This window comes from Callospermophilus lateralis, chromosome 3, assembly GCF_048772815.1.
Source record: "Callospermophilus lateralis isolate mCalLat2 chromosome 3, mCalLat2.hap1, whole genome shotgun sequence".
Lineage (NCBI taxonomy): Eukaryota > Metazoa > Chordata > Mammalia > Rodentia > Sciuridae > Callospermophilus > Callospermophilus lateralis.
In genome coordinates this window covers 197,346,514-197,486,057 of record NC_135307.1, presented here as the reverse complement: position 1 = coordinate 197,486,057, position 139,544 = coordinate 197,346,514, and the positions used below count along the sequence as shown (strand labels likewise).

The 139,544-nt window shown below is 53.7% G+C and overlaps 4 protein-coding genes and 1 pseudogene across 10 annotated transcripts; 2 read left to right on the top strand and 3 right to left on the bottom strand.

The window, feature by feature from the left end:
• Window positions 1-23,422: 23,422 nt before the first annotated feature.
• Bhlhe23 (basic helix-loop-helix family member e23) lies at window positions 23,423-24,097 on the top strand. The gene has a single exon (XM_076849244.2). The coding sequence runs from the start codon at window positions 23,423-23,425 to the stop codon at window positions 24,095-24,097; it is 675 nt and encodes a 224-aa protein (XP_076705359.1).
• Window positions 24,098-53,172: 29,075 nt separating this feature from the next.
• On the bottom strand, window positions 53,173-67,851 carry Slc17a9 (solute carrier family 17 member 9). The gene is made up of 14 exons (XM_076849243.2): window positions 67,704-67,851; window positions 62,049-62,246; window positions 61,574-61,713; window positions 60,644-60,743; window positions 59,307-59,437; window positions 58,843-58,939; window positions 58,577-58,673; window positions 57,844-57,931; window positions 57,085-57,119; window positions 55,722-55,837; window positions 54,863-54,918; window positions 54,709-54,738; window positions 53,884-54,115; window positions 53,173-53,261 (listed from the first exon to the last, which is right to left on the bottom strand). The coding sequence occupies exons 1-13, from the start codon at window positions 67,760-67,762 to the stop codon at window positions 53,952-53,954; spliced, it is 1,311 nt and encodes a 436-aa protein (XP_076705358.1). The 5' UTR covers window positions 67,763-67,851; the 3' UTR covers window positions 53,173-53,261; window positions 53,884-53,951.
• Window positions 67,852-72,591: 4,740 nt separating this feature from the next.
• Window positions 72,592-80,551, bottom strand: Gid8 (GID complex subunit 8 homolog). Its single transcript, XM_076852105.1, has 5 exons — window positions 80,369-80,551; window positions 77,799-77,928; window positions 76,211-76,407; window positions 75,608-75,805; window positions 72,592-74,806 (listed from the first exon to the last, which is right to left on the bottom strand). The coding sequence occupies exons 2-5, from the start codon at window positions 77,914-77,916 to the stop codon at window positions 74,633-74,635; spliced, it is 687 nt and encodes a 228-aa protein (XP_076708220.1). The 5' UTR covers window positions 77,917-77,928; window positions 80,369-80,551; the 3' UTR covers window positions 72,592-74,632.
• Window positions 80,552-80,718: 167 nt separating this feature from the next.
• Dido1 (death inducer-obliterator 1) lies at window positions 80,719-132,208 on the top strand. 7 transcript variants are annotated; one of them, XM_076852099.2, is made up of 17 exons: window positions 80,719-80,807; window positions 99,145-99,338; window positions 100,246-100,353; window positions 100,979-101,813; window positions 102,876-103,197; window positions 105,086-105,298; window positions 106,186-106,399; window positions 114,414-114,882; window positions 115,023-115,182; window positions 116,014-116,130; window positions 116,276-116,380; window positions 116,661-116,796; window positions 117,032-117,560; window positions 117,956-118,109; window positions 119,113-119,202; window positions 119,986-120,181; window positions 127,461-132,208. In XM_076852099.2, the coding sequence occupies exons 4-17, from the start codon at window positions 100,981-100,983 to the stop codon at window positions 130,706-130,708; spliced, it is 6,786 nt and encodes a 2,261-aa protein (XP_076708214.2). In that variant the 5' UTR covers window positions 80,719-80,807; window positions 99,145-99,338; window positions 100,246-100,353; window positions 100,979-100,980; the 3' UTR covers window positions 130,709-132,208. The 7 variants fall into 7 exon arrangements, with proteins under 7 accessions (XP_076708214.2, XP_076965321.1, XP_076708216.2 ...); XM_077109206.1 differs by having other exon boundaries at window positions 80,719-80,833; XM_076852101.2 differs by lacking the exon at window positions 80,719-80,807 and adding an exon at window positions 90,151-90,228 and having other exon boundaries at window positions 117,032-117,527.
• Window positions 132,209-136,055: 3,847 nt separating this feature from the next.
• Window positions 136,056-137,842, bottom strand: LOC143394542 (S-phase kinase-associated protein 2 pseudogene; annotated as a pseudogene).
• Between the last annotated feature and the right edge of the window lie 1,702 nt (window positions 137,843-139,544).

Sequence of the window (139,544 nt, the reverse complement as noted above, 5' to 3'; positions counted from 1 at the left end):
TGCCCTTTTGGACACTTAAAGCCTTTATTTGGAAAAGACAGAGACCTGGGCCAAGAATCTTGGAGCAGACAGGCCAGGGGGCTCCGTCGGGGCCTGCGCCTGGCCTGAATTGTGCACAGTGACTGATCCTGTCTAGCAAGAGCTCGAGCAGGACAGAACCTAAGGGTCTGCAGCAGCAGCTGACACTGGTGAGGCCACCACAGGGCACCCACAGGAGCCCCGAGAGTGACTGGGTGCACAGGGAAGTGGCTTGTCCTGCTCCTACGTCCTGCAAACATTCAGCCTGGGGACGACCCAGGAGACTGTGGGACCCCACAGCCGGGCTCCAGGTGAGTCCTGCGAGGTGGAGCCGCCAGAGCCGACGGGGACTTCTCTTAGGTCCAGGTGAAGGCCGGGGCCCTGGGGTAGACGGGAGAGGGGAGAAGAGACCAAGAGAGGGAGCAGGGGCCAGGAGGCAAGTGACAGGCAGGCTGCCAGGGCCTGGGTGGGCTGGACCACAGAGGGACAGAACCCACTGGGCAGCTGGCCCCGACCTGTCCTGCAAAAGGCTCCAGCTCAAACCCAGCCAAGCCTGCCGTAAGCTGGAGGCCACGGGCGCTGCTGCAATCTGATTAGCCAGGAGGCTGGCAGGGACGTCTGCCTGCCCGACACTCAAGGGACGCGGGTGTCTCTTTGCTGCTGGGCTCCTGGCCTCCCTGGCCTTTGTGCCCTTCTCATTTTCCAAGCTGACCTGAGGTTGCCTGGAAAATGAGGCCCATGGAAACCCTTTCTTTTTTTCTCAGAAACTGCTAATTAAGCAGGCTCACATGGTGACAGGCACTCAAACAGTGTGAGCGTGTCAGAGTCCAGCAGGACCTGCGGGCAGACCCAGTGCCCAAGGTGCCCAGCCAGGGTGAGGGTCCGCTGCTCCTGTGGGGGCCCCTGGCCTTGAGGAACCCGGGACAGGCTACAGAGCCTGGGGCCAGTCGGGCTCACAGTCAGCAGCGTCGGCCCAGAGCCCAGGACGGCCTTCTGCCTGTGCCCCTCTCGCCACCCTGTGTCCTGGAGGCTGACCCCATGCTCCTTTCAGGCTCCCTGCCTCTGGCCAAGAGGGTCCCTGTGGTGGGAGAGGAGAGGCCCTCCCTGCACCTGCTGGCTCTGCCCTGTAGTCCTCCAGGCTGCGCTGCCTCCTGCCCCTCGTCCTGACCCCCGGATTTGGTTCCTCCATGGTCGTGACACCTGCCACCTGGGGGACCCCCGCTCCTTTACTGGCTCATAGCCTCCAGCTGCCAAGCCATTGCTGAGCCCCGTGTGGTGGCCAGTGTCTGAGAGCCCTGCCTGGCATCTGGGCTGTCCTCATGCTGGGGGGAGGCGTGGGGCAGGCTCCCTGGGAAGATGGCCCTGGGAGAATGGAGGGAGCCAGGCTGAGGCTGTCGCAGCAGGGCCCAGGGGCAGAGCCGAGGGCGGGTGGAGGTCAGCAAGGGGTGTGACCACCTTGCAGACAGATGCGGCTCTTGGCTGAGCCAGACCAGGATCCAGTGGGCAGGGCAAGGACACAGGTAGCACGGCTTTGAGAGAGTCTCTGGGACTGCTGTGTGGACAAGGGCCTGTGTGGTGGGCCTGGGAGACAGCCCTCCAGGGCAGGGGTATCCAGATGGGAGTCCTGGGGGCAGGGGTGGGGCCAACAGAGCTGCAGGTGGATTGGAAGAGGGTGTCGGAGGTTCCATCTGTGGAGGTGGGGAAGCCTTGCAGGAGATGGCTGTGTTCCGGGAGTCTGTGGCTAAAGCCATGACCCAAGGACAAGGGGGGCAGGTTCTCGGCAGATGGTTCTGAGGGTGGCAGAATTCTCCCCTGATGAAGGTCATGGCTACTTCAGTAACCGTCTCGACAGCCTGTCCTCTTGTTCCACACCTGACCTGTTATTTCAAGCTATTCACAGCATATGAGAGTCAGCACCCCACAAAGGGATTGGACAAATACCCACCCATTGGTGGAAGCCCCAGCAACCAAGAGCTCGACAGAAAGTCTACAATGATAGGTGAGCACCTAGTAGGCTCAGGCCCTGTGGGACTCCAGCACCCTCCACTCATGCTTGCTCTGTACGTGGCATGAATAGGCTCCCCTTTTCCTTGTACAACCCCCCAGGCTGCCAGGACCAAACTGCCTTAGTGAAGGGGGCCGACTGAGCAGCGTCTCAGACCCAGAGCCCCACAAACAAAGTCACAGTGCTCAGCCTCTGGGAGTCCACAAGCTCATGCAAGATGCATGAGAGAATCCCTGCCACTGCCTGTTCTCCACCCAGCTCCCAGCTGACTGTCACCTGTCAAGTGTGGGCCTTAGAGAAGCACAGGTCTGCCCTCTTCATCTCTGCAGACTCTCCTCTCCCTGGAGTTCATGCATGAACATACACATACACCATGTGCATCCTAAATGCCCAGGATCTGTGGAACCTGGAAATGACATCTTAGAGTACATGGTGGTATGCCCTAGCCTGCAATGATGCTGGTGGTGGTGGTGGTGATGATGATGATGGTGGTGGTGGTGATGGTGATGGTGGTGGTGGTGGTGGTGATGGTGATGGTGGTGATGATGGTGATGATAGTGGTGATGGTGGTGGTGGTGGTGGTGGTGATGATGGTGGTGGTAATGATGGTGGTGATGGTGGTGATGGTGGTGTTGGTGATGATGGTGGTGATGGTGGTGATGGTGGTGGTGATGGTGATGGTGATGATGAGAGTGATGGTGGTCGTGGTGGTGATGATGGTGGTGATGATGGTGATGGTGGTGATGGTGATGGTGGTGGTGGTGATGGTGATGGTGGTGGTGATGGTGATGGTGGGGATGGTGGTGGTGGTGATGGTGATGGTGGTGATGATGGTGATGATAGTGGTGATGGTGGTGGTGGTGGTGGTGATGATGGTGATGATGAGAGTGATGGTGGTCGTGGTGGTGATGATGGTGGTGATGATGGTGATGGTGGTGATGGTGATGGTGGTGGTAGTGATGGTGATGGTGGTGGTGATGGTGATGGTGGGGATGGTGATGGTGGTGATGGTGATGGTGGTGATGATGGTGATGATAGTGGTGATGGTGATGGTGGTGGTGGTGATGGTGATGGTGGTGGTGATGGTGATGGTGGGGATGGTGGTGGTGGTGATGGTGATGGTGGTGATGATGGTGATGATAGTGGTGATGGTGATGGTGGTGGTGATGGTGATGGTGATGATGAGAGTGATGGTGGTCGTGGTGGTGATGATGGTGGTGATGATGGTGATGGTGGTGATGGTGATGGTGGTGGTAGTGATGGTGATGGTGGTGGTGATGGTGATGGTGGGGATGGTGATGGTGGTGGTGGTGATGGTGGTGGTGATGGTGATGGTGGGGATGGTGGTGGTGATGGTGGTGGTGATGATGGTGGTGATGGTGGTGATGGTGATGGTGGTGGTGGTGATGGTGATGGTGGTGATGATGGTGATGCTAGTGGTGATGGTGGTGGTGGTGGTGGTGATGATGGTGGTGATGGTGGTGATGGTGGTGTTGGTGATGGTGGTGATGGTGATGGTGATGATGAGAGTGATGGTGGTCGTGGTGGTGATGATGGTGATGATGATGGTGGTGGTGATGGTGGTGGTGGTGGAGATGGTGGTGGTGGCAGTGGTGGTGCCAGTTCTGAAAGCTCACATGCTCCTGAGGCCTTTCCCAGGCCTTTCCCTTCAGTACCACCCCCTCCGAGTCCCACTGTTTCTTCCTTATTCCATCAGCAGAGCCACAGTGTGGAGAGCAGGCTGTGCCCTGCTCTAAGTTACCCTTTGATGTGTAGAACAGCCGTTTTCAGGATGTGCCTAAGCCTGAGTGACTATTTTGTAAAGCAACAGTTTGCTGTGAGCTATTCCATTTTGAGTATAAGAGATAGGGTGATTCCACACCCTTTTGTACAATTAAACAACCTCCATCGTCCCAGCACCACCATAAGGCACAAACTGATAAATAACTCATACAGCCTAATTTACCAAACTAAATCAAGGTGCACCTGGACGCATGGACATCCCAAATCATATCAGGAACATCAGACATGGGAGCCTACAACCTCACCAGATGAGAACCCCTCACTCAAGAACATAAAAGCAGGAGTCCCCTGAGACTGGACACAAGGACACCTTGACCGTGTCACTTGGTCACTCATTACGGGCCTTGTTCAGGAAAATTGCCACTGAGACAAATCTGTCCCTATTGGGCTTCCACAAAGTGCGGTTTCTCCTGTCTGTGAGACCACGCGTGGCCCCCTCCAGGCTGACACCTCTAGCTGACACTCTGAGACTGAAACTGTCGTCCATCTGTCTAGACCCTCTGCTTGACAACTCTGTGGCACTGGTTTGTTAAGACCCTTATCTGACCACCTACAGTGACTGACTCCGCATCCATCTCTCTCTCCTGTGCCCTGCGGCCACTCTAACCCCTTCTTAGTCTTTCTGTGACCTGTTTATATATTACTGCATGACGTATGTGTGACTTGAGTGTTTAGATATCAGAAATCAAGACTGGATAAAAGAACTTGTATTCGCCTAGCTTGTGACCGCCAGGTGACCCACAAGTATTCAGTGAACTGCCACTAATGAAAGTGGTGTCACCGTGGATTCACTGTAGTTCAGTAAATTCTGGCACTGCAGACAGACACAGTTGTGTTTGGACAACGTTAGTGATATAGCTTGTTCACAACATATAGCTTCTAGAAAATTCCATCAAGCTGGCTGGAAGACCTTTGCATCGAGGAAGACATGGCCACAGCTAGGGGAAGGAAGCCAGTTGGTGAACCCAAAAACATGGTGGCTGGACCAGGCAGATTTTAGGGATTTCCCCCCAAATTGGCCACATGGGATCACATAGGAATGGCCTCCTGGGGCTGGTGGAGGGGACAAATGGGGGATTCGCTTGGTGGCTTGGAGGATGACCATTCAGGAGCCAGCTCTGTGCTCCAGGATCCTATAAAAAATGACTCCCCACACTATCCCAGAGGGTTCCCAAGACCTCAGAGGCTGGGCCCCGGTGTCACCATCTGTTCCCTCTGCCCACCAGCAGATGGTCAGGCTTCCTAGGCCTGGGCAGCTCACAAGGACTGTGTCATCCCACCGGGCTGCAACGGGTTCCTCACATGTGCACACGCATGCCGACATGCACGTGTATGCAGATGGACGTGGGCATCCCCCAGCAACAGACCACCCAGACAGCCCCTCAGCTGGGGCCTTTCCGGCCCCAGATCCCCACCAGGGCCACTTTCCCACTGAGTCAGTCCCAAGGTGTCTGAAGAGGCAACCAGGGTCTGAGGCCCCCTCGTGGAGGAGAGCGATCCTGGGCTGTGCTCTGCCTCTGTGGGCGTCAACCCTGCGCAGATCCCAAAGGGGGAGGGAGGCGGAGGGGGGAAGAGAAAGCTGCTCCCTCAGCAAAGAATGGGGTCGAGGCAGGTTGGAAACTCTACAAAGGGGACTGGAGTCACAGTTTACAGAAACCTGGTCCTGATGAGCCGAGCACTCGGTGACAGCCGCCACAGCCCGCGGCTCAGGGCCAGGGCAGCTGCTGTTCACCGTGGCCCACACGGGACCCCCGGGCAGACAGAGCTGCTGGCCCAGTGCACACCCGGGCGTGCGCCCACCTTCGCCACCACGGCTCCTCCAGGAGGGCGCGTGCAGCCAACCCAGTTAAGATGTTGCCCTAAACAAGCTAATCACGCTATTACCTTCTGACGCTGCAATCATGAGATCCCTATGTTTTGATGCTAAATCTGGTAAAACTTTAAATTAGGGTAATTAAATAATTAGCTACAAGATATGACAAGCTAACAAACACCTCCCTCCTCCCGACATCCCCAGTTGGTGCTGCCTGTGGAAAGTGCCACAGAGGGCGAGCCTGGTCCATGAGATGGTCCCATCTGCTGCCACCTCTGCTCCCTGTCTGGGTGGTGCCCAAGTCCCCGTCAGCCTGCTTCCTGCCTTGTGACCCTGCACGTTCATCACAGGCAGAAGCAGAGAACTCGGACGGCGCCCAAGGCATCCTCAGCTCTCTGGAAGTGCAGCTGCCAGGGGAGCATGGGCGCTGCAGTCAAAGTGCAGCCTGGGCAGGACGCCTCAGAGCTGCCCACTGGCCAAACGCAGGGCAGCAGGCCCAAGAGCAGCATCCACGTGTGGCAGGGGAAGCTGCAGCCACCACCCTCCCCTGGAACCTCCTCCATCTCCCACGTCCCTCTCTCCTGACCACACAGTGGCTCCTGCAGCACTGGGGCCCAGAGGGTGGGACAACCGCTCTGGAGCTTGTGGCCCTTGTGGGACACACAGAAGTGCCCCAGGTGTGAATGTCCAAGAAGCAGCTCTACCCAGCCTTCCTCCGTCCAGCGTACCTGCCCCCTGCAGCACCGGGGGCCCTGCGGCCACGGCTAAGGCTGGGCACTACAGGCCTGTGCTGCTGTGGCCCCCTGTGCACACCCTCACCCAAGATGTGCCCAGTAGCCTGAGTATGGAGAGGTCCAGCCGACCTTGGGCTGAGAGGGGCAGACAAGATGAGGCAGGAGGGGCGTGTGGACCCTCTCGAGGGTGAGGTCTCCAGACGTCTCATCTAAGTGAGCCTGAGTGTGAAGGGGTCCTGTGGGGCTGGGGTGGGTTCTGGATGAGGAGACCCCACCCGTATTCCTGGCACTGAGGGTCCTTGGCTCAGCCCCCAGAAAATAGATGCCACATGCCATTGCAGATCCTGGGCCTGATCCGGAGCCAATGCTTAATGTCCAGGCAAGACAAGTGGCCAAGTGCCCTGGAGGCCAACAGAGGCTGCAGGGCAGGGGCTGCACAGGTCCGGTTTCTTGGTCAGAGATGGCAGCTGAGACAGATGAAATCACTGCCCACACAGTCCTAGCAGGTAGACGCTGCAGGTGGACAAGCAGCTCTGTACTGTGGACACGCCCACCATCCTGCCAGCCTGCAGCAGGCCCTTCCCCCACTGCCACAGCAGAGTCAGCACCTGTGCCCATAGGTGAAGCCCAACCATGAAAGCAGGATAGGGAGGGACCCATCCAGGCTGAGTGTGCCTGCCAGCCCCTGGGTGGCCCCAGAGAACAGCTCATGAGAAAGATACCCTTCCTCCTGCCTGCAAAGGAGCTGCCAGGCAGGGCACGTGGTGCACGGCTGCTATCTCAGAGGCTCAAGAGGCTGAGGCAGGAGGATCGCAAGTTCAGAGCCAGCCTCAGCAAAAGCCAGGTGCCAAGCAACTCAATGAGACCCTGTCTCTAAATAAAGTACAAAATAGGGCTGGGGGTGTGGCTCAGTGGTCGAGTGCCCCTGACTTCAATCCTAGGTAGGTACCAAAAAAAAAAAAAAAAAAAAGGGAGCTGCCAGGTGAGCGTGGGCAGCACCCAGAAGCCTGGTCCATGAAATGGTCCCGTCTGCTGCTGCCTCTGCTCGCAGTGTGGGTGGTGCCCAAGTCCCGTCAGCCTGCTTCACCGTCAATCTCAATCATGGATTGCTCTTCTACAGAAAACCACCTGAGCCACCACAGAGCAGGACACTGGACATCCAAGGAGGCCACTGGGTGTACCACCTGGTCCCTGATGCCTTGGCAGGTGTCATTGCTGGGCCGGGGGCTACAGCCCTTGGTGTTGTCATTCTGACTCCCACCACTGTGCAGAGTTCTGGGCTGGTGGCCCCTGTGCATGTGACGGTGTGCGCCCCTGCATTCTCCTCAAACCCACATCTCTGCTCCTTGCCTTCTTCTCCTGCAGCAGGCATACCTCCTCGAGAACTTTTAGACTCTGTAAAGCCAACCAGGAAATTCCACAGTGGGGAAGGGAGAGGGAACTGAGAAAGCCCAGAGCACAGGAGACCCCTCCCCAGGGATGTTCAGACAAGATGAGCCCTCAGGTCCTTAATCCAGTCCCCACAAGGAGCTCTAGATTGACGCATAAGCAGAGGGGGCAGGTGAGGGCTGGGGCGGGAGGGTCTGTTGGGTATGGGGAGATCCCAGCCCCACTCGGGTGACCCGGGCCAGTTGGGAGGCATTGGAGGTGGGGCGACACAGGAAGCCAACAGCACCACTCTGCAGGGGCAGACAAGCAGCTGCAGCGGAGTGGAGGGCACACAGCCCTGGGATCAGGTTGGCATCAACCGCCCACGTGGTAGACCCTTGAGACACACACTGACTCCCTGGAGACTCACAGCACACACTGAACAACCCTCAGGGGCGTCAAGGTGATCCACAGAAACATCTGCTGAGCAGAGATGGAGGCAATCTGGGGAATCTGGGTGGTTCTCCAGGGAATCGGCGTGCGTGCCAAACTCAACCACACATTTATAAATAGTTCATGGTACAGAAGAAACCATAAGATATATTAGAAAATAATCTGAACTGAATGAAAACTAAACAACCGAAATCACAATGTCTGAGAGGTGGCTAACGCTGTGCCTAGAGGGAAAGTCATGTTCCAAATAAAAGACAGTCTTGAATCAATAACAGAATCTTTCTCCTAAAAAAAAGCTCAAGAAAGAGAAAGAGCAAATCAAACCCAGAGGGAGCAGAAGGAAGGAATTCACAGACCCCGAAGCGGACAACGAGGAATAGAAAATAGAAAGCCAGTCTACAGCCACATGAAATCAGAAGTTGTTTTTTAAAAGAGCCACAAAAATTATTAATGTTTAACAAAAATGACCATCGAAAAGTAAGAAGAGAGGGGCTGGACTGCGGCCTAGCGGTAGAGCATTCGCCAACCACATGCGAGGCCCTGGGTTCGCTCCTCAGCACCACATATAAATAATAAGTAAATAAGGGTATGTGTCCAACTACCACTAAAAGATAAATATCAAAAAATAAAAAAGTAAGAAGAGGGCTGGGGACACAGCTCAGTTGGCAGACAGCCTGCCCAGCCCGCACAGGCCCTGGGTTCCATCCCAGCACCACCAGAAAGAAAACAAAGTGAGAAGACCGTGTCCTTGGCTACCGGCCTCACGGAAGCTACAGAATGGTGAAGGGACACTACGAGGCACTTCACCCCAACCCTGGGCAACTCAGATGAAGCCAAAAAACCCTTGGAAAGATGAATTTCCAAAACGATTAGGAAGAAACGGAACCATGAAGACAGCTCTAGAGGCACCAGAACCCACCTGGTTGGGAAGCCGCCTACACAGGGTCAAAGCTCAGGGGCCAGCTCTGCCGGACATTCAGAGAGAGTATGTGGCTTGCAGAGGCCAGGAAGCAGAGGGCAGGGATGCTCCGAGGTCAGCCCATGACCAGGGTTACCTGGGGGTAAAGTCAGATACAGGAGAAAAGAAGACGGCGCAACACAACCCTGTGAACACAGACGAAGCTCGGCCAACGCGAACGAGACCAAATCCACAGCCAAGGGGTGCAGGCTAGTGGCTGATGGCGCTCCCTGGGGGCAGCGGGAGATGAGGGTATGTCTCACCATTTCTATTCTGTAGTCATCCAGAGGGATGACCGGAGGGCCCAGTCCCCAACACAGATGCCGTCAGCACCCCTGCCCCCCTCTGCAGGTACAGCTGCAGTCACAGGCTATGGGCTGGGGCCAGTCTCTCCAGGCCCTGCTGTCCCTGGTCACTGTTGAAAGCACATGAGAGGTGGGCCGGTGGAGCCCCAGAAGGCAGGGCTGGGGGCTCGGGGACTAGACCCCTGCTGACAAGGGGGAAACGGCTGTGGGATCCATGCCATGGCCACCACACCTGCCCTTCACCGGCTCCTTTGGGGCCAAGCTCAGGACATTCTGTGACCCAGGAGGACCGGTTCTGAGGACCCCAATGCCAGTCCTATCCAATCCCCTAGTGCACTCCTCAGGGATTTGGCTCTGCCCTCCTGTCCTTTCCCTGGTGGAAAACCCCACGACTCAGCAGGACAGCCAGGAAGGACGAGGCCCATAAGGCCCAGGGAGGGAGAAGGACAGACCCAGGGAGGGAGAAGGACAGAGGAGGGGGCACCTCAGCTGAGCCAGACACCAGCCCAGCCGGGTCCTCCGGCTTCCTCTCTGCCCTGCTGGGAGGATGGCTGGCCCCTCAGCTAAGCTGTCCACCCAGGGGAGCTATCCTTCCACCTGACCCTTTGGAGCCCATGGACACGGGGTGGGCGACAGCTTGCAGATGGACAGACGAAGCCCGTGAGTGCTCCTCCCTGGAGCACAATGGCAGAGTGACCGTCACAGTGAAGACAAGGTGGCCTCTGGCTGGCTCTACAGGCCAGTTTTCACAGTGCTGTCCGGACTGGGTCATCGGCCCACAGTGGGGCCCACAGGGATAGAGCCGCTGGCCTGGGGAGGAGGCAAGAAAAGAGCAGGGCTCAGCTCCCACAGCTCAGGGCCGTTCGCAGCCCGGGGCCAAGGACCCTCACAGGGTGCGGGTGCAGTGCACGTGTCCTCGTGTGCCTTGGACCTGCGTCCCGCCTGCCCCTGCCTGTGCCATGGAGGCCTCCCGGGCTGTGCAGCTCAGCTCCTCGGCTTCTCCGCTCTCAGACCAGAGGCTCAGCAGGAGCCCCGACACCACGGTGCACTCAGGCTTCGCCACGCCCAGGCACGGCCGCGGGGTCTGCTCTGCGGCACGGTTCCTCTGCGCCACAGTTCCACACAGGATCGTCTCCTGGCCAGTTCAGCCCTCTCTGGAGCCCAGATGAAGTTGTGCTGATTCCCGCCCAACATGGAGAGGTGGGCACCCTGACCAGGGCATAGGCTCTGCCCACAGGACTCCTGGGCCCCCCAGCCCCAAGGAAGCAGAGAGGTGTTTATCTGGCCTTTTTCCTGCCAGTGACCAAATTCAAAGGCACTGTTCAGAACGTCACTGGCTCTTCCCCACCACCTGCGATGATTGTGCTGGGATTATTCAACACTTCAAATTTAATAATGCGAGTTTTCCAATGGGGCGTCTGATGAGGTGGCCGTTCCTACAGCCTGAGACTCTGGACAGAGATCACCGAAGACAGCACAATTCCACAGGGCCCTCAGCCCCCCACTGGTGTGGGGACAGGAGTCAGCCACCTTCAATTAAGTCCAGCACAGATGCAGCCTCCCCTGTCCTCCTTAGGTCTGCGCTGTCCCTGGGTGTGAGCGCCTTCCCCCCAGGCCAGCCCACCCTTCCCCACACACCCTCCCAGGGCCTGAGGATGACAGGGGAGAGGCTCAGAGGGGAGGCCCCTTACCACCCGTGGGGGTGGGTCCCACCAGGAGCAGAACTCGGCCATCCAGAACTCAGTCACCTCCAGGGCCAGAAGCCCCCCACAGGACGTGTCCAGGCCTGCCCATCACCTGGGGTCCAGGCTCAGGCCCCTGTCTCAGGAGAGGCCCAGACGCCAAGACCCCACCCCACACTGCTTCTCCTTGGGGTCTGTGTCCCTCAGAGCCTCCCAGCCTGGAGAGTTGGGCAGGGAGTGTAAACCAGGGGCAGAGTCCCTCGCAGAAAGGACTCTACGCCAGGGAGAGTTTGGGCGTCCATGGCAGCCAGAATGTGCCGCTGGGCAGGGAGGTGAGGAGGTGGCTGATCCCGGCTTCCCCTCGACCCAGGTGGCCGCCGCGGAGTGGGCACAGTCAGCTGTGGTGCCATGTGGAGCCTGACCCTCCTGCAGCCCTGCGGGGACAGCATCAGCCTGTGGAGGGAAATGCACCTGTCCAAGGTCCTGGCCACAAGGCCGTCCTCTCTTTGGGCTCCCGCGGGCCTCTCAGGGTCTTGATGTTGTTCTAAGAAAGACTGAAGCTTCAAGTCACCGCCAGGAGTCCCTCTGTCCACTTGCACACGGCGCAGAACCAACCCTAACCAGGCGCGAGATCCGCCCTTGAGGGATCTCACTGTCCCCAGGGCAGTGCAGGCCGAGGGAGTGGGGTAGGGGCCTGCTGGTGCTTCCTCAAGAGCCGGCTCCTGCCACTGCAGCCAGGTCTGGTTTGCGGGAAGGAAGGCCTCTCTGCCGTGGCACCCCAGGGCTGCAGGTGCACCCGCGAGCTGGGGCTCCCTCTGGGCATCGTGGATGTTAACGGGAGGCTCACCTGAAGACACAGCCCGGAGCCCTGACTGCCCGCCCCACGCACCCCACAGGCCCGACCCTCAGTCCTGAGCCAGGCCCTGCAGCCTGTGCAAGACCCCTCCCCACCTGCTCCTTCTAGGCCAGTGGGTCCCCCCATCTGGGTGGACGGCCCCAGGAACCAGTGAGTGAACAGGGCCAGAGTGACCGAGTCCTGCTCCCTGCCCACAGCCTTTTCATGGACAACAAACCCAGCCTTGGCCAGGCAGCCAGGTGGGTCCACCGTGACTGCTGTCCCTGAGAGAAGCAGCCAGCGGTCCCTACCTGAGTGGGGGGCCATCCCCTGGGTCTGTAAGCCAGGGCAGCTTCTGTGAGGCCACTTCCCTGTTGTCATGACTGCTGAGATCCTTCTAAGGGCAGAAACAACGGGAAGGCTCCCTGAGAGGGACCGACCTCAAGCTGTGCTGGGGTGCCATGGGGAGAGCATGTGGCATCCCGTGGTGCCCCCACCTCCCTCCAGCCAGGACATCTTCCACACCCCGTGTCACATCCAGCTGGGTGACCTCTGCTGTCTCCACCTGCCCAGTAGGGTCCCAGGGCAAAGGGTCTGTCAGGGAAGAGGTGCCTGGAGGTGACAGGCACTAAGCGTCCACTGCCCACACCAAGGGTTGGTGGCTCCCCCCGGGAAAGGATGTGGGACGCAGCACCTGGGGGAAGGGCTCAGATGGCGGAGAAGGAGCCATCGGAGCCAGAGCTGCGCCTGGCCCCTGCCGCGGAAGGACCATGTGCCAGGAGGGGAGCAAGGCGGGGGGCTCTGAGTTCTGCCGTCCAGCAGCGCTGAGCTTCAGCTTCGTGCTAATCAGGGTAGCTGGCCGGCAGAGCCCTGTGGAGGGCCTGGGCCCCCAGGCCACCAGCAGCCTGTGCCGTCGTAAACCCGTCAAGCAGCAGAATGGAATCCACACATTAACTCTGTCTCCGTGCTGCAGACCAGCACTCAGGTGGGGTGGGCAGGGGTGGAGCGGGTCCTCGGGAAGGCCTCCAGCTTGCAGAGCCTTCTGCCCTGAGGGAAAGGCATGATGAAGGTCATCCACCCATGGCCACACTGATGAACTGGCCGTGCTGTGCACCAGAGCCAGGGCTGGCCTGGAACACCCTGGCCTGGCACCAAGGTCCTGCCTGGGTCAGGGGACTGTGCCCAGACTGCTCAACAGGTGCGTGACCCACACATAAAAGACCAGGTGTGGCACCATCCCACGTCCCCAACATGTCCATATGGAAGGACCCACAGTGACAAAAAGGGCATTCCTGGCTGCAGGGAGATGGAGAGGGGCAACCGGGTGGCTGCTGGGGGCATGGACTTCCCTTTGGGTGGTGAAATATTCTGGTGTCATCGTGAGGGTGCTCACGTGGTGAGCTGCCAAAGGCCACTGAGGGGTCTCTCTCCTGGGCGGCTGCACTCTGCGGACTCCCCTCAGGGGAGGTGTGGGCAAGGCGAGGGGCAGGTGCCCATGTCCTGGCAGCTGGGGACATGGCGCTGCTTGGCAGGTGCACAAGGGCTGTGCTCTCCTCTGAGATGTGCAAGCGGCTTCCAAGGGCAGGATTCGGGGCACAGCTGGAGGTGACCGGTGCCATGAATACCACCCACTCCCAGCCGGTGGCTCAGGTCCACAGCTCTGCAGTGTGTCTACAAGTTCTCAAGTTTCAAACAAGGGTCTTCCTTTTTATTTTGCATAAGGCAGAATAAAACTTCTGAGTGGTTCTGCCTCCCCAGGGGGAGATAAGAGCAGGCCCAAGGTAGCCTTCTTGGTGGGCCCAGAGTGGGCCCCAGCCCTCCAGCCCCCAGCGAGGTCCCAGGGACAGCCTGGGAACAGGGCAGGGCTGGAAGACCAACCCTCTGGTCAGACACCCTCCCTGGTGCTCGCAGTGTCCGGGGACCAGTGAGGGGTAGGGATGACAAAGGCAGGAGGAAGCCGGGAGAGACCTCGGGCAGGAGCCTTCCAGGTCGGGAGCTTGCCTCACTTGCACAAGGCCTGGGTTCAACCCCCAGCCCCACAAAAGAAAAAGAATCCAAGTGTCCAAGTCCTAGCCTGGGCCCTCAGAACAGGGCCACGTTTGGCAACAGGGTCATCGCCGGGCAGTTAGTTAAGATGAGGTCATGACACAGCAGGCCGGTCCTGGTCCAAGGTGACAGTGTCCTTATGAGAAGGGGAAGTGGCCCTGTGGAGGTGGAGGCCGAGACGGGAATGACAGTGCTCCAAGCCAAGGAAGCCCAAGGGTCACAGTGGCCACCAGAGGCCGGTGAGGCTGTAGTGGACCCCTCATCCTCAGAGGGGCCAGCCCCTGACTCCTTGAGCTCGGACACCCACTTGGGTCCACTGTGACTGTGGCCCCAGGACCCTGCAGGTCCTCAGCTCAGCCCTGTCCAGACCCCTGCAGCCCCTGACCCCTGCCCAGGAAGAGAAAAGAGCTTCCTGCTCCAAGGATCCTGTCTCCATGGTGCCCTCCTCAGACCGGGCTCCAGGCCCCTAGAGCCTGGTGGACAGCGGGCGCGGCTGCCCGTGGGGCTGCAAGCCCCCGCTATTGGCCTCATCCAGCTGGGCCGACAGTGAGGCTGAATCCCTGCTGGGGAGGAAGCTGAGGCGTGTGCTGGGTGGTCCCCCTCTGTGCTGCCCCTACACTGCAGTGCCTGGCCTCCCTCTGGGCCAGGAGGCCCGGGTGACAGCTGAGCAGCCAGCTAGGGGCCCCTCCAACTGCCAACCTCCCCCGAGTCACTCTTGGGTCCCACCCCAGCTCTGGAACATTCTGGCAGGCAGGGAGCAGGAGGACCAGTGCTTGCAGGGTGGGAGGAGCTGCAGGCAGGGTCAGAGGCCGCCGTGTGCTGGGCACTCCCACTCTCAGCACAGACCCCTGTCCTGTTCTGATGGTTTAAATCGGGGGATCTTCAAAGCAGAGGACCCACAGCCCACATACCACCCACATGTGGGCCGCCTCCTCCCAATGGCCACGGACAGCCCTGGAACCAGCCTCTGGGGCGGGAGAGTGGTCAGGAGCCCACACGTCCAGGACCACCTCCTCCGCCTCCAGACACTTCAGCGGGCTGCTTGGGTTCTGCGGGGTTGTTGTCTTCTGAGAAATAACACGCACCTCTCCCAGGTCACCTTGTGCTGTGCTCCAGTTCTCAGTGAGGGAGAGGGCCCTGGGGTGGGAGCTGAGACAGTGAGAAGCCACTCTCCTCTGCACCCACCCCATCCCCCTGCAAGTAGCAGGAGAATGCCGAGGGGAAGAACTGCCAGGGTCCCCGAAGAAGAGCAGTCACAGAACAGGCCACCGCTCAGCACTGGAGTCTCCAGCTGGGCTGAAGTGTCCCCAGGGAGACCCCTTGGGCCCTGGCTCAGCCCTCCCCTGAAAGGGCTCACTGGACCCTGGACAGATGCCACTAGTTCTGTGACAGGGGACAAGTTACAACACGCTGTCATCAAGCCAGCCTTCCAAGGGCTGCAAGCAACTGTAGGCAGGAGCCACATCTTTGTGCCATAGGGACCTCAGGCTTCCCTCCAGTGGGTGGGGTGGATGGACCCCCTCAGCACAGAGCCGTGGGGACATAGAGCCACAGGGACGTCCCTGAAGGCAGCAGTGTCTAGTGGGTCTTGAGGCACAGGCTCCCCTGGAGGCAGAGGCAGGCAGAGACCCAGAGGGAAGGAAGGTTAGACCTCAGAGCTCTGTGGGGTTCAGACCCCAGAGCAGCAGGGGTTCCAGATCAGCCCCAGCAGCCAGAGCCCCCAGGAGGAGGCCTGGCTAGTAAGACCGTGAAACTGGGACTCAGGCTTTGCCTCCCAGGGTACGCGGAGGGGCTTGGGCCTCCACCTGGCGCATTCCCCAGCTCCATGGCCCCTGGGCTGACCAGTGTTCGGGCAGCGTGGGGGCCAAGAGCCAGTGGAGCTGCTCCCTGGGGGCTGAGGAGCAGCGGCCCCGGTCACTGGCCACCTGCGCTGGCTCAGGAGGGCGTCTTGCGCAGACACTAAGGTGTGTTGTGCCTCATCTCTACATCCTTGGTCTCACCTTCTGCAGACTGTCCCTAAAAAGCACTCAAATTTGCCGGATTTCAAATCCGTCTCTGAGCAGATGGGCGCTGTGCACAACATCACCACCAGGTGGCGCTGCCGCAGCTGACAACAGTGCTGGCCTCTTTCCCCAGCCGGCCCTTGGGGGTCTTCCTGGCGGTCGGAGCCTAACCAGGGCATGGCGGGCACTTTCCTGCAGTCCTGTTGGAGGCACCACGTGTTCACATACCCCTCATTTCCGAGCCACAGCTGCTGTCCCTTCCGGGAACATGGTTGACAGTAGTGGCATTGTGGTCTTGATGTCCTCCACAGGAGTGGCCCCGGAGCAGGGGCAGTGAGAGTGGAAAGGCCCGAGGGCCAGCAGCATTGATCACAGGAAGAAGTGGAATCCAGACAACAGAGCGGAGGTGAGCCCAAATCTCACTTCAAAGAGGGGAGGAGGAGGGAGGTGAGTGGATATGGAAGGAGGCCCTGCAGGTGAGGGGGCAGGGAGGCTGGCAGAGGTGACCCATCATGTGGCACTTCCCTGCCAGGCCAGGAGGACCCTCAGGAGGCAGCTCAGACCAGCCCGCTGACCCAGGGCTGTGTCGCCAACGTGAAGGGCAGGTGCTGTGGACTGCCCACGGGACGTCATGCCCACTGGCCCAACACCAGTCCCTGCACCGTGGCGGGGCTTGGTTGGAAGTCCAAGGAGGCTTGATGGGACCGACTGACCAAGGAGAAGGGACTCCGGTCGGGAGGCACTCCCCACCTGTCTCCAGGGGCCCACGGAGCTGCACACCCCATGTTAGGAGGGAAACTGCCCGCCCTGCAGAGCTCCTGCAAGGACACTCAGGAGGCCAGGGCAGAACGGGGACACGTGGGTCCTCAGTGCCATCTTCCAGCTGGGGATGCGTCACGAGGGCAGGGCCTCGTCAGGCCCTGGTTTACTCATTCACAGGTGAGGAGAGCTGGGGTCCAGGCTCCTAGCAGGCAGTCTCCTGTGCCTGACGCCCACGCCCTCCTGGTGACCCCAGCTCATAGGAGAGCCACAGTCTGCCCCTCCCTGTCCTCTCCCACACTGGGATTCCCCTCTGAAGTGCCCACCCGAAAGCTCACCTGCTATACCCAGAGGGGCCTGAGGGAGCTGAGGGCAGGGGGAGGGCAGGTCCAGCTCCTCACCCGCCTCCTTCTGGCCCACCCTGCACAGCCCAGCACTGGCCGCCTCCTGACTGCATCCCAGCTGCTCCTGAAGGTCCAGGGCTGTAATCTGGCCCCAAGAACCGCCAAAGACAAACTTGGCCCAAGTGGTGCAAACCCAAGGGCTTGCTGCCCCCTGGAGGCCAGAAGGAGGACTGCCCAAGCCCACTGCCCCGGCCCCAGCCCAGGGCTCGCAGCTGGTTCACAGGGTCGAGGTGGGGGGCCTCGGAAACAGGCAGGGGAGTCCAGAGCAGCACCAGGCTGAGGCCTGCCCAGGGTGCTGGGGCTGGGTGGACGGAGGCCACACGTGAAGTGCCCTGCCCGAGGTGCTGTTGAGGCTGAGGGCTTCACGTGGCAGAGGGGACGAGGCCCAGCTGCAGGGAGGTGGCGGCCCCACAGAGGGCCAGGGTGGCCAGTGCAGAAGGGAGGAGGTCTGATATGTTTTCCCTGGTTACCCCATGTGGTTCAGGGCAAGTCACCTACAGGGGGACCAGCTGAGAGCGTCTGGGTCGCCTACTGCAGCAACAACCCTCCAAAACACCTGCCATTTCATTGTTGAGACTCTGGGGAGCCCTAATCAGAGCAGGGCTGAGGGGGCAGCTCATCTGCTCTCTGTGGTCAGGGTTGGGCTGGGTCGGAAGTCCCAAGCAGTGTCACTAACACTCCAGGGGCCTGGGAGGCTCTGGGCCAGGCCACCTCCACATGGCCGCTCCTCAGCAGGGGACCTGGACTGGAGGCTCCAGGGGGAGAGTGGAAGGCAGAGGCACCACACCCAGAACTGACCGGTTCCTGTGCTGCATGGGCAAGGTGGCCACGGGCCAGCCTGGGTGTAGGGGATGGGCAGAGAGCCACCACCTGGAGGGGGGCTGCAGGCCTGGGTGGGTGGGAGGAAGGGATTTCCACAGCAGAACTTTACAAACCCCACATTCGGCACAGACGGTAAAGGAAACAGCTCCTGTGCACAGCAGAGACACGGGAGAAGACCACCTGACTGCTCGGTGTTGGAAAGGAAGGCGAGACTTGGGTTTCAGTAGAGACCTTCAAAAACACGAGAAGTTTACCTCTGAAAACAAATGAATCAAAGGTAGTGAGTGCCTTTGACAGAAAATTCAGCTAAGGAGAAAATGAGCAAACCAGAAGGCTGGTCCGTGGACAACACCTGGAGTGAAGTGTGAGAACACAAAGGGCCTAAGACCACAGGGAGCAGAGAGAAGGGCCAGCCCCTGCGCCTGGCACCCTAGCAGGGCTTGTGTGAGCACTGATGACCGCAGTGTCCAGGACCAGTTGAAGGCTTAGGCCATAAACTCAAGGTGCCACCAACCCAGAAGGGATGCACAGAGGAAGCCCACTCCCATGCAGGACACAGGAGCCGGGACCTTCACTCTCCTCCCCAGACAGCTGGACAGACCAGCCACAACCCTCAGGTCCACCGGAGGCTGAGGTCTCAGACAATCGCTGTCCCCCAACTTGGAGAGAGACAGGCAGATGTGGAGAGTCACACTCCCCCGAGGGGCACCTCCTGGGAACAAGGGCCAGGCTGGAGAACCACACTCCCTGGAATCACCGCAGGCTCCAGGAGGGCAGGTCAGCAGCGGCAGAGGCGCCAGGCATAGGAGGGCTCCCCCCATACCAATTCAACCTCCACAACCCCTCGCAGGTCCTCCCTGAGCAAGGGGCCCGTGCCTTGTCCTCTCTCCTGCAGACCCTGGAGAAAAGCCCCCTCGTGCTTGGGCAGAGGGACAAAGTGGACCTCAACTGTGCTGCCAAGCCCTCCCCCAGGAGAGACCCTTCGCCAGGCCCACCCCCTGGGCTTACCAGAGCCGACTGACCAGGGAAGGGGATGCCCACTCCAGTTCCCTCTAGCCCCCATGCTGGCGGGGGGGCCCAGCCCATCCTCCTCTATTGCTCTGGTCTCCCCCAAGGAGAAAACAAAACAGAATCGAGGAGCTCCCAGCCTGGGCACAAGTTGTCTAAGGCACTGAGATGTGACCAAAGGACCAGGAGCACCTCCTGTCCCCACACGCCTACCCACCACGTCCGGGGCCCCACGCCACGACACGACCCAGCCACCGCATCCCGGGGCCCACGCCATGCCTTGACTGACCACTGCGTCCAGGGACCCCACGCCACAACACGACCCGGCCACCATGTCCGGGGGCCCCATGCCATGATATAATTAGGAGCCTCAAGGTTCCGACGGTATTAAAGACACCTCTAGGGAAGCCTGGACACCACGGGAATCCAACACAGGTGCTCCAGAGAAGCATTAGCCTCTGACACCACAGCTGCAGTCAACCAGATTCTTGGTTTCCCTCGCCAGGAAAAGGTGAAACGTCACACCAAAGGCCTCTTTGCCTCGTTTACCTTTCCCCAGAACATCAAGTCTGCCTTTCAACAAAAAATTACAAAGCACACAGTCTGCAGAAACAGCAAGTATGAGAGCCGGACACAGATATGCCGAGATGCTGGAGCTCTCTCTACAGGACATGGCGAGTCACAGAGGCCAACCGCAAACAGGCAGGGGAACTCGGGAAGAATCCAAAGCAAATGCTAGAAATCAAAACACTGTAGTGGAAATGGATGCCTTCAGTGGGCACAGCAGCCTGGACACAGCCGAATAAACGTCGTGAAAAAACATCCATAGAAACTTCTGGAACCCAAGTGCAGAGAGGAAAAAAATGAAAATGACAGAAGGGAACACCCAAGAACTGTAAGTAAATGTCCAAAGTGTAACCCAACAGAGAGAATAAGAAAAAGGGACCAGAATGTTTGCGCAATGACAAGTGGCAGTCTTGGGAAACTCAGATACAGAGAGTCAGACAAGAGCAAGCGGGTCATAGTGAAGGCTGTGACAGGCACCTCCTATCCAGCCACAGAGGCCAAAGGCCAGGAGAAAATCCTAAAAGAGGCCAGATGGAAAAACTCCTCGCCATGGAGTAAGGGTGAGAATCACACCCAACTTCTTTTCAGATCCTCGCAAGCAAGAAGAAAGAGAAGTCTAATTTTTAATTTGTTGAAGAAAAAAACTGAAATGACCCATTGAAATGATAGCCACTAGTTATAAAGAATAAAGGCTTCCTCAAGCAAAAATTGAGAGAATTCATCACCAGCAGATCTGCCTTAGAAGAAGTATTTAAAAGAAGTTTTCAAAAAGAATGAAAATTATGTAGGTCAGAAATTCAAATCTACTTAAGGAGGGGCTGGGGCTCAGTGGCAGAGCACTTGCCTAGCACATGTGACGCACTGGGTTCCATCCTCAGTGCCACATAAGAACAAATAAATAAAGGTATTGTGTCCATCTATGACTAAAAGTATTTTTAAAAAATCTACAGAAAGAAAAGAGTAGAAAAGTATAAAATAAAGGTAAAATAAAATCCTTTTTCTTCTCTTTCATTGATCTAGCAGATGACAGTTTATTTGAAATAATAATCACAGGGTTTCTATGATGATGGTGGATGGACGGACTCAGTGGAGGTGTGTTACAGGAACAAGGAGAAGCACTGGGAGCTGTGCAGGTGTCTGACTGCCTGAGCAGTGGTGCAGCACTCCTGAGAGAGGACTTGGACGAGGTGTCCATGAGTTGTCCCCCTGGTGGGAGAACAAGTGACCCCCACTTGGCCCCGGCCCTAAACACCTGGCCAGAAAGTTACCTCGGAGCAGAGCTACCTCCCCACCCCATTCCCTACCCCTGCCTGGGAGAGGCGCAGAAGCAGGGCCAGGTTTAGGGCTCTGCCTCAACAGCTGCAGACAACCCTCAGCCTCGGAGGCTCACCTGCCCTCTCCGGCCCAGGATAAGGAGCACTGGATGGTGAGCCCCACCTGCTCAGGATGGGGAGGGGCCCAGGATGTTGCACTGTGATCTCCTCTCGGGCCAGCAGATGGCAGCATCACACCGAAAACCTGCCTCTCCAGAAAGTGCTTTCAATGCATCAGGACCCTGCAGGGTCCACCCTGGCCCAGCAGGTGGCTTTCCCTAAAGCCCTTTGGTGGCCCACCCCTGCACACTGCCCACCCCTGCCTACAGTCCTTCAGAACAGGTAGATGCTAGTGGAAGTTCTTGACTGGCCCCAAGCCCCACTCCTAAAGCTCATGGAAGGAGCTTCTGACTTTGATGTGATTTCTCCCAGGTGATCACATGCAGCCGCCCTAGAACCTGGCTCTGGGTGAAGGTCAACCCATGCCTGCAGCATTGACGCCTGTGCATTCCCAAACCACCTTAACCCTCAGAGCCCTCACCAATGCCAGCTCTGCACCTTCTGGCCTCAGGTGCCCTCAGGGCCACAACCCACCGTCAGTGCAACTCATCCCCACCCACAGCCCTGAGTCCTGGGCCCCCTGGGAGCAGGTGTACCCCTTGCTGAGCCTGTCAGCCCTGGGAACCAGGGGAGCCCCATGGCCCCACACGCCCTGCTCACCACAGCCTTGGCTGAAGCAGTGCAATCCTGGAGGGGACCTGCAGGAAGTGCCCCCCACCAACTGCATGACAGCCAGAGTGGTCTCTAGAAGACGCTCCCCAGGAGAAGACAGGGCTCTCACCAGGGCACCTCACACCTGGGGACAGGATGTGCTGCTGTGTTTTGTCTTCTTGAGATGACCACCCAGCATGGAGTCCAGGGAGGGGCCTGTTGTGGATAGAAAGAGCATACAGCTCCCACCCACTCACTCCTCAGATGTGACGCCTTCCCAAAGCACTCAGTTGGGTCATCTCTGTCGTCCCTCTCCTGATGGAGATCAGCAACTCTGCCAAACTCACTCCTGAGTGGTTCCACATCTTGCTGGAAGCCAGGGCGACCCAGTCACTGGGCCAGGAGCTAACTCCACCCAGCCTCTAGGCAGTTCCCACGTGGGAGGAAAGACTGGCATCTGCCAGCAGGGGTGGATGCATGCACCCAGCTCCACATGCTCTCCTGATAGGAGTGGGAACACCCAGCTCTCCTACCCTCTCTGGGTTAAAATGATTATAGGGTTTTCAACCACATTAGAAACTCCTGACAGGCAGGCATTGGCCCCACCTCCACTCCATGGAGAAAGACTTCTCATCACCCTGAGGGAAGCTGTGTCCAGTGACCCATTGAGCCCCAGACCCATTCCTGGCTAGTAAGAGAAATCTCAGGATTGGGTATGGTGAACTCAGCAGCCACCCCTGCAGGTGTCTGGACAGCACCTTTGGTGAAGCCACCTGCAGTGACCCAAAGACTTCTTGGCTGGGACAGAGGATCCCCCATATGCATCCAGCCTATGGTCAGCTCCAAGAGTGACAAGCAGGATCCCAGGTGACAGGCCCCAGCTCCTTTGTTCTGCTCCCCAGTTCCACCATCGACCCCTCCACCCACCAAGCAGAGAACATTCCCCTGCAGGCAGGACTGAGTGTGGGAAACGGTTCACACAAAACACCCAATAACTACAAGCAGGGGCTCCTCCTAAGCAAGGGTGTCATCCTATAAATTCTGATTCCTGCTTCAAATCACTGCTGGATGTTGGGGGACGTGGGAATCATCTCAGCAGGCACCTGGCACCTGTGGGGGACAGGGGGGCAGCTGCAGGTCGGGGAAAGGCCCCTGCTCACAGATCGCTGACAGCCCAGCGGATTCAACCTGGCCACTGATCGCCCCAGAACGCGTTGCTCAGGCCCACCCGGGACTGCCAGCGAGACCCCCAGAGCGTAGGTCCACACAGCCCGGGCAGTGGCTGGGCAGGCGCTGGGCAGACGCTGTGCCCACGGTGGTGCACAACGGTACTGCTACGCTCCCGTGGCTCGTGTGAGCGAGGACAGGGAACAAGACGGAAGAACTATGAGGGTGTCCACGCGGAACGCAAGCGTCTGGAGGCGGCCAACCCCGGGACACCAGGAGGCCGCGGTCCGGGTCGCTGAGAGGCAGGTTAGTGCCCCCGGATTCTACCTCCCTCGCCCGCCCTCCTGACGGTCTGAGCCGCCGGTGGAGCCGGGCTCCGAGAGAGGCAGTCACCAGGTCCCCTCTGATTGGACGGCTCGAAGTCCCAGCCGGCGCCTCCGCAGCTTAAAACCGAGGCGGGGTCGAGTGGGAGCCAGAGCCCGCCCCCCGGCCGGCCCGCGCGCCGCGGTGAGGGGGAGGAGGAGGAGGAGAAAGCGGCGGCGGGGCGGAGGCGGGCCGGAGAGGCCGGGCTGGAAGGCTCTGGAGCAGACGGCGCCGGAGGGGCTCACGAGGCCGGGAACCACTAGCGGCGGCCGGCTCCGGCGGGCGATGGCCGAGCTCAAGTCGCTGTCAGGGGACGCATACCTGGCGCTGAGCCACGGGTACGCGGCGGCCGCAGGCCTCGCCTACGGGGCGGTGAGGGGCCCCGAAACGGCCCGAGGCTACGGCGCACCTGGTCCGGGCGGCGACCTCCCCGCGGTGCCCGCTCCCCGCGCCCCCGCCGCAGCGGCCGAGAGCAGCGGCGAGCAGAGTGGCGATGAGGACGACGCCTTCGAGCAGCGGCGGCGGCGGCGCGGGCCGGGGGGCGCGGCGGACGGGCGGCGGCGGCCCCGGGAGCAGCGCTCGCTGCGACTTAGCATCAACGCGCGCGAGCGGCGGCGCATGCACGACCTGAACGACGCTCTGGACGGGCTTCGCGCGGTCATCCCCTACGCGCACAGCCCGTCGGTGCGAAAGCTCTCCAAGATCGCCACGCTGCTGCTGGCCAAGAACTACATCCTCATGCAGGCGCAGGCCCTGGACGAGATGCGGCGCCTGGTGGCCTACCTCAACCAAAGCCAGGGCTTGGCCGCACCCGTTGCCGCCGCGCCCCTGACACCCTTCGGCCAGGCTGCTGTCTACCCCTTCTCGGCGAGCGCCACGCTGGGGCCCTGCCCCGACAAGTGCGCCGCCTTCTCGGGATCGCCCTCAGCGCTCTGCAAACACTGTAATGAGAAGCCGTGAAGACCCGGGACCCCTTTCGCAGCGTCCTCCCGTTTATGTTGCCCCCTGACTCATGTTGCCAGCACTGGAGATGCTAGGCTGGACCCCAAGTGGAGAAGGCAGCCGGATCTCGCTCCCAGACCGTGGGCGCTGAACAGTTTGGGGCCGCGGAAAGCGCGAAGCCGGACCTGGCACTGAAATTCAGTGGGAATCCTCAGCTCCTGCTGGGCACTCTCCCCGATCTTGGCCAGGGGTCATCGAGTCTAGGTACAGGCGGTGGCGGGTGACTAACCGTGGTCCCTTCGGCCACCGCCACTATCTTCCAAAAGAAGAACGTGGCAAAGTCACAGGGCCGCAGCGGGGGCGGATACTGGTCCCACCCAGGACAGGGTCTTGCCTGGCGCCGGCCCAGGAGCGCAGGCTCCCAGCGTCGCGGGGTTTAGCCGGTGGGTGTCCCCATGTGGGGGCTCGAACACCGCCCGGTCGGCCTCTTCAGCCACACTGCAGGGACATGCTCCCTCTGGGCGCGCTGCTAAGAACGCGCGTCTCAGAGCACCTCCCGCCTGTGCGGGTTCCAAGATTTCAGCCCTCCCCTAGGGAGTACCGTCGTGCGCTCTAGGACTCAACCACCGCGGTGTGCAGAGGAGCTGCGGCAGTGCGCAGAAGGACCTCTGGCAACTTTCCGGCCTTTTCCAAGTCTGAGTTTGTTCTATTATTTTCTTTCCTGCCAAGAGGCCCAGGAAGAGGAAGCCTCTTTGAAGTCTGCGATTCATCCCTGAACATGCCGGGACCCCTCAGCTACCGCTTTCTGCCCGCTGGGATGGAGACCTTGGTGACCCTCTGCCTAGGAGGACTGCTTGAGGGAGACAGGTCCTCACAGCCGGTGCGGTGCGGTCAGCGCAGGACCCCGATCTAGCCCCAGGACCAATAAAGTCCCCTCCCTACCAGCTCTGGACCGTTTGAGGGAGGAGGCCGGGCTACGGTGAGTAATCTGTTAGGATTCGGGTGCCCCGTGGCGGTAAGCAGTGGCGGGTCTGTCTCTCAGAGTTGGTACGAAGCTCAGAATTCTGCCACTCTCCTTGGGCCACTGGGTAGCGCACAGCCCACAGGGTAGCCCCGCACAGAACTGTCCCCGCCTGTTGGCACCAAACGGCTCCATCAATCGATTTCCTCTTCGCAATGCTGTGCTCGCGGCAGAGTGCCTCTGTCCTGGGGAGCGCCTCTCCAAGGCGCTTAACTCTAATTAATATATTTTAAAAGGCCTTTTTGTATTTGCAAAATGAAGTGTGATTGAGTCGTATTCATGAAGACATATGCTGATACTGGTTCCTACTAATTTCCATTTTTATTTTTTCAACATTTTTTCCCCTCAATAGTTCAATTTATGAGTTTTGCCCATCCAAAAAGCTTAGTGTTAGACTATTCCAGATCCCTTTGGTAAGTCAAGGCAGGAAAACTATGTTATTTACTTGTGGGGTCATTTGAAAGCCATCTGACATCAACTCTGTAAATTACTTACATGTTGTAATTTAAAAGTCATGTGTTTCAGTTAAGACAGAGATGTGTGGTACATCGTGAATACCATCAGAATAAAGTATTTGAAGTCGACTTATTTTACAAAAATAACATGATTAAATTTTAGCATCAAATTGAATACTTCCATCTGTGACTGAAATCATAATTTCAATTTTCAGATGTGTTAAGGGACAGCTGCTTCTAAGGCCCAAAAGTCTCTGAGGGGCTGAAACTGATCCACAGCACTACTCCTTAGCTGATACATGAAATAAGAAAAGGGGAAGGAAAATCTTCCCTGTTGGGTAAAAACGATTTTTTAAAAAGAATCGTTTCATCAGTCAAAAATTTTTTGGATAACAGCTTGAATAAAAGTTCAAATTAAATTTAGCTATCTTTTGCATTCCCAAGCTGTTGGTCTGTTGCTCTCTGAAATGTCAGCAAGTCTTTCATCAGTGTTGAGTGGTTTCACATATTGAGATTAAGTAGCTTTTCAATAGTGCTGGCTAATGAAGCAATCCAGTCTCCCCATCCCGGGTTTTGCAGGCCCAACTTCCTCTTCTAAGACCACCACCACCACTGCATGGCCAAACTTCAACCAGCAAGGGGTGCCTGTCCCAACCCGCAGCTCTTCTGCAATAGCCTAGGTGGGGCCCTGGTTGTCTTTCTTCCCAAGGGCTGTGCTCCTGCTGGTGTGTGGGTCACCTGGGAAGAGCTTCCTCAGCACAGGGCTGGCAGCCATGCCCGGCTGGCTTCTCCAGCACTAGGGGGTGAGTTAAGTGGGAAAGAGCTTAGCTTCTGAGGGGAGTGGGGCCAGCCCTGTGCAGAGCTCAGGTGTAGGTGCTTAGGTGAGGCAGTGTCCGCAGGACCGAGCTGTCCTACAGCCCTTTGAATCAGCGCGTCCCACATGGAGCCGAGCAGGCTGTTTCCAAGAGCTACATAATAAAAAGTGAACAGGTGAAAATAGCTGTTGATTACTTCTATTCACCGCAACATATCCAAAATATTACCATATCCTCTTGGAAAAATCCATGTTTTTAAATGATCAGTGAGATCTTTTACTCTTTTTGGTACCAAGTCTTCAAACTGCAGTCCTATGTGCAAAGCCTGTCTTCGTCTGGACAGCCACGTTTCCAGTGCTCAGTGGCCACCCATGGTTAGCCAGGCCCCCGTCTGTGCTGTGTGCACAGCACCCGAAATGACTGTTCCTTCCCCTCTTTGCCTAATAGTAACCAGAAATGTCCACTGACACGGGGAGTAAATTCTAGAGCCAGGCAGACAGGCAGTAGTCTTCCTCCAAAGTGTAGGTGGGGCTGCGGCAGGCAGCAAGAGCAGCCCCCACCGTCCTTCTGTCAAGAGAGATGGGGGCCGTGCCTCTACCAGGTCTCAGGTTCCCCAGGCCCTCCAGCCTCACACTGGATACCACACCTGAGCCTGAGCAGCCACAAACTCCCCCCCCACCCCCACCAAAGAAGGCATATGCAAGGTCACAACTATGGTTCCCCCACCCTGGGGAGGGGCAGTCTTGGAGCAGGGCCACCTGCCCCTGCTAATCACCCAGGTGAAGCTCTCGGCACCTTGCAGACCAGGGTTCATCTCCCGTCTTGAGCTCCTGGCTTGGCCTGTCTGGGGATGGTTCCTGACAATCCTGGTTCATGGGGGCTTGGGGCCGGCTTCTCTGAGCCCAGTAGAGGCGCCCCTAGATGGGGCAGAAGAGTCAATTACCCAGCCAGGTCCTGCACTGTCTGACCTCTGGCCTGCCTCCTCACCCCAGGGCACCCTCTAGCCTGCCAGGTGGAAAGCCCTACACAGGTCAGAAGACAAAGGCAGACCCCTGGCCTCTGCTCTCCTTCCTCCTCATATACACCCAGGCCACCGCACACTTCTCCTCTCCCGTCTGGTGCCCTGTGGTCAGTGCATCCCAGCCTGCCGCCTTTGCCATCCACCCAGGAGGCCCCTGAACTTGCAGCCCCCAGGTGCCCAGGGTGCTTTGCGCCCACAGGCCTTTGTTCCCTGGTTAAGAAATGCAGTCACCAAACATCCCTGGCTTGCAGACAGGGGCGGCAGGCTTCCAACTGGGGCAGAGCTACCCTAGCTGGGCTCTCACCCAGGGGACTAGGGCTGGCCCCACTGGTCCCCAGTACCCTCGGTCCACCCGCCCTCCAACCAGCAGGCTGGCCTCCAGCTGCTCCTCTTGTCAGTTTCATCCCAAAGAAGAGCTTTGCCCTCCCCTTAGTGCAGGTGTTGCCTGGATCACTGGGGAACCTTTTTACCTTGTGACCAAGCTGAAGAGCATCCCAGTACAGATGGGGCTCAGCCAAGAGGTCCGTCTGCTTCCTACAGGCCGGGATGTTAACGGAAGAGGCGCCTCCCTATAAAGGACAAATACAGCCTTCCTAAAAGGGAGGCAGACCATGCAAACATCCAGCCCCAAAGCCACTCTGGCTTCTCATCGGCTGTTGAAGAGGACCCTGAGCGGGACCTGAGCAGCAGCCCCTGAGCCCTGGTTAATCCAGCAGAGAATGATTACAGCAATTTTATAATGTAAATTTGTTTGTGATATGTTTTTAGCCTTTAATCTCTTTTGGCATCCCATTTGAAGGGATGGAGATAGAGGGATTTGCTCTGTGTTAAATCATTTCTCCAACAATTGCCTCTTTGGACTTGTGGCCCTGGCCACTGTGTTCCAATACCCCAGCCAGAGTCTATTCTATAAAATTGGAAAGTTGATACACGGTTGCAAATTTAACCCGGGAAGAGCAAAGCCCTGGTTGCTGCTAATGCACGCAGGTCAGGGGGTGAGGAAAGAGACCTGGGATAAAAAGAGGTTGACGTGTGGGGCTGGGGTCGCGGCTCAGTGGTGGAGCACTCGCGGAGCACGTGTGAGGCGCTGGGTCCAGTCCTCAGTACCACATAAAACTAAATGAATAAAATAAAGGTATTTTGTCCAACTACGACTAAAAAAATTTTAAAATAATAAAAAAAAGAGGCTGATGTGGTCCTTTCAGGTCCAAGTGCCCGAGAGTGTTTGCTTGTGTACCTAGAGAAGCTGCTTCTGGTCTCAGAAGTGTGTGTGTGAGGAGCCCATGTGGACGGGAGCCTCTGGGGAGGCCTCCTGTCTCCCCAGGTTGTGTCCATAGCTCGAACGGAAAGGCAGCAGCTGCCGTCTGGGCCTCCCGAAGCCATCAGAATGCAACGCCAAGCCCTGCGTGGACCTGCAGGTGGCCTCTGTTCCCCACGACACTCAGGCCCCCTGGCAGCCCTGCTCACCCTGGCCACCAGGGATGGGAGCAGACTTTGGCTCAGAGGTTCCCAGGAACAGTCTGGGTGCTTCAGAGAACTCCAGCCCCTTCCCAGCCCGGCTGGTTCTGCCTGGAGTCCCCTTTTGTCCACACAATGAGCCCACAGTCAGTCTCCCTCCCAGGAACCCCTGATTCAGCCTGACGTGCGGCCAATCTCCCGGGTCCACGCGCACAGCCCTGTCTGTCCTGATGAGGCTTCAGCCAGTCTGGACGTTTGGCCGCAGCACACGGGGTGCTCACCACGGCCACGAGGCATCTGACAGGACGCATCCTCATTGCCCATGTTCGCGGCCTCTGCTGGTGGTGTTGAGAGCCGCGTGCCCTGCCGGCTCGGCACTCCCAGCTCTGACCACAGATGACACTGACAGCACAGCACCCCTGGGAACAGCTGGGCTCTGAGCTTCATGCATGAGGACAAACCATCTTCCCCAGCCAACACCAGGGCTGTGAGTCCCCGAAGGTCCTCAGCCCGCCTCTGCCCAGGGGCTCCAGCTCCAGTGTTTGACGAGGATCAAAGATGACCTCAGGGGGCACACTGCAGCCCGCAGGCGTGACTGGCATGCTGTGGGCAGGAACCAGGACTCTGAAGGCTCCCAGGCCCTGCCTGTGGAGCAGCCCAGACACCGTCACAGTGACACACACTGAAGGGGACCTGTGTGTGTCACTGGATGGGAGCACCCAGGAGCTTCAGCACCCAGGTTCCCATCTCCCAGGGCCCAGCTGGTGCCCAGGGCGTCTGGGCATCAGCCAGCTCTGAAGGAAGGCCCTGGGTGGAAGTGCCTCACCCCACCATAGTGCTGACCAGCCGCTGGACAGGTCTGTTCCAACCCCCAGGGCCCTTCAAGCCCTCGGTGCAGCGCAGTGAGGTTGGAGCTTCTGTTCAAACATCCAGGACGAATGGCAAGATGTTTTTGATGTTCGAGAATCTGAGTTTCCAAAGGAAGTGCCTTCCACCTGCTGCTGAAACTCAAAAGTAATCCACTTCTTCATCCTCGGGTCTTCTCCCTGGGCCGAGGGGTCAGCAGTGATGTCGCACACCACCGGGACTCTCCTGCACACCTCGGTGACTCCCAGGGCACCGACTGAGGGCCGGCTCTGCTGGAGGGCTGTGGGGGGGGAGCCAGTGCCCTGCTCGCCCTCCCACTCTCCGTAGTTCCATCCACCAACATGTGCTCCTTAAGATGCCCCACGTGCACTATGGGACCTCAAGTCAGTCGCTGCCCAGCGCAGGCACAGACTCTACCAACTCCAGGGAGGCCTGGTCTGGAAAGGCAGTGCTGCCCAGCCATCTCGCCGGTCAGCCATCTCGCAGCCTTGTGCCAGGTAGAGCGGGGAAGCATAGAGCTGAGGCGGGGCACCCTCTTTCTCTCTGCCCCAGTGCTACCCCCAGTGCTGCCTGAATGTGCGCATGATAAGCACAGTCGCACGGTGTGCACATGTGGGCACTGTTGTGTGTGGTGTGCCTGACGGTCCTGGATGCCCGTGCTGCTGCCCCGCCTCCTCCCCTTAGAGCCCCTGGATTCAGGGCCCTGGTCCTGAGCAGTCTGTTCTCGTCCCACCAGGACGCCTGGCTCTGAGAGGCCTGCGCCTCCTTCCCCTCTGCCCGCAGTCTGGCCTTGCATGTCTTACTGAGGTTATGTGGGCACCCACCTCCCCAGTTTCCCAAGACAAAGGCCTTATAGCCTCAAAACCTAGAATGTCCTGGGAAACAAAGAGCCAGGGTGGGGCCAGCAGGGCAGCTGGGCCCCTCTCCAGGCCAGCCCCCCCAGGCCTCCCGTGGCCAGCCCTCCCCTCAACCTCCTCCCCAGCTAACTTGTCAGTCAACTCCTCGCTCAGGGGGCATCTGGTCTCACCATGGTGCTGCTGCCCTCTGCCTGGAGAAGGGGCCCAGGGTGGAAGCGAGGGCGGAGCCTTCTCACGACTCTCAGGCAGAGGGCTAGATGCAGGTGATCCCTGGACCCTCACAGGTCACCGTGGCTCAGCTTCAGTGGACCGTATGGATAAAAGGGAGCACAGTTCCCACTCAGGTCCCCCCAGATCCCCCCAGGTCCCCGCTCTGGAGGAAATGGCCCCTGGGGTGGGGAGAAGGGAGAGAAGAGGGCTCAGGCTCCCCCACCCCAGCCAGAGCGCCCAAGCACATGGGCCTGCCCTGACCCAGCCTGATGGTCTCCTGGCAGGAGGCCTCAGGGACCTGCATGGAGGGTACAGGGACCACAGCAGAGCCGAGGAGGACAGCTCACAGCCTGGCTGCCACAGCCAGCCTCGAGCTTCCTGTCCCGTGGGTGAAGTCCGAGCAAGGACAGGACCGGCCAGGGGCTGACCCAGGGTGGTCTTGGGCGTCTGGCCAAGCAGCTGACTTCTCACTTGGCATTTGCAGGAACAGACGCTATGGAACCATTGGGGACAGGACCCTCACACCACAGCATGTGACCAGGGCTGTGGCACTGCCCAGGCCACCCGACAGGCCTTCTTGAAACCTGAGGCCCACAGGGAGTGAGACTTGACCCCACTCGGCCTCTGCTGACCTAGGATAAGAACTGCTGACAAATGCGTTTCTGAAAGGTCCCATTTCCAGAGCTTTCTGGAGTCGAGAACTGTGGTCCTGGACAAGGAACCGTAGGATCATCCTGGCCATGATTTCCAAGGGTGGCTGCTGGTAGAGGCTCAGAGGGAGGCCATTCTCCCAAAACAGCAAAGCTCAGACTCTGACGCAGTCTGCTCTGTCCCAGCAGCCCCACGTGTACACTGTCCCAAGACACAGCACAGAAACATGGCCCAAGATCAAGGCCCAGGGGAAAGGGGCATCCCCTGTAGATAAAGGTCGGAGCTCTCACGGGCGCCTGGCTGCCCGCATGGCTGCTCTGAAGTCAGGTGGGACCTTTCCATGCAGATCAGGAGACACAGCCAGGACCACTCATGGGACCCAACAGAGGTGGCATCTGCTCAGTGCAGGGGACATTCTCATTGCAGAGCTATAGAGAGCCAGGACAGACAAATGTGGCCACAGCCAGCATGGACTCTGCAGGTAGGTCATTCCCTGGGCTGTGGTCACTCTCTGGGTTCCATTTCCTTACCCCTGGTACCTCTATACATCCTGGCTACCTCCTCACTGCCCAGTGTCTGGGCCTCTTTGTCTGCTGTGCTGGACAAGAGGTCGGGCGGCCCACCCTGCAGGACATGAAGCCTGGAAGAGCGGCAGAGGTGGCCATGTGGTCTCTGGTTTCCTGCTAATTATGGCTGGCTTAAAGGGCGTTTTTGAGGGTCCTAGTTCTCCTCAGCCTGCTCTTTGGTGGACTGCTCGGTGTGGTGAGGACTTTGTGTTAATTACTATCGCAGCTATGGAGGAACTCTCAAGGACACTGACCCACTAAGCAGCCTCACTACCGCTTGCAGATTGGCCTTCTGCTGCCCCCACCTTGCACCTCTCCCCCCATGGGCCTTCTGAGCAAGTCGAGGCCCTGCTGGGCAGGCTCCACCCTGGGCAGGGAGGGGCTGCGTCAGGGCCCTGCTGGGGTGAGCCAGGGGCCTGGGCTCTGCCCCCAGCACCCCAGGCCCTGTCCTCAGCATACCCTGCACCAGGAGACCTGGGCCTCTGTCCCTCCTCCATGGAGTGACAAATGACCACGTTGGGTATTGAAGAGTAAGTGGGAGGATCACACTGCCCTTGTAGGGCTTGATCAAGTCACCACTCAGCCAGAGCCAGGCTCTGTTAGAGCTGCCTGCCAGGGAGGGGCAGGGAGGTCAGGTCCCCCCTGCTGCCGGAGAATGTGACCAACAGACCAGGACTGAGGTGAGGATGGCCTCCTAGGCCCTCCTAGGCCCTCCTACAGTCTGAGGCAGCTCCTTCTTTCACAACCTGGCTTTGTGTATTTTTTTATTATGGTAAAATATGCAAAACTCATTATTAGTTCTTCTTCTCCTTCCCCTCCTCCTCCTCCTCCTTCTTCCAGAGCTGGGGACAAACCCAGGGCCTTGAGTGTGCCAGGGTGGAGCCTTCCCCAACCACCCAGCTCCATCTTAACCTTCTGAGTTTACAGTCCAGTGGTGCTAAGGACATTCTCCAGTCCATGCCACCAGAATCCACCCCGGGGACTGCCCCACAGCCTCCCATTTGGTTTGAGATGTCGTGTCTATTGAGGTCCACTTCACACACAGCCAAGTCCACCTCTGGGACACAGTTCCATGCACACAGACACAGAACACTATAGAACATTGCCCTCCTCCCCAAAGCCTTGTGAGGGCCCCCAGCCTGTGACCACTGAGCTGTCCCTGTCTTCCAACCGTGGTGTACACAGAACCCCTGGGAGTGGACAGGTTTGGTGGCCTCCTGGCTCAGTGCGGAGCTGCTGAGGCTCCTTCTGCCTAAGCCTGTCAAGTGGGCAAGAATTGCTGGCCTTAGCTGCTGAGGGAGGCTGCAGTGTCCCTGGGAGCCAGGGTGCCATCCTGGGGGGTGAGTGCTAATGCACTGTTAGCCAGCGGCTGCAGCAGCTCCTGCAGATGCCGGTCCTGGGCCACTGGATTTCTGTGGCAGGAGTGAGCATGAACTTCTGTGATGTGAAAGACATATTGGGGGACAGAGTCTGGCCTTAACCTTCCTTAACCTTGGATCCACTGAGTTGAGGTTTCCACAGGTGGCTCCACCTGGAACTCTGGGCAGACACAGGCCCAAGCCGATCCCTGCTAAAGGGCCCCTCTGTCCATGAGCTGGTGAATCCCTATAGCTGCTCCTGGACTGGGCAGCAGCAATGTGCCTGGTGGGTGGGGACTAAGCCTGAGGAGCCAGTAGGCCAGTTCAGGCTGGTGGGAGTCAGCTGCTGTCCTTGCCAGGAGGACTGGCTAAGCAGAAGCCACAGTGGTAGCCCCAGAGGAGACAGGGACACCCGGGTGGTGAGCTCAGGGTTGCCCAGTGTATGGCAATGGACACTGAAGACCTGTCAGAAACCACAGAATAAAAATTAGTCATGGAATATCTGCAGAAGGGACAGGAAATGCACATACCAATGAGAACAGAGCAAATGAGCAGGTGCTTCAGAATCCAGCCCAGGGGAGGGAGCAGGGCCAGGGGAGGGAGCGGGGCCAGGGGAGGGAGCGGGGCCAGAGGGATGCACCCCCAGCCTCCAGCTACATCTGTGAGGTGGGAAGATGGGGGCTTTTCCCTACTCATAATGTTTTTGTTGTTACCAGGGATTGAACCCAGGGACACTTAACCAACCACTAAGCCACATCCCCAGCCCTTTTAATTTTTTATTTTGAAACAGGGTCTCGGGCTGGGGCTGTAGCTCAGTGGTCAAACACTTGCCTCGAGGTGTGAAGCACTGGGTTCCATCCTCAGCACCACATAAAAAAAATAAAGATACTGTGTGTTCATCTACAACTAAATAAATATTTTTTAAAAAACACCATAGAAGGTTTGATAATTCAATTAACAATCAAAAAAGAAAAAGGAAAAAAGAAAAGAAACAGGGTCTCACTAAGTTGCTGAGGGCCTAAGTGCCCCAGGCTGGCCTTGAACTTGGGTTCCTCCTGCCCTTGCTGGGATCACAGGCCTCGCGGGGCCTGGGCCTGCCTGCTTCTTCTCACATCTTGTCTCAACTTTCTCCTCTGTTGTGCTTCTTTGTGGAGAAGTCTTTAATAAGCCAAACAAGTCCTCAGGAGCGATTAACAGTGCCCTGTTGGAGACCCCAAAGGCCCCTCCAGCCTAATGGGGGCCCCTCCTGTGCCGGGGGCTGCGTTCCAGGGAGGCGCTCGTAATCCCCTGTGGCAGCGCAGTTATCCCTCAGGCGCGATAGGATGCATGTGATTAGATTTCCTGTAATGACCCTAAGTACATCTTTGTAATTTTCATTTTGCTGAGAATAAATATAGATCCCTGCCCTGTTGCTGACTCCCATTTTAATCCAAAATCGCTCATTAAATAGAGACCAGCAGACATGGATGGGTGAGGCCTTGGGCTGAGCCTTGAACGGAGGTGCAGATCAGCAGATCAGCATCCAGATGGACAGAAGCAGCTGCCCTGCATGCTGGGCGCGGATCTGCAAGGGTGACCTGCTTCTCCACACATCACACATACTAACTGCAACCTGAGGGCCAGGGCAGGCGTCGCTCTTCCCCAGGCCTCTGAAAGAAGCCTGCCTAGAAGGCTCTCTGGGTGCAGGGAAGGCCCACTCCACCCAGGAGCAGTGCTCCTGCACAAGCGAACAGTCTCAAGGCCCAATGGGGCCTTCTGCCCAGTCCTTCCTGGAGACTACTGCCTGATACCTGCCCAGATACACCCAGCTAGGAAGGTGCGATTTAAAAACAGCAAATAAATCCCACGTACTACATGAGACATATATATGCCAAAGTTGTATTTATTGTTGCACATCTGAAATTCAAATTTCACTGGGCTTCCTGTGCTATTTGCAACATCTGCCCCCTGCCTTCCCCTTCACACATACACTTAGCCCCCAAAATCCCCAAGTCATATTAACTAGGAAAACTCCTATGGTTGAAACACCCAGTGGAGACCCACCTGATAACCCTTCCTCCAAAAGATAACATGCATGCCTGCCCCCCAGGTTTCCTGGGATAGGCCTGGCCATGGAATCTGCAGCCCTAGCACAAAATGAAATATGAAGCCCGTATTCCAAAATCATTAAAAATTTTAGGTGTGGACACATCCACATGTGACATGTGTCCATGCACACACAGACCCCCCACACATGTGCACACTCACCCACAATCATATTAAAAAATGCATGCACACTCACACACTCACTATTACATACCCACCTATGCTTTGGACACACACACAAGTACACACCTGCTCACACATATGAACACTCAAACACCAACACTAACACATGAGCGCATGTATGTATACTCACTAACACCTGCACACACCCCACTCACACATATGCGTATGTACACACACCAACTCAAATGCATGCACACCCACACATTCTATCACACATGTACACATCCCCTCATGAGTATGCACATGTACATAAAACCACTCATACCCAATTGAAAATGCACATGTGCACACATCCATTCACACATGTGCATACCCACTAACATATGCACATCTGTGCACATACCCATTCACAACCACTCACACATCTGCACACTTCAATAAACCCACCCACACCTCAAGACACGTATATAACCCAATCTCATGTTCACACATCCACTCACACCTGCACACATGCACTCACACCCACATATGCACTCACACCCACACATGCACTCACATGCACATACATGTACACACATGCCCAATCACACACCCACTCAAGCATGCCTGTGCACATCCTCACACACCCACTCACAGATGCATACATGCCCAGCCCCCCACTCACACATGTGTACATGCACGTCACACACACACCCTCTCATGAACACACACACACCACTAAAGCACACACATGCAAACACACATACACACTCACTCACAGATGCACACACATACATCCACTCAAGCAAGTGCACACACACACATCCACACATGCATGCTTGCACACACTTCCATTTGAACATTTTTGCTTTGGGAAGTGGTGACAGGTCACCCTTGTCCTGTTCCTGGGAGCAGCGTCCACTCAGCCTCTGTGGAGAGGCAGCCAGGCTGTTCTCTCCTGGGAAGATGCTGAGTGCTCTGCTGTGGGGCTCTGTCCTTAAGCCCAGCTAGGCCCCGTGTGAAGCCTGAGCCATGCTGTCCACACAGCTAACAGGATGGCAAGAGCCCACCAGGGGCAGAAAACACCGTGGCCACACTCAGCAGGGGGGTCATTTGCAGCCTCTAGGAGGAACCCATGCTGTCCCATAGACCCCAGCGAGCGAGCAGGGTGCAGCCTGGACGTGGGGGACTTCTCACCTGCTGGAGCTGTCTCTGCATCTCCTCCACCACCACGGGGAGTGTTCCTAATTAAAGCAAGAAAGTAGTGGACTGAGAGGTGGCCCCAGAAGGTAGGTCTGCATGGGTCCAGCTTGATCTGCAGGCAGCCACCGTTAGCTGTGTGAGCTACCTGAGTCACCCTGGCCGGTGCTCCCTGCATGGTGTCCCAGGATGCCACTAGAGCGGGCATGCAGCATCTACACAGGCCCTGGCCTCGGCGGACACCCGACTGGCATTGCTTGAGGTAAGTCAGGTGCTCTTGTCTTGGATGGGGTCACTCTTGGGGGACCAATACACACACCCCTCCTTCTCACCCAAATTGGAGGGAGCCACTTGTTCTCACACCACCCAGGACCACACTTCCATCTCCACGGCTCCAGCAGGTCGCTCCCTGGTGGCCCTGGACCTGTCTGCCTGTCTTCAGTCTCCGGCCACCTTGGTCCTCAGGCTCAGGGGCTCAGTTGTTCCAGAACAAGGTTCACATCCTAATCTGCAGAACCTGTGCATCTTGCCTCCTATGGAGACACAGGTGACCAGGCTGAGGCTTGGGTCCTGACACACACCCTGGCCAGAGTAAGAGGGACTCAGGGACAGACTGACATGGCAGGGGTGACAGACAGCAGAGAGCGGTGTGGCCAGCCTTCTCCAGGTGCAGGAGAGGTGAGGAGGACTTCTGTGGAGTCCCCGGAGGGACGTGGTCCTGCGGTACAAAGTCCCAGCAGCCCCAGCTGAAGTCGGCAGGCTGGATCACGGACCATGGAGATGCCCTCTTCACACCAGGGCGTGTTCATCTTAGTGATGATACAGAAGCAAGAGCAGAGGTGGAAGGAGGGGGGAGAAGGAGTACCGGCCAGGCGCCAGGTGGGAGCGTGGAGCCTGAGGACCACGGCTGGAGTCCCGCAGCGGCCACTCCTCCTGAGACTCCAGAGTCTCCTCCCCAGAGGGGCTTCTCAAACACAGGAGAACAAAGAAATCTCTGCTCTAAAGTGACCTGGCGCTCCCCTCGAGGGCACTCCATCCCCCCAGGACTGCAGGGTCCCCTTCCTGGGTCCTCCCAGGGAGGGAGTGGCAGCCTTGAGAGGGTGAAGGCTGAGCTCTCCTGCTGAGTGACCCAGGCAGGGTCCCTGGAGGTTCACCAAGGTTGTGTGAAGGTCATGCAGCCCATGGACAGGGAAGAGTTTAATACTTCCCTTAGTCTTTACCTGCCCATGATGAGAAGTCCCAGCCTCAGTGGGGACAGGGTCAAAGGGCAGCCACCACACCCCCTAAATCCACAGGGACAGCTGGCACATGACACATTCGGCTTTCTTCTGTAACTTTGTTCCCCCAAAGGAACCCCCAGAGTGAGCAAGCCAGCTGGGCCCCAGAAGCCAAGCAGCAGGGACACTGGACCCTCAGGGCCCTTCTGCCCTCTGCCCAGGAGCCGCGCTGTGGGTTGTGGGGACTGTGGCATCAGGCAGCAGGGTGCATGCTGAATGCTCAGGAAGACTTCACACGCCTAGGAACCCCCCTCATCCTGCTGCCCAGGTGAGGGGGCAGAACACCCGCAGGGCCTCCCCCTGAGCCTCCCCACAGAGCACCCGTCCCCTGCCTGTTCCCATCAGGACTGGGGCCTCACAGGGAAAGTTGGCAGCTGTTGCTTTGGCAAACCTGCCCATACCTGATTGTCCAGGAAGATGTGGCCCTGAGCAAAGTGCCAAGCACTCCCCTGCTCAGGAGACCCAACGTGGAGCACCAAGGCACCCAGAGGTGGTGGGCATGTCGGAACGCCAGGAGGAGGCTGCGCCAGAGGGCCAGAGCGCTGTCCATGGGCTGCACCTCAGTGGCCAGGGAGCCTCAGCATCCAGCCAGGAATCGGGCGCAGGCTGTTCCAACAGTAAGCTGCGGAGTGTGGGCATTCAAGCCCTGTGTTTTGGTGCCGGGGACTGAACGCAGGGGCACTTTACCACTGAGCCACATCCCAGCCTTGCTTAACTTTTATTTTGAGCAGGGTCTTCCTAAGTTGCCCAGGCTGGCCTGGAAGTTGCCTAGCAACCCTTGTGCCTTGTTTTCCCCATTTACTAGAAGGCCACCACACCTTCTCAAGAGAAGGATTGCCCCCAAAACAGAAAAGGTGCCTGTTCTAAAGCCATCACACTGGAGTAGCTCCTTGACAACGACTTACAGGAAACGCCCAGAGATTCCCCACCACAGGTAAAATAGTGACAGGTCTGCACTGGACACTGAGACTCGGCCTCTGTAGTTGCATGAGGATGTCCCCAGGGGTACCAGTCTCCTTCATCCACTCTTTTCATGTTCTTTGCTGAGTGGCACATCTGCTTCTCCAGGCCCCTCAGGAGCCGGCTGACACCCATGCTGTCTGGGGTCGGGTCCACCTGCCCAGAAGCCCTGTCTACCCGCATCCTGCACGCTGAGTGTGGCTGGTGTGAGTGGCACTTGCCGGCCCCTCGAGGGTGAGCTTTCCATCTCTGTGTCCCTACCTATCTGTACTGAGTCCCCTGTCCCCAGACGCCCTGCCCAAATGCTTGGGAGGGGAGACACAGCTAGGCTGGTTTCATCTGCCCACCAAGATTGTCTCTTACGAGCAATAATAAACACCCATGTTAATTAACTTAATGGCTTAACCCACTGACCACCATATCACGGGGCACCATGCTGGGTCCCATATAGAAATCACCATGTTAAGTTTCCTTTGTGTGGTTTACTTTAAGCTTCTATTGTTTTAAAACAAAGCAAAAGTTCTGCTAGAACATTCTGAAGGGATGCTGGAGGTTTGTACCCTCCCTCCATGCGATGGACAGAAGACTTCAGATCCTGGGATACCAAAATGCCCCTTGACAGACTCTTTACCACTGAGCCACATCCCCAGGCTGGCTTAACTTTTATTTTGAGACAGGGTCTTGCTGAGTTCTCATCCCTCTAGCCTGACCGGGAGCAGAAAATTGGGACAGCCACAACCAGGGTCTGGATCAATGGTCAAGAGACTTGGACAAGCTGACCTCAGCATCCTGGTCTGCAAAATGGGTTTTAAGACCTCGATCTAGGCTGGGCCAGAGCACACTGCCCCCTGGGTCTGCAAACCCCCAGGAAGTGTGGGCCCTTAATGCAACATCAGAATGCTTGACATGATCAGGCTCACAGAAACTGATTCACACACCACTCAGAAAAGGTGATCCCAACGTGGGCATGAATAGATCTTCTCCTGTGGAAACATCTCCCAGCTGAGACAACCACCCAACAGGGCAGCGTCTCCGCCAGGTTGACAACCACCTTCACTGCGCTTGGTCATCTACACCCCTGCCCACTGCCATCCATACCCACCTGTGAACCTGCCCACCTGCACCCTGCCTACCTGTGAATCTGCCCACCTGTGAATCTGCCCACCTGTGAACCTGCCCAGCACCTACCCACCTGTGAACTTGCCCACCTGCACCCTGCCCACCTACACCCTACCCATCTGTGAACTTGCCCACCTGTGAATCTGCCCACCTGCACACCTACCAACCTGCACCCTGCCCATTTGCACTCCTGCCCACCTGTGTCCTGCCCACCTGTACCCCTGCACACCTGCACCCTGCCCACCTGTGCCTGCCCAACTATGTCCCTACCCACCTGCACCCTGCCTATAGAACACCTATCCACCTGTGCCCTGCCCACCTGTGAATTTGCCCACCTGCACCCTGCCACCTGCACCCTGCCCATTTGTACTCCTGCACACCTGTACTCCTGCTCACCTGCACCCTGCCTACCTGAACACCTACCCACCTGTACTCCTGCCCACCTGCACCCCTGCCCACTTGTGCCTGCCCATCTGTACCCCTGCCCACCTGAACACCTACCCGCCTGTGCCCTACCCACCTGAACCCTTCCCACCTGTGCCCTGCATATCTGCACACCTTTCCACCTGCACCCTGCCCACCTTGTCCTACACACCTGCCCACCTGAATCCTGCCCACCTGTGCCTGCCCACTTGCACCCCTGCCCACCTGCACCCTGCCCACCTATGAACCTACCCACCTGAACACCTACCCACCTGTGCCTTGCCCACCTATGAACCTACCCACCTGAACACGTACTCACCTTTACCCTGCACACCTGTATACCTATCCACCTGCACCCTGCCCACCTGAACACCTACCCACCTGTGCCTGCCCACCTACACTCCTGCCTACCTACCCACCTGTGCCAGCCCACCTGCACCCTGTTGCACCCCCAGGCTTCATCAACATGGTGCCAGCAGCAGAGTTGCACTCCAACTTCCTGCCCTCAGCCTGGCTGGTCAGGCCCAGGTCAGGAGAGGGGTCTACTGACAGACAAGGCCCAGCAGAAAGCTGGACACAGGTTGGACAGCTCCTCCCATGGCATCACTTCCTGTGGATGACCCAGGGTGCCTCTGGGAAGGGACTCCAGGTGAGTGGGTGTCTGCCTGGGCCAGAGCCAGTGAGGCGTTGACCAGGCCAAATGGCATTTGACACATAGTGGTTCTGAGACCGTGGGGCTGGCCCGGGGCCATCTCTCCTGAGCAGGGGCTGCCTCACATGAGCACCTCACCTGAGCGCCTCACCTGAGCACCTTGTGAACAGGGCTGCTTTGTCTCCAGGTCTGGAAGTCCTAGGTTCACCTTGGGAAGTCAAGAAAGCAGGATGTGTTCACCCACCGTGTGGTAAGTGTGGGCAGAGGAGGCCACCATCTGAGGGCTCTGGGACCCCTGTGGACCCAGGGGCCAGTCTGAGGTTCAGGATTCACTCTGGACAGTGGTCTGCAGATCCTGGGGCTAAATGCATCAACCAACCGAGGCAGATGCACCAGGCCTCCTTTCCCAGAGCAGGGTGCAGAGCCAGGCCTCGTGGTATCAGGCCCTTCCAGAGCTGAGCCCACTCCCCACCCAGGCTGGGCATGTCTGTGGGAGGCCAGAGACACTGGGCTAGTCTTGGTGGTCTGTGTCAGGGTCAGGGGAGAGGAGGCAGGGTGCCACAGGAGGGATGCCGGACCATCATTACTACCACCATCACTGCGGTCCACGTCCGCACGTCCATGGTGCAAACAGAAAAAGCAGACTGATCAGAAGCCTCAGGGCACTTGTGTGGAGCACAGCCTGTCCCAGGTCCTCGCCAGTCCCCGGGGCCTCTGTGTGGGGCACGGCCTGCCTGGAGGCGAGCTCTTTCTCTGCTAGATGAGCTGGAGTGAGAAGCAGGTGAGTGCATCCATGGGCCTTAGCCCCTCCAGGCCTCCATGCCTGGGCCTTCTCTCTCCCTTCTCCCTCACAGTCTGGGGAGGTGTCTGACTGCGTGCACGTCCTGGGTCATGCCAACCCTGTGCGCAGGAGAGAAGTTTGACCTCCACAGGCTCCACCCATCCTGTCGATGCCCTTGCGGGCCCAGGAGGCAGTGCCAGGCAGCAGTCCATCTCCGAGGAGCAAAGCCGTAGCCAGTGCCACAGAGAGGCCCTGCCGGGTCCTCTCCACCAATATGGCCAAGCTCCCGCCAGCATCCTGGCTCATGCATATTGATGGGGCCTCCTTTGTGCTGAGCCAGCTCCCAGCCACGTGGTCCCACTCAGGCCTGCTGCCCAGCAGCGGCCGCTCCAGGTTCGATCCGGCTTTGTTGAATGTCAGGTCGCGCGGCGGTGACAGATGGACGCTAGCTTCAAACCTCTGTGTGCTGAGCCCACACAAAAGAGCCCGGGATGTTCTTAACATGGCACACTCGCCTCGGGCAGGTTTCCAATCCCATCTACCCGAGGCTCGGGCTTTTTATCAGTCAAACGCCTTAAGCACTTTGTCAACTTGGACATCTGGCCACACGTTTAAAATTTTTTCCTTTGCTGAAATATTTAGTAGTGTGACAGGGGCTTAGCTGGAGACGGGTGTCAGGCAGGGCTGCACCCAGCCACTGAAGCAAAGAACCACCGGCGCTGTGCTAGAGACCTGGCCCTGACGGGGAGGCAGGGCAGCCATGGTAAGAGTCGGGCGCTGCCCTGGCAGGAACTGCTCTTCTCGGCCCAGGTCTGGATGTGCTACTGCCAGGGGCAGGATCGATGGGCCACTGGAGCCCCCTCTGAGCTGCCAGCAGCCAAAGGCCACCAGAGACCCGGGGAACACAACACAGTCACAAGGGGTCAGGGACTCACATACTTGTGCCACAGACCCTCGAGGGCTTCACAGTGCACAGTGTGCAGGAGGCGGGGCCGGCCCAAGTACATGGCTAGGGAGTGGACAAACCCAGCAAGGTCCACCAGCAGTGGGATATTGTCCAGTCCTGGGAAGGAGCTGTGCGGACACACCCCACTCCCCAACAGTGGACTTTGAAACACTGCTGGGTGGGAAGCCGCACAGGAAACCGCCCAGCACGCCTCCTCCCTGCGTATGTCCAGCGTCGTCCAGCCTGGGGCAGCGGCAAGTGTCAGGCCACGGGTCAGGTGGGGGCTGGGACTGCTGCTGTTGGGCACCATAGGTCTGGGGCAAGTGGAGGAGGTGTGGGTGGACAGTGCTACCAGTGCACAGGTCCTGGGCACCACTCCACACACCCTCAACCCTGGCCCCCAAGGTCAAGTTCACACTTTTGCATTTTACAATTTTTAAAAACTTGAGTTCCCAGGAAAAGAATGTGGATGTTGGCGTAGCAGCCTCAGCCACAGAGGGCAAAGGCCCCTGCGTCCAGGCGCCTGGCCATGCCTGGTGGAATCCAGTGGGCAGCAGCCTGGCGGGGAGTAGAGAGCAGCCGGAGGAGGAGGGCTTCCTGGAGGAGGGGTTCAGGGGTGCCCAGGAGGCTAGAGGCAGCTCGGGGGGGGAGAGGACAATGTCAGGTGGACCACAGGGAGCTTGGGCAGAATAATGCCAGGCGCCTTCTGGCTAGATTGAACCATCAGTGAGCATGTCCACCACCTGGAGTCTTCCCACGGTGCCCTGGGGACGACCCACAGCAGCTCCCCTGCTGGACCTAACCCCCCTGCCTGCCCAGCCCTGCTGTGGACAGGTTGAGGCTCAAAGAGGAAGTGGGCCTGTCCCTGGCCGAGTCTGTAACTTCCACAGACAAGGCCTTGAGCCTGGGTCTGAACCTGGACCCCAGCTGGGCTGCAGTGGCCAGCACCAAGGGTGGGCAGGAGGAGGCAGTAGCCCTGCTCCAGGGAGAACACCAAGGCGGGAGGCCGGGGGCAGGCACGGGCCAGCCCTGTGAGGCCTGAGGAGGCCAAGGGCCTGTGGCCCCACAGACTGGTGCTCCACGAGGGCAGGCAGGAGGCGTTCCCCTCACCCCCTCTGGGGTCACCCTCAGAGGTCACTGCTTCTACTGGCAGCCTCTCCACCCCTTTAGGAGCAGCACAGGGCACCCAGTTCCCCTGCCGACTCCCCAGAGCGGGAGCCAGGGAGGACAAGAGCAACAGCCCGAAAAATGGCCAGGGGGCCGTGGCCATAGGCTGGACAGGGCACGCAGAGGGCACTTCATTTGTGTCCAGTCTAAACACATGGCCTCCTCCAGGCTCCTGTCCCCTGCCCCAGACCACTGGGGAGTATGTTTGGGATGCGCCAGGCCAGGCTAGCAAGCACTGCAGCAAGGACGGGCTGTGGGTGTCAGGCCACACCTGGAGGGCAGATCCTGGACCAAGGGGAAGCTGTGGCCGCTGGAAGGTCCCTCCTGGGAGGAGGCAGAGAGGTGGGCAGGGGGTAACGTGTGTTTGGGGGAAACTCGGGCTGGGCCACTGGTCCCATCCAGGAGCCTGGCCTGACTCGGAGCATCATGCCTACTGGTCGGGGCCAAAACCAGCTTCCCTGCCCCATGGCCTCCTGGCTCCCCTGGGCCTGTCCTGCTCTAAGCCATCCCTTTCTCCGACTGCCCAGGCCCTCTACTGTCCCCAGGCTGCCAGGACCTGCTCACAGCTTCAGCAGGCCCTCAGTCCCACTCCTCCCAGCCCTCACCTAGCTTGCAGACCCCAGCCCTGCGCCTGCCTACACCCTCTGTCCACAGGCTCTGGGAGGAGAGGAGGGCACCCCCGCCCGCCCCGTGACCCAAGGTGGGTTGACCACTGCATCCCCTGAATCCACCTCGGCCCTCATGCCTCGACCCTTCTGGAGAACTTATGGCAGGAGATTCCAGAGGTTTCCTTGCAGCCAGCTCTCTCCAGTCTCTGCTGAAACACTCCTGTGCCCGGTGCACAGAGGCAGCGGGACTTTACCTACGATCCAAAGCCCTGTGCTCTCACTGCTCCTTGGCCTCACCTCCCTGGGGAACCAGCACAGCCTCCTTTGGCCCAGGCTGGACACGCCTTCCCTGGTGCGGCTCATTCCTGTGGTTCATGGGCTGGGCAGGATGGCGTCTGGTTGGGACCCGAACACTGGCCCCTCAAACAGGGCCTGAAGCAGAGGAGAGCATCCTGGTGAGCACCTGAACTGCAGAGGGGACAGCAGCTGGCCATGACTCACCCCAGATGGAGGGAGGCACACAGGACCAAGCCAGCTGGGCCTGGCCACCAGGGTCCCAGGGAGGACTGCCAAGTGGCCACCCGGGGCTGCTCCTTCTGACACTGGCCCGTTCACCGTGACTTCTTCAAAGGGAACATTTGTTCTCCTCTCAAGGAGACCGGCACGTCTCCCTCGCTGCTCCTCCGAGGAGCTTTTATGTACCAGCAAAGGCACAGGGACATGAAACCCTCCCGTCGCCAGCCTGCCAATTAGTCCCCCACCAGGGCCGCACTCTCGTGTGGCTGTCTCGGGACGGTGTTCCCTCCTGCACAAGGAGTGCCGGCCTGGCATCCTGCCTTGGCGGTCTTTTGTGTGCCACCACCCACGCCTGGCCCCTGGGACCCCCGGTGGGCCTGGCCTGCGGCCCCTCCCCAACGGCAGCCGGACCTGCCTCCGGTCTGGACTCATCGTTCTGCACCCTCAGATGTTCAGCAGCATGAATATTCTTATTTTTTATTTAAAACTAATTTGGAGTTCTCACTCTCCAAGGGGCTTCTAATCACCAAAAAGTGCCTGCGGCAAGAGCTGATTGACAGGCAGCGTGGCCACTTCTGAGGAACAAATTGGCTGTTGGCAGTGCCACCTACAAAGGGAGCGGCCAAGTGCCTGTTATTTATGAGCGACTAGGAACACGTTTTCAGCAGCAGCTTCCCACATGGGCACAACACCTGTCAGACACCAGCCAGCGAGCAGCCAGTGGTTACTTTGTTTAGAAAGTCATTAAAATTGAATGTCAGCTAAAACTTAGGGAAACATTTATTCTTCAAACCCTTTGAATCTTGCCCGCAAGCAAACAGACACCCAACTCTCTCCGCACCAGAGGAAGATGCAGTTTGCGAACAGCGAGGCGAGGCCACAAGAGAGCCACGCCTCCCGGGCGGGATGCCGGGCCATGGGCACAGGGCACCTGTCCCTGCCCTGTGGGGTGGCCCTGAACAGGACCTGCCAGCACCAGGACTGTGGACGTGCCCAGGGCCTTTCTCTACCCTTCATTTTCTGTAAGTAAACTAAGTTCTGTGGCCTACTGTGGAGAGTGGCCTGTCCTGCAGGCTGGGCAGGGCTGGGCTGGCCGCCCTGCTCTGTCTGTCCTCAGCGCCTCCCCTAACTCTCTGGACTCACTGACTGAGCCCAGGGTTTGGCGCACCAAGAGGCAGCAGCTGCCTCAGTCTCTGCAAGAGCTGCCCAGAAGCTGCCAATCAGGGCCAGTTCCAGAGATGGCTCCTTACAGACACCATGTGCCCAGGCTGGGTCAGGGCAGTGGGCAGGGGGTGCTAATTAAGGAGCCAGAGAAGAGCCAGGCCAGTTCAGAGGGCACCTCCTCACCAGAAGTGTCCATCTGTCTCCCGAGTCCCTGCCTGTCCCAGCAACAGATGGGCCAGGAGGGAGACTGGCCTGCACTGTCAGTCTACCTGGTGCTACTCTGAGGTCCTGAGCCACAGGCAATGCTGCATATGGCCTGTGATCAGGCTTTCTTTCCTTTCTAATATAGGGAGAGTCTCTGACAAGACTTGGTCTCTCGGGAGCGTGAGGGCTGCAGGGAACACATCTTCGAAGGGGTTAGGGCCGCCTTAGACCAGAACTCTGCAAACTGCACGAGGGGGAGATTTGTGGAGGGTGGTCCTCGGAGTTCTGGACCTGGGAGAGCTCTCAGAATGTCCCAACTGGGGCCAAAGCACAAGGCCTTCACCTCCATCTGACAAGTCACGACTCCTGCACAGGCCTCTTCCCTGCACAAGGGGCCTCTGCTGTGAGCCAGGGGCCAAGGCAGTGTCCAGGGAGCCTCAGGACAGTCTCCAGTGGAGCCCTGCTACATGAGGTGGGAATGTGGAGCCCTACTGTATGGGTCGAATTGTGTGCCCAGCACACATGTTGACATCCCGCCCAGCACCTTGGAGTCTGACCCTGACTGGAGCTGGAGTCTCTACAGACTTCATTGAGTCTCACAGCAAGGCCATTGGGTGGCTTACTCTAGCACAACTGGAGTCTAATGCGAAGACCAGGACAGACACTCGCGCACAACCACGTGAGAAGACCAGAAGGGGGCCATCTGCAAGCCAAAGAGAAAGGCCTTGGGAGAGCCCGCCTGCCCACACCTGACCGCAGCCCGCAGGACTGGGAGGGCATTTCTTGTTCATGCTGCTGGCCCAGTGTCCTCTGTTCCAGCAGCTCCTGGAGACCCATCCTGCCCTGGCTCTGGGCAGGAGGGAAGTCAACAATGTGAGGAGAGCAGCCCCGACATCCCCACCGCCCCTGTTGGTTTTAGCTGGTGCTGGGCACAGGGCCAGTCTATGTGGACTTAAATGCCTCTCCAGTTAGACAGCGAGGTCCCTGTGGCACCTGTGCTGGGGAGGGGCCGGGCGTCCTCTTAAAGGAAAATACGGAGGTGCATCTCCTGTCTCCACCTGGCTGGAGGGTCTCCAAGCCTGAGGAAGGAGGGAAATGGGAATTGCTTGCAGTTTCTGAGGGTGGTAGTTAATGTTAAATGCATTAAGTAATTTAATTGGACCGGCAGTATTTTATGCTACTGGAGTGCTCAGTGGCTTCTCGGTCAGTATGACCTTGCCAGGGACACTGCCACTGAAGGCTTCTTTCCCAAGGCACACTGAGGGCTGGCTGCCCCCTTCACTCAGGCACACTGCTTGTGGAAGAGTGACCTCAGCACTGGGAAATTGTCTGCAAGCAACACTGAAGCAAAGCTCAGCAGCCACCGGACGGTGGGGGCTCCTGCAGGTGGCCACAGGGCTGGGTGCTTGGGCCCATACTGCCCATCACGCGGAGCTCCCGGCCGCTGAGAGGCCCCTGGGGCTGCTCTCCCCAGTGCCCTGCCAGGATCAGTACGCTCCTTCCCTTTCGCACCCCGTGATCTTAGCTCTAGCTGTTCTGTCTCCTCGTCCTGCCCCCTGACGGTGCCGGCAGCCCCTCCTGTGAGACTCTGCCTCCAGCTCTAGCCTATGGCTGTTGCAGCTGTGGAAGAATCTGCCCCCAGACCTGGTTCTTTTCCCTCGTCTCTGAGGGTTTCTGTGGGTCAGAAATCTGAGGAGGCTCACAGGACCACCCTGTCTTGGAGTCAGCTGGCCGGACTAGAGCAGCAGAGGCTGGCCAGCTTCTCCAGGTGTCCTGCATGGGCAGACAGGGCTCCCTCACAGCACAGCACTGGGTCCCAGGAGTGAGTGTCCAGGCACAGGCCGAATCTGCAGGTATCCCAGTCCAGCTCAGAGTCACCAGGCTCAATGGGAGACACAGAATCCACCTCTTGGGGCAGAGGGTGGATGTGGGGCCAGGTTTTAAAATAGCCAAAGCATCCTATGCAGATGGCCCTCCCCTCCCCTCCGCCCACCCTGCCTGAGATGGACACAACAAGGTAGCCCATCAGGGCTGAGACAGCATGGGACAAGTGTCCCCACTTCATCCTGAAGCTGCACTTGTCCCCCAGGTAGAGACATGGGGAGAAGTAGGGATGAGGGCTCCTATGACCCAAGAGGCTCCTGATCCTTCAGCTGACACCCTCCACCAGGACAAAAGAAGCTTGGGATATGAACCCCATCCCAACAGGGAGCCCTGCCCACCACACCACCTGGGGATGCTGGGATGGGCAGGTGCGCAGAGCTGCGCACAGAAACTCTGCAGACTCACCCTGCATCCACTGAGTCCTGAGGACAGGTATGTGTGTGCGTGTGCATGGATAACAGACCACACACAGCTACGGGTCTGCAGTGGGCACGTGTGTGCGTGCAACGTGTGGGGTGCACATGCACACAGCGGTGTGGGTGACTGAGCAGGCAGGAATGCAGCCTGTGCACACGTGTGCGTGTGTATTGCTGTGAATGTGCTCCACGGCACAGAGGAGACAGACATGGAGAGCTGTTTGCTTGTCTGTCCAGCAGAGGCCAGGCACGGGGAGTCCCTGGAGAGGTAGAGCTCAGGGCTGTCCCTGGGCAGGTGGGGTTGCTACGTGGTGGGAACCAGGAGGCTGTGGCACTTTCCCCAAGGCGCGGCAGCATGGCCGTTGGCTTCAAGGCTGCCGGAGGGGAACAGGAAGAGAAAGCAGCTGGACTCAGCCTGGGCCTGCGGATGGCCCAGCTCACGGGGACACAGGATGAGGCTGGGGAAGGGCCGGCCCACGGGTTTCCATCCTCCTCCAAGGCCTAGCTCCCAAACCCCTTCAGGACTCCGGGACCCCTGGGGGCTGGGTGGCTCCTTTAAGCTGGGCAGTTCCTGCACTGGCCTGTGACCCTCATGGCCCCCTGCCTCCACACTAGCTTCTCTGAATGGCAGGAGCAACTTTTGTATTCCAAAGGCCAAAGGGCCAAGCTTGCCTTTGATTAAAATCCTCGTCCTTTAATTAAAGACCGTGCAACACATGAAGGGCGTCCGCTGAAATACGACGGCGACATAGTCATTACCCTGCTGCTAATTACTAATTAATGAAGCTATTTCAATTAATAGCTTCCCCACCGCAGCTCCCCCTTGGACAGGCCCCGTGCTGGGCGTCCTGCATCACAGAGAACTGGCCCTGCGCCAGCCTCCAAGGCTGAATATTCATGCCTCAGCTTCGGGCTTTCAATTAAACATAATAAAGTAAATACCCATCAAAAGCGCACATCCAACTCACAGGCCCTCGCTCCTCCCTCCCCTGCCTGGCAGGAACCGGGAGGGGGAGGGACCACCAGCTGGTCACTGTCCATGGCACACAGTGGACAGAGTGTGGCTGAGGACTGGGAGGTCCCACTCAGGACATTGTCCCAGGTCAGAGTGGCCCCACCCAGGGGCAAATGTTCTGGAGTCCCCAAGGGAGCAATAGGAACCTCAGGGCACTGCTGTCCGACAGATAAAAGACAATGACCCCTAACTGAGGGGGGGCAGCCCAAGAGTTGGAAGGGACATTAACATACTAATTAGGACTATTAAGTGGCTATTAAAGAGCCTGTTTTAAAGAAAGATAGAAAAGTGTCACTTATAGTGATTAGGAAGGGACAACCCTCTACCTGAGCTGGAGATTCAGGGCAGGGCTGCTCAGCACCTGGGGACAGTATGGGTGGGTGGCCTGGAGCCAGGCCGAGCCTTGGTTCCAGAACGGTATGCAAGTGAAAGATGGGAGGGTAGGGAGACTCCCACGGGGCTGGAGAAGACACTAGGATGTCCAGGATAGGCCTAGGGCCACAGCAGGACCACAGACCACATGGGACTGTCCTCCCTGGAACACTGTGATGGTGCTCCTGCAGTGTGCAGAGGCCTGGGCCACAGACCATGAGCAGAGGGCGGTGCTCAGCCTGACCACACCCCTGGGCATCTGCCTCTTGAGTTTCCATAGCAGGCTGTGCTCAGGACAGCCTCCCTCTCCTGGCCCCGTGCCCTTGGGGGATCAGAGCCATGTCTTCGAGGAAGGCCTGTCCCCTCAGGGCATGGGTGGGTGGCCACACACCTCGACACTGCAGTCTCAGTGGCCCCACTGTGCCAGGTGGGGACAGCCCTCCACCAGCCACTGAGCCCCCTAGGTCCCACCAGCACCCTGCCCTGTGGCTTTGATGGGGATGACCAGGGAGTGAACCCCATAGGCCAGGGCACATGCCCAGCTTGGCGGGGAGGAAGATGGACTGGGGCTTGGACTGCAATGATATCATGCCGCCAGGTCTGGGGGACCCATACCCCCCCCCCACATCACTAGCCCCGTGAGAGGGCCCAGGCTCCCATCAGCCCCTTCCAGTAACCTTCTCCTCCGCCCCGCAGTGAAGTGGACGCGACTCTCCCCTGTCATCGCTCACAGTTCTCTCTGCCCACTCCCTTCTATGCACCCACTGGGCACTCTGTCCAGGGAGGCCAGGTGGGGTCAGCCACACTGGAGCCCAGAGGACAGCACGTCCTGTCCAACGGCACCCTCTGTCAGCCAGAGGGGGAACAACAACAGCTGTGTCGGAGGTCCGGGCCACACCTGCTCACATAATCCCCACTTCCCAAGTGGAGTCTAAGAGCAGGTGCCCTGGGAGCTCCTGGCCTGGCAGGTTCCATCAGGCCCCGACCAGAGCCCCTGGACTGGCCAGTCACCCTGGCGGCCCAGGAAGCTGCCTCGGGCTCTAGGCGGCCAGTGTCAGCCCGGGATGGAGGACTGGCCTCCACAGTCCCTCACTGACAGCAGGTCGAGGCTGCCTGTGTAGTGCAGGGCTGGGAGGGCCTCCTGGCCTGGCCCCCCTGTGCTGGCCCCACTCAGAACACTGCCTGGGAGGTCCCACCACCTCGTACCCCATGGCCCTTTTTGCCTAGCCCCCTCCTCAAATGGCTACCTTAGGGCCTGGACGCTCTGCTCAGATCTCTCCATGCACGCTCCTTCTCATCCTGAGAGGCCACCCTGCCCACCCAGTCCCCACCCCTCTGTCCAGCCCTCCTAGGGATGACCATGGGACCTCCAAGCTCCAGCAGCTGCTTTCAGGACCTGGGACTGGCCCCCAGGGGCAGGGTCATGACCTATTCCACCAGGACGCCCACTGGCTGTGTTGGGGCTCCCCACTGACAGCAGATCTGGTTTCACCAGGGCTCACAGTTGGGTGGAGGGGCCTCCCCAAACCTGCTGGGGCCGCCTGCCAGAGAGCAGACGTGTGGATCTCCCTGCGGAGTGGGGAGAGCTGCTCTCTTGGCCACCTGTGCCCTTCCTCCCAGCAGACATCTGCCCAGGGTTCCACGTCACCTTGGGAAGCAGGACACAGGCCTGGTGAGGGTCCAGGAAAGCAGTATGGGGCAGTCGGACACTCGCCTGTGTCTTCTCCCGGCCTCCCCAGAGGTCAGGCCCCAAAGCTCCGTTAGACCCAGAAATTATCTCTGGGGTTTAAGCCCCTGAGGGCCACCAGCAGCCCCACCCACACAGGGCAGCCTGCCTCTGCTTCAGCAGCTCAAGGCACTGAGACCCATGAGAAGGACACCACCCTCTCACCGATTCCACAGTCAGCTGTGGACACAAAGTGGGGCACTAACTTCTCACCACACTCACTGCCCAGCCTCCACCCAGCCCAGAGGCAGGAGCAGCCCGGGGTCCATCAGTGGGGGAGGAGAGGAGGGACAAAGTGGCGCCTCCAGATTCTGGCCTGCTGCAGCATGAAGCGAGCCTGCCCTGCCCAGGACTCACCCTGATGAGGTGGTCAGAGAGACCCACTGGACAGACTGGCAGGAGTCGCCACCAGCCAGACAGGAGTGGAATGGGCAGGAGTGGCCCGGGGCCAGGGCCCGCAGCCTGGGAGTAATGTCTAGCAGGGACCGAGCTTGTTTTGCGAGATGACAAGGCTCTGTGGGTGGGTGGCGTGATGGTCACACCACAACGGGAATGTGCTTGACACCGCGGAACTGTGCTGAGGTTGAGGCGGTGGCTGAAGAGCGGCCATGTGACCCCAGGAGAGGGGAGCGAGGGACTGGTCAGTGGAGGCTCTGCTCTGGAGCCCGCAAGTGAGGAGTTTCTTGGCTTGGCTCCCAGCCTCAGGACCCATGCCATGGAGACTTCCAGAAGCCCCGCCTGAGGTTCGCAGGAACCTCCAGCAGAGCCCACCCCCGCGCCACCTTGCGAGTCTTTGGCCCACTTGAAGAAGGCCGACTGGTTTCACAGCAAGAATCTCCCTCGAGATTCTCTTGATGGGACTGGGAGACCACGGGGAAGTGTCTCTGTGTCCTTTCCTAGCACACCTCTGATTCCTGGCTCTAGAAAGCTATGCACACCACCCCGGCAGGTCCCCAGTTCTGCAGAGGAGAACCAGCTGAAGCAGGGCCAGGCTCTGGTGCTCACATGGATTCCAGTGCTCCTGACCAGGAGGCCTCCGTCTGGGGACTGCCCGGAGCTGGGTCAGACTCCTCACAGGTCTCCTCGTGAATGGGTCACCCAACATCTTATCACGTGCTCATTAGTAAAAAGAGAGGTGTTAAGTCAAACAGAAACCCTCTTTTTAAATCGTTTATCAGTCCTTTAAATAAGGCTTGGTGTGGTTTCGCACATTTCTGTGGCTTCTTTTCTGTGCATTCTGTCTTACAGAATCCACTCCTGATTCCTGGTAACTCCAGCTCCTCCTGCTGACAGGGAGGTAGAAAGACAAGGAGGTGTCCCCGCGGGGCCTGAGGGGCACACAGGTGCCCACACAGGAGACATCAGTCCTACCGAAATCCACAGGATCAGGGAACTGGGGCCCTGGGGCTCTCAGAGGTGGGCAAGGCCTCTCTAGCACGCTGCCCATCCAGCCCTCTGGGGTGACAGCGGGCTGCCGGGAGAAGCAGAAACATGGAGAGGGGCTCCCTGGAACACGGGGTGGTCCGTAGACACTGCTGATTGTCCTGACTGGGGGGAGGGGGCAGGAGGGTGCTCTGGCACGGAGCAGGTCCTCCTGAATATGCCACAGTCCACAGCTCCACCTGAGAGCGGCTGTCAGAGAATGAGGCTAGGTGGACGGAGGTGGGGTGCCCGTGGCCCAGCACCAGGGCGCCCGCCAGAAGAGCCGTGTCCCCCAGACAAGCCAGCCACAGGCAGTGATCACACTGACCCTGTGAGGAGGGCAGGGTCATGCCCACAGGCAGGCAGGGAAACAGGCTCAGAGAGGTGAGCCCGGTTCTGGCCAGGCCCACGGGGTGCCTGAGCCCCTCCCCAGCTTCTCTGCTTCCTCCTGGGTGCCCTGCTATGGTCTTCCTCCTCGGCTCCTACCACTGAGGACGAGGTCCACTTGTCCCCGAAAACTGCCAGCATCCAGGTGGGACTGGGGAGTCGGGGAGCTAGAGGTCCTCATGGGCGGGGCTCAAGTCCACCCTCTGGGCCTGTCCAAACACCAGGAAGGTGCCCAGCCCCAAGTTGCTGATGACTGCTACCAGGTTGAACACACAAGTCCAGGAGCCTGTGGCCTCGATCAGATAGCCACCCAGGCACACGCCCACCACACCTAGACCCGAGAGAGGCACAGTCAGGCTGAGCGCCAGGCAGAGTGGGCGAGGAGAGTGGACCGGGCCTGGCACACAGCCACCCCGGCTCCCAGGGGGGTCTGGGGGCACAGCCTTCCAGGCTAAGAATCCGAGGTCTTGGAGGATAGGAACCCCGCAGACAACCAACAATCACCCCGATGGGCCCCCTGCCCCCGTCCCTCCAAGGGGAAACAGAGCAAAGGACAAGTGGCAGGAAGCGCTGCCTGGAGAATGAGCCAGGCACTTGGCAGAGGGACCAGGAGGTATCAAGGGCCCTAACCTGCCAGGCTGGACGCATACCTGGGGGCAGGTGGGGAGGGCAGGGGCCTGTGAGCTGCCCACCATCAGCAGAGCCAAATGGATACTTCGAAAGCAGCCCTGTGCTTTGCCTGGGCCAGTTTGAGGCTCCTGCCCTCCCCTGATGTGGGGACCCTCACAGGACGCTGCACTCCACCCTGCAGGACTGGACAGCCAGACAGGGGAGAAGGAAGCCAGCCGGCTGCTGGGCTTGCTTCCTAGTGGGCTCTAGTCCAGAGGGCAGGAGGACCTCTGGGTGTAGATGCCCACCCCTCACCTGCCAAGGCTCCTGCAGTGTTGGCCACACCTGGGAACAGGCCAGAGAAAAGACATCAGAGAATAGCCACATGGCTGCCCTGCCCAGCCTGCCTGGGAGTGGCTCTCTGGCCAGGAGACAGGTGGAGCGAAGCTGGACTCCGCAAAGTCCTCACCAAACAGAAATCCAGCACAGGATGGGGCCAGGTCCTGGATGTTAACGGAAATGCCACTGTGGGAAGCAGGAGAGGAGGCGGGTGAGCGGCCTCCCCATGGGGCACTGGCCACACTCAACCTTGGAGCCACCTGAGACAGGCTGCACAAAGGCACCCCATCTGCTGTCCACTGATCTGAATGACACTGATGGTGGGTGAGGGCAGAGGCAGCCATGTTTAGACGCCACCCCAGCAGACTGAGAGCATGTCCAGGCACCCAGGCCACTGCTGCTGGTCCTCTCCCTCCCTCAGGGCTTGGTCCCCACTGTCTGGATACACAGATCGGCCAGTCCACGAGGTCACTCATGAGACCACTCAGGTCCCTGAGCCAGGATACAAGGCTTGGGCTGCCCCCAACAGCACTAGCCACTGGTGCATGGGCAGCAGTCCCTTATGTCGGGAGCCACTCTGGACAGAAGCTATGTGCACACCTTTAAGTCCTGAGTAAAGGGGTGCTGAACAGTTATTGCACCCCACAATATATTGGGCTTTACCCCAGCTCAGATAAGGAAGGTGTGGCTCCAGGGGTGGGCGTCACCCGGTGGGGTTGAATTACACCCACCTGTTCCTTTGGAATCCTACCCCTTTGCCCTCTTTGGGATAGAATGTTCCATGGAACCTCCCCTTGTGGGTCCCCTATATAAGAATAAAGAATTCCAGTGGCTCTCTTTCCACAGACCCCTAAGGTCACCAAGCCATCCCTGGATTGTGAAAAGGTACTTCTGTGTGTTTGCGTGCTTTCTTTGCCGTTTTTAAGTTATTGGAAAAGTCAGATTTGGGGACATAGGTTGCCAGCTCGGATAGAGGGCCATTCCCTTACCTGTGGTTGAAGGTCTGGAGGCCAATGGAGGCAGACGCAAAGACCACAGCCTTCAGGAAGCTCGAGGTGTGACCCAGACATAGTGCGAAAACGCTGGACAGGCCGAGGCCCATCACCTGCAGGTGGTGTGGGTGAGAGCATCAGGGCAGCACAGCCCACCCATGCCCGTCCTGTGCCACCCAGCCCTGCTCCTGCAGGTGGTATGGGTGAGGGCATCAGGACAGCACAGCCCACCCATGCCCGTCCTGTGCCACCCAGCCCTGCTCCTGCAGGTGGTATGGGTGAGGGCATCAGGGCAGCACAGCCCACCCATGCCCGTCCTGTGCCACCCAGCCCTGCTCCTGCAGGTGGTATGGGTGAGGGCATCAGGGCAGCACAGCCCGCAACTGTCCTGTGCCACCCAGCCCTGCTCCTGCAGGTGGTATGGGTGAGGGCATCAGGGCAGCACAGCCCGCAACTGTCCTGTGCCACCCAGCCCTGCTCCTGCAGGTGGTATGGGTGAGGGCATCAGGGCAGCACAGCCCACAGCCGTCCTGTGCCACCAGCCGGGCTCCTGCATTGCCCAGGCGCCCGGCTAAATTCCCACCCTGCCCTAATCCTGCTGGCCTTTGAGGCAGGAAGCCTAAAGGCCAGGAGGCCCTCGACAGGGGGCTGAGATTGGCCAGATCTCAGAGCTGCCAGAGGACCCAGACCTCCTCTCCTCCAGATGATGGAAACACGGGAACCCGCTCTCCTGAGCCCTTGCCCCTCATCTCTTCAACCCGGGTGCGTCGTCGACCTGAGGCTTGTTCCCACTCCACCTTGGCCAAGAATAAAGGCTTGACCACTCCCTCTTGCTCTGTCTTGGTTTTGTTGGTCCCACAATCCCAGGAGGGACAAAGGATCCAGGCTTTAGGGTCAAAAACTGGTCACACAGCCACCCAAGTGCCCTGAACCTGGCCTGCCTGACCCAAAAAGCCCTCCAGGGTTGGGCCCCCCACCCAGAGAACATCTGGAAGGGGCCCTCCACGGGTCAGCTGGCCTACTGGTGGACTAGAGGCCACAAGCCTCACCTAGGTGCCCAGACCCCAAGGCACAGAGAACCCCATTCAGAGATCAGAGAAGAGTCTCAGGTCAGTCCCCAACACTGACCCCAGAGTGCCCTCCATCTAAACCAGCTGATTCTGGGTCCTGTCACCTCTGTCCACACTCTTGTGGGCACCAAAGGCCCCAAGTGCCTTCCCTGCAGCAGTTGTAGCTGGCCCAGCCCACGACCTGGACGTTTTCATGGTCCCAGAATTCGGGCAAATGGGGGTCATAACCCTCAGGTCCCAGGAGAACTAAACAGTGATGTCCAGGGAAAACATTAGAAAGGTCTTCCTACCTGCATCGACTTGCGCACCGTGATGGTCCCATAACCTGAGCAAGGAGACAGGCAGGTGGCCCCATTAGCCTTGGGCAACCCAGAGGACAGTGGAGAGGGGGATGGCAGCCAGCGTGGCCCTTGGGGCTGCAGGCTGGTCATTGCCAGCACAGTACGTGCACACCAGAGGATCCCACAAGGCCCAGGAGGGCCACGTGGGCAGCTGTGAAGGTGTCCCCGAAGCTCTCCCCGTCCCCTCAGTTACCCACACAGTGTGCACCACCTTGTTCTGAGGGAAAACACTGACGTTCTGAGAGTGAGCATGCACGTGCGTGGGCACCTATGAGCGTGCTGCTGGGCTTCATGTGTGGCCAGTGTGTGGTGGACTCCAGCTGGCCCCAGAGCCCCCACCCCCAGCTCTGGAAGGTGCAAGAGGAAAACTTGTGACCTCTGACCCCACCGGCACCCCCCCCAGGGTCAGGCCCCCGGGCAGAGCCCACAGGTGCTGTGCACAAAGGCCCTCTCAGGCCTCCCCTGCTCCCCAGCTGCAGCCTTCATGGGGATTCTGGGGAAAACCAGCTGCCCCAGGCTCCTCCAGCCCCCAGCTGCACCCATTCCCTGGCTGGCTCTGGAGGCCAGAGTCCCTCTCTATCACAGGTGGTCCTCAGCGGGTCTGGCCTCTCCCTAGCACTGCAGCTGCACCCCCAGAGGGGAGCCTCTCACCCTGGCTGAGGCCCCTGAGGGTGGTCTCCTGAAGGCCCGTCCCTCCCCAGGACTCACCCTGACTGATGAGGTGGTCAGAGAGAAACCCACTGAACAGACTGGCAGGAATCGCCACCAACCAGGGCACCACGTTGAAGACCCAGCCCTGCAGGGAGGAGCTTGGCCTTAGCGGTGGCCAAGTGGCAGCAGACATTGAAAGGAGGAGAGGCAGGCAGGATGGCTGCCCCAGGCCGCTGCTGGCCAGGAGAGCTCTGCTCACCCCCACATCCTGGGCCCCAGAGCAGAGGGGCCTGAAGGAGAGCAGCTTCTACCAGCATGCCCACCAGGCCCATGGCACCCCAGGAGTGCCAGGCCCACAGTGGCTCGCCACCCAATTGCTTACTACCCAGCCCCTACCCTTGGAATGGGCAGCCCAGGGCATCAGGGTCACCAGAACAGGAGGTGGTCAACAGCCTCAGTGGAGAAGCCAGGGGATATAGGGGGTCAGGTCCCCATCTCGCCCTGCTCAGGTTTCCTTCCAGAATGGCATCCACAGACCAACAGATGGCCTTGCCCTGAGGGTGGGGTCTGCTAAGCAGCAGATCAAGGTCATGGGCTTGGAAAGCTGCCACTGCCACAGGGACCGGCCCTCAGGGTCTCGAGCCAGCACCTGCCCCTCCTAAGGACAAAGTCAGCCTCGGCCTCAAGCCACAGGATGCCGACCCGCCCAGAGTCAAGGGGCCCACCCGCGGTGCAGGGGCAGGCTGTGCAGCTCTTCTGGCCCTGTGTGAGCACTGGCAGGGTGACCCACCTTGGAATGGGGGAAGGTCTCTTTGAAGAAGGTGGGCAGCCAGGAGAGGAGGATGAAGAAGGAGCAGGCTGAGGAGAGCTGGGAGCAGATGGCCGCCCTGGGTGGGACACAGGCTCAGGGCTCCAGCCTGCCCCAGCCCCTTCCCACACAGGCAGGGCCTGTGAGACCCGCACCCCTGCCCCTGGGTGCCCTTCCAGGCACAGCCGGGCCCACACCATGAGGGTTGTTGCCCCACTCTCTGCCTGGCCACGCCAGCCCCAGCTCACCAGACAGAAGGCTTCCGGAAGAGCTGTCTCCAGGGCACTCTGGAGGGCCTGGCCACGGGCAGGCCTTGTGCCAGGACCCCCAGGGCCAGGATGAGGTCTGAGGGAAGAAGTGGTTGCACAGCTGTGGCCCCCAGGACTGGGCAACCCCACATCATCCCTAGAGGCAGCGTGGGTGTGGTCCCAGAGGCCACAGACCTGACACCCTCCCCCAGGAGGCTCTTCCTCAGCTCAGTGTGCAGCCAGAGCCCTGGGGCCAGCTGAAGCTGCCTTCTCCAGCCCCCTGCCTTTGCCTGCAGGGCTCCCCCTCTGCCCTACCCTAAATGGAGCTTGGGGACTGAATTGGTGGCCAGAGGGGGCTGAGAACTCATTCTGTCTCAGGCTCCAGGCTAGAGGAGTCTGCATGCCCCCCGCCCAGCAGCTGTGAGCAGAGGAGGCACTGGCACCCGCCCATGTGGCCACGGTACCTTTCTCTTTCAGCAGGTACCTGTACACGTAACACACCCAAAGCAAGGTGAGGCCACCGGAGAAGTAGAAGACGCTCTGCCAGCCGCACCAGTCCAGGAGCAGGGATCCCACGACCCCAGTCACCAGCGTCCTGGGGGGACAGGGAGGAGCATGGCCATGACCTCGGCTGGGCTCCACAGACAGACACCAGAGAACATTCCTGATGCCAGCTGAGCCCCTAGAAGAGTGGGTTTTGTCACCTGGAGAACAGGTGCTTGGAGCACAGTCCCAGAGTGTTCTGCTAAGGGTGCCAAGTGTTGGAAGAGACTATGCCACAGGGCAAGGGACGCTGGGAACCAGCCATGGGGACAGGGCACAGAGACAACTGCTGTGGGACCTGAGCTGTTTTAATTTCTTGCTTCTAGGCCTTCCAACTGGCCTACACTAAAAAGGGCCATGGGAAGAGAGCGGGCTCCGGGCAGCTGGAGCGGAGCCTGTGCCCTGCTCTTTCTTCATCACACAGCAGAGCACAGGGTGTTGGGAGGAGCTCTAAGGACAGACCCCGCCTCCTCCTCCTGAGGGTCCTGTGGTCCCAGGCAAGCCCAGGCCTCCCTTGCCCACCCCCGTGCCCTGAAGTCCTCCCCACCAAGGCAGCATCAGGGATGGTTCCTGCTGCATATGGGGTCTCTGGCCTGAGGCCCAGCTGCCTCCTCCCGGAGCCCACCACCTCCCCATCTGTGCCTGCAGAGGGGGCAGCACCTCACCTGGGGACCACAGCACTCCCCTGTCCCCGCGGTTTCACACAGAGCCCTCTGCTCCACCCTCCACTGCCCCAGAAGCCACCAAAGCCCCTCCAGGTGACTTCCAAGTGGAGGCCAGCCAGGGGCTTATCTGACACTTGGACCTCACTGGGTTCTCTGTCCCTCCACAGGACCCCTGCTCTCTGATTCCTGTCCCCGAATTCAGCAGCCGAGGGCCTGAGCCCCATGCCCACAAGCCTCTGTCCACCCTCATCGAGTAGCCCTTCTCCGGGACAAGGCTCTGGAGCTGCTTGAGGGTGGGCGAGGGAGGAACATCTGAGGGCCCGGGGCTGCACCCACAGACTCACCGGGGGACTGGCAACAAAGGGCAGGACACCCCTGGCTCCACGGCACCCAGGGCAGGGACCTGCCCAGCCCACAACCACAGGCCCAGCCCACGGCCAGAGCCACAGCCCACTTCACTGTGAGCCACAGAGATGCCCGCACAGGCCTGGGGAGCTGCAGCCAGTGCCACAGAGCCACCTCCGGGCAGCACAGCCTTCAAGGCCCCCCAGCCCGCCACCCATCGCCGAGCCCCTGTTGGAGCTAGGCCCTACCCAAACTGGGAGCCGGCCCCCACAGTGCTGTAGGTGAAGGCTCTCTCGCTCTCTCGAACTCTCTGTGACAGCAGGCTGGTCAGGGCAGGGAAGTACACACCTGGAATAAGCAGAGGATGTGGTCAGCAGGGCCTCTGGTGAGGGCCAGTGAGCCAGCAGGGACAGCCAGGTCAGAGGATGTCCATTGTCCTCCTTGACTCGTCCCAACCAAGGAGCCAAGAGGCTGAGGAAAGGACTCAGGGTGGGAGAGGCTATCTGCAGGACAAGCCTCTGCTTCCAAGGCCTGTCCCAGGACAGCAGCCCAGGCCGCCCCTCAGGTCCCCTGCTGACACACACACCCTCCACCTCAGACAAGCTGCACACACCCGCCCTCAGCCCGCCAGCCTCTCCCGCTCCTCCTCGCACACAAGGCCTTTCCCACACGCAGTCTCCCCACAGCTCCACGGCGGAATTTCCCCCTAGGATTCCTTTAAACACAGGCTCCTCAGTGGCCTGGAAGTTTGGAAGCCATCTCACAACCCACACCCCTGCTTCTAGAGGGTCCTAGGCCTGGCCTGGAGGCGCAGAGTGTGCACTCTGCGTCATCATTGTCCATGAGGGTGGCACCCAGGAGTCATCACCTGGGTGCCTTCCAACTTTTCAACATAGCACCGAATGCAATTGCTCAGGAGCCAGGTCCCATTCCTCTGTCAGCCATTGGCCCAGGGCGGGGCCTCTCCAGAGCTTGAGGCCTGGAGGCAGGGAGCCTCAGGGTTAGGAGCTGCTAGTCTTTCCCCTCCGCCATGGACAATACACACAGACAATGTGAGGCCACCGAAAGGACTTTCAGCAGAGGACAGAAGGCAGGCACACATGGGCACTCCTGTCCACCCGCCTGGTGACAGAGGTGAAGGCCAGCAGCAGGAGGGAAGTGTCCAGAGGCACCCCTACCTTGGAGCAGGCCTATGAGGACACGGGAGAAGACCATGGAGACCAGGTGGGCACTGCCAAGGTGGGCGAGCAGCGGGGTGGCCATGGTGATGGAGCCCCAGGTGGAAGCAGACAGCAGGATGACCTTCTCACCTCCGATGCTGGAGTGGACACAAAGAGGGGAGGACAGGGTGGCCATGCAGGCAGGCTGAGCACACCACCTCTGTGCAGAGAGTCCTCTGGAGTGGGCACTGCCATGAACCCGCCAGCAGGAGGCGCCCAGAGCTAAGAGCAGCCCCACAGCCACGCCCAGCCCCAGAGCTGCTCCTTGGAATGCTGGACAGGGCCTCTCCCCCAATTTTGTTTTGCCAGGCCCTAGCCCAGGAGCCCTTCCTCCCTGTGAACACAGAAGATCTGCTAGCCCACCTCCCCTTGAGAAGCCCACATGGAGCAGCCCCCTTCAGCCTGAGTGACGAGGAGTAGGGAAGACAGTTACCGGTCCCCGAGGTGGCCACCCACGACCTGCGTCAGGCAGTAGCCCCAGAAGAAACTGCTAAGCACAATGCCGGCCTCCTTCTTATTCCAGCCAAAGTCCTGGCTCATGGCAACGGTGCAGACAGGCATAGTGACACGGGCGCAGTAGAGTAGGCAGGTGCCCAAGAGCAGTGTCCCCGTCCACACCTGGCATTCAGGCCTGCAGGGCAGGAGCAGAGGGTCTGGCTCTGGAGAGGTCCCATAGGCAGCTTTGAGCTCAGAGACCCCCTGAGTTTGGGGGATGTGGCCACAAGCAGGGGAAGCATTGGGGCTGGTACAACTCTGGAGGCACTGGGCAAGTACGGAGCTGTCCTCACACACCTTCCCTCACTCCCTGCAGAGGCCAGTTCCGGGAATGATGGCAGAGTGGGAATGCCCAATGTCCTGCAGTAGGAGCAGGCCAGATAAACACTGGGCCAGTGCCGCCGACCACCAGGACTGCAGCTGGACCCGCACGGAGGAAGGGATGCACACAGTACCCAGGTCTCCTTGGGACCACAGGGTCCCAGGAAGGCAGCCAGGCCAGGCAGTCCTGACAACTAACCACCTGCAGTGGGCCGCTCTGCTGGGCACGGGGACACAGAGGTGTGACAGGAGGATCCCAGACAGCAGCAAGGAGCCCCCAGCGGTTTCCCAAGGAAGCTTCCAGGCCTGCCCAGCAGAGGACATTGGAGCAAGCAAGGCTGAGGGCCCAGGAGAGGACACAGCGCCACAGGGTTTGGCCAGAGCAGGAACCGGAGCGGGTGAGGAGGCAGATGAGTTCAGTTCTGTGCAGAGCCCTCCCAGTTCCCGGCTCCCAGCTCCCAGGCAGGCTTGGCCACTGTGTGCCATGAAGCAACTGAAGACTGCAAGAGGTGACAATCATTCAACCATGTATGTAGCAAGAGGTGACCAGCTGTACCCTCCGTGCACCAGGTTCTGATAACAAACGGGCGGGTGGCAAGATATGAGGCCCCGGCAGGTCTACTGGACCACAAAGTCTTGAGGTCTCTGGATGGAATTTGGCATCTTCTTTATAAGTTTGAAGTTGTTCAAAATAAAATCTCTTATTTCCTCATGGTGGTAAAGGAAGGCCTCTTGGCAGACTGGACTGTCTTCCAAGTCAGGCCGAGTCCCATGCCCCCTCCAGTGACCTGGGGCATCCTGGGTTGGCCTGGGCGAGGGGCAGCAGGAAGGGAAGGAGGGGCCTAGGCAGGAGGCTACACTGCAGGGCCTGCAGCCAGCCTGCAGACAGACCAGGTGGGTAGGATGGCAGCCCTCATGGTCCTGGGGCACCGGGCTTCAAGGAAGAGGAGCTGGGGAAGAAGACAGGGACAGCTCTCCCCCTCTGGGGAAACTCTCTTCCTATGACTAGCACCTGAGCCCTCTGGGGGGACACCAGCGGCAGTCCCCGCCCCCACTGCCACCTCTAGGCCAGGGGCCCTCAGAGCCACAGGCCTCTAGAACTCCAGCCCTGCCTACAGCCTGCAGCAAGCACGACCTGCAGTCCCTGTCCTCGCTCTCTAGGTCCCAGCTCTGCAGGTGACGAAGTAAAAACTGTTCAGGAGCCAAGTAAGCAGCTACCCTTGCCCAGTGCTTGGGGGGTCTGCGGGCGAGACTCCAGAAACATCCTCCCTGGCGGTGTCTCTGCCCCACCTCCTGTCCACGCTTCCCTTCCTTCTGTCCTCCTTTCCTCCCTCCACACTGCCAAAAGCCACTCGGGGCCAGCCCCACAGACACCTGAGAGTGAAGGCAGACCCGACTCCTGGTTGCTGAAGTGACCAGTAGAAACCAAAAAAACAAAAACCCTGGCTGGGGCTGATCTGACCGGGAGGGGGTCCAGGATGGCGATGGGGGTCTAGATCCAGACCCACCAGAGGCAGCAGAGTTCAAGAGGAGGAAGGTCCAATGGGCAGTGCAGAGTCGGGGAGGGGCCTCCTGAGTATCTGTCTCTACCTGACACTTTGCAGGGTGACCCCACCATCCTGACACATCCTGTGGGGTGAGCAGACAAATGGGCCCTGCTGGGAAGAGAGCGAACGCACAGACTGAGAGTCAGGAGTGTCCGCCGGCCTGGTGTGGCCTGGATGTGGGGACTGCAAGGGGCCCCACTTTTCACTGGGCTGTGAAACAGAGGTAGTAGCTAGGACTGGGCCTCCTTGAGTCAGATGCCAGGCAGGGGCTCAGGAAGGGTCAGGCTGGATTGGTGGCAATGACTATCACAGTGGGGTAAGCACAAAGAGCCTTGGGGACGTTGGTGGAGTCTCCAGGGCAGAAGAGAGGCGAGTTGTGTGTCCAGTCCTGGGGCCAGGCAGCCCGCCCAGAGGAAAGCTGGAGGACATTCTTGGATGCCCAGGGTCACATCTCAGGGGCGGCAGGCCTAGCTTTGTGACCTGCTTGGGGTGAGCCTGAGGGGTATAAAGGGAGTGGTGAGGCGGGGCTCAGATGACCCGCAGGGGACCAGTGGGGGGGGCAAGCAATGTTGGACAGGTTAACATCCACCCGGGTGAGTCCTGCTGACAGCAGGAACCCACATAAACCCCACTCAACCTGCTTTGCCCACTGTCCCTTGCTTCGGTTGACATCAGCAGTCTTAGAGGTGGAGAGAACCCTCTGACAGACAGCAGGTCAGGAGGGTCAGCAGCTGATGGGCTGGATCACCTTTCCCCAAGCCTCAGCCCACAGACAGCCCCTCGGGTAGGTGAGCTTGAGACTTGCTGTCCCTCTCCTGGCCTGGTGAGTAGATTCTACCACTGGTTCAGTGAGGGGTTTCCTGCCCTGGGGGAAACTGGTCCTGGTTCAGTAGCAACAGGCCTCGACAAGAGGAGCCCATCATCTCTTCCTGAGGCCCCACACCCTCAGCCAGCAGTGAGACATTCATCCCCAAACACCAGCAGCAACAGTCCAAGAGCACCGCAGTCCGCCTAGAGACAGTCCCGATGGCGGGAGGAGCAGCCACAGCCAAGAGCAGCCTCGGAGGCGTGAGGACTGAAAGGCAGTTCCCTAGGTGGGGACACTAAGGAGAAGCTGAGGGAGCCAGAGGAGCCTGCAGTGGCTGGTGGTGACGCTTCTGTGTGAACAACATCTCCTTCGAGAAGGGGAGGGACTGGAGGTACTGGAAGGGAACACTGGTGGCAGGGAGCGTGAGAACTCTGTGCACCATCTTAAGAATGATCCTGACACACACACTCGGCTTTCCCGTGAAGGAATTTGAGTACGGTTCGTGCAGTGGGACCTGTGATAAGCAGGGGCACTTGGAGAGGCAAACGGGGAGTCCTTGGGGCCACCTAGGAAGCAGAAGGAAGCACTTCCTCTAAGAGTGGGGCATGTAGGAGGTTGGATAGGACTCAGAGCAGCTGCTGCAGGATGGGGGGCAGTGGGGACCCAGCTGGAGTTCCAGCATAAGTGCCGGAAGCCTGGGTGGAGACCAGAGCCCCTCAGGGCCAGCAGAGGGAGGGGAAGGATGAAGGCCAGGATGCTGGATGGAAGCCCATGGGGACAACACAGTCACCAAGGAAATGCTAGGAATCAAAGTCAGTGCCGCAGGGTATCCATTGGGAAAGGGCAGCACAGGCCTCTGAGAACAGCTGTCAACAGAATAGAGATGACCAGATGACCAGATGGTTCAGATGGCGAAGGAGGTGGGGAGCTGGAGAGTCATGCTCCATCCTCCTGAGAGGCAGGTGTCAGCCCTGGGAGCCCAGCAGCAGCCCTTGGATGAGATGTCGAGCATCCGCTGGAGGAGATTGCAGAGGACCTGTGGGCAGCATCCCAACCTTTCCAGCCTCCCCAGGGGCCATCTCCAGCGCTGCTATGGGAAAGACAGTGCAGGCTGAGGCCACCCCTTCCCAGAAGATCAGGAGGCTTCACCACGCTCCCCCCAAGGTGACAAGCGGCCCCTGGGGCCCAGGTCTGATGATACCCGACATGGCGTCTGCTGGGATCAGGGCCTCTGAGTATCCTCAGGCAGAAATATGGCCCCTCCAACTGGTTTGAGAAGATCAGAATCGGCCATCCTGCCTGGGGGCTGGTTAGGAACAGGAACTTGGAGCAGAACTTGCCTGAAAAGGTCCACCTACCCCCACCACTTGGGGCCTGTGCCTCCGTGGAGACTCCCAGAGTGGCAGGTGCTTCCTGTGAGTGTCTAAAGCCCTGCTTCCGCAGACGGCATATGTGGCTGAGCACATGGGTGGGAGAGTGGCCCTTGACGTATGGACACCAGGAGCCAAGGGCCCGCAAGCACCCCAGTACCACCCCTCCTGGCCCCATGATCTGCTGAAGAGGCCCGACTCCCCAGCCAGGCAGAGGGCTCTTGGAGGGGACACGTGCACCAAGGGAGCATCTACTGCCATTATTAAAACCCACTCATGGGTTGTGGATGGCCCTGACCCAGAAGTCCCCCCACTCCAGATTCTCTGCGACCGTCTAGTCAAGAAAGGCCTAAGGAGCAAGTAACATGGTAGGCACGGAGGGAAGCAGTCAATGCAAATGCCAGGCAGGGCCACCGAGTCACACCCTGCAGTGACATTTGCAGCACACTCTGCAGGCTCTGGTCACACCTCAGGAGCCAAGTGCACTGGGCAGAGACACCTGGGTACACAGGGTGGGGAGGAAGGCCATGACCTAGGGGCAGGCCGCAGCCCTAATGCTGGCACACCCAAGTACAGCCCTTCCCTTCTAGTTGGTGCTTGCAGGTCTGTGACTTGGCATTGACCAGCGGGGGTCTCCACATCCCGGCTAGCTATGTTCTCACAAACCCTCAGTCTGGGGGCTTCTTTTGACCCTCACTGTGTCCATTGGTGGCACTAATCCTCAGGCTTCATGGCAGCACAGTGGACAAGCCTGCCTGGGAGCTGGAAGCTGGGAACTGGGTGGGCTCTGCACAGGACTGAGCTCATCTGCCTCCTCATCTCCTCTGGGTTCCTCCTCCGGCCAAACCCTGTGGCGCTGTGTCCTCTCCTGGGCCCCCAGCCTTGCCTCCCAGAAGTTCCAAGGACACTGGAGGTGCTGGGTGGCAGGTCAGCTCTTGAATACACCAGGCCTGATGCTGAGTCCCAGGTCCGGTGCCTTGACCAAGGGGCCTCAGCCCACAGAACCAGAGCAGGGTGGGGTTCCTCTTGGGGTTCCCACTTAGACTCTCTTGCCAGCTGGCTCAAGCTGCCACCATCTCCCTCCTGGTTTCTGTGGGTGCTATATGCCCAGGGACAGTGGAAACAGGATGAACAGTGCTTCTTCTGCAGAACAGAGGCCAGTGGGTGCTTGCCCCAGCCTGGCATCCAGTTAGCACAGACATTCTAGGGATTAGCCTCAGCTGGGGTCCTCCACAGGAGGCAGTCCCAACCCATCCAGTCCTGAGGACACTGCCCGTCTGGAACACCCCCAGGATAACCAGCTGGGAGGGTCAGGGGCCACTTGGCATGTTCTGGGACTGAGGGAAGGAGCAGCCCCTGATGGGTGGATGCTTGTGTCCTCTGTCCTAGGGGCTAGAACTGGGGGAATGAAATGGGGCAGGAGAGGGCTGGTGGACAGTCTCCCTACTCCAGCACTCCCCACTCCTGAGTGGACGTCCTGTGGCAGTATCTCCGCTCCCTCCCCAAGTGTTGGGCAACCCCCTCCCCCGCAGCTGCCCCAGCCCCACCTGGACCACTGGGCGTTTTCAGCTGCATCTCTGCGGGTCTCGTCTGGGGGTGGCTGCATCAGGCTGGGCGCTAGGACAACATGGGCACAGCAGTGTCCCAGTGCCCTGCCCTCCACCTCCCTCCCAGGCAGCGCCGCAGAAGTCCACGTGTCAGTCCCAGCCGCGCTGCACTTCCGTCTGGCCCTCCCAGAAGGTGTTTGTCAGTAGCCCTGGGGCTTGGGTCCCCGCCCCACCAAGGAAGACCAGGGAGGTTGGCTGGGACCTCCCTACAGTCCCACAGGAAGGGCTGGGCCACAATGCAGCCCCCAGGATTGGCATTGGGACTTCCGGGCTGTGGAGGAGACCAATCCTGGCGGGGATCCTGGCCCCGGATGTGCCAGCCCAGCAGCGACCTTGGGCAGGCTCTGGAGCAGTGGGGGCCCCTGTTCCTGTCTACAAACTGGGGATGAAGTAAGTTCCCACAGGGCTGTGTACTGATTCAATCAAGCTTGGGGATAAATCCTTAGCCAGGTGGGAAGACAGCAAAGCTGCTGGGTAACCAGTTTTTAAAATGAATTTATTGGGGCAGGCCCCAGCTGTGGAACCCTCCCAAGCTAGGGTGGTAAGAGCTGGGTGATTCAGGTGTCCACAGAGTGCTGAAGGAGTAAGGTAGTCACTCACCTCTGAGCCCATGGCACAGCTAATATCGAGCACCAGTGTGGGTCAGGCTTTGGGCTGGTGCCAGAGGCTAGGCATGGGTGGAGGCTTACTCAAGCCTGCTGCTGAGGTGCCGGCACTGTGCTGACAATTCAGCACAAGGCACACCCAGCCAAAAAAAGGTGGTCGACATCCAGGGGTCTCTCTTCACACCAGCTCCATGCTGAAACCTGCAAAAGGCTCACTCAAGGGGAAAGAGCAGGATTTCCCTGCACCCTTGAGATACCTGCACTTTCAACAGCCCAGTCCCTGCAGGGCCCCCAGCGTCTGCCTCCTGGTGTGCACTGCCCAGCTCCATACACACTGGCAGTAGAGGTCTAAACAATATTGGAATGGGGCTGGGGGTGTAGCTCAGTAGATTACATGTTTAGCATGTGTGAGGCCCACGGTTCAATCTCCAGAATTAAAGAAAAAACAAAACAACAAACAACAACAACAAAAAACCCCCAGGACCTAAAAGCAAGGCTACTTCTCTATATCAGTGCTCAGCAGGATAGAAATGTTGGCAGAGGATTCCCTCAGTATCCCTAGCCCACTGCACAGAGTTTGAGGATTTTTCCTACACTATGGTATCAACACTCTGTGTTCTCTTCCTACTGACTTTCATCCATTGCATGAAGTTCTTTGATAATTTTATTTAAGTCCCGGAATCACAATGTACTGGGACATTTATCATTTCTTCTTGGAGCTGATGCTCTGGGGTGAACGGACAAAAGGAAAGAAGGGATGTTACTTCAAATAGGCTGGGTGAGGAGAGACCTGCGCAGAGTGAGTGAGCCACGGTGGTGGGCATGCAGCTCAGGACCAAGGCCAGGACACGGGGTGGCTGCCCACACGGCTGGGGCTGAGGCAGGGGAAAGAGGCCAGAAAGAAGTCAGGCAGTCCCCAGAGGTTCAGAGACCACCCTGGCTGCATGTGTACAGGTCATGGCATCATGGTGACATGGAGAACAAGGCCGCTGCCTCATCCAGGCTCTAGGGCCCTGTCCCATTAAGGCAGAGGCATGGTGCAGGTGGAGGGCCACACCTCAGGTGTTGGTGGTGGCCGGGGCAGACACACTCTAGCTTCCTGCTAATTCTATGAGCTTCTCACACCCAACCAACAAATGGCGTTTCCACGTGGGAAATTCCTTACAGAGAAGATGAGAATGGGGAACACCTGGGTCTTGGGACACAGGGTGACCTTCATGACAAAGGTGTCACGAAGCATGGCTTCCTGCTCTCAGGTGGCCAGCCGACCTTACCTGTTGTGCACTCCACTGCTGCAGGGAGACAGCTGTGCATCTCTTCTCACTAATACCACCTCTGCGCTGGCGCTGCCATCCTGCTCCTCAGCATCCACCACACGGGAGGGAGGCAGGTATGGATCCAGATGGCAAAGGCAAACCCATGCCTCCTGGGTCTCCTCCCAGTACCCACTTAACTCCACCCCTCCAGCCCAACTTTCGAGCACGGCCCTAAAGATGAGACATCCAAATCAGTGGACTGAAACGTGACACTGTTTCCTGTTACCAACAGGCAACATAATGAAGGAGATCTTAATGCTGGACACATTAGAAAGGATGACTGCAGAGGGAGCATCCACCTTCTGGACTGCATACTGTGTTCAGCAGAGAAGAAAATGGGACAAGGGCCCACCTGACTCCACAGGGAGCCAGAGGAAGGCTCTCTGAGACGCCAACAGCTCTGTGCGGCCCGGATTGTACGTGGAGACCCTGAAGCTCTGGCCACTCGTGCTTTTCAAGGTGCTGTGACTTTAGTTTAAATCTTAAAAATACTGCTGGGCAAGATCTCCAACTGGAGTGCGCAGAGGGCAGAGACCATGGTGTCCTGAGTCTGTAGCCAAACAGGGACCCTGGGCCTGAGCAGCTGACAGTCCTGCAGGTTATGGCTGACTGCCGCCACTCCAGGTCACAACTCTTGGTGATGGGTCAGCTTATTTCACTTCCAAAAGCCAGAGGGGAAACTGTCAGACTCCTGACCCATAGGAGGGAGAAAATTGTGTGTGAGCAAAGCTGTCAGTGTGTCTGCAGGAAGGGAGAAGACAGAGCTGGCTGGAGGCCACGTATGCCGGCATAGGAAGCAACTGCACTCTAGTGGTCATCCTCCCAAGATCCATATGCCAGCCAGGAGGCTCCCACCCAGCACACACAGCAGCTGGGCAGGCTCGCACTGGACCTGCATCTAAAACACACTCCTTCAAAGACACCGTGCACAGAGCCCACTCATCTCCAGCAGTCACATCTCGGTACCTTCTGGGTGCAAACAGGCCTGTGGCTCCTCCAGATAGTTTTTCTTTGTTTTGAGGTCACACTGGAACCTTAAACCTGGTCTTCCAACTAGGAGTCAGGGAGAAGCTACAGATGAACTGGATCACCATGTTTCTGCTGAGTATCCACACGCACCCTGATATGGGGCATCTCCTCCCCACACAGGTGGAGTCATCACCCATGAACCACATCTACTCGTGAGCCAGTTGTATCAAGTGCCTCTCGTCCATGGGTCTGTGACCCAGGCCTCACTGCCTAGAGCCACTCTGTGTCAGGACAGTCTACCCAATGGAGCACAGGCCCCAGAAGTCCAGCACAATGAGCTATATCAAGGGCCATGCAAATGCCGTATTTTACTTTTACACGAGTAAAAAGTTGCAAGCAATGATGGTACCTTGACACAGGCAGAGCATCCCAGACAAGCAGGTCACAGCTTGTCCAGGAGCCTCTTGGACTGCCATGCCGGCACAAATATCCCAGCACTCCAGTGACACCTACCGTCATGAATCACTGCATTGCCTTCTGCAAGCACGAGGCAAACCCGAGCTAGCATCAGGATCACACACCAGGTCCTGTCGTGTCAACAGGAACAGTGATGGGGAGGAAGGTCTTCCTTTCCTATGCTGAAACACCCAACACGCACTAAATACATGACATCACACCCCAGGTGCCACTGCTGACCCCATGGGGTCCTCCTCATGCAGCCCTCCACCAGCCTGAGTCCTTACCATGATGGCTGAGAGCACAGGAAGCAGCCCCGCAACAGCTGCAGCTCCCAGCAGAGTGGTGGGCTCTTATGTTGGATATGCTTGGAGATTTTCTTTCTTTTTTTTTTGTTTTTTTAAAATCTTTTTTTTTTTTTTTTTTTAGATATAGATGGACACAACACAATGCCTTTATTTTTATGTGATGCTGAGGATCGAACCTGGGTCCCGCCCGTGCTAGGCGAGTGCTCTACTGCTGAGCCACAATCCCAGCCCTTGGAGATTTTCTTGTACAAAGATAAGTACTACTGGAGTGGGGCAAGATTAAAACCAAAGTGTAGTTATAGGAATCCAGTTTCTTTCTACTCTTCCAATTCTGACATACTGACTTCCACCAAAATGTGTTAACATAGTATTTCTCTGTACTTCTCGACACCTTCCACCAGCAGAGGTGCAGACAGACCTCTCTGCTCGCCTGAGGCTTTTAATTTGGTCTTTTGTTCATACTGAGACTGGAAAGCAACAACCTGGAAGGGAGTCCTGCTCCATTATTCTGAAGGCGTCAGCATCTGCATCATGAAACATGTTAAGAGTCTTCCTGGATTCTGAATTCTTCCATTCTCCAAACCAAAAGTGCACAGAAAGAAGGAAATAAAGTGTGCTACCCCAACCTCGACCCCACCCTGGGGGTAGACTCTGGTTTGCGGTTTCTGCATGCATAGGGCCACCGGTCTTCAGCCATGTCTCAGGCAAGGCCATGGTCAACACCTGCCTTTTCCAGAACTTGAAAACTTAATTCAAGTGGCAAACACACAAGTCCTCAATTAATTGGCAATAACCCCAATGACTGAGAAAGTTCCAGAACAGAGTTATTCTTCCCACGACTTCATGATATGGGAACAGAACACCAGAATATTCTCAAAGTTTCCTTTATTTCAAGGCACTTCCCATTAGAAGGCATAAAAAGAAGAAATAACTACTTTGTGAAACAGTTGAATTATTTTTTTTTCCTTCCAGCACAGGGAATCCAACACAAGAACTTATGCATGCTGGGCAAGCACCCTGCCACAGAGCTACACCCCAGCACTTTTTCTATTAACTTTCATTTCAAGACAGGATCTCACCAAGCCACTCATCCTCCTCCCCCAGCCTCCCATGTTCCTGGGATTATGGGCACGTGCCACAGTGCCAGCTATAACACTACATCTTAATGAACACATCAGTGGGCTCCAGATGAAACAAAGTAGAAAAGCCAAAGTATACTGGGCATCCACCATTCCAGAGCAGTCTAACTTCACTTGCTTGCTGTAGAGACTAAGAGCAAAGCAGCCCTGAGGGGTTCTCCAGGGCGCTGGCAGAAGGCAGGACACCTGAAGTCCTGCACTCTGACATCCCAGCCCTGGAGAGAGTAGCAATGGCTGCTGAAGCTGCTCTGATAGAATGGGCAAATAAAACACCATCATCTCGTCTTGTCACCACCTGACGACACTTCACACATGTGCCAGATCGCGCAAACACTGTCCAGGGAAGCAATCTCATCTACACTGAGAAAGGACAGTTGATCATGTGCTGGTCATCTAGGGCTTTTCAAAATATGCAATTTTATTTCTACCTCTCCCCACCTTCTGCTACGTCCAACCTATTAGTACCTGAAGATTAAAGCTCCCTTCCCCTCTTATTTTCATTTTCAAAACTAAGGAAGGAAAGTTCTAAAGAAAGGTTGCACCTGAAGACAACCACTATGACTAAGAGGTTGGGGCAGACCTCCCCTCCCTCCACCTCCCAAACCAACACAGCGGAAGGGGCAGTCTGGGGGCCACGGTGGCTCCATCATGGCTGCCAACAGCTCTGCTGTTTTGACTCACTCACCAACCATCTAGATAAAAGCTTCTACCCAGTGAAAACAGAAGTAGAGAGGCTGAGAATACCTTGCCAGACTGCAGGTGGAGGAGAAAGATGTGCAGAGCAGCCCCCCAGCAGGGGATCACCCGACTGGCCAGCACTGGCAAGCTGACGCCTGCTCCCCAGTCAGACCTTGCTGGTCCAGATGCCTTGTGCTGCTTGGAACAAGCAGAATACACTCTCTCCTGCGGGCCCCAGGCCCCTGAACACTCTACTCCAGCATCAGGACTCAGCCAAGGGACTGAAGAGACTCAGTGAAGTCTCAGTCCCTGCAGGCAAGTGAGTACTCCCACCCCTAGATAGTTCCTGCATCATCTCCATGGCCCGCCAGACTTGCTGAGACCACCCCCAACACTGGCTTTCGGCACGGCCCTAGAGGCCCCTCTGCAACCAGAGGTTTCATGTCTGCACTCGTGTGTGCACGTGCCCATCACCGAGGGCCGACCTGCACACGTGTCACATGATGGACAAACAGTCTGGACACACAGTCATGACAGCAGCAGCACTTCCACAGAGAGCCTTGGGCACCCTGCTGAGGCCCATCCCCATAGCACCAGGGCTGCCTCACACTTAAGCACAGGGAAGTGAGTGCCAGCAAGAGGCTGGCTGAAAGGACAAGTGTTTTTCAGTGGCCATTCTGGTCATTATTGAAATCAAAGAGAAACCTTTATTTTCAACAAAACTGCCTACAAGAGATGGTTCACTGATTCGTCTCTCATCACATACAGCACCAAAATATATATATAAAAAATTAAAATGCACACAGCTCCACCCCTTACACACGTCTCCCCGAAAGCCATATAACCCAGACTAAAAGAGAAAAACAAATCCAACTCAATACCCTCACACAAAAGTCATCTTTGAATTAGGATTTACAAATTTATATATTGTTTCCTAGAGAAGGAAAAAAAAAATGAAAAACATGGGTGAGGAAAAACTTGAAGATGAAGGCCTGACAAGACTTAGGAAAATTAACAAAGGCATTGTCTGCCTACAAGCCAGCAGAAAGCAAGAGTGACGGGTGCTCTTCATGCCCCTCGAAGGGAGGCCGGGGTCGACCCAGCAGCCCTAGGAACCCAGCCCCGATGGCAGCCAGGCACAAGAGCACCCCGACAGGGACACGAGGCGCTGAGGTCCTCAGGACACACCAGTGCACAGCCAGACAGCCTTCCCAGATGGCACCCTTCACCGAGGGGGTTCCAACATTTAAAAGAGCCGTTTTCCTTTTAAGAAAGATGCTGAGTCAAAAAAAAAAAAAAAGTACCAGGGGGAAAAGCTTCCTACTGCAGTGGGAAACTTTCAGCTGTGCCAGGGAAGGCGAGTCCTGTGGGGGGTGGCGCGGTGGGCCTGCACAGGCTCTACTTGGGCTCCTCGATCACCCCTTTGCTAAGGTCTGTCATTTTGGGATACTTCACTTTCTTCTGATCCAGCTCATTCTGAGCCCACAGTAGCAGTTTCAGTAATTTTGCCAGCTTGGGTGTCGACTCGCGATTTTCATAATCTAGAACAGCTTGGTTAACTTCGCTCCAAACCTAGAAAACAGACACATCCAGTGAAGGTCACACACACAGAGCACCGCCACATCTACTAACAATACGCATTTTATGTTCTTGGAAACCATTTTCATGAGAAGTTTGCTATTCATTGAAATGAACATCAAACCCATAATTATGCGCCACTCTGGAGGCATTAAACACAGTCCTTGCCCAGAGTAGCTTTTATAATCTGCTCAGCAAGTGTCACCTCCACTCTCAAGGTCATTTAAGTGCTGCAAGCCTCTCAAATAAAGTATCGCAGGGACTGAGAGAGCAGAGGCCAGTACAGTGACAACATGGCTCCCTCCTATAGAGCCTCAGGCAACCTTTGGGGGAGAGTCCTTCCAATGTGGTGCAGGGAGGTCAGAGCCCTGAACCAGTCGGGCCCTGGAGCAGAGGGGCCTGGGTTTGGGAGCACTGAGCTGTAGTTTGTGGCTGGACACGAGAGCAGCAGCAGTCCCAGAAGAAAACACAATTATAATTTAAAACCTCTTAGGACACCTGTTTCTAGAAGTTTTCAAATAAACAGGAGGAAGGTTAAGATAAATTAAAAAAAAAAAAAAAAAAAAATGAGCACAGGGGTCTGGACACTGCCAGGCCATCACACCTCTGCTGCTCCTCCTTCAACAACTTGAAAGAGAAAACGCCAGGGAGGAGTCGCCACTATCACCCCAAAGAGCCACAAGCCAAAGCACTGTCCCACCCCAGACCACAAATGCAGTGCACATGCCACCCTTTTGGAACCCCCTCTCTAATATCCACCAGGGTAAAAGGATTTTCCCTCTTATAGACCACTACCTTTTGCCTCTGCATCATGTGGAGAAGGTCTCCGAAGGGTGATTCCTCAGGGCTATCGAAGGCCAACAGGGCTAGTGTTCGCTCCATCTCTGTGAGGCACTCTCTGCTCTCCTCGCCCTGCTCTGCCAGCTGCGTCTGGGCAAACTCTAGTGCCGCTTCAGTCTCTCGCTGGCGGATCAGCTCAATTAGATGCTGTTGCTGGTCAATGGTAAACACAGACACACTCAGCAGACCACCCAGGCAGGCACACTGAGCACTGGGCTCCAGTCAGAGGTACAGTCGATGGGCTGGGGTGGGGCTCAGGGGTGGAGCACCTGCTTACCATGTGTGTAAGGCCTGGATTCCATCCCCAGCACCACCAAAAAAAAAGGTACAACTCCAAGAAGAGGCTTTTCTAATACCTCCAGGTTGTTAAATTTGTATTAAAAAAAAAAAAAAATTGTATTTTAAAAGCAAAAAGGAGTTTCTAAAATAAGTAAAGCACATAACTCTAATACCATTTCCACAAAAAAACTACAATATTCTATTAATGCCAAGTAGCCTGCTTACTTGTCTTTGTAAACAACCTTAATTTACCAAGTATCCACATCCAATAACACTCACCTGCAAATGAAAGTAAAGGTACCGGTTTGTGTCCAAGAGTTCTGGATGGAGGCTGTTGATCAATGCAATGGCTTCCTGAATCTGACCCTTCAGAATCATCTCCCGAATCTTGATTCGCTCATCAAGAGTTTCCAGATCCACGCTGGGTTCAATTCCAGATTCCATGCGAAACTTCTCCGCTGCTTCCTTAAAGCCTTCTAGAAATGAAAACTATGTTTACCACTAGGAAAGGCAGCAGGGAACTATCGCAGCCTTCATACCTCTAGAACATCCAGCTGCCTCAATTAGATAAGCCCTGACACCAACCACACTTTCTTAGGGACTTGGTATTCCTGTCTCTGTGATTTATAGACTATGCTCTGCAAACACAGAATTAAAAAACAGCACACTTCATTCCTTCCATCCCATCCAAACAGCCCACCTTCCCAGCCAAGAGGTTAGTGAGACCCACTAGATGAAGAAGGCTGGGACTGCAGGCTAGCACACCAGAGCTCACCCTGGCTCCTGGTGAGGCAGACACACCGGCTATGCCTCCAAGGGGCTGCTATGCCCATGCCGGCTTCACCTGCCCTGAGCCAACTGTTCCCTCACCAACATCAGCGCTGTGTTTGTCCCCTTCTCCCACACCACAAGGACAGATGCTGATTTCCTCATCAACTTTCTGAAACTTTTAAGAAATCAACTTAAAGAGATGGTTGGGGATTAACAGAGGAAGATTTTAACTTGAAGGGTTGAACAGGAGGGAAGGAGACAACTTCATTTCCTGCCTTTTGAAAACCCCTGATTTTTCTCACTAGAGCTGTCAGTGATCTTCTTCCTGCCAAGGGGAGGGGGTCTTGGTGTTATTTCTTTCTGCAGGTTCCTGTTCTCTTCCTTCCTTCTTTTTTTGTTGCTTGTTTGTTTTGTGGTACTGGGGATTAATCTCCCAGGGACGCCTACATTCCCAGTCCTCATTCCTTTCTTTTCTTTTCCATACAGATTTTGCTACATTGCCTAGGCTGGCCTCAAACTTGTAATCCTTCTGCCTCAGCCTCCCAAACAGGAGGGATTACAGGCCTGTGCCACAGTGCCCAGCTTCCCATTCTCTCTTTTTTGAGTTGGGCACTCCTTATAGAAGCAGACTCGCCAGAAAACATCAATTATCTGACCTTTAAGTCCAATTCAGAATTGTTCTGTTTTGTTTTGGTATTGGGCTTGAACCCAGAAGTCCTTAACCACTGAGCTACAACCCCGGTGTCCTTTTTATTTTTTGAGACTGGGTCTCATCAAGTTGCTGAGGCTGGTTTAGCTTCGCAAGTCGCTGGGATGACAGGCATGCTCCATCACACCTGGCTCAGAATGGTCTTAATGATCTGCATTACCTAACTACAAAACTGTCAAAGGCCAAGACACTGATTTTTGCCTTAGCTCTCAAAGACCTGGAGTACATATCTCATCTCCTGAAAAGGCTGTATTTAACACAGTTTACCAGTATGTCAAGTGAGCACTGCATCTCCCAATGCCTGAACACAATGTGGCATTACCACTGAGTACAAGGGAGTAAAAGGGAGTGCTGTGCCCAAGTGGCTGTCCCCACAGAGGCCATTACCAGTGACCAAGTAGTTCATGATGAGGCGATTCATGTCCGCCCGCTGGACGTGTAGGTTGTTGAGCTTTTCCATCCACTCATCTTTCGTGATTTCATCAGGCTTTTCTGCATAACTCATTCTGGTTTATTTCTATAGAGAAAAAAGTTTTGGTATTTGGTGAAAAATTTTATGCCCAGCGGATCCTCTCAGAAAGCAAATGCAGCAATGCAGTAGGAGGTGGGGGTGGGAGGGTGGAAAGGTGCTGTCAACCTCGAACATACAAAGTACAAAGGACCTGAGACCCAAATGCACATGTAGAGAACACCAAGGCTAGGTGTGCCGAAAGTAGAGCGGATGCAAGAAAGCAGCAAAGGCCTGAGAGTTCAGAGGCAAAGGGGCAGTGGCATCAGAGAGTAGAGGCCTTCTGAGCTGAGGGAGATATTTAGGGTCTCAGCTAAGTGTAATGGAAACTACTGGGGGTTATAAGCTATGATGTGAGCAAAATGAGACTGTAAGCCTACCTATGCCCACCAGACTGACAAAGAAATCCAACAATGCCACGTGCTGGCAAAGACACTTCTCTTGATCTCTTTTACTGTACTGCCAGAAGACTGATTCATTGAAATGCATCAGGATTATTTGTAAACCTGTATGCGGTACCCCTAAGAACCTAGCATTTCCATTCTTGCTAAATCTATACCGTAGAAAAGCTCATCTGCATGTACCTAGTGCAGACAACCCTGCTCACACAAGTGCTACTCAAAACAGGAAGAACATGAAAGCTACCTACCTGGACAGTCATTCAACAGGAGTATGGGCAAACAAACCGAGTATATAGAGCCCACATTCAAAACACCTTGGGTAGTATATTCTGGAATTCAAAACTTTTCAGATTCTGCACAGATGACATGGTATAAGTTAACATAGATTTTATGACAGCCTCTCCAGGGCCTGGGGCACCACACCATAATCAAGTATTATTTCTTCATTGAAATGTAAGCGTATTCACACTAAATGCAATGGAGATTGTTAGACTTTACTAAGTCAGGTTTTGCCACCAAACAGATTAAAAAAAAAACAAAATCAAAACTTTTGGTTTCAGAAATATTCATATTTGAGAAGTGACTGTGGTCATGTATCCCAACAAAATTTAATAAAGCAATTAAAATAAATAAAATCACAGAGTCATGTGGATGACTCAAAACAATGCTGAATGCAAACAGCAAGTTACAGTGGAGACCCAAGTAAGGCATGAGTTTTGGAAAGAACAAATATATGACAATAAATATTTACGTGGCAAAAGGTGTTTTTGTTTTGTATTAGTAGCTAAAGGTGTGAAAACTGACACTTCAGAGGAGGTTACCTGTGTAGGAGGGTGAGATGGTGGGGACCACAGGGGTTGCTGTGCTAGCTCCAGAGCACTAGCTGGCTTTTGAGGTAGAGACACAGTGCCCTGACCGGCTACTTTTCATACAATGCCACTGACATGGATGTATGGATATTACTTTATACCCAGCAAAGTTCACGTTAATTTGCTTCAATAAATTAAATTAGAAGATGGTACAGGTTTCCAGGGTGAAAGTGGGGTGAACACTGGACACTGAGCAGGCAGGCCAGCAACAGAGACGAGAGACACTCAGAGCAAGGCTTTGGTCATGGAGCTAATGGCTACTCTTGGACTGAATGTGTTGGGACAAAAGCAAGGGAAGAATTCAGATCAGCTTCCAAGCAAGAAAAACCTTGGAGAATGTCACCACAAACACGGACGCAGGACTGTAAGCAGAACAGGTTTGAGGAGAAGGGCAGGTCTGGATGACTACTAAGTAGCTGGAGAAGTCTAGCAGGCATCTGGATTACAGGTTCAGCCCCACGCTGGAAACATTAATTAGGGAAACATTTGTGGTGAAGAGGAAAACATCTAAGCCAAGAGTTCAGCAAAGACACCTAGAGAGAGGGTAGACAGGGAACAAGGGGGTACACACTCAGGGGATGCACGGACTCCAGAGACCAAGCAGAGACGTGAAGGCGCCAGCAGCTGGAACTTGCAGAGGAGCACTATGGAAGAAGGGAGGTCAAGTGGGCGAGTTGTCACAGGCACTAAGGTCTCTCAGGTGGTTTACAGGTCAACTGCAGAACTCAGCCAGACCAAAAACTCTTATTCGCAAACTAGAGAGCTACGGAGCAATCTAAAAAGCCCCCAGAAGAAACACCTTCGTGTGAGTTTTCACACGTGACCAGCAGTCATCCAGACACCAGCAGCCCCTGGACCCCAGCAGGTACACAGGCACCAGAGACCCGCATGTCGGCCCCCGCGCACGACCAGGGCCGGCTCTGCATGCAGCAGCTCCGCTGCGGCTCCAAGGCGGTGCTACTACGAAAGTCGTCCTGGGCAGAGCGGGACGCACGCTCCCGAACCCTGCCCCGGACAGAGCGCGGGCCAGCGTGCAGCATGCTCCCTTCCGGGAGAGTTGGCCGTCGGGGGCCCGCAGGGCAGGAAGGCGCTGGTGGGCGGCCCAGCCCAGACCCCAGTTCGCACGCCCCGACCCCCGGTCAGCTCGCCGGGTCCCACGGAGACGCGCGGCCATCTTACCTTGTGGATCCCGCCTCCCGCGCAGCGCAGTGTGGGCGGCGGCGGCGGCTCCGCGGCCGCTCCCGGGGCCGGGGAGGGGCGACAGCGGCAATCGCCCAGCAGAGGGAGGCGGAGGCCGCGGCGGAGACGGGGGCGGGGCGGGGAACCGGAGGGCAGACGCCCCGGCGTCCGGCCCTCAGTCACTTCTCGCGAGACTACGAGACAGCGAGCGAGCAGCCAATGGGGCGCTCCTGCGAGGGGGCGGAACGAGAGGTCCCCGGAAGCTGATGCCTTAGCTTCCGTTCTTGCGCGTAACTCGCCGGCGGCGCCCTCGCTCTACGGGTTGGCGCGAGAGTCAAAAGGCGTCGGCCTCCTTTGCGCAAGATGGCCGCCGCGGAGGCGTCTGAGTGCGGAGTCGTACTGCCGGGATGTCGACGTCTAGACTGAATCCGAGGCGAAGGTCCCGGCTCCTTTCCCGTCGTTTGTGTGAGGCCGGAGGGGATGGGGCGGGGTGGGAAGGCGCCGGTGCCCGAGACGAGGAGGACGTTTCGCGGCTGGCGGCCTGCCTGGCTTGCGTCCCAGAGGCCCAGCACGGCCGCCCGGCTGGAGCTCTCCCTTCGGGGTGGAAGCGAGTCCCCCGGGTTTAGTCGGCGGACGTTGCCGAGGGCGTCCTCATTTGAGGCCAGAGCGGTAGTTAGAACGACCCAGCCTAGGGCGTCTGGCTCAGCCTACCTCGAGGATCGACGCAGGGGACCCTGCTCCCGGGCGCGAACCGAGGGGACCCCCCGCCCAGGGCGCCTCGAGCGCGGGGCGGCCTGAAGAACGGCCCGGCGGGAGGTGGAAGTGGGCGTTGGAGTATTTAGTCCCTTGTTATTGTTTGCCTGCTCCAGAAGAACGCAGAGCCATCACTGCAGGGTCTCGTGTCGTTGCCGAGACTTAGCAAAGACTCAGGAAGAAATCTTTACAAGTCGGTGAGATGGTGTGGTGTGATTCTTAAAAGCGAACGAAGTCGTGGGAAATTGAGGTCGGACTTTTCCTCACTGAAAGTAAATCCAGTTCGGCAAATAGGTTGCATAGTAGACATTTCCCATTAACCAAATAAGCTAAATCTGCAGACCCAAAGCTGTTTAAATGCATATGCAATGCAGACGTCTTTTGCCGTGCATAACCCTAGGTTTAGCTGTGTGTCAACTCAAAAGTGTGCAAGGGGTGCCCAGGGAAAAGCGTGGGGGAAGCCCAAGGAGAAGAGAGTGGTCATTTTGAGGCTTCACTGGTACCGTCTTTGGGTGGTGGGTTAGCCCCAGCAGCCAACCAGTGTCAAGTCTTACTTTTCCTTCATACTCCTTCCTAGAAACCGTTTAGTTTTCCTGGTTTAGTGTTTCCTAGCCTCAACATTGAGACCATGGTCTTTGCTCTTTGGATTACCACAGGATCTTCCTAACCCATGACCTTCACAGAGGTCCTGCCAGCTCCCCTCCCAAGACCATGCAGACGGGTTGATCTTTCCAACACTATCTCTCTGGGTCACTCTCCTCTAAACACCCTTTGGACTCCCCAGTTGCCCACTTAAAGTGATTGCAGCTAAAAGTCCCACCCTTCCTGCTCTCACCCTGCCTGCTCCAACCATCCCGACCCTTTGTGGTTCTCTGTTCACCAAGGCTGCTTGTCCCTGGCTGACAAGATGGGCCTGTGGAAAAGGCTTCCCTTGACTTCTCAACAGCCATGGGGCTTCCTTGGGAAGTCTTCCCCAACAAAGCTGGATTTGGTCCTCTCCCTTGTTCCCACATGAGACTCTAAACCATTCTCTCTGGCTCTCAATACCATATCCCATCAAAAAACCACAAGGTATAGGGTGTACTGACTACAGCTAAAACATCTAGTAGGAGCTTGGTATGAACTTGCTGAGTAGATGAAGGAATGAATCAGTGAAGAGCATTGCAGACCTGTATCAGAAGCGACAGGAGCAAAAATGGAAAGGGGAGGGAGACCTTTGGGGAGGTAGAAATGGACAGTCCCTAGTGATGGGCAATTTGTGGGAGCTCAGGGAGAGAAGCCGAGAGTGGGGCACACATGTGCAGCCTTGACTGCTTTGGGGTACCAGCACTGAGGGAACAATCTTGATGAAGGATGTGGATGGAGCAGGAGGGGAAGAGGGCGTGCTCAGTGTGGGCTGTGTTGGATTTGGTGCCTGTCAGACACATCCAAAGCTCCCTGGGAAGATCAGGGCTGCAACAGAGTTGATAGATGCATTCAGAGAGAGACCTACAGATGAGGGATGATTAATCCCAGAATCCAGGAGAAAGGCAATATGTTCTTTCTCACTAAGGAAGAGGAGCCTGTTGAGGCAGTAGCACATTGACCAGAGGGCTTTTCCCAAAGCTGTTAGGTGTTGTTTTAAGAAACTGAGAGCAGTGGTGTCCATGTAGCAGGGAGATGTAGGCAACAGTCATCAGAACTGACCACTTGTGGTACTGGTGGCAGAGCAAGGAGTCAAATGTGATGAGTAGGGGAAGCTGAAGGTGGCTAGGAACAGGCAGCAGGTGTGGGGAGAAACACCACACAAGGGACAACAGCAGGTGGTGTGGCTGGGCGGGTCCATTGCTGGGCTTTTGGCTGACGCCCCTGGACTTAAAGGGTGAGACCATTGGTTGAATAGGGAACACCAGAGAAGGGCCCGGGTTGGACATAGGGACCGAAGGTAGGTGCTCCTTTCTGCATGTGTAGGTTTTGCGGTGCTGTGTGAGGCCTAAAGTGGAGTTGCTGGGGAACAGGTGAATGGGTAGGTTCGATTCAGGACAGCACAGCCAGGTGTGCAGAGGTGTCTGTCCAGAGTATCTGGAGCAGATAGGAGAGCTTGGACCAGAGCCCTGGAGACACACAGAGCTACAGTGGCACCAGGGGTGAGGGAGAGCATGGCCAAGGACAGAGGCCCACCTCGGTTCCCATCTGTGGCAGTCACCAACTTGACCGAGATGTCAGCCTAGTGGTTTCATCAACTGGCTGAGCTTTCTGATGTGGAAGGGATGACCTGTGGAAGAGGGAAGCCACAGGACCTGGCCAGTGACTGGGAGGGGCCCCTGGGCATTCAGGGTACCCCTGTTCTGCAAGCCAAGATGTGACTTTGAATCTGAGAAGTTGTCTCATTTTGAAAGAGATCAACAGTTCTTTAAAAGAGCAGTGTTAAAGGTATATATATTTTTTCCCTCCACGTTTTTAAATGGTGCATTTAGTTGTATATAATGTGGGATTTGTTGTTATATGTTTAAGAGAAAAGTCTCTTGAGAATAAAATACTGAGTGCTTCCATTACTCAAATCATAAAATGTCCAAAAGCCATGTTTTATATAACCACATTATTTCAACAGATGTTTTTGTTTTACTCTCAAAACCCAAAAGCATAAATCTTATACTCTGGTGTCCCGACTTTCAAACAGATTTGGCAAAACAGACCTTCTGAATTTTCAGGATAATTCATGAACTTGATCATTTGCTGCTATTCAAGGTCATTCACATCATAGGTAGTGAGTACCTAGGTGCCCATTTCCACAGACAGCTTTCCACCGTATCTGTGATTTCTTCTTATGAAGATGTGGAAGGAGGAGGAGAGGGTTTGCTGTTACTTGGTTCTGCTGCACATATCCTGGCACCAGGTGTGTAAAACCACAGTAGTTTAGAGGGAGGGATGGTCTCCCTTCCTTCTCCCTGAAGCACTGATCATGTTTTATTGGTTGGTAAGGGTAGTTCCCCCGACCCCATTCTGGGGATTGAACCCAGGGGTTCTCTACCTCTGAGCTGCATCCCCAGTCCTTTTTATTTTTATTTTAGACAGGGTCCTGCTAAGTTGTCCAGGCTAGCCTTGAATTTGTGATCCTTCTGCCTCAGCCTCCTAAGTTGCTGGGATGGCAGGCACTTGCTACCGTGCCCAGCAGTAATTTACTCCTTCCCTCCCTCCCTCCCTTCTTTCTTCCTCCTTTTTTAAAACCTTTAACTCCTAAGGCTGGAGATGTAGCTCAGGGTGGTAGAGCACTTTCTTAACATGGAGGCACTGTGTTTAGTCACCAGCACTGCAAACAATAAAAGAGGGTCCTCTTTAGTGCTAGTGCTTGCTGGGGTTGGGACACACACTGGGTCCAGCGTGCAGTCACCTGAGGGAGTGGTAGTCCTAGATTGCAGTCCTATAGAAAAGTCCAAACAGATACCATTTTGAGTGGCAGTCCCCTAATTTACCTAGTCAGCATACTTCTATGTACAGTTGCATATTGAGCTTGATAGAATGCCCTGGCCGGTCAGGGATTTGACATACACTCACTGGCTTTGGATGTGCTTTTTTTTTTTTTTAATTCACAGCATATAAATGTGTCTGCACACCTGTGCATGGTGCACATGCTTTGGCATGGGCATAGCTGCTGTGATCAGATGTCTGGGAGGTTGGAGCACTGAGCAGAAATTGTGTTCAGTTTGCTTTTAGTCGTCTTTTTTATCCTCTCACATTTACTTTCTTTTTCTTTTTGTGCTGGGGATCAAACCTTGGGCCTTGCATGCTAGGCAAGCGCTCTACCACTGAGTTATATATCCCAGCCCCACATTTACTTGCTCTCTGTTTTTTAAAGAATATTCTTATGTATTCTCTTTGTTTTTATTTTTTTTAGTTGTAGATGGACACACTACCTTTGTTTAATTTATTTATTTTTATGTGGTGCTGAGGGTGGAACCCAGTGCAAGCGCTCTGCCACTGAGCCACAGCCCAGCCCCCACATTTACTCTTTAAATGGTCATTTTCTATGGGGTGGAGAAAAACTTTGGTATATCTAGTTCTTCATTTCTCTGCACAACCACACAGGCAGTGTCACTGGCCTCCCCCTTCCATAAGCAGATTTGTGTAGGTCTTATTTCTCCTGTGGACACACCAGTTTCTGAATTTTAGAAGTAGTTGGTTCAGTTGGAACACAAAAAAGGATTCTGATACAGGAAGGTGATTTTTATTTAGATTCAGAATAAAACTAGAGTCCCCTTTTAGATTCCTGAGGACGCCCCACAGCTCAGCCTCTTTGTTATTCCTGTGGCTGTTTCCTGCAGATACCCCCCCCCATTCAATCTTGCCCTTCTGTTTGTTTCTTTTTTTTTTTTTTTAATTTTTCTTAGTTGTTGATGGACCTTTATATTATTTTTTAAATTTATTTGTATGTGGTGCTGAAAATGAATCCAGTGCCTCACACGAGCTAAGCAAGGCGCTACCACTGAGTCATAACCCCAGTCCCCCTTCTGTTTCTTGAGCTAAGCAAGAACAGTTAATTTATACAGCACAGGTTGAGTGTCCCTTATCCAAAATGCTAGGGACCAAAAGTATTTTGGAATTTGGATATTTTCAGATTTTTGAATATTTGCATACACGTGTGTGCACACTAAGATATCCTGGGGATGCGACCAAGTCAAACCCAAATTTATTTATATTTTATATATATGTATACTTTATACACATAGCCAGAAGGTAATTTTATGTGACAATTACAGTGTGCCTGCGTTTTGACTTGGACCTATCATGTGAGGTCAGGTGTGGGATTTTCTACTTGTGGAATCTTGTCAGAGCTCAAAAGTTTCAGATTTTGGAACACTCTGTATTTCAGATTTTTGCATTAGAAATGCTCAGCCTGTATTCCTATTCCAAAAGGTCACTGGTTTCTTGCTTTTTAAGTGTTTTCATTTGAGGAACAAAGATCATTAATTGTCACCAGTGCAAATGTGGTCCGCCCCATCCCAGAGCGTTGCTTCAGGCTGGGGGAAGGCACCTGGTGGCTTTTGGCCTCTGCATGTCTAGAATTTAAATGTAAATTGATCACCTTCTTTTGGCTAGTCCCACCTCTTTCTGTCTGTCCTCCCCTGCTGGGGCTCTGGGGCAGGTGCCCGAGGCCACCTCTCTCTCTCCTTCCTGCTGGTGGGTGAGCTGTGAGGGCAAAGGGCCTGCCTACTCAGGCACAGTTGCTGTGCTCCTAGACTGCTTTCCTGTCCCACTCCAAGAAAGGCGTTATAGTTTTGGTTTTCTTACTTGATGTACACCTTTAAAGACTGTTGATAAAACTAAATAGGAAATAGTTTTTTCATGCTTTATACTTATTAAAACATCACTTTCTTCTAAAGCTGGCTGTATTTACTTTTCACTGAACTCAAAAAAGAAAAATGGGCATCTCCGTAACCTTATGAAGCGCCCTAAGAGGTAGGAGCAGTCATTGTGGTTTTGCATTAATGTGTTCACTCATTTAAGTAACCAGATTTTACTATAGCAGGAGATATGAAGACACTTTTTGACACACTGTTTAAGAATCCCCGGGAAGTGATACAACTGGGAATAGCACATCTGGATTTAGTTCTCTGTCTTACCTATAGTTCTTTTTGCCTCTTTTGTAGATAATGTCTTGAGGCCACAGCTACCTTGTCCTGAGTAACCTCCAGAGGATAAAGGGTGAAATATTTACCTTTTATTCTTCTAATTAAAATAAAAGTTTAATTAGACAAAGTTGGGATTCTCAACTGTTCCTTGTACCCTGTAGAATCATCACATGCCACAGCTCGCTTTTTATGTGCCCCTGGGGTGGGAGCAAGTTTTACCTTGGATTTCTTAGTCTGGTTTTCTCCTCTTTTCAATCCTGCCATCTCCTTAGTTTACCCACTGCCTCTGCAATCTGCTACTGTGACAGTTTGCTCATTGTGTTAGCAGCATTGAACCAGTGCTTGCTGTGAAGTTGCCCCTTTTGATGACACTCTTCCTCAGTAATGCACAAATGCAATATCCAAAGGACAAAGATCTGGCACTATTGGAACCAAAGACTAGTGCTTATCTGTTTTGCTTTGGAGGAAGAAACAGTGGATTTGATGGTGAATTGATTGCTTGTGCAAGTAGGCTTTTGTGAAGTTAACTGTTGGAGCTGAGGATGTAGCTCAGGTGGAGCCTTACCTAGCATAGGCAAGGCTCTGGGTTCATGCCCATCACCAAGTGGGGAAAAGTCCTTAAGTTAGTTGGTCTTATATGTGTAAAAGTAATAAAAATTCTCTTAAAAAGTAAAACAAAACATAGTGGTCTAAGCTTTCATGGACTGTAAGAAAATACACGTGGCTTTCTGATTCACATGTTCCGCATCCTCACACTCAACCAAGTGGACCAAAAATATCAGGGAAAAAAATTGCTCAATACTGAACATGTACAGACTTTTTTCTTGTCATTATTCCCCCAAATAGTAGCGAGCAACACCTGTTCACAGAGCACTTACGTTGATCAGGTATTGTAAGCCTTCTGGAAACCATCTAAGATGTATGGGGGTGTGTGCACAGGTTATGGCAAATACTGCACCATTTTATGTAAGGATGTGAGCATTTCAATTTTGGTGTCCTGCATCCTGGACCCAGCCCCCTCCATACCCTGAGGATACCTGGACAGTGTTCTAGGTTTGTCTTTTCCTGGGGTGGGGGCAGTGGGGGTTGCCTTCTGTCCCTGGGGAATGGGCTTCTGCCATGCACCTCTGAGTCCTCAAGAATTGGGCACAGCCTGAGTGCCAGGACCCTAGGTTGCAGTGCGTGAAGGACTTGCAGCAAGTGGACATGGCCTGAGCAGCGTGATCAAACGCTGCCCCTGCTTGCCTGAGTACTGGGGAGCCCTGCCAGATACCTCCAAACTGGGGGGCAGGCCAGGGAGAAGGGGCCAACAGGGCCAGAGGGCAGCTGGTCCCCACTCCCCCTCCCTTTCTTCTCCTCTTCCCCCCTCCCACACCCCCCCCCACCTGCATTAAGGGTGGAGAGGTTTGGGCCTCCCATCCTCTCCACCAGTTTCGACCACCACAAACCGGTGTTTCCAGGAGCAAGTGCCTCCTGGGGCCTCTCTGAAGCTTCTGGTTGGGCAAAGTGCTCTGTTGCCATTCGCTCAGCTTTGGGGTTTTCTTGCCACTTCAGGGCATTTAGGGAAGAATTTCGGGAGACCTCTGGAGATTGTTTATTCATTTTGTCCTCTGGGTTTTACTTTGAAATATGGTTAGGAGGAAGTATTCATTTTAAAATACCCAAACTAGCCATTCCTGATGGCTGCACTGTCATCCTAGAGGCTTCTGAGGCAGGGGCAGGAGGAAGGCAAGTCCCAGGCCAGCCTGGGCAACTTAGCCTGTCTCAAAAAGTAAAAGGGGCTGGGAGTGTGGCTCAGTGGTGAAGTGCCTCTTGGTGCAATCCCCAGTACCACTAAACCAAAACTAAATTCCCCAACTACTCTTTTCACCTGGGAGAGCAACTCCCAAGAGAAGTGAGCACAGGTAAAAGGGGAGGAGTGTAGTCAGTTCCCTTGCAGGCATCTGGGGAACCCCGTGGGTGGACCCAGGGGCTGCAACAATGCGCCCCCCCTTTACCCTTCTCTCAATCCTGCCATCTTCTGTGCTGCCTCTTTGTCCTCTTTTATCTCCTCCAAATGCCCCTCCTAAAACTGCACCCGAGTTAAAATGTTTTAAAATCTCACTCTTGTGTAAAAAATTTGCTGTAAAGATCCTCAGCTAGTATCCTGCCAGAGGCTCTCCCAGAGCCACTCCCCAGGGGCTCTCTCTTTGTTAGGGAGACCTCCTGTGGCCTTCTTCCTCCTTCCTTCAATGAGTCCCCTTTCTACTATCTGCTTGCCCAAGGTCACACTACGACCTTGTGTGTGCTGGAGATGAAACTCAGCCTTGCCATGCTAGCTTGCCCTCTGTCACTGAGCTACACTCCCAGCCCCCACTGTGGTTGCTGTACTCCCACTACACCTTGGGGGCAAAAACCCACCCTCCTCTACTAGGGCACACTGGGGGGCGGGGCAGAGCACTTCCCTGCCATATTCCTCTGATCCTAAGGGTTCACACCAGCAGAAACAGCTTTGATTGTACAGCAAAGTTTTTTTTCTCTCCGCCCCATACTGGGGATTGAACCCAGGGCCTTGTTCCTGATAGGCAAGCGCTCTATCACTCCCCATCCATAGCTAAGTTTTCTTTTGGAAAAAAGGCACTCAGGAACGGGCGGGTCTTGTAATCTTGGGAGATGTTTATTAGAAAGCACATCATAGATGGATGGAAGCGTAGGGTTGCTGGACACTTTACATCTCCGCGCTGAGGGTGGGGGGGTGCCTGCCAAGACTTGCATGGCTGTTCATAGCGAGGTAGAGGCAGGGGGCTTGCTCAAGGCAAGTGACCAGTGCGCCCATTCCTGAGACACTTAGGGATAGAAATGATGGGGTATAAGTAGTTAGCAGTGAGCGAAATGAAGGAAAGCCAGGTGGAAAGTTGAACACCCGCAAGACCTCAATGCCTTATCGACAGTAAACGTCCGTTGGTCCACCCTCAACCCTGGGGGCGCACACTCCCAGGCACTGCGTGCTGGCATCGAGTGGGGCGCGGTTCGGGTCCGGGGAAAAACGCGTCGGCAGCACACCCCTTGGTGCTCCAGGGTGGGAAGTGCGGCCTGCAGAAGGGAACACTGGACCTTTCCTGATCCTCTCTCCCCCGCTGCTGACGCAGGCGCCACGGAGCACCGGTCCCTGCTGGCCCCAAGTGTTGAGGAGTGAAGTGCAGCCCCGAGGCTGCGGGCTCCTTGCTCAGGCAGTCCCGGGGGGCTGCCACCTAGGGTCCGGAACCCCAGGCCGAGACGCCGAAGCAATCATTAGCAAAACTGCGCAGACCCCGAGGGCGCGCCGGAGAGCAGCGCGGGGCGGGGCATGGCGGGGCTGCGCGGCCGGCCGCTCTACCCGCTTGGCGTCTCGGTGGCCGGCCTCCCCGCCCGCCGCGCGGGGGCGCCGCTCTGCCCCGCCGCGTCTCGCCGGCCCCCGCCCGTCGCGCGCGCCAGCCCCGCCGCGACGCAGAAAATGGCCGCGGGAGTCCGGCGGCCGCGGTGAGTGCTCCGGGGCGCGGAGGAGGGACGGACGCCGCGCGGGCCGCACTCGAGAGCAGGGCGGAGCCGGCCCTGCGGGGCGCCGCTGCCGCCGAGAAGATGGCGGTCGGTCTCGGCCCTGGCGCGGCACCCCAAGGGGCGGCGGCGCGATTAGCTGAATCACGGGCGGCGCGGGCCGGCGGGCAAGGGCCGTGCTGGGCGAGGCCGCGCCGCGGGCGTCCTCCCGCGGGCGCTCGGGCAGCGGTGGCAGCGCGCGGGCGGAAGGCCGCAATCGCCGCCCTGCTGGCTTTCCCCGCGGGGCGGCCGGGCGGCCTTGCAGGCCGCAGGGGGTGGGTGCCGGGTGCTTCCCGGTGGGCGGCACTCACCGTACGCCTGCCGCTGCCCCGGGGTCCCTGGGCCGAGGCCTGCCCTCCCGGGCTGGCCGGCGCCCGAGTCCGTTAGGAAGGCGTCCGCGCACAGGGCTCCCTCCTGAGTCTCTGGTTGAAGAGGCGGAGGCCGGCCGGTGTCCGAGGCTAAGGTTAATCAGGCACCGGAGTGTGTGCTACCCGCCGGCCGCAGCGGGCCAGCTCCTCGGGAGGAGGGTCCGAGCGCCAAGTCGGAGCGAGCCCGCCGGGCCCCAGGGCACATGCTTGCTTCTCACCGTGTGTTGCCCGGCTCTGTTCCTTCTCTTGATTAGTAAATTTGAGGATTAGTTAATAGGGAAAGTTAAATTGGTAGTCGCACTTATTTTTAAAGAATTCTCTAGCTGTGACTATCAAACTTATCAGTAGGTGGTAATTGTGTTGTGTGGCAATTTATAAGGCAGACATTTTCTCCCAGAGCATCAAACTTAGGTACTGTTTTTAATCAAACTTAGGATTGTTTTTCATATGCTGATAGGCTAACTACCACTTAAATATCTCTATTTTTACCCCCACTTGTAGCTTTTTAATATTTAGTGAATGATATGCTAAACATGTTATATTTGTTTCATTTTATCGCAGAAATAGGGAGTACTATCAGACAACCAGCCAATCCCTTCTCAATTTTTTTATTAACTTTAAAATTTTATTTTAATTAGGTATATATGACAGCAAGATGCATTTTGAGTCATTGTATACAATTGCAGCACAACTTTTCATTTCTCTGATTGCTCAGGATGTAGAGTCACACCCTATGTGCATATTTTTATAAAAAGGTGAATCACCACACATACCTTTACAAAAAGGTAAAGTAGCTGCCCCTGTAGTCCCAGCTAAGGAGAGGCTAAGGTGGGAGGGTCCTTCTATCCCACCAATTCTAGACTGGGCAACTTAGCCAGACCCTGTCTCAGAAAGGGTAGGGGTGGCATAAGTCAGTTTTTTCCAAAATAAAATTGGATTTTGTGTGATTTGGTTACAAAGATAATATACATACAGAAAACATAAACAATATGTAAAAATAAAACCAGAAAGGAGCCGCATACTATAGCTATGACCTGTTGGTGATCGTGAATGTGTGTGGGTGGCCAAGGGTGTTCAGAGAATGTGGTTGCTGCCTGGGCTGGTTGTCCCTGCTGTTGTGAAACTCTCATGGCACTGAATCCTAGGACTCTTGATTTTTTAATTTAGGTGTTAAACACCCTCTGGGTGTTTCATGATTTTTTCACTCTAGTTATCTTATGATAAATGTTAGTTTGTGTTCAGTTTGTCATCTCTTGGGAAAACCTAACCAGCGCATGCATGCCCTTGTGAGTTCTCTTTGTCAAAGGGAAAGTGGCCCCCTTCTCTGTGAGAACAGGGATGTCACCTTGTCCTCTTGTGCCCAGCACATACGAGGTTTTGGTAAATACTTGAAGAAACTTAACCTTAGAGAGCTTGTTTTGCAAACCCTCACCAACACTTGTGCTGTCCTTTTGATGGGAGACGTTGGCCATTTGTTGCACACTTGCCAAATGCAGTACTGATATGGTGCTTGATATGGTATTGGTTCAGAAAAACTTTTGGAAAGCATCTGCATTGTCCCCATTTCACACGTGGGGAAGTGTGGCCCACTGCACTAGGCACACTGCCAGAGGTTGTGCTTTCAGCTAGCACTAAGGTCTGGGGGCCGACTTCTTCACTTATGGGCTGTTCCTTGAGCTCCCACTCCACACATGTCTGGGTTGGGGAGAGTCTTGCTGTGATGCTGGGCACTGGAGACTGTTGGCAGCAGGGGCAAGACCAGGAACTTGAATTCTATACCAAGAGGGCCATTCTCTTGAGAAGTACTAAGGACCTCCCTAAGTAGGTCCTGGCCAGGGACTCTGGATTTGTTAGATGGTAACTTTATTAAATTTTTTAAAAAGTTATAAATCTTTTTCTTTTGTACTACAGAGCTGTCATATCAGATACACCAGGCAGACCCCCATCAACACAATTAAAAGTACACAAAATCAGTAAAAATCACTTGAAGGAAACAGCAGGCCCCATAGTATTTTCTCTCTTTTACAGCACTTCTCGAGTAGTAAAATAGCCTTTCTGGTTCTCTGCCACCTGTGCGGTAAATACAGGAAGTTGCTTCTTAGGCTTGACTCTCAAATTCAGCACTTCATGATCAGTAAAGTTGGTACAGGAAATCTAATCATGCCAGAAATCCTTTCCAACCTTCCGCCTCCACCCTCATCCCGCAACAAATAATTAGGTATTGGCCTTCCACAGCCCCATGGAGGGGAAGGAAGAGTCCAGCTTTCAGCAGAGTCCATTTCTGGTGTTTGTTTCCAAGGTCCCTAGTGCTGTGGCCTGAGACTGATGCTTCCCTCAGATGCAGCTCCACCTCACAGAGCAGATGTGGGGAGGGAAGTCTTGCCTGAATTTAAGTGGTAGCCACCCAGTGCCCTTGCAGTGAGCCATCACTGGAAACTGTGAGAGGAATCTGGAAAACTCAAATATTGCAGCAGTTTTATCATTGTCCTTGGAGTCCTGACAGAATGGATAGGGCACAGAAGTCTCTGGGCCCCTTCAAGTCTTGTCCATGGAACTCTGTGCCCCACACCAGCTACTCTCAGATGAACCCAGGATGTCTTCATACTCCTAAAAAAGGCCCTGAAGACTGCAGCAGTTCTTGTTTAGACTATGTATGATGATGCCAGAAAAGAGACATTTACTTTTTTAACTCGTTTTAAAACTTAGGATGATAAGCCTTTATAGTCTTTAACGTAAAGAGCATTTTAGGGGAACTGCTTCCCAAGTCCTTTAATGGGAAAGGTGACATTTATGCTTTTGTAAATCTGGTTGACAGCAGCTTAAGCTTCGGATAACTGTCCACACCCTCTTGTGAGTGATGGTAGACAGGGCACATAATGTCTTAGTATTGTGCAAATGGCTTAGATTTGGGGAGTCACCAGCCACCTCCTGAGAGTTAACTTTTGGAGATCCTGTTATTGTTGGGAAGTAAGAGTGTAAAATACCGTTGGCTATAAACATCTGAAGTGCATTACCTTCAAGAAGGTAGGCAATGTCTTTGAAGTATACTCATGGGCTCAACCAATTTCTTGCTTTTTGAAAAAAGTGTGGAGTAAGTCTGAGGTGTGTCTCAGGCCCAGGGTGGGACCAGGATTCTTGCTGTGGCCTTTTCTGGACACTGCTGCCTGGAGCACACCTTCTTGTGTGCACTTACTATGGGTGTGCCTGTGGATCCTATTGGAGCCATGCAAAGTGGAGGGTCTGGATAAGGGCTGGTCCTAAGTGTTGGGAGGACAGTGGCCAGTGGAGAGGAAGATCCTGTGATCAGAGTTGCAAGAGCCACAGATCCAGAGTCTCTGGAGCCCTTGCATTAGCCTGCAGAGCTGTCCTGGAAACGCCCACAGGAGGACCCATTGTGTGCATTAAAGTTTGGGTGGTTCACTCAAGACGCATTATCAACACCAGATTTCCTGATGAACCTCAGAACCTGTACACTGCAGTGACCCCTGAAGCTTGGTTGTGACCTTTCATTAAGAGCAACATTCACCCTGGTACTGGGTCTGGGTGTCTCTGGAACAGTGTAGAAGAGACAAGAGGGGAGCCCAGCACAAGTGGCCACTTAGGAGACTGTGTAGCCTTCCACTGAATAGAAAGCAGTGAGACCCTCGCATTTTTCTCTTTGCCTTGACAGCTTACTGACTGTTTCTGGTTCCTGGCAATCACTTGGATGCTTAAATTCCCACCTGAGTTGCCACTGAGGTCTCAAGCCTTTGCTTGCACCAGAAACCAGAAAAGAGGGGATCCTGGGGCAGGGGCCTGGCTAAGGCATCAGTCTTCAAGCCTTTTTCTCTTGGTTTCCCTTGTGGACCCAAACCTGGCCTGAGCAAATGATGGACAAGCATAACCTTTGCTGCTGCAAACTTGGGGCCCCAGAAGAAGAGAGCCAAAGAGTAGGCTGTGGGCAGGTATCCTATGGACTGTGAGCAGATGCTACTGAGCAAGAGGACGTGAAGCTTTTGCATTTCTGAAATTTCTAGATATGTCCCTATGAGTTGATGATTCCATTAGTAAAAACTGAGTCGCAGCTGGGTGCAGTGACACAGGCCTATAATCTCAGCTACTCAGGAGACTGAGAAGGATCACAACTGGGAGGCCAGCCTGGGTAACTTGGTGACCCTTTCTCAGAATAAAAAAGGGCTGGGGGTGCTGGGGATGTAGCTCAGTTGGTAGAGTGCTAGCTTCACATGTTCAAGGCCCTGGGTTCAATCCCCAGCACCACAAAAGGGGTGGGGGCTGCTGTGGATGTGCTCAGTGATAAAATGCCCCTGCGATCAATCCCTAGTACCACAAGCATCACTGAGTTGTAGAAGAGCCCTTTCTTAGGTGATCTTTCTTTTTGTTTTTAATAAAGAACTTAAAGCTAATATATTCTCAATCCCTCTTCTTCCACGTTACAAAGGATTGCTGACACAATAGACCCTTAATAGAAATTATAAGTAAGTGTGAACTTTGGCCTAATCTGCCACAGTTAACAAGTTCTGACTAGAATACAAAATAATGAGGTTTGTTAATAGCATTGAGTGTGATTTCTGACTAACAGGATAGAATTGCTTCAAAATTAAAATTGTTAATTTGAGTATTGTTTTAGGGGAAAATGAAGTTTGAAAAACATGTTTTGCCACCAAACAGGGCAAAATATATACTTGTATATTATCTTTTTGTCTAGAATGAATATAAGTTCATCATGGTTGTGTATCTTATTTTAAGGTGTCTTAGCAATTGATCACCAAGAAGGTATTCTCAAGTGTGTGGAACTAGATACTTGTAAACGGGCTTGCTTTCCTTATTCACTTAAAGCAGAGTTAGAATAGCAACAGTTGCACATTTAGATGTACAGGGGTTTTATTTGTTTATTTTTAAATTTTTTAAATATTTATTTTTTAGTTGTAGTTGGATACAATACCTGTGTTTATTTTTTGTGATGCTGAGGATTGAACTCAGGGCCCTGACGTGCTAGGCAAGCACTCTTATCACTGAGCCACAACCCTGTACAGGGGTTTTAAAGTCATGCATCACTATTAATACTTAAGCTTATTTTTTGGTAATAATATAAAACTAAAATTTTGAGAGGGTGTATTTAGTTCTTAAGAAATTTGCTCTGACAGCTAGCATTTGGCCAAGTCAGGGAATCTGAAAGGGGTTGTGAGATCATTGCTGAGCCTTTGTGAAGGAAATGTTTGTGCATCATCAATGTGCTGTTACTGCTTTGCACATAACCCCGTGTGTTCTTAAACTAATAGAAATGACATGTAGCCACATCCACATATGTTCCTGGATCTTTGGGGGTCCTCAGCCCTCCCTAGAGCTAAGGTCAAAACTTCCCACAATAATGATGAGCCTTTTCCTCCAAGTTGACATTTGGACCCATGTGCAAAGCTCCAATGTTTCTACCATGCACAGCACCTTTGAAATATGCCAGTTTTCTTTAAGGTTGAATGTCCTTGATGAAGCAGTGAAAGTACTGATTTCATAAACTCAGCATCCAGCGTTCACCAGTTTATCCTTGTCTGGGACAAGAGGGCAAATGCACCTGCCGCGCCTCTGCATCCCCACAAGTGGGCTGAGTCCAGGAGCAGCTTTGGGGGCCTGGACTATGAGCTCAGCCAGCCAGCCACTTTCTTCAGAGCAGACACAGGTAGCTGCCACACTGGGGTTTTGGCAAGGTGTTTTCCCCAAATCCAATGATACGTGTCTCAAAGCAGCTAACAATATTTGTTGGTAAAGAAAAAATTTGCACTTTTAAGAGAAAGTTTGTCTTCTGGAAAACTAAGCTTTTGCCACTGTGAGCATGATCCCTGCCTGATAGACTTCTAGGAGATGCCAGCTGACATTAACAAATGCATTTCTTTTATATCCTCTACCTGAAACTCATGCCAGTGTTTTCTAAGAAAACAGCTCCCCAATAAAAATGTGCTCAAGTGCAAGACAGACCAGCGGCTTTCAATGTGAGATAGTGAAACATTTGTTGATCTGGTTCCAGATTCCTGGTTGCAGCTACTTTTATGAAACTGCTACTTGTCCAGATTTTGTGTAGTGTCAAAGAACATCCACAATTAAGTGAAAAGATTGTTAAAACACTTCTCCATTTTCTAATGACAAACTGCATAAGGCAAGGCTTTCTTCAGGTATTTCAGCTAAAACTCTGCACAGTAAATAGAATGCAGAGCATATAAGTGTGTACTGGGAGGGCTGTGCAGGAATACCACAGTTCTAGGCCAGCAGAGGCAATTTAGTAAGACCTGTCTCACAAGGTGAAGAGGGCTGGGGGTGCATCTCAGTGGAGAGCATGCCTGGGCTCCATCCTCAGCACTGTAAGAATTTTTTTTAAAGTCCAGCTATCTTCTTATAAGCCAGAGATTTGCAAAAACATTAAACACCATTCAACACTAATTTCTTTGTGATTGTTTTGGAAATAACATTACTTTTTCATTAATAAAGTTTTTTTTTTAAATATTTTTTAGTTGCTGATGGACCTTTATTTTATTTATCTGTATGGGATGCTGAGAATCAAACCCAGTGCCTCACACATGCTAGGCAAGCACACTACCATACCACTGAGCCACTACCCCAGCCCCTCATAAAGTTTTAATGTGTAATGGATTTATTTTTTTAAGTAAATGCCTAAAACTTTGGAAATATCAGTAAATAATCCCACATTAATAAATAAGCTCTTTGGAGTCATCAGCTGAGACCCAGCAATTTGGGAGCTATGCTGGAGCACAACCACATGGCCCACTCTTGGTGGCTCCCAACAGGCTCTTATTAGCAGAACTGGTGAGGAATGTTTGCTGGCATAAACAGATTTAATGCCAATATTTCATAGCATCTTCCTATTACTATTTAGTGTGAATGGAGCAGTTTTTAACTAAGGAAAAAAATGTACTTAGAAATGTAGAAAGGTGATTGTACATTCAGTACATCAGTGTTCACCTGCAGTGTCCCTTTCTCACCTGGAGAGAGGCCCAGTTTTCTCCTTTCTGGTAGGAAGTTGTCACTAGTATGTGCCTGCAGTTTTGTGACCATATTTCCCATGTGCTGTGCTATACAGCTCCACACACTGCACAATAAGTCGCTATAGAAACTTAATACTTTTTTTAACTTTTACCTTAGGCATGTGTTTTATTTTGCTTTCACTTTTGCCTTGATATATCTGTGTGTGTTTCTATCTTACAGGTTAAGTGAACTTTTACATTTGGTTCTCTGTGTTAGTAAAATTATAAAAACAGTTTGGATATAAAGTGATCAGCTCTTTCAAATATCCTTTATTTACTTTTTTGGTGGGAGGGTACTGGGGATTGAACTCAGGGACACTCAACCACTGAGCCACACCCCTAGCCCTATTTTGTATATTATTTATTTATTTATTTTTAATTTTTTTAAAGAGAATTTTTTAATATTTATTTTTTAGTTTTCGGCGGACACAACATCTTTGTATGTGGTGCTGAGGATCGAATCCGGGCTGCACGCATGCCAGGCGAGCTACTGCTTGAGCCACATCCCCAGCCCCTTTGTATATTATTTAGAAACAGGGTCTCACTGAGTTGCTTAGGGCCTCACCATTGCTGAGGCTGGGTTTGAACTTGCAATCCTCCTGCCTCAGCCTCCCAGGCTGCTGAGATTACAGGTGTGCGCTACCACTCGCAACTTGTTTACTTTTATGTTTACTTATTTTTTGTGGTACTGAGGGTTGAATCCAGGGCCTGGGGTGTGCTAGGCAGGTGCTATGCCACTGAGCTGCACCCCAACCCTGAATTGAAGTTTCTTAAGTGGTCTTTCATTCCTAAGAATATCTTGATTTCTTTGCCTTTGTAAATATTCATGTTTTCCTCTTGAGAAGTGGTTTCTGAACTCTTGAAGCCATCATTTGGAGGATGGGTTTCCTCACACTAAAGGATGGGAGGAGAACTGTGGCTGTGATGGTGTCATGTGAATAGAGGGTCAAGTGTCACTGTCCCTTTAAAGGAGGTAGAATGTTTGTCCTTTGTTCTGGGTCACCAGGGAGACCACAGTTAGAGGGAAGGCAGTTGGAGCCAGGCGGAGGAGGAGGTAAGATGTGGGCTCTGCTCTCAGAGCAGGCTCTGGGCCACAGGTAGGAAAGGCAGCTCTTGAGGATCTGTCTAGAACAGCATCTGAGTGAGTGCTGAGGTGATAGTTACCTGAAATGGACATGGAAGGAGTGATGTTTGTTTTTAATATTCATCCATAGACTGCTACTTTGAAGTTCAGTAAACAGATACACCAGCCTTCTGACTTTCTTAGCTTTTTAAATTAAATAATAGAGCTTTAATATTGGGGATCTTGAATAATTAACAGTTTTGTGGTTCAGCCTCTTCACTCTTTGATCACATAACAAGATAACTTGGAAATTTGGTGTCTGCTTGTTTCTTAATTACTAAAATGTGTTGTTTAGTTACAGTTACTGAAGATCTATAACCTGTACTGTACTTTCCTCTAGGAGTGTACTTCGGTAGCCATCTCTTGACCGTCTGGATTGTTGAAAATTCGAATTCTCTATAGAGAGAGAGCGAGCGAGCAGTGACCTGGCTGTGGCCTGGCGAGGCCTGGCCATCCACTAGACCAAGTGTCTTTGCTGGCCAGGACTTGCGTCACATTCAGGATTTCAGAGAAAAAAAGTCTTCACTGGGGCAGGTAAAGCATCAACCATATTAAACAGTACCAACAAAGTGTTCACTTAATAAGTTTATATTTCTTATTTGCAAAGTGCTCTTGTCTGTAAAGAGATGTAATGTACCATTTGTATTTATTTGAAACATTCTAGAATTTATCCCAAGGTTTTTAGGTGAATATTTAAGCATCTGTTGAGAATTTAATACAGCGTTTCTTTACTTTTGTGTTCTTAGTGAGAGTATGCTTTTATATTGTGTGTTCTCTGATAAAAGCCAAATTTTGTAGAGGAGAATTCTTCCTGCAGAGAGCCATCCCCTTAGAGGCAGGCACCAGAGTGTCTCATGCCCCAAGTGAGTTTCCTGGGGTCCCAAGGGGAAGGCTTCTTGGGAAAGGCTGGTACTGGCCCCTCAAACTGCTTTTTGAGTAAAAATTCCAAGAACTCTATGGAAATTAGGACCCAGCCTTTTTACAAATCAGGTTTGCTATACCCTGGGGTGCTAGGTGTGGCTCAATGGTAGGCTGCCTGTTTAGTGTCTTAGAGTGCTTGCTGATTGGTGCTCAGGGCACTAGGTTTGATCGTTAAAACTTGGTACAAACTTGTTGGTTTTTGTAAGCAGGAAATCGTTCTTAAAAAATGTTGTGATGAGAATAAACAGGCAGTTACAATCAGCATGGTGCCCACTCAGCAGGTCCTCCTGAGGCATCCTCAGGAGTTTGTGCTCTGACTTGGAATTGCAGTTGGCACCTGATGGGAGAGCTGTGTTCCTGGGCAGTTGGGGTCACCTCAGGTGACCAAGGAGTGGTGTGGGTCAGGTTTGCAGAGTGGTGGAGTCCCTGTGAGGCAGCGTCCATAGCTGAGGGACTACATCTGTTAAGAAGGAAAAGGTTGCTGGTGATTTTCAAATTTTGTATATTTTGCATTTTTTAGGGTCTTCATTTTATACCAGTCCTAGGATGGAGCATGGCATAAATTCAGAATTGTCATTTAAATTTAAATGTGATTAAAACCTGGACAAATTGGAAAATAATTCTCAAGGTATGTTCTTTTTCTAAGTGTTGTCATGTGTGTGTCATCCCCCCTGTCCTGTGCTAGACAAGTGCTGTACCACTGAACTACACCCCAGCCCTGTTTTTCCAGTTTTATCATTTTTAAACAAAAATAAAAATTTCACAAGCATCCATGGGGATGACCCAAGCTAAGGCTCAGGAGCCCAGGATAGACATGGACAGAAGTGTCACAGTATTGTGTACCCTGAGTCTAGCCAGACTCCATGAAAGGTGCCATGGGACTGGAACACTTCTGGGCACCAGCTGAGTGTCTCTGAACCTCACTGTTCCTGCCAAGTCCTTGTACCCCGTGGGGGCTTCTTGCTCATGGTTTCCTGCCCTGTGTGAAGCTGTGTCTCAAGTGGTAAAGGGCAGTCACACATTCGCTCTATTACCCAGATTTTCTTATACTAAGCATTTGCTCTGCGGCTTAATCTTCATGAATCCCAAGTTGTCCTTATGACTCCCGGGACTCTGGTCAGAAGCAGGCAGTGTGTGTACAGCTCTGCCTTTGTGAGCAGCGACTTGCCCGACTTTCCACTGCTCCTGCTGGTGCATGCCCCTGTATGTGAACCTGGGCTGTTGGTCACAGTGTGATTCTCTCTCATTACTAGGTATGGATGATAAAGGGGACCCAGGCAATGAAGATGCGCCGAAGGCTATTAAACCCACCAGCAAAGAATTCAGGAAAACCTGGGGGTTTCGGAGAACCACCATTGCAAAACGTGAGGGCGCAGGAGATGCCGAGGTGGACCCTGCTGAGCAGCAGCCACAGCAGCACAACCTCTCCCTGCGCCGCAGCGGGAGGCAGCCGAAGCGCACCGAGCGGGTGGAAGAGTTCCTTACCACAGTCCGTCGCCGAGGAAGAAGGAATGTGCCTGTCTCCCTGGAGGATTCCAGTGAGCCAGCCTCCTGTCCAGTCACAGATGTGGAGACCGCCTCAGAAGGGAGCGTTGAGAGCAGCTCTGAGGTGAAGGGTGGCCCTGCACCTGGTTCCACAGGGGCAAAGAAGCGCCCTGCCTCTTCTGAAAAGGCAAAAGAAGGCGATGACGAGGATGATACCTCGGACAGCGACAGCGATGGCCTCACTTTGAAAGAACTTCAGAATCGCCTTCGGAGAAAGCGTGAACAGGAACCAGTGGAGAGGCCTCCAAGAGGCATCCAGAACCGCCTGCGGAAGAAACGCCGGGAGGAGGACCCTACAGAAACCGTGGACGTGCAGGCCGGCAGCGCCGGCGAGGACACGCCTCCCTGCAAGCAGGAGCCTGACACTGGTCAGACTGCTGTGTCCCAGGCAGTGAAAGATGAGAGAGAGAGTCAGTCTGAGGGGACAGCGGCTCAGAGGACTCTAGAAGAAGACCCAGGAGACCTGGGCAGGCCTAAGCCTGAGTGTGAGGGTTATGACCCCAACGCACTGTACTGCATTTGTCGCCAGCCTCACAACAACAGGTGGGTCCCAGAGCGCAGCAGGGGTGGCCATGAGTTGACAACAGCATATGGGCCAGGAGCTGTGGGCCTTCAGGACGCACCAGGGGTGGGAACAGCAGGGGATCTGCCATGTGTTGACATCAGAGTGCTTGAAAGATGAGTGAGTCTGATCAAGTCACTGTGAAAAGAACCAACAGAGGCAGTGCGGAGGGGCTACCCAGAGCTCCCTCTCAGCCCTGGCTGCTGTGGAGACTGTAAGTGCACCCAGTGTGGGCCTGTGCTGGGGTTGGGTGCTGGGTGGTAGTAGGGTGTCCCTGTGGCCTAGTTGGGAATAAAGGTGCTGCTGTCATGTAGAGATCACCCTGAAGCCTCTAGTTTACTCTTTAAAAGCTACAGTCAAGGGCTGGGGATGTGGCTCAAGTGGTAGCGCGCTGCCTGGCATGCGTGCGGCCCGGGTTCGATCCTCAGCACCACATACAAACAAAGATGTTGTGTCCGCCGAGAACTAAAAAATAAATATTAAACTTCTCTCTCTCTCCCTCTCTCATCTCTCTTTTGAAAAAAAAAATAAATAAGATAAAATAAAAGCTACAGTCAAGCCAGGCATGATGGCACACACCTCTAATCCCAGTGGCTCAGGAGGCTGAGACAAGAGCATCACAAGTTCAAAGCCAGCCTCAGAAAAAGCAATGTGCTAAGCAACTCAATGAGACCTTGTCTAAATAAAATACAAAATTGGGGCTGGGGATGTGGCTCTGTGGCTGAGTGCCCCTGAATTCGATCCCTAGTAAACGCCCCCCCCCAAAAAATATATAGTTGAAGGCAGGAAGGTCACAAGTTCAAAGCCAGCCTCAGTAGCTTAGCAAGACCCAAAATAAAAAGGGCTGTGGATATAATGCTCAGTGGTTAAGTGCCCTTGGGTTTGATCCTGGTACTCCCCAAAAAAAGCTCCAGTCAAAAGGAAAACCAAACTATTTGCACTCTTTTTAAAATAATAGGACATTAAAGCTAATTTGACCTCACAATATATCAGAAAGTACATCACTGACTTCCAGTGCTTGATGCCATGTCCTGTCCTTTCAGGTTTATGATCTGCTGTGACCGATGTGAGGAGTGGTTCCATGGCGACTGTGTGGGCATTTCTGAGGCTCGAGGGCGACTCCTTGAAAGGAATGGGGAGGATTACATCTGCCCGAACTGCACCATTCTGCAAGTGCAGGATGAAACAAATTCTGACGCCGCAGAAGAGCCAGAAGCCAGATGTGGACCTGGAAGTGTGGATGGCATGGACTGTACAAGTATAGGGACAATAGAGCAGAAGTCTAGTGAAGACCAGGGCATAAAGGGTAGAATTGAGAAGGCTGCAAATCCCAGTGGCAAGAAAAAACTCAAGATATTCCAGCCTGTAAGTATGTCTCTCCAGGGAAACAGGAGGGCTTGACCTTACAGGTGACGGACTTGCTGGGGGCAGAAGCACCGAGAACTGGGACGGTGTCTTTCCTTGGGAATAAGTTAGGGTCTTCCTGGGCCCTAACAGGAAAGCACTCTACTTCTGTTTGTACATTGGATTGTCTCAAGGATGTCCTTTTTTTCTTTAAAAAGTACCCTATCTACTTTCTGGTACTGACTTTTTAAAATTTAACCTTTCTTGGGGCTGGGGTTGTGGCTCAGTGGTAGAGTGCTTATCTAGCATTCATGAGGCACTGGGTTCGATCCTCAGCACCACATAAAGTAAAATAAAGATATTGTGTCCACCTAAACTAAAATATAAATTAAAAAAAAAAAATAGCCTATCTTGCTGGACACTGGTGCATGCATATCATCCCAGGAACTTAGCATCACCTGTCTCAAAATGAAAAGGGCTCCGGAGATGTAGCTTAGTGGTAGAGCACCCTGGGTTCAATCCCCAGTACTATCACCTTCCAAATTAGTCTTTATGTATCTTGATGACACCTTAGCACTTTTGTCCCAGTGAGTGTGGCACACTCGGGTTCATCTCTGTCTGCCTGGCTTGATGCCCCTGGGGCCATAACACTGTTGGCCTCTGCTGCTGAGAGCCATCTCCTTTGCTCACAAGGCTCTATCCTGTTTCCCACGAGGGGTGCAGCTCAGCACCTTTTAAAATCTGGATCTCCTGGGTGGTCCTGCAGAGGGTTGAGATTGCTATGTGTGGAAGCATCTCTTAATATTTTCACACTGTGTTGTCTCCAAGTTGAGAGTATGTGAGGACTAGGCCATTTAGATCAGGGTGTGGCGGAAGTGTTGAGGAAATGAGGGAAAATAGGACATTAACTGTTAACACGTAGTTGGATCATCAATAAGCCCATGTTTGACATGAAACTTATGAATGGAAGACAAAGCAATTATGTTAAATATTTGAGAAGATCTTTCTAAAGTGAACATGATGTGCCTATGGTGAATCTGGTCTTGACAGTCACGTGTGCTTCAGGGGTTTCGAGCAGGGCAGCCACGGGTGCCTCTGGTGGTGTCTTCAGTCCCTCTTTCTTTCTTTTTTTAATTTTGTTTATTCATTTTTATGTGGTGCTGAGGATCGAACCCAGCGCCTCACGTGGGCAAGGCAAGCGCTCTGCCACTGAGCTACAGCCCCAGCCCCTTCATTTCCTCTTTCTGCATGAAGTTATCCTATAGGTCACCACAGGTTCCGCTGGGAACTTCTTGCACTAATGCTAGCAGTTTCCAGGCATCAGAGACTGCCGTGCCTAGCTGTACCCTTTGCTCGGGGTTTAGGAACCTGTGGAGAGGGTGCAGCTGGAACTGTGGACCCATCAGAGGCTGGGAAAGCCCTCACATTAATTAGTATGAATGGCATCCTGTGCAATTTTCATGGCATATTAAAGAAATTATAGTTTATCTAAATTCAAGTTTAGTTGGGTTTCCTGTATTTGCCAGCCTTACTCTCACGTCATAGCCTTGGGTCACCTCCCTCTCAAAACAGCAGCTTACCCCAAAAGCACTCTTGGAGTGTTCTTTTCAGGAGAGGCCCATTCTCTCCTTGTTCAGCCTCAAGGGTAAAGAAAACTAAAGAGCATGTGTGCTAGGGGTCCCACAGAGTCCTGCCCACCACAGGCTTGAAGAAGAGCTGACATGCAAATGCCTCACTTGATACTTTATAAAAGTAAAAATGAATTTTTGTTCATATCATAAATATTGTTTGCGCGTCTCAATTAAAAATAGTGACCTTGGCACTTTGTAACGCTATTACAAGGTACAAGGTGCTGTAACCGCTGGCATTGGCGTATATTTCATCTGAAGTCACCTGTCTCATTCTGCAGGTTGTAGAGGCTCCAGGTGCCTCAAGATGCATCGGCCCTGGGTGCTCCAGTGTGGCGCAGCCTGACTCAGTGTATTGCAGTAATGACTGCATTCTCAAACATGCGGCAGCTACTATGAAATTTCTAAGTTCAGGTAAAGAACAAAAACCAAAACCTAAGGAAAAGGTCAAGATAAAGCCAGAAAAGCTCAGTCTTCCAAAATGTAGTCTTCAGGTAAGCAGACCAAGATCACCCTTGGAACCCTTGAAGCAGAAGTGTGTGTACATGCTTTCCCATGGACTTGGGAGCATAGGGCATGGTTGGGTGTCTGTGCAATGCGGATTATGTCCCATTTGCTTCTGTTGTCCTCTCTTGGCTGAGGGCTGGTTTGCATGGATACAGTAGTATAAATACAGGCAGCTGGCTGCTGTGGAGAACCTCAGATCTCAGAATGCAAACCAGTCTTGCCAAAGCCAGTAGTCAAGAGTGTACAGAGTCGATTCAGCGGCTAGGAATGGGGCAGGCTCTGGGCAAGTTCTGTGTCTCATTTAAGGCATTGAGTGGTTCCATTTCTATTCTCTGTGACTTGAGAAGAAGCGGGGATTACCTTTGAATGCTTGCTTATTAGCCTTTAGATGATTTCTAAAGCTGGTAGTTTTGAATCCTGGAGCTGCCAAAGAAGCAATGACTGCTTTACCCAGAGGATGTCAGAACTGAAAGTGCTGGGACCCTGCCAGTTTTCCGTCTCCAGGCTGTAGCAGAGAACGTAGAAATGCCATTTGTTCTCTGCATTCTTTCCACCTTGTATTGGCTTATTTCAGTGGCTCACTTGAGGGGTTCATTCTTCTGTCATTTTGGAACTTCATGCCTCAACAGTTCCGACAGGGACCCTTCTGTCAACATAAACAGTCGAAACCGAAGTGCTCCATGGGGATGCTGAGGGTCTGCTAGGCATATAGACATAGCCACACTGAGCAAATGTGGCATATAAGCCTGGGTGGGCAATGGGTCTTAGGGTGACTCAAGAAGGAGATGGTGATATGACCTTCTTTGCCCAGTGAAACAAAACAAAGGTGTCATTTTTGGTCTCCTTAATGATTTGAGTTTCACTGATTGTCCAGGCAGGGATTAAAATCTCTTCTATGCACAAGAGACCAGCTCCAGAGAAGAAGGAGAATCTGGCCAAGAAGATGATGGTGGCTCCTTCAAGGAGTGAAGCCCTGGGGAAGGAGGCCCCCTGCGAGAGCAGCACTCCATCCTGGGCAAGTGACCACAACTACAATGCAGTGAAGCCAGAGAAGACGGTTGCTCTCTCGCCACCGCTGTTGTGTAAATGTACGTATCACCCAGGGGCTGGCCTCCCAGCCCCCAGGACTAGGAACCGCAGCTGTGTTTTAGTGCTGATGGTAGGCACCGGCTCACCGTCATGTCAAGGACACCTCTGGACCAGGTGTCCATGCCTAGCCTATGGGACTTCCTCTCAGTGTTCTCCAAAGAGCTGTACGAGCCTCACTGCTCAGTGTCTCACTTTGGGGGTGCAGTTCTTTAATTTTTTGCTTTATTATCAGGCTCTGGTAAGTATTGTATTATCTCCAGCAAAATCAAGTTGTATCAATGCACTGCCCTGACTCCCAGTTCACCACTGTCCCATCAGCTTTATCAGAGCCCTGCATAAAACTTGAGTTTTTCCACATTACCTTCTGCATATAAAATCACGTCTGTTTTGTATGCTGTGACATCTCTTTCTCTAAATGTTGATCTGGTAGACAGGCTAAATAGGATTTTTAGTAGTTAGAGTTTTTGACTAGACAGATGTTTTGCTCATGTCCAGTTCACATAACTACATATCTGTATAAATCATAAATCCACGTCCAGATTTTGAAGGCCATTTGCTGCTGCTGAGCAGACCCCACGGTAAGTGAGCGTGGTGTCCTTCACACTCAGAGCAATGTCCTCACAATGGGACAGTTGTGGGCTGGTGTCACAGGGTGGCGACTCCTTGACTCTCAAGTGTTTGGACTGTTACCCTGCCCCAGATTTCAGATCATTTGAAATGAAGATGCTTCAAGTAGACCTTTGGAACCTCAGATTAGATCATGCACCTTGCACTCATTCTTGTCTCAGCCTCACTCAAAAGCTAAGTCTCAGACATTTAAATTAGATCCATATAAATTAGATCCATATAAAATTTTTCAATTTAGTTTTCATCATGCCTTCTCTGCATTTTGTGCCTCTGTAAAAGCACTGAAAGGTGAAATATCTCTGAATTGCGAGAGCAGAGATGTGTGGTGCTTTCCCTTTCAGTCTGCTTTCAGTGCCCCCCTGAGTTGAGGGCACCTTGCAGGAAGTGCTAGATCTCAGGTGGCTAAGAAAATGAGAAGGTAAAAGGGCAAGGAAATGGAATCATGGGTAAATTGAGTTCACCAGCTGGTGCATTATGATGGACCTCAGGACACCTTAGATTGTGCAGTGGATTTTATACTCAAGTGATGCCTCTCAAATGCTCATCAAAGATAATGCTCTAAATAGCACTTTTATTGAGCTAACGAATATACTTCAAATGAGCACCACCTATCTGTGAATGGCAGAAGGTAGCCACTTTTAGTACTGGCTAAAATGTCAGTAAAATTGGTTGTAGGCACATTAAACAATAAAGGAAAGAAAACCCAGGGTATAACCACAGCACAGACAGCTGGGTGATTGGTTTCGGTTCAGTTAACCTCCATCTGCATCCAGAAGGGGAACTCTGCCCCTGAAGCCCCAAAGAAGTGTTTTAGGAGACTCTGCACAAGGGGGACGGGGGTGAGGTATACTGTGGGGGATGGTGGGCTGCTAACCAAGGTGCTGTCTCCTGTCTCACTAAGGGGAAGGGAGGGACAGGAGCATGGGATCAACAAGGAGCTGGTTCCTCTCAGGTTTTTCTTTGACCTTTTTCATATTGGCTCCTCAATGGAGTGGGTATGATCCAGTGGCAGAAAGTTGGGACAGATTACCTGAATAACCTTCCCAGCACATCGACATCTCAAAATCAAAACTGATGAACATCCAGAATATAGCGTGCCTGAGGAACATCCTTCCAAGCTGGTCACTGATGATCATTTTACTGTTATTCCAGAAATGATGTCTTCCCAACAATGATTGGGAGGAGAGTAGGGTCATGCTAAAGTCCTCTGAACCCAACACTGGTGAGCAGCAGCAATGAGTCTGCCTCTCCCCTAAACATTTCCTTGCCTTCGTGGTAGCAGGGCATGAGTCCCGAGTCCCTGGTTGGCATGAAGGAAGGGGCCCCATGTACAGCCGTGGGCACGCCTCCCCACTGGCTGCAGAGCACACTCCTGGGCTGGGGGTGGGCGGGAAGGCTCTGAGCGAAGCTGACGCTGGGAACACTTCCAGTTCACTTTTTTGGAGTCAATTCAACCATCGCTCTCGAGAGGACCTGCGTGGCAGAGCCGCGCACCGCTGCAGCTGCTCCTGGAGGTGCCCCAGCCTCCTGCCCTTGTGGCACTGGTGCTGTCCCAGGTGGATGCAGGCTGGCCAGGCAGGCCTTGCTGTGTGGGAAGCTCTACTGCTGCTTCATGATCTCCAGGTGACGCGATTCATGCACAGTTCCTCTGTATTTTAAAATTGTTTTTTAGAATTTCTGTACAGTTGTAGTTTATGAAAAGAGTTTGTACTCTTTCTCCAGAGATGGTGGTGCTGTTGTGTCATACCTTCCATGGGTTTCTCCCTTTTACTTCCAGCATTAGCGCACCTCCCATTACCGTCAAGGCATGAAATGGGCCAAACATTTTTTTTCTACAACATTCCTGGTGTATTAGAATTTTAGAATTTAATTTTGGTATTTACATTTATAGACACAATTGTTAGTATATTGGGTTTGATAAATGGCTCACTGAGTGGGGATCCAAATAGATTTTGACAGGAAAACATTTCATCTAGCTGTGAGAATTGAAAAGGAAAACCTTAACCCCCTGCAGACCCAAATCCCAGTGATTTGCTGTGCATCTTACCCAGGTAGAAGCGTTTCCTCGTTGATGCGTGCGTGCCACACAGACGGGCCAGGTGGTGTGGTGAAATGGATCCAGGAGAACACAGGTTTTCACCAGGGTAACTTGGGCTCTGGGCTCCAGAAGCACATTTCATTAAAATCATAAGTGGAACAGATTTCCTTATAACATGGGGGATTCTAGAACCCCAGGTGTATAGAAATCCAAAGCTGGGGGTGGGTCTTCTTTTACCAGCTCCTGAGTCCTTTGTCCTCCTCACGGTTGTCAGTGGCAATAAAGTGGGAGTGGGAGGAGCCTGACTGTCCTGTGACCCAGTCTCGTGGGGTGAAGACTGGGCTTGATAGCTGGCTGTAGTATTGTCCATCCAATGATCCTTTTTTTTTTTTTTTTTTTGGTTGTCAAAAATGACAATCATGGTATTTTAAAGTATTGTTATAACTTAGTAGCCTATTCAGAAAACCTTGGTTACAACTCTGTAAACTTGAACCTGCCAGGTGAGCCCCTCAGCACTGTCCTACAGCATTGTCCAGTTTGTCCTGCAGCTGCCCCCTTCCTCTTCATACTTAAGCCTCCCTGGGGAGGCAGTGAGGGGTGGAAGTTTTCAGTGGGGTTGGTCCTGCTAAATTCACCTCTCTGGGACTTTTGGGAGCTGTGGATCTACTCTAATACTCTAAAGATTAATACTCCAGGAAAAGCCCTTTGGTGGCATTGCTGATGTCATAGAGTGCAAAGGTCACCTCTGAAGATGGCTGCTATAACTTCAGTACGATACACACGTTTCAGGTATATTTATGTAAAGTAACATACTTAGTATATCGTTGCTGTTACCCATCAACACGCACATAGTTAAATTCTTAGCTTCTAAAAGAGGAGTAAAGATAAGAATGTTTGCTACTTTAATTTATGAAGGTTGGGGCAACTTTGATTTGCACAAATCTGGACGAGCTCTGCAAGAAGAACATCAGGTAACTGGCGGCTCACTTCACCTGGGGTCAGCACAGTGCCATCAGCTTCGGGGGTTTTACACATTGAGTAGAACCCTTTGGGTCTAGAGGTACTGGGGAGGGTAGGTGGGTTATTTCAGCCTGCTCCGGTCATTTGGCTAAAATTTAACCTTACTGCCTGCTCCCCCAGCTCTGCTGCCTGTCAGTCCCTTGTTGGTAACCAGGCACAGGCTGTCTTACTGTGGTGCTGACAGCAAATGCCCATGGGGGCCCCTTCGTCACACTCCAGTTGTGATTCACTTTGAAGTGTAACTTGACCAATTCTTCATTGCCAACCCAACATGAATCACGTTTCAGTATAATTTAAGTGACTCTGTGTGAAACTTAAACAAAAGAAGAGTAATTTGTTTCTAGGTGTACAATTGTTTTTGCAGGTTTCCTTTAGAGCTAGAACGTTTTAAGATTAAAGTAATTCAAATTTTAGACATAAGTTGGGGTGAGGTGACCTAGGGAAACTTAATAGCCCAAATGGTGAAGGGGCCATGGGCCTGCAGAAACACTGCCGTCACAGTGGCCGTCTGCCCTGACAGGTACCCACAGTATGGCCTCTCCTTGTTATCCACATTTTGGTTCTCATATTAAAGCCAATTGGTAACATCCTGTACTTTTAAAGAGGATAATTCATTTGAAAATATTTAAGCATACTGAAAGGAGCAAAAGCAAAACATTTTCTCTTGTCATTGTCACTTGAGTCTTCATACTAGGAAAGATCTTGAAGTGAAGAAACCGTTGAAATGGAAACCACGTTGTCCACGTGGCTCTCAGCTGAGGTGGCAGTGGTGTCCAGTCGGGTTTTACGGCCAGGCCTGGTTTCCAGGTACAGGCTCGCAGTGAGGATGCGGACAGGATGGGAGGGAGAACAGCTCCCTCGCAGCAGCTGGTGGGAAGGCCCTGTGCTCAGGCGAGTGATCCACCTATCCCTCTCCCTGAGGAGCCCCAGAAGAGGGCCGTCACCAGCCCTGGGTGTCTGGGCGGCTGGGGCTCTGCAGATGGTCTCCTGCCCTGTGTCTGTGTTCCTGCACCCTCTTGTGCCACAGCCTCCATTTGGACAGTTACGTGTTTTTTCCAAAGGCACACGTTGACACGGTTCCTCCACTGGAAGCCCGATTTTCTCCCATTCTCTGTGGAGGCCCAATAGTGCCACCCAGTGACCAGCAATGCTATAGCTCCCTATCAGCCTTCAGTGCAACAAAGCATCTGAGTGGAAGTGTTTGCTGCGCCTAGTGCACAGTGATCTGCCACGTTCTGTGGTCAGCTGAACCCCAGATACATGTCCATTACAAACAAATGTCCCGTCCTGGCAGCAAGAGTTGGACCTGGGACAGGCTCGACCCATGGGGAGACGTGGCTACTAAGCTACAGGGTGGTAGTTCTCCTCCCCCCAAGCAGGACCACGGTTAGGAGTCAAAAGAGGCAGTGTTGACAGAATGGCTGCTCCTCAGTGCGAGCCCATGAGTTTGGACTGGGCACTGCCCCTCTCCCCAGGACAGTGGAGGACAGACCTGGGAGGTGTGTTACTTCCTTCCAGAATGGGCTTTCCCTTTGGCTGGTTACACATGCTCCTTTCCCTTCTGTAAACTTGCAGCACAATACAGTTAAAAGTGAAATGGGGGTGTGGCTCAGGGGTAGAGTTTGGTGTACACCAGGCCCGGGGTTCATCCCCAGCTCTTCCAAAAAGTTTTTATTAATTGTAAATCCTACAGTTTTGCTAAAATAAAAACGGGGGTTCTTAACTGCCATTCAGCAGTGATTGACTAGGCCCTGCAACGCCCACTTGAAGAGGACAGGGTGTGTGGAGGGCTCTGGAACATTTGCTATGTTGGACACTTGACAGGTTTTAAACATCTCCCTCTGAAGTGAAGAGGGTTTGGTGTGGCAGGACACCTGCAGGTGAGCTGGAGCTGTTGGCATATGCATTTGGGGGATGTCTTAATGGTTTCTGTGTTTGCCTGATACCCTTCACATACTAAGGGTTATAAGGGGTTTTTTTTAACAGCAGAAGTGACTGGTTCTATCCCCTGCTTTGTAGTAGATGACATTCAGGTGGGACTCCACTCCTGAGCATTTAATCACATGTGCCAGGAACATCCTAGAAATAGTCTCTTGAGATTTGCCCTGAAGGGGGTTGGCAGGGAGAAAAGTTAAAGCAGTAGAGGGTTTGATCTTAATCAGACATGTTGTGAAGCTCGGTTCGGAGAGGCGAAATTTATGGTTTTGAAGCCCATAGGTGTTTGTAACCAGAAACAAGGTAAACCATCAAATGTCCCTGCGGATTTATTTCAGGTCATTCCACACAAGCATATCAGGGTTATGTTGAGGTTCTGTAAATGCCTTAGGCCAGATTTTTAGAGTTATTTAATAGTGTGATATTAAGATTTTTCAGCAAAGTTTTCAGCTGATTTGGGAACTCACCCTTCAACACGCAGGGTCGTTCTCTTTGTGATTGCCAGGTGGTAGGCGTCCTGGCTGGTGGTCAGGTGCGCACAGCTCTGCAGATAGCAGAGGATTCCTGGTGCCCCTGCTCATTGTCACAGTCCTTTGGATATTGTGCTGCAGCGCTTCTTTCCCACTGTGCTGGGAACTGTCATCTCTTTCTTCCCTGCCCCTCCCCGCTGCTTCCCCCAAGAACGGGCCTTCACTGGTTTTATTTAACCTGGCAGGATCACACATATGCTTCCTGACTTGAGGGGCGTTATGTTCTGATAAGCCTGCCTTAAAGTGGAAAAACTTGTACAGTCCTTTTTGGGGGCAGCGGGTACTGAGAATTGAATCCAGGGGTACTTCACCGGAGTACAGGTATGGCCACCACACCTGGAAAGTTGAACAGTCATTTTTTTTATTTTAACTGTTCTGGATAGTGAAGAGCAGTTTTTTCTTTGTTCCTAGTGTGTCCTTGTTTCCTGTTTTGTCAGACTTGTCATTGCTTTATAGTACTTAGAAATCCTGCTCCCCCTGTAGCCTTTGTTTGATTGAGAGGAATGCAGCAGTCCTAGACGTGCCCATCGTGGTAGCTGGGAGCGACTGCTGAGCTCAATCAGGGAGGGAGTTGCCTTTGAGGAGTGTGGTGGTGCAGTGGCTAGGGATGTGGACCCTGCAGAGGGACTGACGGTTATGAACATGCTGTCCTCAGCTGGAGGTCCACGTGGTTCTGCTGCAGGTTCTATAAGAGATTTTTACCCCCTATGAAGTGATGTATCCCTGAGGCCATTAGCGCCTCTTGGTGAATCGGTCATAATGCAGCATTATGGTCTGCTCCAGTATTGGTGAACCCAACTTCCTGGCATTATGACCAGGTCTGTGAAAGGGCCACACAGGAGCCCTGGGCCCAAAGGCTTCAGGAGGAGTTTGTTGAATCAGGCCTTGCTTGTAGTTGGGGCCTCTTCCCTTTCCTGAGTTTCCCACCCATCTAACATGTTAGATGGTCACTGGGCGCAATCAGTTACTAACCTGCAGTCCCTAGGTCCTGCTTCAGGGTGTCTGCAGCTGTTTACTCCATAAATGGTTTGGGGCTTGCTGCTCCTGGTGCCTTCGCTGGCTGTCTCCCCAGGCATCTCCCTCCTGGGTCTCAGCACTTGGGCTCCTACCTGGTACGTGGTGTGTGCCCAGCCAGGCTGCAGTGCTGAGCTCTGATTGAGGTGCTCTGATACAGGGTTTCAATGTAGTTGATTAGGTACCGACCTTTGACCAACTTTGCAGGTTGAGGGATTTCAGCCGTCAACTAAGTTGTCCTGTCAATCACAAATAGAATTATTAACTCAAGGGTTGTACATGGGGATGTCTGTAGAGAGCATCCCTGTTCTTACCACTGGATTCTTGGTATGAAAATAAGATCCATCTTCCCCATGCTGCAGATTTGTCACCCAATGGACTCCTCCGTAGGACCTCACACTAACAGGAGGGGCCAGCTTCACGGGGTGGACATACATGGAAGAACTTGTCCATTTTCACCTTACTGATAGGATCAAATTTCCAAAAAATAAGAATTGTGCTGGAATTCTTACTGAAGACACTACTGTAAATCTACCTGTTTTTGATAATGTGAAATTTGTTCTTCAGTTTTACAGCTTGGTGATTAAGTGGAGCCTCTAGTAATAAGCATGTTGGTAGAACTGAAAGGCTTAATGTAATAATAAAGCATTTTTCTTTAGTAAAGTGTGGTCACTACACTACCTGGCAGCTCTTAATTGCCTTTCTGAGTTTTAAGATTTAAAAGACCCTTTTCGCTCAGTGTCTTGCTTCTCAAGGAAGGGCCCAGGAAGTGAAGCTGATCCCAGGGGAGAGTGTCAGGTGGCGCACATGCTACCCGCTGTCTCAACGTGCCTTTGCTCTGCTTTACAGCTGTGAAGGATGACAGGAGAGCAGAGGACAGAGCAGTGGCAGCAGCGGCGGCCCCAAGGAAAACAGCCCATCCAGGCACCTCGGTGGGCAGGCAAGCTTCGCCTAGAAGTCTAGTCCCAAAGAAGCCACCTCCTTTCACTAATGTGGCAGGAGCCAAACCAGCCTTTAAAAAGTCACCCTCAGGCTTCAAGGGCACCATTCCCAAGAGGCCATGGCTCTCAGTCGCCCAGTCAGGTGCTTCAGCTGCCAGGCCTGCAGGACCAACACCTATTACTGTGGCAGCTACTTCCAAGAAGTCACCCGGCTCTGCTGCTGTGGTGGGAGCCATCCGGAAGCCAGTGGCAACTTCTGTCCCTACAGTCTCACCAGCCCCAGGACGCATTGGAGTTGCAAACCCTGCCCCATCCCAGCCAAATTCACAAATTCGGCAAAATATAAGACGTTCTTTGAAAGAGATTTTGTGGAAAAGGTGGGCTATTCTATTTCGTGTCTGATCTGTTGAGTGGGAGGTTGTTTGTTTATAACATGATCATTTCAAGACCGCCTCCTGTTTAAAAAATATATACAAATGCAAGTGGTTTAATGTCATTCTTTCTTCATTCTGTTCAGAGTCAATGACAGTGATGACTTAATCATGACAGAGAATGAAGTAGGAAAAATTGCCCTCCACATTGAAAAGGAGATGTTTAACTTGTTCCAAGTTACAGATAATCGCTATAAGAGCAAATACCGCAGCATCATGTTCAACCTCAAGGATCCTAAGAATCAGGTGTGTGTGCCTTCCACCTAGGTGTTGGAACACTCCTGACCAGGAGATGCCCTCTAGTTTCCATTAGCCAGGTCTCAGAGTCCATAGCAAATGCCACATTCTGAGACACTGGCATCCCCTCCCCCTTCATGGGCCCTGCCCTGCCCTGTCTGAACTGGTGTCCTGCTGGGATCTCACTTGCTGCCCTCACCATCACCACTCCGCTAGATTATAGTCTCCAAAACATTTCTGTAAAATCATGTGTTTGTCACTATTCCAAAATAAAGTTGGAGGTTTATATCCTGGCAGATGGGGTATCCATCTTCTGGTTTGGGCAGCCTTTTCTTCCTTGTTTTCTGAGCAAGCCTCATTTACTGAGGCTTTGTTAGATACAAAGAGGACCGCACCTGCAGTTCTCACACCTTAGTCCTTGGAGTAGCTGTGGGTAGTAAGGATTAGCCACCAGCCTTGCACGGCCCCTCCTGAACCCTTGTGTGCCTTTTAGAGTAAGTATCATGCACTGGGTACATCTTCCAAGGTTGGCATCCCTCTAGTAGTAGAAATGCTTTTCCTGTCTTTATTGCTGACTCTGCACATGATTTGTCTTCCTGAGGAGCTGTCATAACTCAGCTGGGGTGGCCTGGTGCTTCCTCTGAGATGCTGTTGGGAGCTTGGTGGGGTTCCACCTCAGGGAGCTATGCAGTACCTGTGACTATTGCTCAGGGTTGCTCCTGTGACCATTGCTCCCTGGCAGGGTGTCTTGTGATTCTTTGCTGCTTCTCTATTCCTTCGAGTAAGCAGTTGCTTAAAACATTTTTTGAATGAATATGAATGGAAGATGTTTGTTTGTAGGGACTCTTCCATCGTGTTCTACGTGAAGAAATTTCTCTGTCAAAACTTGTGCGAATGAAGCCAGAGGAACTTGTATCTAAAGAGCTTTCCATGTGGAAAGAGAGGCCGGCAAAATCTGTGAGTGTGAAGGGGGCAGTTTCTTGAGGCCCTGGAGGCTTCACTTCTCCAGAAGTTAACACACATGCTGTTTATAGAAAATGTTGTTTCTGCCCAGAAAACAGGGTTCACTTTTAAGGCCTCATTTCTGTCTTCTTCACATCAGGTCATGGATTCCAGAACTAAATTGCATAATGAAAGCAAGAAGACCACTGTCAAGCCAGAAGCCATTCCTGACATGGAGGATTCTCCACCTGTGTCAGATTCAGATGTGAGCATTCGAGGTTTCAGTGTTGCAGAGGCTGAAATTATCCCCTTCCAGTGCTCTCGGGCTTGTAGCCTCCGTGTGTGTGTGTGTGTGTGTGTGTGTGTGTGTGTGTGTGTGTGTGAGAGAGAGAGAGAGAGAGAGAGAGAGACATGTGCATACATTTTCAGCATTCAATGGCCCTTCTTGCAGGCTCTTGATGGTGTACCTTTCTTCCCTGTGTGTTGATACTGTGGGGTGGATTGGAAAAGAAGTGACCTCATTTTTCTTTTTCTTTCACTCTTAGGAACAGCAAGAGTCAGTACGGGCAGCCCCTGAGAAGAGTGTAGCACCCCTTCTCGATGTCTTCAGCAGCATGCTAAAGGACACCACGAGTCAACACAGGGCCCATCTTTTTGATCTAAACTGTAAAATTTGTACTGGTGAGTATATCTTGTGGTGGGGTGAAGCCTTGGAAAGGAGAAACCTGGATTTTGTTTGGAATCACTTATTCTTTAGAGGCAGTTGTATTTGCCCAAAGTCTGTACGGACAGAAAGATTGTAGTGCTTTTCTGGCCTTCACAGAAGAGCCACCTTCATCATCTCTGTTCTCCCAGGAAGCCGTTGCCTACCCAGGAGCAAGCTGTGCTCTTGAATGTCTGTCCTTACATTCCTCAGGTCAGCTTCCATCCTCGGAAGACGAGCCAGCCCCTAAAAAACAGAAGCTGTCGGCTTCTGCCAAGAAAGAAGACTTAAAACCCAAGTATGACAGTTCTCCCCCTGACCCGCTTCCCAACTCAGCTGATGAAGGGACTACAGAGACTCTGCCCGAAAATACCTTGGAGCCAGAGCCAGAAAGTGCTCCTCGTGCAAACCTGGAGAGAAGGCACCTCCCTGGGCCTCCAGGAGAAGGCCACCCTGAGCCCTCCCTGTTGGAAGACCTGTCCCCCTGCCCAGCCCCCTGTGGGGGTGGGGTGGTCACCACAGTCACAGTGTCTGGTCGGGACCCGAGGACGGCTCTGAGTGGTTCATGCATGGCCACAGCGTCCACCACAGTCCACCTGGACAGCACGCACACGCTGGAAGCCAGACCAGACATGCTGAAGCCTGCTTTAACCTCTGTGACGGTGCCCAAGTCCATATTGGCTAAGCCATCCTCTTCTCCAGACCCAAGGTACTTGTCAGTTCCACCATCACCAAACACCAGGTGCGTACTCAAGCTAGGGCCTGAACAAGCCAAGACACTTGTTTCTTTTACATTAGAAAGGAATCAAATACTTAAACTCCAAAATTTACCCAGGAATCAGCTTTGCACCTTCATGTCCTAAAAAGGCTCAATTTCTTAGGGTGACTGATTGTCATTTTGGGAGGTACAGATCTTGAAAGGTGAAATTTGAACTTAAAATCATTCAGATTTATTGTCTATTCACCTTATTTTCTTTGGCCAAAATGTCTGTTTAAATCATTACAATTAATGTGGTTAATTGGCCAAAGTAAGCTGCCAACCTTGGGAAGTCCACTTTTACTTCTCAAAATGTCCATACTTTAGGAATTCCCACTGTGCAAAAAGATTTACATATTCCTTATGGTTTTGTTTTACAGCATCTCAGAATCACGGTCTCCTCCAGAAGGAGACACAACTCTCTTTTTGTCTCGGCTCAGCACCATTTGGAAAGGATTTATTAACATGCAGAGTGTGGCAAAATTTGTCACCAAGGCGTATCCTGTCTCTGGATGTTTCGATTATCTCAGCGAGGTTAGAACGGGGAGAGAGAGAGAGAGAGAGAGAGAGAAAGAGTGTGTGTGTGTGTGTGTGTGTGTGTGTGTGTGTGTCTCTCTGTCTGTCTGTCTCCTACCAGACTGTCCTGACAGGGCAGCAGGTCAACCAGTGTGCTCGGACAGAGATGAGCAAGTGGTTGACTTGTAACCCAGAGCAGTGCCAAGGGTATGAGGTGCCCAGACTCAGCATGGGTGGGTGGCATGAATGACCCGTATTAGGTCTTCAGTTGGTGCAGTTGAACACACACAGCATTGGTTGGCAATTACGACCTTAATAAGGAGTCGCCGTCAGTCTTCCTGACTGGTGTTTATAATTTAACTGTATGTGAAAGAGTCATAAAAACTTGGAACCACTCGGTATGGTGACCACACCTGTGTCCTAGCTACTCAGGAGGCTGAGGCAGGAGAATCCATCACAAGGCTAGCCTGGGCAACTTATGGAGATCCTGTCTCAAAAAGGACTGGAGGCTGGGCACTGTGGCACATGCCTGTAATCCCAGTAGCTTGGGAGGCTGAGGCAGGAGGATTGCCGAGTTTAAAGCTAGCGTCAGCAATGGCGAGGCACTAAACAACTCAGTGAAACCCTGTGTCTAAATAAAAAATACCAAAAAGGGCCGGTGATGTGGCTCAGTGGTCGAGTTCCCCTGAATTCTGTCCCTGGTGCCCCCATACACACACTGCCACCACCATTAAAAAGGAGTGGAATATAGCTCACTTAAGAGGCGTGAGACCCTGGATGCAGCCCCCAGCACCAAAAAGCTGAAGCTAGAAGCATGGAACAGTGAAGTCTCTTTGGGCGGAGATAGTTATCGTACCACTGGTGAGATCAGTGGTTCCCAGTCACCTTTTAGCCACTAGCATTTCCCTTGAGTCCTTGGTCCTGCTGTTTTTGCACCCTGGGTGGTTGGGTACTTACCCCTGTCTTAGCCTCTGAGTACCATAGCCGCACTAGCTGTTGACTCCCAGCACTTCCTGTTTAGGACTTGCCTGATACAATTCACATTGGTGGGAGAATCGCTCCAAAGACGGTCTGGGATTATGTCGGCAAGCTCAAGTCTTCCTTGTCTAAGGTATCCATTTATAGTATGATCGCTGGTGGTGGAGAAGGTGTTGTCTGTTTTCTTCCTAGCTATTTAACATGTCTAAATTTATAGTTATATTATTATGTGAAGATGTATTTAAGTTGTACGGTAACAGGGGTTTCTGATTTGTTGTATGTGCACTTAGATTTTAGTAAGAAATGTGTGAATTTTGTTTTCTCGTGTTTTCATGGCTGAAGGAGAAGAAGAGGCGGGAACTGGAGGTGGCCTGGCCTGTTCCATACACTTAGCCTAAGCTAGAGTCGGCTTCAATTTCCTGAGAGCCCCTGAGATTTATCTGCAGTTGCTTGTCCTCTGTGCAGCTTCCTGGGGTGGAGGGGGCGGGGGTCTGTATGTCATCAGACTCACAGAAAGTCTAAACCCTCTGATCCAGGCAACCCTCCTAGGGGGAGATGACTAGGCAACTCTTGCAACTCCTGCAACTCCTACACCCTGTTCAGCATGACCTCTGTCATCCGTGGGCAAGCCTGCTGTGTAGGACACGGCTGAACTGACCTGTACCCAGAGTGGCTCACTGAGAGGTCAAGGCCGAGTGCAGTGGTTTAAAGGATTTTGTGCTGAAGAGTTCAGTCCAGTAGGCTAAAACTCGAAGCTTTATTTTCTTTATGTGGACCACAGGACTGTGAAAATAAGAATTCCTAATCCTCTGTTTTGGAATCTGTGAGACTTAGGCTCAGACTTTAGATATAAAGGGCATGCTTGTTTGAGGGTAGCCGAAAGTGACTGTTTTGCCCTGTGCTATTTGCTTTGCAGGAGCTTTGTCTGATCCGCTTTCACCCTGCAACAGAGGAGGAAGAGGTTGCCTACATTTCTCTCTACTCCTATTTTAGCAGCCGTGGCCGCTTTGGTGTTGTAGCGAATAACAACAGGCATGTCAAGGACCTCTACTTGATCCCACTGAGTGCTAAGGACCCAGTGCCACCCAAACTCTTGCCTTTTGAGGGACCAGGTAAGCACTGCCTTCTGGAAGGTCATTAGGCATGTCCAGTCCCCACATACCCTTTCCCCCAACACACAGTCCCACAGAGTTGTGACATGGTGGACCTGTCACTTCCCCCACACTGGGTCTTCTCAGGAGCTGGAGTTAGAGGAGCAAACAAAGCATTGTCTGGCCTGGGAGCCCATCCTGTGACACAGACATGGCCCTGGAAGGACCCCATTAGTGTAGAAATTGTCTCAGAGGTTCAAGAAGAGGGAGAAGCCCACCACTTCCAACTGCCTGTTGGAGTCTCGGAGTCTCGGGTCGGTGGCACCGAGGGCCAGCCTTGGGGGAGTGAAAGGCAGCGCTCCTGTGCCCTCCCCCCCCCCCCCCCCCGCCAGGCTTGTCACTGCTGCTCACCTCTGGAGTGATCAGTATGGATTCTCCAAAGGGATGATTCCTGGGGTGTGACGGTTAGCAGTGATGTGCAAGAACATTCCTCCCAGTGAATACTCCTGTAATAAGTCCTTTCATCCCTGGTGAACTGCTTTGTGCTTACTCCTTCCTCAGAAAATGTGGTATCTAAAGGATTATTTATAAATTAACCTAGAAAGTGTTCCAGGTTTGTTCCAAGATGAGGTTTATTCTAAAGGGGGGCTGGTCCAGTAGTGTCCAGTTCTTCTTAGTCCCTTTGAAGAAGGGGAGTATCACCAGGTGCCCACATTTGGACTACAAAGTCCCCTGAGGCTGGTCTTACCTAAAATCTGATGTGTCTTTCGCCTGCTCAATGGCTCTTTGAGTGCTTTGTTGTAGAGGCAGTCACTGGATGCCGCGAGCACTTCCAGCTGCAGTCTAGACCCTGCATCCTTGTGCCATCCAGGCCTTGGAACAGTGCTCCTGCTGCTCAATCCATGTGGCACACTCAACCCATGTGCCCGAGGTAGCTGGGTCCTGGGGCCAGAGTCAGTGCCCAAGCACGGCTCTTCCCAATGAGCTGCCCCTAGTCCCAGCTTGGGCTCAGCCTGGACCTGCTTTCTGGAATTATATGCCCATAAAAGTATTGATTAGTATCAGTAATTCCAGAGTAAAATTTAACTGGCAGGGTACATGAAGTCATTTAAATGCCAAGCATGTTTTAAAAGCTGAGTGCTTTAGCATGTTCTGTCAAATCCTACTTGGGTAAAGAAATATGACCTGGGTGGCAGAAAGAGCCCTGAAGGTGATTGGTGGCAGCCATGTGAAGAGCACTGGCCAGTGCCATCGTGACCAGGGGGAAGAGGTGTCCAGTCCTCCTGGGAGTGAAGATCCAGAAGCTGACCCTCAGACACCTATGGAGAGCATCCGGTCAGTTGCAAGTGTGGGAGTTGGAGTCCACGTGACTCTCTGTGACGCAGAGCTGTGCTGCCACAAGCCTTTTTTATTAGAGAAATGTGAGTTGGATCCCTTGCTAAAAAATGAAGGTTCCACCCTTATTTGCACTCTGCCTCATCTCCAGCTTGGCGGTGCCAAATGAGGACTGATTACCAGGGACGTGGAGCCACCTGGAGTTAGTATGGGCTGGGGTACATGGGGCCCTCAATAGTCCCTACCAAGCACAGGAATTAAAGGAGGGTCCAATAGCAGACAGTGAAAGGGTCAAAGGAGGCCACCAGAAAAGCAAGCAGCGCCTCCATCGTGAGCTGCAGCAGCCACTCACATGGTGCAGTGCTGTAGGAGAGCACTTCCACGACGTAGGGGCAGGAGGGGTCCTCCACTGAATGTGACTGGGTGCCGAGCACCCAGCCTCTCCGCTCAGTGACTCAGTGGATAGCACACTCACCACTGCATGACATTGCCTGGAGGGGACACTTGAAAAGATAGGCAGATGTACATCCACAATAAAGAACAACTGTGTTCTGTTAAATAGGAAGGAGAGTTTTAGAAAAGTAACCAATGAAGTGTTGCCTGTTAACTTGTGAAGACTTTAGCCCACGGGCTTTGACAAGCTGCTCTCCATTCTCTGGCCCACTGTCAGCACGCACCTGTGTCTACGTGTGCGTGGCGTCTGCACACAGGCAGCAGTACCTTGACCTGGGCTGGGCTTGTTGGACCTGGCCCTATGCAGATGGCTTGGCTTGGCATTTTCTAGAAGTAGGTGTGTGTATGTGTGTGTGTGTGTGGAAGGCCTAGCAGGAGGACGACTCTGGCCTCAGTGTCCCTGTCCTCACCAAGTCTAGTCTCTGCAGAAGCCTTTGAAAGTTCAGACCCCATGTGAATCTGGTGACAATGTCTCCCAGCAGACCCACAGTCCCGTCTGAACATCTGCCATATGGCAAATAGTGGTCCCTGCACTTCCTGCCATCCCTTGCCTAGGAAGTGTTGAGGCTGGGGTCTCCACAGGCCCCTTTGCCCCGGATCCTTGCTCAGTATCATGGTTGCCGCCCTTCCACGGTCTGTGCAGCATATGAAGCCTAGGCCTGAAGGAGACTGTGGCACCCCAACATTGAGCTGCTCTCTGCAGCAGGGGTAGTGTGAGCAGATGGTCGGTCCTGTGCCCAGTATGCTCAGATGGCATGAAGTGGGTAGGGAGGTGAGGTGATTGCAGGAAAGTGACCCACTTGTCCCTCTGCCACAGTTTACACCACAGAGAATCACTGGAGGTCCCTCACAGGCTCTGCTTTTCACACTTGGAAAGCAAGCTGAGACCCCAGAGGTACCAAGGCTCCGGCTGGCCCGCCATCCAGCATTTGGTCCCCTATGGAGCTGCTCCCATGGGGCTCAACCACATACAGACCATGGGAGCTCAGTGCATGCCCAGAGTCCGCTCGCTTTCTGTAGGACACTTTTGTCCTGGTGCATTTTAATGATCCTCTCCACAAAGATGTAGGTGGTCTTGTAGGGTCAAGAACAGCTGGAATGCCCGGGATGCTTAATCCATCTGTGCGCCCTCTCCACTTTGGACATTAGCTCTGCAGGACTTTTTGGGAGGACTTGGAGTCACAGTGTGCAGGTCTGGGTCTCAGTAACAGGAGCAAAACTAGTCAGGGGAAGTTCATCTTGCTCATCTGTGTGGCCCTGGCAGTGCTGGGCCTGAAACCAGGATGTCCCCATGGTACTCACCAGGGCCACCACCAGGTCAGAGAACCTGGCTTGGTCTTGATGCGGTGCCTACTGTGCAGCCCAGCCCACCACAGGCTGGTACAGTCCTCCCTGAGCCACCTTCCCTGTCCACAGGGAAGCATTGGAGGAGCAGCAAACTCCACCATATCTTTTTTGTATTTTACTGTGTCTCATTTAGCAGGGAAGTTCTATGCCTTGAAACATTGGCAGGTAAGCAGTTCTTTAGTTTTCATGTGTTTGTATCAGTGGCTTTGCACAGAAATTGTAATCAAAGTCATGTGCAGTATTGAATGGAATGTACTGCCTTCTCTTTCTAAATCAATAAAAATATTTCATGGAAACTGGTCATTGTTTGTTTGACTTGGAACTGTTTGGTAGCTCCTGGCCACCTGATGTAGGTCCACCTTTGCTACTTGTCTATGCAGGCAGCTCCCAGGGGCTTACCAGGCAGTTAGTTGAGCAGCAGAGGGCATGTGGGCTAGTGCTGCTCCAGGGCGTCGCCCACACCCAAGCACCTGGAAGAAGATGGACAGCAGCACCTCCTCTTGCCTGAAACATGCATGGCCCAGAGGCTTCCTATCAGCTTTAGGGATTCAGAGTGTAAAAGAGGGGGAGGTTCTGAGTGTGCATGCACACTCTCGGTCAGGAAGAGTGCAGTGTTTCCCCGAAGTCCGCCAGGTCTCTATCCAAGCCATGTCTGAGAACTGTTGTTTATTAATTTCCACACAATTGCTATTCCAACATGTGTTTTGGCAGATTCAGACCCATAACAGGGTTTTCATTGTAAGTAATGAATAGTTGAACGTGCCAGGTAGATTAAGAATGACTGTCATTTTGATAGCTGTGGGGTTAGCAGGAGTCAGCTTTCAGGTAGTTTTCTATAATAAAACAGCACCAACCTGTGACACATCAGGGACAACGCGGGGGCAGTCACAGAAGTGCTACTGCCCAGCACCTGTTGAGGCACAGCCACATCATCTCACAGTCCCCATTGCTGACACACCTGGAGGCGGGTCCTGGTTTTGGTCTTGTCTAAGGAGATTAATTGGCACACACTTTTCAACCACACACTTGTCCTTGGTTTGCTTCTCTCTCCTGTCGGTGAGGTCTGATACCACTGTATCTGAGGCTAGACCTTGCACCTTGACAACACACTGGAGACACACAAAGTGCTTGTTTTCAATGTGCTATACTGTGAAAGAAAACGTTGGCCCTGGTGCATTAGCACCCTTGACCTTTGTAAAAATGGAGGACAGCATGTTTCAACTGCAGCTGGTATTCAGCATCCCACCACCTAACTGCTTGTTATTACCTACTGTATGAATTGCATATCCCACAATAGCCCTTCTGGGGGAGGTGGGTGAGTAAGCATCTTGGTGGCCACTGCTTCTCTGGACACACCCCACCCCTTAACATGTCAGCTACTAGGGTAGGACAGGCTGAAGAGAGCTGGTCCTCGTGCATGGGGCCCAGCTGGAGGCACTTGGGACCCTTTTACTTTATCAGTAGAGCACAGTTAAATTCAAAATAGGGGTGTGCCTTTTCTCCATCAGTGAGCATTGTTTCCAGGCCCAAAGTGAATGCATGCATTCTTACCCAGGCAGGAGCTGCTTCCCAGGGCTAGCTGAATGTCAGATGTCCATGTGTCTGTAGCAGCAGCGAGACACAAGGCAGGTGGTGAGGTGGTCTGTTTCAGAAGAGGAGTCAGCATCTTGGGACAGCCCCGTTTGGATTTAAATTGATTCCTGGAGGAGATGAGGGGGAAACTGAGTGCACACTAACCTGTGTGAAGCTTGATTGGCCTCCATGGTGTGCAAATAGGATGGTGAGGAGTTGACAGTGTTTTAGAGTACCGGCAGCTGGTCAATAGCAACCTGGAGATGCCTGCTGCGCACAATCAGCACAAATAGTACTCAGTTCACTGGGAGGACTGTGGCAGCAGAGGTCAATCTGGTGCAAGTCTGTTGAGCCCTCCAGGCTTTAGTCGGAGTGGTGATGTGCCCATCACACACCCTTTATTGACCTGAGACTTGATCTGTACCACAGGCCCTTTTTTAGAACTTGGACTTTCCCACAGTGAGGTAGCGTAGCCCCTCCATGTTGAGGACAAGGGGTCAGCACTGAGCTGACCTCCTCCACTTCTCCGCACAAAGGACCCTCACCCTCACAGCTTGCAGATCCTACCCACCTGTGCTCTTGGTGTCAGGTTCCAGAGTGAGCCCGCCTTGCAGAGCTGCTCCAGGGAAATGCTCCACAGATGCTCAGCAGGCAACCCTCCCCTGACACCAGGGTGCTGGGGATTGAACCTAGCATCTTGCAGTGCTAGGCAATAACTACTCCGGAGCTACACCCGCAGCCTCAACAAGATACAGAAAGGCCGTGATAGCCAGTTTAACAGTCCATCACCATGGATTCCAGTATGTTATATTCAGTAAATTAATGGCAATTATGGTGAAAATAGTACTATTTCAAGTTGAGGTAGCTTTACTTCATTTTCATAGGAAATGTAAAGATTGCCCTTCACATTTGCTGACTGTAGAAAATTGAGTGTGATGTTCATTGTGTCCTTCCTGACTTTCCGGTTTCTGTCCCCTCTGCCTGTCTCTTCTGGTGCCCACTGGGCCATTTCTCTGGTGAAAGGATGGTGGAAAGGTTCAGGACTGGTTTCAGTTGTGGCCCCCAGCTCTTGCATACCAGCCAGGGAGGAGGGAGAGGCATCCCCTTGTGCTCAGCCTGCTGGTGGTCCTCCTTCCTGGGACTTAAAAAACTGCTAACTCCCGTGAGAACAGTGTAATAGTATTCAAAAGCAGCTACTTGAAATGATTTATGGTTGTCTGTAAAAATCACAAAAAATAAGAATCTTTGGTACTGGTTTTAATTATAAGAAAAATACAATGAATACCTCTCGTGTACCTCAGTAATATTCAGTTAGATAAATCAAACATACAAATAGATTAATTTTAAATATGTTTATGAAGCAACATTTTGACCTTTGTGTGTTATTTCCCCCATAAGTTACTGTCTTATGACTTGGACTTTTTGTTCCTCTTTTTGTTATTCTTGACTTTTTATGTCAGGGAAGGGTGCTTACTAGAATATTAGCTTTTTTTTTTTTTTTTTTTTTTTTTTAGTTGTAGATGGCCAAATACCTTTGTTTTGTTTATTTATTTTTATGTGGGGCTGAGGATTGAACCCAGGGCCCCGCGTGTGCTAAGCAAGTGCTCTGCCACTGAACCACAACCTCAACCCAGCATTTCTTTTTTTTTTTCTTTCAGTTGTAGATGAACACAATACCTTTATTTTATTTATTTTTATATGGTGCTGATAAGTGAACCCAGTGCCTCACACATGCTAAGCAAGCATCTACCACTGAGCTACAGCCCCAGCCCTTAGCATTCTGATCTAAGTTAAGTTGCCACAATTTAATTTTTGGAATGACCCCTTTTCAAGAAATAACTCTTTTTAGAAACACTGTGCCATGGACTTGTTTTCTCCCCACGGAGCCCAGAGCTGGCTGCTTGGGTGCTTCTTTTGAGCGCCAGGTACTCCTTGACACACTGATGCTCACTGGGTTCTGCAACTTCATTTTTCTCACTAATTGCAAACCTGACACCAGAGACTTTAGGATCTCATTGATAGCTTGTGCTTCGCTGGTCATTATTAATGGAGTTGAATTGGTCCCCTGACATTTACTGCCTGCATGTGTAGCCTTTGAGTTCACCTCGTACACTAAAGACAAAGGGTTATTCTGACATGCAGCAGGGGCAAGCAAAAGCACAGCAAAGCTTTGGTGTTCGTCCTGGGACCTCTGGGTCCCTGTGGCTCAGCCAGCAGAAGCCTGCAGAGGGCCTTTCCACACCTCACTCTGGATGCTATAGCATCAGACTTTTTAAAATGGAGCTGAGTTCTGAAAACGGGATGAATGTGCTCAGGAGCTGGGTCCTGGGTCTGTAATTTGTAACTAGTGAGTTAACCGCTCTTCCCTTTAGGGCAGCAGCTGTCAGGACCAGGCAGGCACACTGGTGTGTTCAGGGACTAAAGCTGCTGGTATGTTGCCATAATAATCAAACTCTTGGTTTTATTTTGTCACAGAAGCTCTTCTTCTAGCTAATAAACATGCCCCCCCCAAAAAAACCTTAATACACTTTGTCTCTGAAGGATGAAAGCTGGATTCAGATTCTAAAGTTTATATGAATATTTTGTTTTTCAGGTCTTGAGTCCCCACGTCCAAATATGATCCTTGGGTTAGTAATCTGTCAAAAAATAAAACGTCCTTCAAATGCTGGAGAGCTAGACAAGATGGATGAGAAGCGAGCCCGACTTCAGCAAGAAGAAATGGATGTTTCCATCTACCCCAGGGTTACTGCAGCCCCACAACCCGAGAAGAAAGCCCCCAAGTACCAACTCTACTCTGCAGACACGGCTATCAGCACCACACCCCCTGGGTCCCCTCCACCCCCACCCCCTCTTCCTGAACCCCCAGTGTTGAAAATATTGTCGTCCCTCAAGCCAGGAGCCACCAGCAGCACCTCAGCACCTGCAGCGGCAGCAGCAGCTCCCAGGGCAGCCTCCCCCATCACTTCATCCACTGCAAAAACAGCTTCGCCCCTGGAACACATCCTGCAGACTCTCTTTGGAAAGAAGAAATCATTTGAGCCCCCAGTGAAAGAGTCTGCTGGGCCGTCTCAGGCTGTCCAGCAGGATCCCAGAGCCAAGGGCGAGGACGGAGTGTCAGCGGCTCCTTTGTTAGATCCAATTGTTCAGCAGTTTGGTCAGTTCTCAAAAGATAAGGCCTTGGAGGAGGAAGAAGATGACAGGCCCTATGACCCGGAGGAAGAGTACGACCCAGAGCGAGCCTTTGACGCCCCCCTGGCCGAGCGAGGGGGTCACCATGACGGGGAAAAAGCTCCTGACACAGCAGAGAGGGAAGAGGTGGCCTATGATCCCGAAGATGAAACAATTTTGGAAGAAGCCAAAGTGACCATTGACGACCTTCCCAACAGAATGTGCATGGATGTGAGAAGCAGCTCTGCAGAGAGGCCTGTGGAGTTCTCTACCGCCGGCCCTGCTCCCTCCTTGGTTGAACAACAGCGGATGTTGGAAGAACTGAACAAACAAATTGAGGAGCAGAAGAGGCAGCTGGAGGAGCAGGAGGAGGCGCTGAGGCAGCAGAGGGCGGCCGTCGGGGTCTCCATGGCCCACTTCTCTGTTTCAGATGCACTGATGTCGCCACCTCCCAAGTCTTCCCTGGGCAAGGCCGAGCTGTTCCCACAGGAGCAGCAGGTCCCAGACCAGAGTCAGGGAGCCTCTGGGGCAAGCCAGAGCTCAGAGGCCAGGCAGAGCCGAGATCCGCGGCAGGCCAGGCGGCTGGCTGCTGAGAACTGTGAGAGTGAAGCCCTCCCCAGGGCCCCAGCGGGAGGCCTGCGAGTCCCCCAGGGCACCCTGCCCCCCAGGGAAGCGCCTCCAGCTGGCCAGGTGCCTGTGCCCACCCAGGAAGCAAAGGAGTCATCAGCTACTTCATGGGCGGTGGAGGAAAAGACCGCTGCTCTGTTATCTGAGCAGGATGGCCAGAGGTGTGAGCACCCAGGAAACTCTGTCCAGCAGGCCCTAGAGAGTGTCCATCCCCAGGCAGCTGGAGACAGCGTGGCCAGACCTGCCCGGAGAGTGCTGCTGCCCACACCCCCGAGCACAGCCTTTCAGCCTGTCTTCCCTCCACAGAACGAGCTGCAGAGTTTTAACCCCTCAGGAGGGAGAGAGCCTTTCTCAGGGCCAGTGTTTACGCCTCAGGAAAAGCCTCTCGGCTCCTCCCCTTTTGAGGACCCAAGAAACGCCCAACCTGCTGGGAAGAGCGATACCCCAGCAGGTGACTCGGAGGCAGGCAGAGAGCCACAGCCCAGTGCCCTATTCTCCCCACCTGGGCAGAAAGCAGGGGCCCCTCCGCCCCAGTTTCCTGGACAGCGCGAACCTGCACCTCGCACTTTTGGGATGTCAGGACTTCATGGCCCCAGCTTCCCGGGACCAAGGGGGCCAGTCCCTCCATTCTCAGAGGAGAATGTTGTTCCTAACAGTGATGGTCCAAGGGGACCTCCACCCACCAGATTTGGAGTCCAGAAGGGGCCCATCCCTTCTTTATTCTCAGGGCAGCATGGGCCACCTCCTTACGGGGACACCAGGGGCCCCTCGCCCTCTTACCTTGGTGGGCCCAGAGGAGGAGCCCCAGCACAATTTGAAGAGCGCAAAGACCTCCCTGGGGAGAAAAGAGAGTTCCAGGAGGCCCCGTACAGTGACACAGCTGGCGCCCCTGCCCAGTGTGAAGGGCCCGAGCAGGCCCAGTTCATGGGGGGCAGGGGTGCCCCGCCTTTCCAGTTTGGAGGCCAGAGGCGGCCTCTACTGACTCAGCTGAAAGGACCCCGAGGAGGCCCCCCACCTGCTCAGTTTGGAGGTCAGAGGGGACCACCTCCTGGCCACTTTGTGGGCCCAAGAGGGCCCCATCCCAGCCAGTTTGAAACTGCCCGGGGCCCCCACCCCAGTCAGTTTGAAGGCCCCAGAGGCCAGGCACCAAGTTTCATGCCAGGCCCCAGAGGCATTCAGCCTCAGCAGTTTGAAGAGCAGAGGGTAAACTCCCCACCCAGGTTTGCAAATCAGAGGGCACCTGCACCTCTGCCATTTGGGGGACCAAGGGGCTCTGCTCCCTTTACTGAAAAAAATGAACAGACACCTACCCGGTTTCACTTCCAAGGCCCGTCCCCACAAGCGATGAAGCCACCCCCCAGACCCCTGCTGGAGCTCCCCAGCCACCCCCCGCAGCTCAGGAAGGACAGGTGGGATGAGGCAGGTCCCACCACAGCTGTGCCCTCCAGTACAGCATCAGGACCGGGCCCTGAGGCCGAGGGCCAGTGGGTGTCTGAGTTCCGCGAGGGCAAAGGCCATGAGTATAATAGGAACCAGACTTTCGAAGCGAGGCAGAGAGAGCGGTTTGAATCTGGGCCCAAAGAAAAACCACCAGATGAGCCAGAAGCCCAAGTGCAAGAGAGTCGGCCCGGCCGTGTCTTTGAGGACCGGAGGCGGGAGCGTGAGCGTGGCAGAAACTGGAGTCGGGAGAGAGACTGGGAGAGGAGCCGCGAGTGGGAGAGACACCGGGAGAAAGACTGCAGCCGGGAGTGGGACAAGAACCGCGAGAGGGGCACCAACAGGGACAAGGAGAGAGAGGCCGAGCGGGCCAGGGAGTGGGACCGGAGCCGGGAGAGGAGCCGAAACCGGGACCGGGACCGCAGGCGGGACCGAGACAGGTCCCGGAGCAGGGACCGCGACCGAGACAGAGCCCGTGACAAAGACCGGGAGCTGCGTGAGCGAGGCCGGGACCGCAAAGATCGCAGCAAGAGCACAGAGAGCTCCCGGGAAGCAAAGCCCGAAGCCACCAGGGCCCCCGACACAGATGGCACTTCTGCTCAGGCCTAGGGCCCTGCCCCCAGGCTGCACAGCACAGGCACGTGTGGGCCTGGCAGAAATCCTTTTTAAAAGCCGAGTTCATAAAATGTATCGAGCAAACAGTTTTTGAAATAGCTATGAACTTGATGCAGGATAGAATATTCTGGACTTCAAAAATTACTGTAATTTTGTGTATAATGGTTTCTTAACAAGATTTCACATCTTTACAATTCTGATGCTTTTTTTAAAAACCTAAGAACTCTTAATATTTCCATTTAACTTAGATAAATGGGAAGGTGTCTACAAAAGCATATTGCTTTTTCAGATTATAAAGTTATCTTTTCCAATAACTCGACTTGTAAATTTTAAGGGAATTTCAGTGGACCTTAGAGCCATACCTTAGCTGGCGTCTCGTCAGTCTCCCTTTCCCAGGCTGCGCACAGGGCCCTCCGCTGCTGTCTGGCAGCTGAGGGTGGGTTTTGGAGGACAGTCTTAGCAGCTCCCCTGGGGAGTCGAGAAGCCCAGAACTTGCAAATACATCTTTCTTTAGTCATAAAGGGATTGAGTTTCAAGTTTAAACCCAGAAGCCAAACATGTTTCTTCGTTTTTCTCAGTTTTTATATATCACCTTTTAAGTTTTTTTTTTTTCAAAAAATGTAATTAAAAGCATCTGTCCTAGCAGAAATTGTTGCATTTTAAATCACAATTTAATGAAAAATGTTTACGTTTTACCAGCCTAAAGAAAGAAAAAATAAACCAATTAAGTATATGTAAGGGGGTGGGGGTCTCTTCGATATTCACAATCAGGAATGCGGTATCAAATTCTGCCTCTGAGCAGCACTCTCATATCCCAAGATCCCAGGAACGTGCGCTGGGGCCCAGCTGCCATGAGTCTGGTGTCAGTTTGGAACTTTGTTATTGGAATGGAGGGTCTTTGTATGAAGGGAGCAGAAGAGTGGCTCTTAGTCAAGCAAGACAGGGTTTCCGCCCCGGAACGCAGTGTGGTGCTGCTCAACAGGCGCTTCTGGGCAGCGCTCAGTGGGCAGTGGAGGAGCCTGGCAGCCTGTTCGACTGTACAAATACACTTTGATAATTCTTTTTATATTTTCATAAGCTTACTTTTGCAGATATAAAATTAGAGACTTCCATTTGTTCTTTGGAGTCTTTTATTCCATTGTACATCACTACAGATTTTTCACTTTATAGCACAAATTTTTAAGTTGAGAAAACATCAAGAACTTAGCAGTCTGAGATGTTTATGAACCAAGTGTCAGTAGGTTAAATTACATTAAAGTAGGTGTCAAGTTCCAACATCTAATAGGATGTGAAGGGGTTTTTTTTTTTTTACATATAAAGCAAATTTTTCTAATTTAAATACACAAATGTAAAAATCAAGTGTGTTTCTTTAGGTTTACTTGATAGAAATTTCTGTAAATTGTATTTTGTATTGCAGAGTGTTATATCACTGTATATTAAAACACAGGACTTCATAGGTTTTGTTACTTGAAGTAGAATAAACATCTACGGAGAGTTCTTGTCTCGGGGTCTTCACTTGGCCTTGGCCCCCAGGCCCCCTCAGCGGATCTGGGCCCTCCCTCCGCCTGTTGCTGGCCCTGCTTATAAAGCAGGCAGTTACTGGAGCGAGTCGAGGCCTCTGCAAGGGCTTAAGGCCCGTGGACTGTCGGAGCGGGTGCTGCTTGGGGAGGAGTTTCCAAGCCCAGTCCTGGCCCATGGCTCCCTATTAAAGCAGCTATGGCCTCCACAATGGCCAAAAAACAGCTGGCTGGGCAGTTGGCCTGAGTGCCTGCCCATGGCCCTCCCCACAGATGTCATCTGCTGGTAACGTGCTCAGCAGGCACTTAGCTTGGCTAAGCACAGTGGGGACGTTCCAGGGCAAGACCCAAAGTGCAGGCAGCACAAGCAGCACCTGTAGCACCTGCTTGGTGGGGCTTTTGGTGGCACCCTGTGCTAACAGCAAATCTGAAAACAGACTCAAAAAGGAGGGGCAACCCAGGGCATCTGTGTTGGCCAGCAGCCCCATGCCATTGGCAGGCCACTTTTGTGGCCCTGGGAACTGCCTCTGTGATGGCCCCTCACTCCAGGAAGGCCAGGTGACCCCAGGATAGCCAAGGGGCTGCCCAGTAGGAAAAGTTGAGATTTCTGCCAAGCCATCTCAGCACAGAGCCCGACTACAGAGTGCGTGAGCCCTGTCTGGCCTGCAGGCTGTTCAGCCTCAGGCTCTGTGGTCTTCCTGCACACCCTTAACCTCCTGGACCAGCCCCACTGCCCCAGCCCTTGCCCGTCAGCCAACATTGCCCAGTGCAGGCAGGGGTGCCGCGCTCCCCTGGGCTTCAGAAACCCGACTGACAGGCCCACCTCCAGCCTGCCCACAACATGAAACAGACATGCCGGGGCCCGAGAGTCTTGCCCACTGGTAGACAGGGTCACTTGGATGTGTGCATGTCTGCAGAAGCAGCTTTTGGGGAAAATGGCAAAAGCCATTTGGAAACCTCAAAGGTTGAGGCCTCTGTCAACAGAGGGGAATGCCAAGGAGGCAGGGCACCCTTCCTGCCTCTCCACTGCGTACCCGGCCCCTGGCCATACTGATCCCACAGCATCAGCAACAACAGTGGCCATGCCCTGGGGAAGGGCAGCAGTCGGGACCCTGGTTGTGGCTGAGCTCTGGGGGGGCCCTGACAGAAGGGGAGAGAAGGAGCCAGACCATGAGCATGGGCTCCTGCAGCAGGTGGCAAGGGCCAGGTGGGCAGTGGTCCATGCCTGCTTCCAACAGCCACACCTGCCTCCTTTGGGACATGTGCCACAGAGGACAAGGCCAAAACCAGCCCAGCAGTAACTCCTGCTGATGCTCCAGATGTTTCCCCCAAGCCCTTTCCCTCTCTGCAACTGATTTTTCCTTTTTACTCAGTTGCGTACTTCTTGGGATTTTCATTCATTTGTCACATCCTGAGTAATTCCCGAAGGCACCAAGTAAGTATTCATCAGAAGTGTCCTTCGCCGTCTCCAGGAGCCCTGTGGTTGTGGGTGCAGCCGGGCTCTGTTCCCCTGCCCCCGCTCCTGCTCTGGCTCTCCGTGTCCTGTCTTGCTGAGGAGCCAGTCAGGCAGGCAGAGCTCAAGCAGAGCTGCAAACACCTGTGGAACCAGAGGTGGCAATTCCTGGAACTAGAATTGCAGAATTTCCAAGTGAAGGGACTCCTCACAAGCCTGCTGAGGCTCTGGGATCAAGACCAGAGAAACCTCATGCTGAGCCTTCCTAAAGCTGCTGAGCAGATTGCTTCCATCAGTATTGATCCAGGAATGAAGTCTGAAGTCACCACTGCAGATGCCTATATCAGCTATTTTAATAAATTGATTATCAGTTGTTTAAAAGAGGAGAATTTACATTTTTTTCACTTTTGAAAAGTTCGTCTCTTTTTCTCCAGTACTGGAGATAGAACCAGGGGCACTCTCTGAGCTATATATGGCTATCCCTTTTATATTTCTTACTTTGAGACAGGACCTGGTGAAGTTGCCCAGGCTGGCCTGGAACTTGTGATCCTCCTTTCTCAGCCTCCTGAGTCGCTGGGATGAAAGGTGCACCACTGCACACAGTTTGGACATTTTAAAATTTTATTTGTAATATTTATTTGTTGGTTTATTTGTTTTAGTGCTGCGGATTGAACCCAGGGGCACTCAACCACTGAGCCACATCCCCAGCCACTTTTCTTTTTTATTTTGAGACACGGTTCCACTAAGTTGCTTAGAGCCTAACTTAGTGGCTGAGGCTGGGCTTGAATTTGTGATTCTCCTATCTCAGCCTCTTGAGCCTCTGGGATTGTGGTAGTGAACCATGGTAACCAGCTGAACACCTTGGTTGTAGTGTTGATAAGTGAGTCTACATGTGCTAGAAGTTACTGTCCTGTGCCCTGAAAGGGAAATTTTACTGTGTATAAATTAAATCTCAAAGGAAGGGTACTGTGTTAGCTTTCCGTCACAGTGAAAAATACCTGAAATAAACAACTTAGAGGAGACAGATTTATTAGGCTCAGTTTCAGAGGCTTCAGCCCATGGTCACTTGGCCCTGCTGTCTCTGGGCTGACTCGAGGCAGAGCGTCATGGTGGCAGCACACAGAGAAGCAGAGCATTGCAGCCGGTCGGCAGAGACGGGAGGGAAGGACCCAAGACAAACACCCTTCCAGAACAGGCCTGATAACCTGCTTCCTCAAAGAGTTCCACCACGCTCATCCTGTACCCTCCGCTCCCGAGGGCCCCTCAGCTGGTCATGGTTCCTCACCTGGAAGGTGGCCCCAACCTTTGGGGCATAGCAGCCCAGACCAGACTGCATTATTTTCCATTTTTTTTTTTTTATAAAAATGTGTTTTATTTTAAAACAAGTTTATAAAAGTAGAAATCACATACAAAAATACAGATTATTCCGACATGTTGGCAAAATAGCTTATGGCTGGACTTGAGTTTGGAAGTACAGGCACTGTATGTTTGAGGGCATCCAGAAGTAAGTCCAACCGGATCCTACCACCAGCCCTTGTCACTAATCTGTAAACAATAATTTCAAGTAGTATTTAGCACTTTTTAGCTAATAAGAAATAGACACATAATCATCTCCTTGTGTAACACTACTTTAAAATTTTCTTCCTTAGGTCTGAGCAGATAAGGGCACTTCATGCTACTGTTTTTAACATTTAAAATCTTTGATTAAAGTAAAACCAGTTAATAGAAAAATGATGGATTTTGGCTTTTTTGTTACATTTTGCACATATGGGGAGGTCACTGACTTAAAACTAGTGTTTGTGATTTTTAAAAAGCAGAACTTGATCTTTTTGCCTTGATGAGAGAGGTTTTTTTAAAAAACAAACCCACTCATATTACTAAAAGGTTCAACACCTGAGTACTAATTCTTACATAGGTGCCAGTGCAGACTGTCCTGAAACTGCATGGAAAATACACGTGCTTCTAGTGTGTACTTCTGATTTACCGGAACAAGCAATTCTTAAGATCAATAACCCTATAAAGTGGGTAGTTTCAAACAATTATTGCAAAAGACCATATTTTAAAAAGGCAATTTAAAATACTTGATTCCAGAGTAATATACAAATAAACTTAGCACTAAAGGAAAACAGCAGGCAGTATCAATTCAGAACTCTTTCAATTTTTCAAGAATAGAGACTGATTAGGTTAATACCACCTTTCTAAAACAAAGCAACTCATTTAAAAGCTAAACAACTCATGTTAACGAAATTTGATTATAAAATTAGAAACCACAATTATATTTCAGGAACACAGTACCTTAGTGATATTAAAGGATACTTCTGATTAACCTGGCATAGAAAATTACGTCTTGAGCCTTCACATCCTATACCAACTCTATACCTCTGGCCATATGTTTAATTTGTTTGGGAGTTTAAGATGTGGGGATATGTTTCTGTTAAGCTAATTTCAAATCTTAAGATAGAAATGAAATTTTTTTTAAATTCCCAGATACCTTAAATGCTACTATCTTATGACTCTTTCTGTTCAGCTCACCCTACACATAGCTTATTGTTCTTCCAAACTATGTCTTATTAAACAATACTGAAAAATTAAATAGATAAAAAAGTTATCACAAAGGCTATAAAAATCATTAGCCGTAAGTCATTTTTTAAGCTTGATTCTAAATAAAACTTAATCCAAAGGGCACTTGGAGAAAATGGCACAAATTTTGCTATGTAAAAAAGTAAATTGAAATCATAGGCTCAAACTCCTAAAATTTCTGATGGCCTACAACTTAGGTTCTTAAGGGCATAGCGTTGACAGAAACTTTTATTGTTATTTAAAAAAGGCAACACTTCATTGTTTTCCCTTGAAAATGTTTTCCTAATTTACTTGCAGGATAAAGGTTAAGGGAAAACGAATAATAAAAACTAGCCCAGTGCTCAGTAATTGGGCTTCCTGCCTACTTTCCCCATTCCAAAGGAAGAGGAGACACCATCCTACAAGAAATAATTTCATAGACAGCTGGGCTTTTGCAGTGTCAGTCGGCACCTGATGCCCCATATCTCCTGGTTCTTTTTGTTTCCAACAGTTGGCCTGGCAATGGTGGTGAAATAGGAGCAATTAATTTGCAGATGAGGAAGGGCTTCCCGTAACAGTTGAAGGGTACCATCTGGCACGATTCCAAAAACTTGTAGTGTTTTTAGTGTGGGAATTTCTCCAAGTTCAAGTAGAGTTTCAGGAATTATATCATAGCACCGACTGAGTGACAGGTGTTGGAGGTAGCTGAGCTGGAGAAATTCTGGAAAGCAGTCATGCTTTAGCATGACACTGTCACTTAAGTCCAGATGGACAAGGTTGGGGCATCTTCTAACTAAGGTTGAGACATCTGATTTCTGCAGATTCTTTCGGTAGCCACTAAGATTCAGCTGGGTGATGGTCTCTGACACATGTGCGACAGCCACCTGCACGTGCTTTTCAGTGAACTCATAGCACCAGGAGAGGTTCAGCTCATCCAGTCTGGAACAGCTGCTTAGCAGAGTCTTCAGGGCAGACTCAGAAAATCCAGAACACCCACAAAGGTTGAGTCGTACTAAATTTGAGTTCTGCGCAAGATTATTGACAATGGGATCAGAAAGCTGTAGGCCTTCCAGGCTTAGATTCTGCAACTTGGAGCACTGAGAGAGAATGCCATGGAGGGTAGATACGTTTATAACTGAGTTAGACAGATCCAAGTGCTGGACACGAAAAGGGCTGCAATGTTCAACCAAGGGTTGGTCCACAAATGATCGGGGGCAGCGGAAGGCCACCACGCCTCAAGACAGCAGACGAACAATCACATCTGGGTGTAGATTTTTACCTGTGAGGTCCAGGGTTTGCCAGAGAGATTCATCAAACGCGAGGCAGTACCACCTCTTACAAACACGGGAGACTTTCAGCAGATCGGGGAGGCAGAGACAAGATTCCCAGAAGCAGCTCATCTGGGAGGGAGTCCCACGAAACACCGGGGAAGTTCTCTCGATTGAGTTTAGGCCTGCGGATGATCACAAAGTCTTTGTCACTCCCTTTGCTTTTCAGCAGTTTCCGTGTGGGGCTCTGAGGGTGGCCCAGGTTAGAGAGCAGTTCCTGGGGGATGTTCTCACTGTCCACCTCCTCCTTCTCTAGGGCGGAGACCCCCATGCCTGACAGCAGTTCAGAAGTCTTGCTAGAATCCCATCCCCACGTGAAGCTGGTGGTAATGTTGCTACTCTGGTCCGGAATCTCCTGGAGGTGCTTCCTGTGCGTGGCGTCCACTGGTTCGGGAGTTTTAAATACCTGCATTAATTGCACAACTGCCCGCCTCCCAGATTCCCGCTTTGGCGCACTATAGCTCCCAGCTTGCGGTTCCAGCCCCCAGCAGCCAGACCCGCGCACTCTAGCAACGTCTATTTTCCATTTTTATTGACTTTACTCACAGGATCTGGGAGTATTCAGAGATCCCCAGGGGCTATATCCTGCATCCTCTACTGAGGACTCAACTTACCCCTGAAAGTCAGGCGCCCTCGCCAGTTCAGTGACCCCTTCCTTGCCACTGGCACAAGGACCTCCCAGTAGCCAGTTCCTGCATCCTCTGCGGCAAACCTCTTCCCCCTGGAACTAAGTAAGATGCAAGAGAGAAGTAGTGAGAGGAGCCCTCCACCACCCCCTCGGCCCCAGGCCCACGGGTGCTGGCTGCAGGAGGAGTGCTGTGCTGGCTGCTGGCTGGGAGCACCCGCAGCACCCAGAGACTTGCCTCGGCCAGCAAGGCCCCGCCACTCACCGTGACCACCACATGGTCTTCAGAAGTCATCAAACTTGCTGCGTGGGGAAGACGGAGAACGTGGGAAATCCAGTGAGTTCCGTGAGCAGGGCTGCTGCTGCCTTTGATTTGCTCTGCAGTTGGTTGCTAGGTCAGAGCACTGCTCTGCTGAGTGCCACCATGGTGGGTGCAGCATCCTGTGACCCCGTGGACTGTGGTTTTGAGAGAAGGGCTGCAGGAAGCAAGACAAAGCTGGGTCCAGAGTAAGCCTCTGCCCCACAGAACACCACCCCTGCTTCCAGGGCCCACCCACTGGACCCAGGTTGAAGGAGCAGGGGGAGCTGCTGCTCCACACCTGTGAGGGCAGCAACAGAGAAGCCACCAGCAGCACAACTGCATTGACCTGCCACGGGGACCCGACCAGACCCTGTTGGTACAGTCGGCCGTGTCTACACCGGATCCCCTTGGTGGGTTAAGTGGTGGTACTACAAGGTGGAGACTCTGGAGGGGAGACCAAGAGAGCTCTGCCCTCATATGTGGGATCAGTGCCCTTACTGAGGGGACTGGGACCCCTTATGCCATGGGAGGATGCAGCACAGGGACAGGCCCTCACCAGACGCCAACCCTGCTGGAGCCTTGACTGTGGGCTGCCCATGCCCCTCCTCTGGAACTGCAGGCAACGAAGTGTTGTTGTTTCTAAGTTGCTCAGTTTAACCTGTTTTGTCATAGCAACCTGAATAGACTAAGACACTGCGAATGTCTGGTTGAAATTGGGCACAGCCGAACATGGTGCCACACGCCTATGATCCCTGCAGCTCAGGAGGCTGAGGCAGGAGGATCACAAGTTCAAAGCCAGCCTCAGCAAAAGTGAAGCCTTAAGCAACTCAGTGAGACCCTGTCTCTACATCAAATACAAAATAGGGCTGGGGATGTGGCTCAGTAGCTGAGTACCTCTGAGTTCAATCCCTGGTACCCAAAAAACAAACAAAAAACCCCAAAGAAATTGAATACATCTATTTCAGGTAGAACAGACATCTTAATGCTATTAAACTTTTGAAACCATGAATATGGTATACCTCTGCCTTTGTATATCTTTTTATTTCT

What these genes read in the sequence shown, in the direction of transcription:
- Dido1 (XM_076852099.2), top strand. Translation starts at nt 100,981, where the DNA reads ATGGATGATAAAGGGGACCCAGGCAATGAAGATGCGCCGAAGGCTATT. An exon ending in CACCTGTGTCAGATTCAGAT is followed by an intron (nt 116,381 to 116,660) that starts GTGAGCATTCGA and finishes TTTCACTCTTAG; the next exon opens with GAACAGCAAGAGTCAGTACG. An exon ending in CTTGCCTTTTGAGGGACCAG is followed by an intron (nt 120,182 to 127,460) that starts GTAAGCACTGCC and finishes TTTGTTTTTCAG; the next exon opens with GTCTTGAGTCCCCACGTCCA.
- Gid8 (XM_076852105.1), bottom strand. Translation starts at nt 77,916, where the DNA reads ATGAGTTATGCAGAAAAGCCTGATGAAATCACGAAAGATGAGTGGATG. An exon ending in ACCTTTACTTTCATTTGCAG is followed by an intron (nt 75,806 to 76,210) that starts GTGAGTGTTATT and finishes ACCATTGACCAG; the next exon opens with CAACAGCATCTAATTGAGCT. An exon ending in ACATGATGCAGAGGCAAAAG is followed by an intron (nt 74,807 to 75,607) that starts GTAGTGGTCTAT and finishes TCTGTTTTCTAG; the next exon opens with GTTTGGAGCGAAGTTAACCA.
- Slc17a9 (XM_076849243.2), bottom strand. Translation starts at nt 67,762, where the DNA reads ATGCAGCCACCCCCAGACGAGACCCGCAGAGATGCAGCTGAAAACGCC. An exon ending in TTCCGGAAGCCTTCTGTCTG is followed by an intron (nt 58,674 to 58,842) that starts GTGAGCTGGGGC and finishes TGTCCCACCCAG; the next exon opens with GGCGGCCATCTGCTCCCAGC. An exon ending in CGGTGCGCAAGTCGATGCAG is followed by an intron (nt 55,838 to 57,084) that starts GTAGGAAGACCT and finishes CACCACCTGCAG; the next exon opens with GTGATGGGCCTCGGCCTGTC.
- Bhlhe23 (XM_076849244.2), top strand. Translation starts at nt 23,423, where the DNA reads ATGGCCGAGCTCAAGTCGCTGTCAGGGGACGCATACCTGGCGCTGAGC.